Source organism: Haemaphysalis longicornis, unplaced genomic scaffold (genome assembly GCF_048455015.1).
Source record: "Haemaphysalis longicornis isolate Haplotype H1 unplaced genomic scaffold, Haemaphysalis longicornis Haplotype H1 scaffold_7, whole genome shotgun sequence".
NCBI classification, from domain to species: Eukaryota; Metazoa; Arthropoda; class Arachnida; order Ixodida; family Ixodidae; genus Haemaphysalis; species Haemaphysalis longicornis.
The window spans coordinates 76026603-76169199 of record NW_027526422.1 but is presented as its reverse complement, the minus strand read 5'-3'; the positions used below and the strand labels follow the sequence as shown (position 1 = coordinate 76169199).

Sequence of the window (142597 nt, the reverse complement as noted above, 5' to 3'; positions counted from 1 at the left end):
TCGGCCTCTGGGAGAGGGCTAAAGCTATTGCCGCCTCTTCCGCCGTGGCGGGATGGGGAGTACTTAAGGTTAGGGAGTCGAGAGGGGGATTATCAGGGCCGTTAATAACTGCAATGGCGAATGCGGCGCGGTGCATGTATTCTGCATTATCCACATACACCACGTCGGATCGAGCGGGGAGTCGTTTTTGGAGAGCGCGTGCTCTCTGTTCCCTGCAGCTCGCGTGGTATATGGGGCGCATGATGCGGGATATAAGTTTAACGATAAAATTTGCATGGGTTTCAGATGGGAGGGGAATTTTAGCTTCACGGCAGTCAATACGACCTATACCCAACCGCCTGAGAATATGGGTTCCAGTGGGCGTTTTAGACAAACGTATGACCTGATTGGAAAGGTAAGGATAGCCGCCGTGTCCAAATTATTTGGGGTAACTATGACTTCGCGGGAGATTCGGAGGAGGATGTCCTGCGTGGACAGGGCCTAACGGAAACCGATCATGAAGTTGGGGAGGGGGTAAAAATTTTGAATGTGGGAAACCAAGCGTGCATGAATGATATGCTCAAACAGCTTTCCCAGGCACGAGGTGAGGGAAATGGGTCGGAGGTGTTCTAAAGCAAGCGCTTTTCCTGGTTTGGGAATATATGTGACTTTAGCATGTTTCCAGAATTGTGGCAGCGTGCCCTATTGCCAATAATCGTTGAAGTAACCTGGAATGGTTGTGATGGAGTGATCATAGAGATTTTTCAGCATTTTGTTGGTTACCTGATCAGGGCCCGGGGTCGAACCCGTTCGCAGCTTGAGTATGTCTCTTCGTACTTCTGTTTCAGTTATTTCCCAGTCCATATACGAATTTGGTAGGCCGGTTTACGGGAGGAGAGGGTTGCTAGTGCCTTTGGTCAAATACATGTCCTTGACCTTATTAACTAAGTCTACACCGGAGTCGCCACAAGTGCGTCGACAAACAAGCCCCTGAAGATGGATGTGTACGGCGGACGAGCTGGTCGAGGACCACCTATGAAAATAAAATAAAAAAAAAAACAATCGAAACCGGCCGAGTCTGGCGACGGCGGTTCAGCGGGGCCGGAAAAGGATCGGCTGGAGCGTGGCAGAGCTGAGAAATTGCAGACATGCGCCTGCAGTTTGCCTTTGTTGCGTCCGATGGCTAGGACGCAACAAAGACAAAGTCTCTTCCGAGGAACATGAATCCGACTCACCATGGCGGCAGGCGTGAGCTCATGGCTCGTGCTGCCAACAGGCTCCTGGGGAGCGAAGGGGGTGTCGTCTTCACGGACACATCCAAAAACAAGTGGATGACCATAAGCGAGATGCTGACGAGCACACCATTTCAGGTCAGAGGCGCGGAAAAAGCAGAAGAGTTGGCGATCTTCCTAGCCCGTGGCTTACCGGGCGTTCCCAATGTGGTCACCTACTCACATCAGACGTACAAGAACTTCCAGTCGCGCTGGGTGTCCCGGCGGGTGCTTCGCGTACACGAAGGCAAAAAATGGCAGCATCTCCATTGCGAGGGTGCGGAGTACGCGGACTCGAAATGACACCCAAGTTGCGCCCCGAGTGACATCCGATTTGCGCCCCGACCGCCATTCGATTTGAGCCGCGATTTGCACCTTATTTATTCCTTAAATGAAACTGCAATTCACCGCTCAAATCAAATTTCGCTTGACTTTCGCTTGATGGTGGTGTGCGCACGGATGGACGCGGACGGACATTGGGAGATCCTAAGGTACTCCGCACCGTTACAGGCGAGGGAGTAAGCCGTTTGACTCTCGGGTACTAACTCACGGTCCTAGCGCAATGGGTGAGACGACTGACACTAACTCTTTCTGGTCTACCAGACACAGGCTCGAATCCTGCCGGTGCCTGTGTGCGCACGGGCGCGGACGGACATTGTGCGGTCCTAAGGCACTCCGCACCTAAAAGCCTCCATAGAGGGAAGGAGGACCAGTTTTGGTACTCCCACCGACACGCGCACGCGTTGACGTACCCGGCAATAGCCGTGGAGGAGGATAAAAGTCAGGAGGGAACCGCGAGGACAGTCACAAACGTCCTGCCCACACCCAAAAGTCACTCAGGGGGAGCAAGTATAATGTTTCGACACATTTAATCGGTGTACTTCTATCGCCCCCGCTTACTCAACGTCACGTCCCCAACCAGTGCGAGGACCGCTGCCCATTATAAAAACTGCTTGGTATACGGAACGTGGTAGTAGAGTGCGATTTTAGCTAAGAACACCCACCACCCATCCCCAATTCGTTCGCTGATAACTCCATCCTTTTACCTAGGGAGCGATTGTAGATCTTGCTTTCCAGCCCCGCCGGGGACCACCAGCTTCGGCTAGTCACAAGGGGCCAGGTGGCGAAGTCACCATACGAAATTCTGTGGTGAGGAAGCCACTCTCATCTGGCGCGTTTCGCGTTGACGTGCTCTAGAATAAACGTTTTAAGTGCAGAGCACCTTAGGGGCTCGCCTAGTCGTCGCACCTCGCTGTCAAACGACTGCCGGAATCAGGCGGTGTCGCGACATAACGGACCCAAGTAGAGCCCGCCGTTCCGTCGTAGGGCGTCCCGCAGCGCTTCGAAAACAAAGTGGTTTAAATAGTCGTAACCGCTCGAAATACGTGAAACGCTGGCGTTTGTCATACGTCTCCCAGTTGTTTAGCCAAAAACAAACTGCAGGCACAATTGAGGTAAAATATATGTTATTAACCGGCAGCACACGCGTTCATTTGGTTCGAACGCTCGTTGGGTTGGTTTTTGCGATAGTAAGCAAAAACAAAAAAAAATTGCCAGTGCAACGCCGGCACGTGCGGGAGGAGAGAGGGAGAAGCACTTTATTACAGAGAGAGAAAGAGAGAAAGGACTTTTATTGGTTATCCTGCACTATCGGTGAGGGGGATCACCACACAGGGTTCCGCCCTCACCGTCGGCTGTTGGTGTTAAAGCCGATCCGGAGACGGGGCCGCGTCCGGCCGGAGGCGTCGGCGCTGGGGGGTCCGATTGACGTGATCGGGAAGCCGCCCGCGCTTCTGCCTGGCCAGAGCTGTCTCCAGCTGCTGGATCACCATGAGTTGGAGCTCCCTAGTCGGGGAGTTCATATTTTGCACTTTATTAAAGAAGACCTCTAAGCAAGGGAGGTGGCCGGCAGCCGGAGCTGTGCGGCGACCTTCGAAGCCCGGGCTATGATGATCTTCTGTCCCTCCGAGTCAGAGCAGCTCAGCGCTGCCTCCCAGAGCTCCGAGGAATTTATTTGAGGGAGGGGATCGTATGGACAGGCCCACATGTGATGTTGCACCGTGGACTTGTCTCCGCATAGTGGGCAAAAGGGAGAGGGATAAACTGAGGGATGTATGTGATGGAGGAGGGCCCTATTGGGAAGGAATTCGGTCTGTGCGAGCCTACATAGTCGTTCTTCCGTGTACGTGAGTGAGGGGTGGGCCGGTGTGTATTTGAGGCGAGAGAGGCGCTAATGAGTAGTTATTTCTTTGTAGCTCGATAGGCTATGTCGGATTGATCTGGCTCCGTGAGAGGCTACAGGGGTGGGGCACGCCCGGGAGGTGAGTGCTCGGGCTGTCGTGTGTGCAACCTCGTTACCCCTAAGCCCAGTGCGGGCAGGAGTGTAAATCAGCTCAACTTGGGTAGTAGGTGGGTTTTGAAGGAGAAATTTTTGGGCCTGGGATGAGATGGTACCCGCAGCATAATTTGGGGAAGAAAAGCAAGCACAAAAATAACAGAACTCCAGCTGGCGGTATTTGAGGCAGGGGGCGTGCGAGCACTGCAGAGGCGGGAAATTTGAATTGCATTGGGTTGTAGCAGTGAGCGGATAACGGTTTACAGCTGAACTACTGCTCTGCACTTCCGACAGCTTTCACGTTGAGTGGAATGGCTTGAATTTTTTCTTGTTACTTACTGTCACGCGTCTCGGCCGGCAGAGAAGAAGGAAATGGGTGCAGGCTTCAGAAAAGACATTTATCATAAAGGAAAGAAACGAAAGAGAGCAAAGGAAAACACACACGCTACAACATTACAAAACTCTCCCAAGACAGTTCTGCCTAAGAACCTAAACAATGTCCTTGTAAGATATGGCATTACAGGTGAGGCTTACGAAGGTCATGCGTGTTGACGTGAGGAAATCGCCTGGCGCCGCGAAGAGCTGGTACCCGCGTGCTGTTGTCGTGTTGTTGGCCGACTAGCGTAGTGAGCCTGGGATTCCGGAGGACCTTGCCGTTACCAGGGCCGTTGTAGCACAGGACAACGGTTAAATGCCGCTGACCGAAGAGGTGCGCCCGTCGCTGCTGGAGCCGCCAAGACGTGGGTTGGCGGAACGTCGGGAGGCTGAAGCCCATGCGTCGTCGGTCTGCTCCCGCCCAGGCTTGTGTAGCGACGTCGGTTCCCTTACAAAAATGATTGTTGAGTTTCATAAGAAATTTTGTTGAATTCACTCAACAAACATTGTTGAGTATCCAAAGAATTTCTGTTGAGATTGTGTTGAGGATTTGTTGAGTTTTTCAGGAAAAGTGGCCACCGTGGTTTCATTGATTTTCCGTTGAATTTCTTACGTCGAATTCCTATTGAGTTTCTGTTGCCTTTCCGTTGAGTCTCCAATGAATTTCGTATTGATATTTTGTCGAGGTTTTTATGAGTGCCCAATGTGTTTCTGTTGATATTTTGTTGAGATTTTTACGAGTGCCGCATGCGTTTCTGTTGATATTTTGTTGAGATTTTTACGAGTGCCCCATGCGTTTCTGTTGATATGTTGTTGAGTTTTACACGAATGCTCAATGTGTTTCTGCTGCGATTTCTTTCAAAGGTTTTTGCGATCATTGTAGGTTGAACAAGAATCTACATTTTACCGCACCACCAATACACGAGTTTATGGTGTGGCAGTAGTGCATGCCATGTGACTAAAAATTCTGCCTCATGCAGACATGCAAAAAGAAAAACAAGGTGTTCAGCGTGCACTGTTTACTTTATTTCCTGATTCAAAAGCGATGATAGGTTATTTTTTATGTAACCGGCGCTCACACCTGGAAACTTCTGGCCCGTGTAGCCTGCAAGAGATAGAATGAATTTATGATTTACTATAAAAAATGAAAACGTGTTCTGCAAGTTCGCAGAATTAGTAATAAAAGTGTGCAAAAATAGACACTTTCCCAAAAAGCATAAAAGGGATGCACTGATCTCACTGTGCACATGAAGAAAAACGGGTGATTAGCTACAAGTTGACAAAGATGACAGCTTTGTTCTTGGCACTCTAAATGCAAATCATGTGCACTCACCGACCACAGCCTTCACCCGCACCTGGTCCAACCCTGGCTTTGTAGGAGCGTCGCCCTGGGCTTTGCCTTTCCCTCCAAAGAAAGTTTTCCCCTTGAGCTCCTCCGGAGTGAAGACATGGCGCAAAAGAGCCCTGGCAAATTTGCCAGGGCCACTCGCACACGCATGCACCAGCTGATCCAGGTACCCCTTCTCAATTAGCACACCGCCCCCAATGTCAACCTGCGAGCAGAAAATAAAACCGAAACAGTTGAACGAACATGAACTCCAGGATCGAGACAATGAGGAGTTTGAGTAACCATGAACAATTTCTCAGAATATTACGGTAATTCATTTACAGATGTTGGCATTAATCCACTAAAAATTCTTTTCGAATAGATTTAATTTAAATGTATATTTTTAGTTTTTATGGGTGAACATGCATACCTCAACATGCTTTCGGCTTGTTTAAACAAGCGTTTCAAGAATTCATTAAACTGTTTGCCAAGTGCCCACTGCAGTACACCGTGGGTGTATTGCTTTGTGGTAGAAAGGCAAAAAAAAAACCATTTGGGTGCTGTTAGGTCAACTGGATGAAAGGTTATGTGGCTAAAATAGTCAGATGGCTGTAATGCACACGAAGTAGGCAGTACGATGCCTTGCCCTGACTCATGCAACTATCCATAAAAAACTGAGCTTTTTTTAGCACCCGATTCAGCAAAATAAAATGAGCAGACTGTTATTGATTTTTTAAATTATTTAAATTGAAAAGAGTGAACCCTAGTTACAACTAGGCCAATTTGCTCCTTCATTTTTTCATTGGCTAGCAGTGCACGAGGGTCATACGCGAAATGTGGTTTGCGGCGTGGTGCTAGCAGGAACTTTTTGTGTGGCTGGTGTTCTTTCTGCAGGATTGTGGGTTTGCGAATGCCTTGTCGTAAGGAGTACCCAGCATTGTTTTTGGTTCGAAATTTCGCACTGCGCTGTTCACGCCTCCTACAACCACAGACACGAAGCAGGCTGCACGACGAATGCTAGCACAGCGAGTTTTTTTTTTCTCTTGAAGCAAATGCTAGGGCAGTGCTTGAAGATGGTCTGACTTGGCGTGACAATTGGACAGGTGCGGACAGCGGCTCAGATAAGGTAATTTTGCACTGTCTGTGTCATCTCCGCGCGCTGATTGCCTTATTTTTTTTTTTCATTGCTTCAAATGACTGTGGCTCGAATAAGGAAAATTTATGCACTTAAAGCTGCAACGATATTTCATGTGGTGGTGGCGTGTGATAAGAGGCACTGTTTTTACTGTGCCCCCCCCAGGCATGCTGTGCACTTCTTGAGGAGTACGAGAGTTTGAGAGGTGCTCTAGTGACAGTGTTCTGGTATGTTGAGCGCATGACCATCCTCCACCTGAGCTTCCAATGCTGAGCGATTATGCACAGGATCTGGGTGGAAACGACTGCGAGGTAAGAGTGCAATAAAATTACATACAGTGGCGGTGACAGAGATTCCACCTGGGGGACAAAGATTTTCAAGTGTTTTCTTTTCAATGTAGATGAAGCATAAATTATAATTGATTGATTCTCGGGTTTAATGCACCAACGCTACACACACTGTGAGGTGAGCCATAGTAGAGGGCTCCGTATTAATTTTGACAACCTGCGCATCTTTACATGCGCCGAAATCTCGACCACATGGGCATATTTTGCAGCAGACATGATAGACAAGAATTTCCATCCTGCACTGGGCGCCACCAATTCTTTCGGACTGCGGGGCGAGCAGACGACGCTGAGTCCCACGCTGTTGCTCCGTGCCATGCGTGAATATCAGACGCCCAGAACGGCATCGAAAATCGGTGTCATTTATTTGGCATTTCAGCAGCAACAAGTTTAGCAGTGCCTAAGGAGAACGTTTAATTCTTCCAAGAGGTGTCCCGTTTGCCCATCAATTCTGTTCCTAACCCGCTAAGGTGGCGGGCCAGTCCACACCACTTTGTCCTGACAGGCATTGCCTGTGAGGCCACGTTTCGTCCTGCCAGCAGGACGCCTGACCTTTTTATCCTCAATTGATGTTTATTTTCGGAATTCTGGGAAAATTGCCGTCATTGCCTTTTACTTGGCGATGTTCAGAAGCTACTTGTCCGGGCAGGCGTGATTACGTCGTTACTGGCTGCACCAACAATCAGCGTAAGCGCAAAGTGCTCATGCAAGAACCGTGCGAAGTGCACCATGACAAAACAAGTGTCTGCATGTGCGGAGTCTATTGGCTGCACAAATTTCCTGCGTCGCTTGAGTGTCACCGTAAATGGGTCGTCGCGCTAAATCGCAGACTTAGAGCCTGGCAAATTTGCCAGAATGAGCCCGGTGGTACGCTGCTTTTGGAAGCGCTGTTTAATCACCCTCATGCTCAATCCTTATCGCACGTTTCTGTTCTTTGGAGGTATGTTTGGTCCGTTTCATCGACGGGAAGCCATCGAAAATCAATCAGACACTTATGCTGCAGCTTGGGTACGCGAAAAATTCTCAAGTAACCCTTGTGAAAACCATGCTGATATTCGAATGTGATATTATAAATAATTAGCAACTTGAGAGTGGATGAAATGTTCCCTGACCTAGCGTATGGTGCTTGTTAGGAAAATTTAATGGTGAAGTACCGTCCCTGATTTAAAGACTGGTGCTACCTCGGCTATCCTCCAATCACTGAGAATAGTGCCTGTCATGAGAGACTGCGAAAAAAGTGCCGACAAAATCTACAGACTGCAGTATGTACTTTTCGGTATAGTGTGATTAATAACAGTATGATCTGAAGTAGATAATATTGTAAGCTTACTTAAAATGGAAAGTAGCTCCACACCAGTTTGTATTGCAAATTCAAAACCATATCGAAAATCCTAAATGTTTGCTTGGCTTGATTACATACGGATACTTGCTTCAAAGTCAGTTCAATTTCTATTTTTGCACTTTAGCCATTGGCCCCAGATTCGCTTCAATATCCCTGCTAAGCAATGACACACTCAAAATGCACAACACTGCTTCATGACACTGTTTCAAATAACCAGGGGCTAGAGCACTGCTAACAGGTATACATTATGACAGGTTCCAACATGAAATAACTAACCTGAAAGTACATAATCAGTGGGTGCACTGATGTGGCAGCGGTGCCTGGACCGACGCGTTGAGCAAATGCGCTGGCTTCTGAACGGGTGGTCCAAGCGGCCAGATGATGGATGAAGGATTGACTATTCCTGGCGGCAAAGCGTACCCAGCACCAAGGAAAGGCCAGGCAGTACTTGGGTACAGCAGGTGCAGTGTCAGTTGGCCACGGAGGGCCCTGGCAAAGCCTTTGAAACTGGACTGAAAGCCAGCCAGCCAACCCGGACAGCCAGCAGCAGCACCTGAAAGTGCATAATCTGTGAGTGTGGTGGCACTTGATGAAATACAAGAAAAGCACACACAAACCACGAATGCTTACATTAAGCAGATTATTAATCGTTAATGAGTAACCTCCAAGGCCCTAATAAGAACATTCCCGCAACACCCAAACTGAAATTCAGGTCACAGTAATGTATTTATTAGGCACGCAGGTTCTGTGAGTGGGGTATGCCTGATATATGCAAAGCTCACTGCTATGCTAATTTGCATGGAACGCTTGCTAGCAGCCCATATGCATCGCTAGCTTTCAATCGGAACTGGTGTGTACTAGTTGAGGCTCCTCCATTTCAATGCCTGGCTTGCCTTTGCAAGTTCGATTCTCCAATATAAATAGAGTTGAGTGGGCAGGCGCCCCTGCGAGACCACGCGCGCGCATTTCACCTTCAATTTCCACGTATGTGAATGTGAGCTTCACGAGTACGGCACGCATACCACGACGCATATCGCGGCCCGAAGACCACGAGACGGGTCGCGACGGCGGCAGCCGGTCTCGCGAGCGTAATAGCTGCGAAGCGCACTGCACGGAATTAACAGTCGCCGCAAAGGCACTGTTTGAGAGACACATAACAAACAAACGCCCCGGTGTTTGCGTGAAGAGCCTTGCGTGATGTCAAATAATTAGCTGTCGCGTTCTACAGCGCGAGCATCGCAACAAAGGTTTAGCTTCAGCGTAAATTGATGCTGACGGCTGCGGAAACGGTAGACTGGTAAATCCAAGGCGCCAAACAAGTATGCTATATCGCATAGGCTCTGAGAGCAAATGAGATGGGGGTCTACCGAATTACTGACCCATAAGCACCAGAACTCGTTCCGAACAAGAACAGAAAAACAAAAAAATGCGTACTCACCCCAGCAGAAACGACGTTTCCCGCCTAAAATCCTTCTTCACGCTGGTCTTCCCCTTCAAGGACACCGACACTTTGTTCGGACGCAATGTCATCCACCTTTGACGCGCGATGATCGTTCTTCCCGTTCCCGCGTGTTCAACACACGCGTAGGATCACCCTATAAAGCTTTTATAACTATGATTTAAGCTTGAAATAGATAAAACTGAACAATTCGCCCCAGCTACCACTCCGCACAAAACCAACTCCATAAACAAACACACAAAAAGGGAGTGATAGTTGCCAGACTGCAAAGCAGCATTTCTATGTTTGACGAAAATTGTGTTATTGGTAATTAACTTCCTGCTTTTAAAGTATTAAAAGTGTTTATAACTTGAATTTGAGGTTTTTAAACGCATAAGCGAATAACAGTAAACTAGCTGACATATATACTTACATTGTAAAGAAGGTTTTAAAGTTAGTTTTGGTTTTGTTTTCACGGCGGGTTTCTCTACAGAGGAGGTGCGAGAAAACGAACTACTTTGGGTTTTGGAAGAGGGTGGCAAACGTCGGTGTGATTGAAAGCAAGGAACAGGCGCTAACTATGGTTTTAAAAAAGAAGAGGTAATAAAACCTTCACCAGGAAAAAAAAAAAAAAAAGAAAAGTACGACGAGGATTCGAACCATGGACCCTCAAAACAGTAGTCGGAGGCGTAACCACTCGGCCATACAGGCGGAACTTCAGCGGGCGACTAAAATGGTTGTACAAGTACGTAAGCCGGCAATGAAAATTGTCGTTTGTGTCTAGTCAATGCTGCATTTTTGGAATTCTGGCCGTTCTAACCCTTGTTTCTCACGCACCGATCTTGCAGACGAGGTCACATTGTTAGTACTCCGAGCGATTGAGCCGGAGCTCCCTTATTTGACTCAAGCAAAGCTATCGCAGGTCACCCGCGATCTTTTCTTCGCAAGCCACGGTAGCCACGAAGGAAATGGCATGCGCCGTTGGAATTGTGGTGTTGGTAACGCTTGTTTGTCACGCACCGATCTTGCAGACAAGCAACATCGCGCTAAAACTACAAGCGATGTCACTCCTGGCATTTCAGGCGCATACAGCAGCGAAAACCTCTGAGCTTGTAACAAGTTGGGGATAATGCAAGGCAATATTAAAGAGACCGAAGCATGCAGTGGCGGCGACGTAATAAGTGCAGCAAACAGGTACTGTGGGCGGCAGCGACGAGCGAAAAAGATGTAACATGGGCCGCCCCCGCCGGCCTGCGCAGAAATGGAAACACGATGGAAACACGCAATCGAAAAAAACTGTCCGGCCGATTCAGTTTGTTGTTGACGAAGAGCAAACGAGGCTTCAGCAACAAACGATTGTGCTTGCCGTGGTATGAGTCAAAGCATATCTTGACATCGTTATGCTATCGTCCGTCTAGAAGGGAAAAATCAGAACGCAAACGTTTACGTCTAGCGTCTATACCAGATATAGACGCTGCTGTTTAATGATATCTGGAGACAAATTTTTAGCTGGTGGTCGAAGCAGCGGATATTTTGTAGTGTGGACAAGTGAATTTTATGGGTTAACTGAATGGCTGAAATTGAAATATGCACTCTAGAAACATTGATAAAACAACAGTATAAACAAGAATTTGAATTTTGTTCGATCACACTGAAAGTGCAAGTTATCAGAGTTTGTACTGTACTTTACCTTGTGCTGTATCTTGTACTTTGCATGCTTCCAATGCTGACAAGGCAGAACATATATTGTCTGCGAGATGTTACACAAAGCATCAGACATGACGCGCTGATTTGTGCGATATGTGACATGTTGTAAGAATACCTTGAAGACATGTTGCAGAACGTCTAGGACTCATCGTTGAAATCTTTATATCATGAACATGTTGTTGATCTTCGACATGTTGTTTGAATCTTTACGATATCAGACCTTTATAATCTTGCAGTATATCGACATCTAGTAGAAGTCCTTATCATTAAAGACATGTCGTTATACTTATTCGACAAGTCGTTGAAATCTTTGCGATATTGGACCTTCATGATGTTGAGGACAACGAAATGTCGTTGAATTCATAAGGTGTCGACAACATGCCGTAAAAGTTATGTGATTTTCGTTGAAATCTTTGTGATATTGAAGACATCTCGAAATCGTTATGATATCATGCATGTCGTATGGATATGTTGCCATATTTTCAGCTGGGATATACGTATTGGTACAAGAAAGCGCTGAGAGTTGCATTGTGAAAGCTGGCTACCTGTACAAAATGCAACTTCCTTGAAAAATGCAACTTATTTAATACACTCACACTGCACAAAAATATGCTAAGATGCTGCCTAATTAGGCTCATACATCCAGGACAGTGGGTATTAAAGTTTTAGTGCACGTGGCTGACCATGTCGAAGAAGCATGCAGATAGTATTTGGCATCAGTTGCTGATGACTTGCCCACAAATAATCACCATGAGTCACTGAAAATACAACAAAAAGTCAACAAGAACTCCACAATAGAAAAATCATTGTGCGGACCACAACGAAAATTCCGTTGTGTTCTCAATGTGTAAACTCAATGAACATTGAGTTTCACAAATAATCACCATGAGTCACTGAAAATACAACAAAAAGTCAACAAGAACTCCACAATAGAAAAATCATTGTGCGGACCACAACGAAAATTCCGTTGTGTTCTCAATGTGTAAACTCAATGAACATTGAGTTTCACAAATAATCACCATGAGTCACTGAAAATACAACAAAAAGTCAACAAGAACTCCACAATAGAAAAATCATTGTGCGGACCACAACGAAAATTCCGTTGTGTTCTCAATGTGTAAACTCAATGAACATTGAGTTTCTGTTGATTTTCCGTTGAATCAATGAGAACTCAATGAAACGTCAACAGAAATTCAGAACCCATTTTTGTAAGGGTTCCTCGGGTCGCATCACCCTTGGCTTGGCTTTTCCGGAGCCTGGTCCCCTCTCATCGCACCTACTGTTGTTGTTATTGTTCCTTAACATTATTGGCGCATACCCAATCAGGGGATCGGCCAAACATCAGCCGTTAATTCGAATGAGATTACTGCCTAGGTGGATGATTCAAGGAAAATTTAGAAAAATTTTGAAGCTTTTTTTTCTTGTGTTTGAGGAATCGAGTTTGGTAATTAGTCAATATTGAAAAAATGAAATAAATAAATAAATAAATAAATAAATAAATAAATAAATAAATAAAAAGAAGAAGAAGAGGAGGAGGAAGAAGTAGAAGAAGAAGAAGAAGGAAGATGAGGGGAGAGAAGAATAATAAAAAAATACACCCACCTCCCCTCGCGGGAACCCTGGTGTGACGCGACGCTGAAGGGGGTTCCATTGGCGTCGCATCAAGCAATCGTCGGGTACGGCAACAGAGCAAGCGCAAGCGCAATCGCGGACGACCGTCAACAGAGAGACCGGCCGGAGCCAAGGAGGTTGTATCTTGGCCGGAGCGCGGCACTCCGCTTCTATGCGCAGCGCGACCGCAGATGTTGGGAGAGAGTGTTCGCTATCGGAGAGAGGAGAGGAGGCGAGCGGAGTAGAGACGCAGCTGTGCGGACGCAGACGACGGACGCCAGAATAAGATACGAATTAGGTTGTGAAACTTTTGGAATTTTCTATGAAGTGCAGAAGAGCAGAACATCCCGGCGGCAATATCCCGTTTCTGAAGCCCCAAATGATAAAAGAGCCGGCACTGATAATGCCAACCCCAGGCGATGAAGCGGCACCTCAAGGAGCTGACGTCTGAGGCTTGAAAATCGTCGACAGGACAAAAGGAAATGGTCGACAGACTCGTCTTCATTACAGTAACTGCACATGGCAGACTGCGCCAGACGAGACCTGTGGAGGTATCTATTCAACTGGGACATCGAAGGCTCGTTACAATCACCTCCAGGTCGCGTGAGGGGCATCAATTCGGTTTCCAGGATACTTTTAGATGACAAAAATCTCGCAACGACAATAAGACTGATTCGTGCTGCCCTTGCAGCTTCAACAATCTACGGAACCTTGCGGCGGCTAATAAAGGCGTCGTCTCAATGACATCGACATCAGGCCCGGAGAGTGCTACCCTTGCCAGTGAATCTGCGGTTTCATTAAATGTGATTCCCGCATGCCCAGGGACCCAAAGAAGGTCAACTTCAGTAATATGAGGTGGCAGAAGTGATCGAAACATCCGTAGAAGAGGTGAGTCTTCGCCAGGTGAGTAAACGTTCGCCAAAAAGAAAGGAAGACAACCAGGAAGTCTTATCTCCAATACCAAAATTTCACAATCTGATCTTCGAAGCTGAAAGGATACTTTGGCCTTATGAGCTAATTTCATTGAAAGTAAAATCAAGATGTCACCCCCTCGTGAAACTCTGTCTAGTCTGAACATGTGGTAATTACATAAACTAAAGCTTTGATTGCTATTGAGCCAGGTTTCCTGAAGTAAAATTAAATCTGGAATGAACTGTGAGCTTAGACAAATCAAGTCCGCGAACCCCGCTGTAACAGATCAACAATTCCATTAGAGGACTTTAAGGGACCCTATGACTCGGAGAGATCCGGTGCTGCAACTGCAGCGTCTAATATGCTTTCTTTGATCACTGTCCGCGGTTTATTTTTCTTGTTCTTTGATTTCGGTTGAGTGTCTAGGGACCCAGTACCTGGATTTCCCGAGCGTTTACTGGAGTGCGAAACTGAAGCCAGAGGCCAACTTTGAAATTCCATGTCCGAGTCTGAAGAAGGGGGAACGAGGAGGTAAGCACTCCGAGCCAGTTTTGGGATTAGACGAGGAGCCTGTATCTGGACAAGGAAGCTGCTCAGGTTCATCTCTTGGAGGTGTGACAGCCGGTACTTTGTTAGCGGGACTGGGGGCAGTACACTCTTCTGGGGGTAACGAACTGTCCGCAATAGAGGACACCTGTGGAATGATATTTGGAGGAGAGTTGTACGTGGCCGGAGCCAGCGGCAGGAATGGCGTCATCTGAGCCACTACCGTCCGGGACACACACTCCGTAATGCTAGCGGTTAACTGAGTCACCACTGAGGTCACAACTTTCTCCACAGCCGCTGCTATAAGCGAAGCAAACGCTGGGTCAGCTAGGGAAGGCTGTTGAACCATAGACACCGCTTTTTCAACTGCCGCGACGATGGCGTTCAACACAGCTGGCTCGGTCAGCGATGAAGTCTGCTTGGCGGCTACTCCCATGCGCCCTTTCTTTATTAATGCCGAACGCTTCCTTACGTGAGCAGCGGCGCTTTTCTATGATGTCAAGCACTTGGGCTTCTTGCGCCCTGACAGGGCAATTAAAGTAATCTAATGGACGACCCGCGCCCCGCAAACAGCATTTGACGTTCTCAATGGAACACGAGTCGGCAGAATGGCTGTCACCGCACGAACGACAGCGGGGAGACGATTTGCACGCCTTTGCGGTGTGACCAAAACGCCAGCCACTGAGACACTGAAGAGGCCGAGGAGAGAGACGCTCGAGTCGGTAAACCAGAGGCCAAACTTTAATCTCAGTAGGGCATGAGGAGCCCACAAATGTGGCGATCACGGACTCTGTTGGTACCCTGTTGCTCTCCACAACGTGGCTGCAGCGGTACACTGATGTCACTCCTGCCACCGCGAACTCATCGAGAATCTCGTGCGGAGTCATCTGAACATCGACTCCGCGAATAATGCCCTTCACGCATGCCAGGTGGGCGGAACAAATGCACTCGCCTGGTGAGAAGCAAATGTTGTGCATTTGAGGAGGTCTACCACATAGGTCTCATCTGATAACTTACAGAGGAGGCCGCCTTTTCCAAACAGCCGAACCTCGGATATTTGTTCAAACCTCTCGGTAGCAGCCCGAAGCGTCGCCTGGACGATCCTGGGGTTCTTCAACCGGATGGCTCCACCGCTCACTCGGACCAGAGCTACCGGGATGCAAGTCACTACACTGCGATTTAAAACCGCCACAGGCAAGTCCTGAGGTCGAAGGGAGGCAGCCCAGCGGGAACTCCCCCGGCCCGGCGAGTCACTAGACATCCCGGCGCAGCTAAGTGCATCTAGACGAAAATAAGGAGAAGCTAATGATGGTTTTCTTTATTATGTTTGCAATGTACCCACACGGGCGATTTCTTTTTCAGAGTAGAAAATATGGGCGCTAAATCAAATTGAATGGATTGCAATGAAATTCAGAATTACCCAATAATTGTGGCTTTTCTATCAATCTAAACGACCTGCCGTAGAAGCGTAAGTTGGCACAAAATTATGAATGTCGCGTTTTGCGTAACCCAGACTTGCGGCCCCAAAAGACACAATGAGCAGCATAAAAAGCGTCACTCCCAGATGGTTAATCGGCTCCTCCAAATGACAAAGTCCTAGCCGCTGTAAAGCTACGGCAATGAAGAAAAATTCTTCGGGCTTACGCAGACTAGAATGGAACCAAAGACACCATTGAAGAAGAACTGCGCGCCAAAATCAGTGTGGCCCCGCTCCAACATGCCTATACCATCAAGACCGTCGACTTGCTCGTGGTAGTGCGCTCCACAAGCAGAACAACACAAACGAGGCGGTATGCTAGGTCGACCTGGCGTACAACTCTGACCAGCGTGCAGTAGTGGCTGCGAAGGTAGATCCGCAGTAAAATGCAACCTCATCCTACTCAATCCTTACGTCCAACCCAGAAACGGCAGAAGAGGTGGCCAAAGCCCTGGCAATTATGGGCACGCAGGCTACTACCGTCATCTCCGACTCCAAGGCTGCCCTCCGCAACTATGCCCGCGGTAAAATCTCCACCGCAGCCACCAAAATCAATACAAATAGCACGACCAAATGTTTCAAGGCACATCCGACTGCTATGAACGCCAGCTCACTCGTTGATGGCACATGAAGCATCCCGAGGATGCACAAACCAGGCAGACTTCGAATCCGACGACGTGCCCTCTGTGACGTGGGGAGGTACAGACTGGCAACTTACCGAGAGGTTACCCAGCGCTATAGGCTGAGCCGACTGAAATTTCCTGCTGCCCACACTGCGCTAAACAAATGGCAAAGAGTTGCGTGGCACAGGTTGCAACGAAATACGCTCCCTCACCCCGCCCTCTGTCACCGCAGCGATCCCGACAGGTGCACGGACAGATGCAGATGGTGCAACATCGCAGCAGCCACACTACAACACATGGCCCGCCAATGCCCCACTAAACGACGGGCCTGTTAAAGGAGCCATGAAGAGAAAATACAACTTCGTTTAATTTGAAAGAAGTAGGATTCAGTATCTCACTCAGTTCCATTAGAGCCACAAAAGAGGTTTTTAACGAAAAAAAAAGCAGGAAGTATTTAAAAACTTTCAAATTTTGCGCCACAGTGACGTGTTATGAGCAAGAGTGACGTCATATGGTCCAACAATAAAATATAATTTTCAATGCGTTAACTGCACGTTAGCATTCAAGTGATGTGGTCAAATGGAACTAGAGGCCCCATTACAGACGTCCAGTCATGTGTCGTCACGACAGGTCAGTTAGGCGGCCGCCAATCGCACAAACAAGGTTCCGTGACGTCATAGTAAAGTTGCGGGAAATTGGCTAGGGGGTCGCGACTGCTTCACACATTTTCTTTAATATCTCCGTTATTTGTTCGAAGATTGCGATGATATTGGTATCATTGTTATCGGGACTAATCAGTCTTTCTAATAAACCCAACTTGTATTTTGTCTTCACGGCTCCTTTAAACAAGCCATACATAGCTCCCTTTCGAAGATACCAGCTGCTGTCATCCAACTGGGAGAGTACGCCGCCAAGGGCCCAGGATCCCTAACCGCCGTCGGATGGCATGAAGTGGACAATCCCGCGCGGTGCATTCGTCTTTAAAAGGGGTGACAATACAGTCTGTTCTCTCGCTCTCTCTCGTTAGCGCCATTGCCTTGGCGCTAGCATCAACCCAAGCATGATATATAGTCCGTGACTCCAAGACGCCAAAAAATTCCCGCGCCTTCCCGCGAGGGGAACACGAGTAAATGCAGAGCATTGGGGGTCGTTAACGCCGCGTAAAGTCGCGTTAGGGTGGGTAGTTGGGTCGTAGTTGCGTTGGTGTTGGTTTGGGGTAGAGAGAGGAGAGTAAAGTCGCGTTAGGGTGGAGCGAGTGTCAACCAAGGAAGGAAGGAGCAACGCAGTGACTGAAGCACGAGCGACCGCTAGCCGCTTTATATTTGCAGCGCGCGCAGTAGAGGGAGAGCAGTGCGGGGGGGAGAGCGCGCATGCGGAAGCAGCGCGCGCCCTTCCACGCCCCACCGCGCTGCTGTCACGCACCTGTTACGCCGATACCGCGACGGAGCGAACGGGCTGACTACGACGCATGCGCGCGCCAGCTGCTGTTGAGAGAGAGGAGGGAAGGAGGAGAGGCGCACCTGCTGCGGACGCGGAGCTGTGGACGCCGTCCGACGCAGGAAGAGGCGAGGCTAAGAAATGCTCTGCATTTAAAAGAAACTTCTCGAGAGGACGCATATCCGCTGAAGCGCTGAAAATTATGAAAGGATATAGCGGAGAAAGGCTCAGGAGAGTACAACTAATATGGGCACCAGCTCACACAGCCCTACCCGGCAACGAGGACGCTCACAACCTAGCTCGAAGCCCAGCTAGCGCAAGAAGCGCTACGGAACAGCCCTCGCCCAGAACCGGCAGTGAACACATGGTCACGTATGGAGAAATTATCGATCATTACCGATTGGGGAGGCTAAAATACCCAGAGGCGCACCAAACATCAGATAAAAAACACAGTTGTGTAGATATTACTGCAGACGAGTATGTACCGCAACCCCGTGCTGTACAATCACTATATCCAGAACTGCACAGCGACAGATGTAAAAACTGGACAGGAAGGGCTGATCTGAAACGCATGCTATGGGCCTGCCCTGCCATCACCACCACACATAAAGCAAGAAAAATGATAACTACACAGCAGCAGTGGGAGACGACACTGCACAGCTTGGACGCCGGGTCTCAGTCTTGGGCAGTCCAGATGGCCGAGGCCGCTGCCAAGGAGCAGGAGCTCTGGCCGATGGCTGAAGAGGGGGGAGAGAGAGAGATAAACACTTTTATTGAGTCTTGTGGTTTAGCAATGCGTGGTGGCCACCGGTTGGAGTCTGGCGGCGACGGTGGCAGCTCTTGTGGCCAGGAGTGTTTGCACGTCCAGGTCCGAGCTGCCCAGGGCACGCTCCCACTGCTCATCACTATTTACATACTGGAAGGGGTCTTGGGGGCATGCCCACATGGAGTGGACAAGTGTGGCGGGGGCGCCACAGAGGAGGCAGTTCGGTGAGGGATACTGAGCGGGGTAGATGCGATGCAGTACTGCCCGACAAGCGAGGGTATTCGTTTGTAAAAGTCGCCAGAGGCGTTCCTGATAGTTGGTAAGCCTTGGATGAGCTGGGGGATAATTGCGGCGGGCGAGGCGGTAATGCACGATGATGTCGTGATAGGTGATAAGGCGGTCCCTCGCGGATCGAGCACCATGGTAGGGGGTGATGCTAGCCCCGGCACGGATGGATAGCAAGCCCTCGTGCCACATTGTGGGCCGCCTCATTCCCTCCCAGACCAGTGTGCGCCGGGGTCCAAATGAGTTCGACCGGAGAGGTCGGGGGATTTTTGGAGAGGATTTTGGATGCCACGAGGGAAATTGACCCACGGGCGAAATTTTGAATGGCCGTTTTCGAATCTGTGATTATAATTGTTGGGGTAGGCCGGGTCGTTAACGCAAGTGCTATTGCAGCCTCCTCCGCCGCCGCTGGGGAGGTGGTACGCACGGCAAGAGCTTCCTGCCTACCGAACCCCTGACCACATGTCGTGGGCAAACAATAAAGTTATTCCTCCTTCTCGCTCTCTCTAAAGATGGCCTCGCAGCCCTCCGGTGGTGGATCAACGAAACGCTGGGATCCGAAAACCCCGACATTAACAGTGTCTTTTCGGTTGGGTTTAGGAAGGTGGCGCAGCATATCAACGCGTTTAATTGAAGCTTTGCAACGCACCCGCAGTGCCGGGATTGAACATATCTTGGAACGTAGCATCGATCGCTTTACCCCCACCACCAACACAACCACAATCGACCACAACTATTCTCTGATAAAGTGATGGTCAGCATTGCTGTATATTTATTTGACCACAGGTCACAACTCACCATTTTTTCCTTGGTTATTGTGATGGCTTACAAAATTCTCACAGATATGAAAGTCGTTAATCAGCCGCATTTCGTAGTTTCTCTGGAGGGTGTGCTGCTGCTAGAAGGAGAGGAAGAAGATTGTCGCAGTGCGCGCACTCGTGGCTCGAGCTCGCAGTTGCGCCATTTTGCGTGTTCCACGCAGCCAAGGACACGTCTCAGCTGGTAGCAACGGAGCTGCAGCCGGCGCCATGAGCCACGACCCGTCTTCTCCTACGAGCCCGACGGCTACTAGCGGGGCCACGTACACGCAGCCCACGGCCGTCCGCAGGCAGTCGTGGCCTCTGGACGAAGGATACGAGCCGGACAAGAAGCCGGAGGCCGGCAAGGATGATGGGGCACCCCAGCCGGACGCCGCCAAGGAGGAGGGGGACGAGAAGGGAGACGACGAAGGGGCACAGGCTGTTCCGGATACCAAGCCGACCGAGGAGGTCACAAAGCTGGAGCCGGAAGCCAAGTCGGAGACGGAGAGTGAAAGGTCGTGCATCCTAGAGCCATTTTTTTCTCTTCAGTGTCAACTTCTGCCGTAAAATGGAAAGTAATTGTTCAAGGATAGCATTTCTTGTTGAATGGTATAGATCATGGGCGTCGACGAGGTGTCATTTTGACAGGATGCAAACCCATCGCATCAGGGGGGGGGGGTTTGTTTGGGGGGGGGGCTGTCTTGAGGGTGGGGCAAGTGTCTCTTTTGCACATCCCTGCCGATACCAATAGTGTTGATGCCTTGGACTGACGGCAGCATTGCTGTCGCATTTGTAACCCACAAGAACGGTGGATTGTGTACATTTATCACAATGTTATTTGTGGAAGTGCTGAAAAACGGTGGAAGTCGGTGAGAAGAAATGGCGGGGATGTCATGTGAAAGCTATGTACACGTAAGATCCAATCCGTACTCTGAGTACGGCAAGAGGGAACTAAATTTGGCAGGTCGAGTGGAACTTCGCGAAGAGATATATTGGTGGAAGTTGAACTTTGAGGGTGAATCAATCCCGAATTAGATATTGCAATTCTGTAGAGAGCGGAAGCAAAACTAATCAATTCGGACATCGCACACCTACAACAACACGGACACGGATTTTTTAGATGCAACGCATCTCATGCTCGCCCCTCTGTCCTTCCTGCGTCTGTCCGGCGTTGTCCGCACAGCTGCGCCTCTCCTCCTCTCCTCTCTCCGATAGCAAACACTCTCTCCCAAACAGCTGCGGGTTGGCGCAGCGCGCTCTCAGTCCGTTGCTAGGCGCCGGTGGGCGGCACTGCGCGCTCTGCTCATGTGCAGTACTCTCTCTCTCCGCGCTCTCCTTTCCTTCGGGCGCTGTGAATATAAAGCGGCATGCCGCGCTCCGGCGGTCTCAGTCGACGGTCGTCCGCGTTACGCTTGCACTCTCTCGCAGTACTCGACGATTGCTTGATGCGACGGTTCCTGAGCATACGTGTACTGCATGTGCATTGCATGGTGAAAATGGAAAATTACGCCCACCTCCCCTTCGCGTGAGAATCCCTGCTATAAGCGTAATCAATACGATGGAAAACGACGCCAATGGAACCCCCCATGAGATGCGTTGCATCACACCAGGGTTCCCGCGAGGGGAGGTGGGCGTAATTTTTCTATTCAGATTTTGGATAGCTGTATGGCAGACAATTTTAGTGTTGCGGTATTTTCTATAGCTTTATTGTAAAAATGCTTACAAAACCAGCAGGGCTTCTTTTGACACGCTGCTTAGCCACATTTAATGGGAACACGAGATCCGACCGTGAATATTTGTCTGTAGCGTATAGCGCGCGTGGCTACAGCCACAGCCACTCGCGGTTCATGCTGTGACGTGAGCGGGAAATTTGTAATAACTCAAGCCCGAAACCTCGACCTTAATAAAAAACTTAGGGGTGATATATTGTGCTTTCGCATATTTCGTTATTGGAGCAGCCAAACCATCTCATTTCTTTCCATTCTTAGTCAAAGAAAAAACATTCCCGTGGTCTCTGCCGTTTGTAACGCATTAAATTTTTATTATCTGCACAGGCAACGAAGCGGGCGCCGGTCATCGATTAGAAAAGCCGACGCGAAGCTGAGCAATGTCATCTTGCAGCTGGGCATCGACCTCCACCGAGCAATGCGCTCCGGATGCAAAGCCGGTGACGAGCCGAAGGACAACCTGCTGCTGTCGCCGTACCAGATCGCCAGCGCGCTACAGCTGCTGTACACAGGCGCCCAGGGAGACACAGCTGCGGAGATCGGCCTCGTCCTGGGCTGGCCGCCTCAGCTCAGCAGCAAAGCGAAGAAGAGGGTGTCGAGGTACTTTGCCCGCCGAGACCACCACGTGATGCAGGGCGATGCCAAAAGCGGCTTTACAACGTACTACGACTGCTGCCTGCACCGTGAACGCGGGGTGGTCCTGAAGACTGAGTTCGAGGCGATGCTCGAGACGGGGCAGGCGTCTCCATCGCGGCAGCAGCCCGAGGAGAGTAACACGGAGAACACCGCGCCGCCGAGGCGTCGGCGGATGCGCTGCCGCGAGCACGACTCCGTCAACGACTCTTTGGACCAGCGCTGGAAGATGGAGGCGCAGCTGACCGAGGCTGTGCCGATGCTTAAGGGCTGCGGCTCCTACGAGTGCGTGCCCTGTGGCAGCGTGGGCGAGAACGCGTCGATGGTGCTGCTGTGCGCCCTGGGCGTCAAGGGCCGCTGGCGGCGCCGCTTCGATCCCTCCCAGGTGCGCGAAGGCGTATTCTACGAGCCCGCCGACGGGGAGCAGGGCTGCACGGACGACCAGTTCTGCCCGCGCCCCGTGGTCATGATGCACCAGATAGGCTGCTTCCGCATGGCCGACTGCGGCGAACTCGAGGCGACGGCCCTCGAGCTGCCCTACAAGCACGCCCGGCGCACCCTGATCATCCTCCTGCCGCACGGGCGAGATGGCCTCGACGCCCTGGAAGCCCGGATGACCGCGGCCACCCTCGCGGAGTGCATCAAGAACCTCAAGAGGCGGCCGGACGTGGGCGTGAGCCTGCCCAAGTTCCACATGCACTCCGTGGTCGATCTCGCCGCGTCATTGTCTTCGATGGGAGTGGACGCGCTCTTTCAGAAAGGCGTCGCCGACCTCTCGGGCATGTGCAGCAGTGAAGGCGTCGCTCTGTCCTCTGCGAGGCACGTGGCCGCCTTTCGGGTCAGCTGGAAGGGGCGCATCAGCCGCAAGGAGGCGCCTCCGCAGCCTTCCACTGAGTGCGAGAAGTTCACAGTGGACCGGCCCTTCTTATTCCTGGTGCGCTGCAAGCGGCCCAACGCTGTGATCTTGTTGGGCTCCGTGCGCAAAATCAAGCCGCACTTCCAGCCAGGCCTCCTGCCGAAATCTTCGCGGGCTCCGGCGGTTTAGAAAGGACATATTTCTGAAACGGGAATAAATTGCTAATCTTCAGGACTTGACATTGCCCCACCCTTTCTCTCTGTCAACAAAAGGGGCGTTGCCAGGCGGGTGAGGCGGGGGTATTTCGGGGTGCGAGAACCCTTGAAATTGTCTGCATTCCCTCCCTGTCCGCTCCTCCTTGTGACTGTTTTTATGTCCACGCAGTTAACACTCCGCGTTCTATATTATGCAAAAACAGATAAGAAAAAAGAATGACGTTTTCCCGCAAGATGCACTTTCCCCTTTAGTTTTTTTCTTTCTCGCTACGTCACTTTTTCTCGCTACGCCACTGGCCAAAAGCGTAACTTTGGTTGGAACTAAATTTGTCTGTTGCGTATTGGCTAGAATTTTTACCGATTTTACCTAAGGTAACACAGTGAGCCATACAGTTCCCCTTAACTTGCAAAATAATGCACTACAAAAATCTTGGGTGTCCCCATTTCTGAGCAATCTAGTGTTTGCTTTCGGCAGGGGTCAGCAACCTTAGGTATAAGGGCTGGATGCGGCTAAGGTGGCTAGAATGGGCTAATGCGGCAAGTGGGGCAATATAATACGGCCTGCGGCACGATGTCAGAACCCCCCTCCTTGCCACTTATCTGAAAGACGACATGCCAGTTTTGACCTCAAATAGAGTTGGACTGGAAGAAAGAAGGACCGGTTTCAGTTGGTATTGTCCAGCATCTTCTGCGTCCTAACAGAACAATAACAAAAAAAAATATTGCAAGTTTATCTCCAATTAAAAGAACAATGCCGTACTGAACCAATTCCTTACTTAACTATTTCTTTACTGAACCGCGCAACGAACCCAAAGAAAACGCTGAGCGACCCGTATGATGACAGCGCAATCGGATAGATGTTGGACCCATAACGTGAGAGGCCCAGGACACACCCCACCTTATATGCTACGCCCATGTAACATGGGCAGTACTCCCAGTACTGCCCATGTTACCATCGACCATCTACAATATATTACCGGGTTCAATTACCCAATTTCCCCGTCGTCCGGTTTTCGCCGGTTCCCCTCCCCTCATCGACTGGGAGCGACCCGGCGTTGTGTGCAAGGACGCGGGGACGACCGACGCTGCTGCTGGACACGAGCCGCTTTTCGCGGCTTCACGGTAACCCAAGCGCCCGCGGGCGAGGTAAGTCGCAATGAGCGAGAATGTTGCACTGACAAAGGCGTAGTGCAGCATTGCTTTTTCGGCGGCAGTCTTCAGTTGCGAGCCAGAGGCAATTAATCTTCAGCTGCGAGCCGCGCATCGTGCGGCCCCTTTGTTGTGGGTCTGAGACGCCGCTATTCAACGAGAGCCCGACGCCGGTTTACCGACCGGGCCCAGGCGTCCTCCTGTCGCTTCAACCCAGGGGTTTCCCCAGGCATCGAATCGAGGGGGGGGGGGGGGGGTGTCTTAATGGCTCTGTGGGTGGGGGGGGTCATAAACCATAAACTAGAAAAGCTGTTTTTTTATCCCGTTTTTAAATACAGAGCATTTCTTTAACTCACATGTAGCGTCCGCCGTGCGTCCGCAACAGCTCAGCGCGCAGGTGCGTCCTCTCCCCCACTCCTCCTCTCCCGCATTACGCTACCCTCCTCGCTCTCAACAACAGGTCCGCACCCCTCTCCCTACACTATATAAAAAATAATACTTACCGGCGCCTGGTTTCGATCCCACGACCCTGCGGGCGGAACGCAAGGTACATGGTGCTCTACCCACTGCGCCACAAAGCCGACACAGAATGGAAGGCTACGAACGCGCCTTATATCCTTGACTCATTCAAACTACGTCAAGAAGCTGCTGATACAACGCATTCACTACCTGTGGGCGGAACGCGAGATACATGGTGCTCTTCCCACTGCACCACAAAGATGACACAGAATGAAAGGCTACGAACGCGCCTTATATCCTTGACTCATTCAAACTACGTCAAGAAGCTGCTGATACAACGCACTCACTACCACCAACTCCCCAAACACTAAACGTTAAAGGGGCACTGACACAAAAATTTTGCGTCTTGTTTTTTTTGTTGCGATAAGTACCTAGTGACCTACTTATAACCTGTAGAAACCTCATTTGCTTCAACGTGCGACGGTTGTTAATTAGAGGCATTTTCAATGCGGCCAGTCGCAGTTTCGGTTTCAGCGAGTGCCGCGAAACGATGGATTTTGTGGATTTTGTGTGAACAAAGCTGACCACGTGACCGTCGGAGGGATATCACAGAGCCCAGCCGCCGTAGCACTGTCGAATCCGCATCGACGGAAGTTTCTGCGAATGCCCCCACGTACTGATCTCGTGAGGCGCTTAATTAAAAGGCGACCGTGGATGTGACGCAGGCGCTGCGAGTGCAAATGCTACCGCGGCTAAAGAACGACGCGCGGCGCTCGAGACGGTGGGTGGCAAGACGCGCGCTGGGAGCAGCCGGCCGGTCTGCCTACAAGTGCGCCTACAGATGTGTTCAGCTCAGCACCGCGGCGGATATTCGAGTGCCGCTCTCGTAAGCGGTGCAGTTGATAATTTTTAATTCAACCCGCCATCGCATCATTAACTCCTTTCTCATGTAAGCCACCATGGTCGGGACTTGGGGACAATTTCGTGCAGCGGTAACAAGCTATCACTCGAGCTACCTGCGCCGGCCTGGGCCACTTCGCGGCCGTGGCCGCCGCCTGCACAGCGACCGTGCGGCTAACTCAGTGAGCTTTTCATGCCTCCGGCGCGTTTTCGCATCCAATGGTAATAAACAGTAATAGAAACAGAGTGCCTGGAATCGCTGTAGAACTTTGGTCGCGGCCAGCTGCCCGATTAGCTGACGAAATCACGGCGCCTCCGCCGCCAACGATCGGGTCGTTCGTTCTCGAGAGCAGAAGCTCCGCCCTCCGGCCCTCCGATTGGAGCGGCGAGCCCGGCGACCGGCGAAAAACGCCAGTAGTGCGGAAGCTGCAAACACAAACTCGTGACGTGTTTGGATGTTGTTTATTTACAATTGCGCGTGGTCCTCCGCTGGCTGCTCGGTTGTGTTTCGCACACTTCAAAATTTATTTTAAATATGTTCTAGGCTGTATTCGCCGCTGATATTTTGCAGATGATGTATATGTGTTCCCACCAATCTATCTCCGAAGTTATCTTGCCTTCAAAATTTTGTGTCAGTGCCCCTTTAACGCAATACACCCACCCCCTATGCGACGCATTTATTTATTTTTTTGCTGTTTTACTGCCATTTTTTAAAAAATGGCAGTAAGGCACACCCCCGAAAATATCTGGGTTTCGGAGAACTCGTGCACAAAATGTGCTCGTCCTGCAGTTGCTCCCGTACCCACCCGTCACCCGTACCATTCATAGAGAGTTTCAGTACGTTCGTTACGTTGCTACCGGGTTTACCGGGACCCGACTGCGCATGCGCCATTTGTTCCGTACGCGGCCGGCGTCTATCCCGGCGCTCTGCTTCCGTGTTACCGGTGTTACCGTATCCGGAGCCCGCAACCGGCTTGCTCGGGTGTTGAGAACTTTAGGCTTAGCGTCCTGGCGATCGCCGCTATCTGTGCAACTGCGAATGACACTCCGTAACACAACGTTTCACCTCACTGTCATCCCCTTTCTCGCATGTGAAACTTTATTTGAGCTACAACTGCCGTGAGCGACCGGTGACCGAGACATCTGCGTAGCCTGTTTCGATGCTTCCGAGGCAGGTATCGCCATCTCTCGGCCACTCGCCGCACCGCGCGCCCCGGCATCCATGGCCGGTCAGCACATGCTTGCATCGCGGCAGATATATCTGATCGCCGCTTTTAAAATAAGCCCCGAGAACAATCCCTAGCACAATTTTTCACCACACTAACACCTACTTTCTCGCATGTGGAACTTCGTTTTAGTGATCAGATTGATTTGGAAGAACAGCGACAAGCGGTTGCTACCGTGGTCTGCGCCGGTTCGAGCCGCTGAGTGTGCCGAGCTGGCAGGCGCGACCCAACGTTACTAGAATAAACTCAGTTTGAAAGCTCCGCCGGAGAGGCGGGCCGCGTGGCGGGCGCGAGAACTAGTGGCGCTGTAGTCGAGTCTTGCGCTACTCTCGGCGCGTCGTCTGCTACTGCGGCGGGCCGCCGCAGCAGCCGTCCGCGGCGGACCGCCGCCCCGTCGTACCGCGGCGGCTTTCTAGTACTGCTATTGCTAAACTTAAACATATATCATCTTCCCGGTCGACAAGCTTAAACATCTTCATCCTTCCAGTCGACGTTACCGCATCCCATTTGTGCACTGTTTGAGTAGATATACATACGATCGTCTGTATGCGCATTGACTTGCATGCGTTGCTCATTTGCTGGCTGAGAATCGACGGTGGGCCTATATTTGAGCTGTGTAGATTGCGTTTAACTTCCGTATACGGGAGTTTCTTAGCGACTGAGCATTTTCAGCGTAGTTTCGATAAGTACTGAGCTGTCTTATCTCGACGAAAAATAACCCAACACGTTTGTAAAAGCCGCGCCTTTATGCCTGTGCAGCAACACGGCAGTTTTTGTGAATCTCGTCAGTGCGAGGTGCCGTTAACCAGCTTCCGATGTAGAGTTCTTATTCTCAACTTGTATATGCGCCGGGCTCGCCTCACCTCCTCCGGCCTCAGCGCTGTTTGTGGTGCATACGAGACATTAGATCACCGAAGATGAAAGTTCACCTACAGTTCTGACGCTTAGTTCATCTCTCGCAGATGCACTCGACTTTTGCGAAATCACGTTAAAGGTTTAATCCACAATTTAAAGGCGCGGATTCTACGCCTAAATTCATAAGGATCTTTGACCGCCTTTTTGATGTTTTGAACTCAAGAAATCCCTCCACCTGATCGTACAAGGCAGCTCTGCGAAAGGCGAATGAGGATTCAATTAGGACTTTTTTAAAGGCTGAATTGTACATAACAGGACTCCAGGATGCACAAGGAAAATCAGCTATTGAGGGCCTCAAGAAAACCGTATTTTTAGGACTCCCCATACGTATGAACAGTGTCATGGCAACTTTTCACAGGCTTGTGGAAACAGGGAAGCTGCAGAATTTGCTCACGCACAAGATGTCTCATAACCACCTGAAAGCATTTTTTGGTTTCGTAAAAGGAAAGGGGTGTCAAAAAACAACAACCCTACTACCTTTGTTTGTTTAAGGCAGTTGTTTAAGCAATTCCTTATTAACCGTACGCGATTGAATATGATCGAATACGCATTCAGCCGTTCGCGGGCGTAATGCGTATTCGCTTGAAACATTCCAAAAGTCAGGTACTCGGTGGAAGCAACAAAGGGGTGTATGATTTTTATTTACCCGGAATTAATTGAAAGGCCGTAGAAGGTGAGACCAGCCCGGCCCATATAAAAATTCAGCACAGGAACTCTACACCGGAAGCTGGTTAACGGGACAGCCACTGATGAGGTTCACAAAAACTGTCGTACTGCCATGCGGGCCGGAACGACCACCCTCACATGTTTTGCCTGAAGCCAGGCAAAACACGTGTTGTTTTGCCTGGCGAGCGTCGGCGTCAATAGCGGGCGCCTCCTTCACTCCAGAAGGTTTTCATTAAGATCATCGGTGCAAGTGCAAGTGCGCGTGCTTTGCAGCGACCAACATTACTAGTAACGTTGGCAGCGAGTGTGTACGCTTTGCTCGTCGGTCATTTTTGGAACTGTTTTCGGCCATGCGAAGGAGCTTGCACGAAGACACGTACGTCATGTACAAAGCGTAGGAGGAGTAAGAGATTTATCCACGGTTCGGCATGCCAACTTGCTTTGCGCCGGGATGAAAGAGCAGCTACCGCATCGGCTACTCCACTTTACGCCGCATCTTCGGGCCACCAAAGGACCCTACGGAATTCAAAAGGTGGGAGCAAGCTTTACATCGCAAAGATAAAAAGCTAACTGCGAAATGCAAAGTCTGTGACATTCATTTTGAAAATGACGACATTGTAAAGCACTATCGTCATGTTGTTGCCGGACAAGAAATTTTGATAGCACGCGGGAAGTGGGAGCTCGCGCCCGGTGCCATTCCGCGTTTGTTCCCAGCACTTCCACCACATATATCGAAGCCGAAACTTTCGGGATCAAGGCGCAAATCACCCCAAAAACGCACGGTGTCCCGAAAAAGTCCAGTGCCTAGTTCTTCGGCGGAGGAGCCGCCGGAAGCAGAACAGCAAGACGAAAGGCAAGCGATTATTAGCAACGCTGCCGTGACTCAGAGTTGCCCTGGCCTCACACTGACAATTGATAAATTGTCCACTGTCATGCTGCCTTCAAAGCAGTGGATTTTCGAGAGTTTTTACGACGAGGCAACGAACAAAAAGTGTGGAATATTTTACACTCGCTGGCTCGTGAATAAAATAAAATATAAAATATAATATAAAGTAAAATAAAAATATAAAGTCACTATCTTACAAACTTGTTGGGTCGTTTTTGGTCAAGATAAGACAGCTCAGTACTTATCGAAACTACGCTGAAAATGCTCACTCGCTAAGAAACTCTCGTATACGGAAGTTAAACGCAATCTACACAGCTCAAATATAGGCCCACCGTCGAATCAGCCAACCAATGAGAAACGCACGCAAGTCAATGCATACAGACGACTGTATGCATATCTACGTAAACAGTGCGCAAATGTGATGCGGGGTGTCAGCTGGAAGGATGACTAATTTTGAAGTTTGCCGACTGCAAGGATGATAAATGTTTGAGTTTGGCCATAGCACAACTAGAAAGCCGCCGCGAGCAACTCCGCGGCGGCCCACCCCGGCACGCCGCCGCCGCCGCCGCCGCAGTAGCAGACGACGCCCCGAGAGTAGCGCAAGACTTGACTGCAGCGCCGCTAGTTCTCGCGACCGCCGTTTGGCCCACCCTCATCCGCTGGCGGAGATGCGGAGCTCCGAAACTGAGTTTATTCTAGTAACGTTGGGCGCGACCGGCGTGTGCGCGGACTGTTTCCGATGCAGAAAACGCTTCACGATTGCCTGCTTTATCCATTTCTTGCGTACAAACCCGCGGAATCTACAAATTCAGCTCAGCGATCGTCGTAGTTGACCATGGTGCAAAAACAGTGGGCGGAGCGGCGCCGACGAGGCATCGCACACCCGTATCGGGCCATGTGTCTCAAATTCACGCGTACGACTAGTCGTGGTGACAGTCGTAACGATCAGTCGCATACGAATCGCGTGTACCAATTGTACATGTGTCTAGCGCTTCAATCGGGCAAGGCCAAGGCCATTCCTCCACGTGAACGGCGCGCGACCATGTCGTCACCTGCGCTCGCTCTGGTGCCGTCGCCGCCACCGCAGCCCCTGCCTCACAATGCGTCCGGCCGAGCGCGATTTATTTTAGATTTGCAATGCTTTAGGGGAAACTGCGTTGTTTATTTACGTATTTTTAGCGTGCGGATTTTTGCAACTACTCGGCTAATCAGCCGTCACACGGAACGAACGGTACGACGCTACGGAGTGCTAAAACACGTTTTCCGTCTCACTCCACGGAAAGAACCCGGTACGTACGCGCGCATGCGCAGTCGGGTCCCGGTTAACCCGGTAGCAACGTAACGAACGTAACGAACGGACTGCCGTAGCGTCGTACCGTTCGTTCCGTGTGACGGCTGATTAGCCGAGTTGTTGCAAAAATCCACACGCTAAAAATACGTAAATAAACAACGCAGTTTCCCCTAAAGCATTGCAAATGTAAAATAAATTGCGCTCGGCCGGACGCATTGTGGAGGCAGGGGCTGCGGCGGCGGCGACGGCACCCGGCACCAGAGCGAGCGCAGGCAGCGTTGCTCGAGGCAACGCCGTCTGCTCGAGGTTTCGGCGGTTTCGGTTGTGATCGTGTGCTGTCGAAAAAAAAAAAAAAAAAAACGTGCGACCGGCTAACGGCGGCGCTACGAATACGTCCCCCCCCCCCAAAAAAAAAAAAAAAAAAAAAAAAAAAAGGTGTTTTGGTAGCCAAGTCACGGCGGGCTTTCAAGGAATGAGGTGGAGCTGTTCCTCAGCTGTCGGAAAAGTGTCCTCGCCGGTGTGTAGTACGTACGACTGTGCCGCGCCCATTCACGCCGGTCAGCGTAGTTGCGGTTAGTGCTGTCGGCGCAGTTTTCTTGCTTTTATCGCAGGTATCTACCTGACTGAGGAGTAGGAAAGCAAGCTAAACGTAAGGGACAGATGGGGCGGTACACCCCTGCAAGTAGTCGCACACATGAGTATTTTGGCGTCGTCCAATACGTTGTTTTGTTTGTTACAGCTCAAATAGTGAGGTGCAACAATAATCGCAGGCTGAATAACAGAAAAACAAGCAGCTGTGTGCAATGCAGGCAAGCGCAACTCCAGTTATTCTGCTTTTACGTTCAGGGTGCACTAATCATGGTGAATTGTAAATTTTAGCTTGCAACCAACTTTTACAATAAAAAGTATTTGTTTTGTGCAGTTTAAAATTTATTTACAATATTTTAAAACACGGTTCTGCTAAAACACCGTTCTCACAAAAGAAAGTGAACAGAACAGAAGGCAAACTTCACGGCAACATTCACAATAAACAACCCAAACGAAATTATAACACTGGCACCATTGTGCGCATTTTCCAGTTTCTGGCTTAGTCTTTGTAGAGCCCCGTGTGTCATCTGTGTGGGTGCGTTTACAGCTTCGCAGTCCAACCACCGCGTTGATTGGAGCCATTTTTTTTAAATAAACGCTTGTTATCACACGTCAACAGGCCAAACTTTTCACACGAACTGTAGCTAAGTGTGTGCATTTCGAAGTAATCTCTCTCGGAGAAGCAGAACAGCCTTCAACACATCAATAATCAAACCTCACCCGCCACCCTTTGAAGACAAGGTGAAGCTAATACAATCTGGGGGATTGGAGGTCTCGAGGAGAAATTACTCCTTGAATTAAGAGGATATAGGTATTTTTGTAAAGTCCTAGTATTCCAGCAACTTCTATAGAATGAATGCGGGTGTTACACGGAAACTCAAAGCAAAGTTCACTTGTGGAACACCGCACACAGTCTGACACAGTAGCCCTGTACTACTCGCTTCCGGCCAACTATATTGGCATGTATATCTTCCAAGTCCACCAATGATATGTCTTCAGCCTCATGGGTACTCGCAACTCCGTTGTCAGGTGGCAAAAAAGAGTGTCGCACACGCAGCACCCGTTGTGAACACCGACTTATCCCCGTGAGCACGCAAACTTCGCAATGGAAAGGCGCGCGCGCCAGGGTCAGCAGCTCAGCCGGCTCAGCCACGGAACAAGGAGGATTGCGCAACTCGCTCTTCGTTGTCTCAAGTCGGGACAAAATTATTTGGGCTTACTTCCGGAATAACGGAGCGGAAGTCACGTGATGTTGACTGGGCCGCTGCCCTGTCAACATCACTCCATGGGGCAGCGTAAACGTTGCGTCTGATACTATGCATTAACAGTGTTAGAAAAAACTTCTAACAAAAATTTCTCTCTGTTTGTGATATTTTACGGCCATAACCATGAAGTTACCGTAACACTGTAACTTTGATGTTCCGAGATACGAAACTGACTATAAACTCTGGCTCTCATCCGCTACCTCGCAAGCTCGAGTGATGGCGCAGGTGACGACATGGTCGCGCGCCGTTCACGTGGAGGAATGGCCTTGGCCTTGCCCGATTGAAGCTCTAGACACCTGTACGATTGGTACACGCGATTCGTATGCGAGTGATCGTTACGACTGTCACCACGACTAGTCGTACGCGTGAATTTGAGACACATGGCCCGATGCGGGTGTGCGCCTCGTCGGCGCCCCTCCGCCCACTGTTTTTGCTCCATGGTCAACTACGACGATCGCTGAGCTGAATTTGTAGATTCCACGCGTTTGTACGCAAGAAATCGATAAAGCAGGCAATCGTGAAGCGTTTTCTGCATCGGAAACAGTCCGCGCACACGCCGGTCGCGCCTGCCAGCTCGGCACACTCAGCGGCTCGAACCGGCGCAGACCACGGTAGCAACCACTTGTCGCTGCTCTTCCGAATCAATCTGATCACTAAAACGAAGTTCCACCTGCGAGAAAGTAGGTGTTAGTGTGGTGAAAAATTGTGCTAGGGATTGTTCTCAGGGCTTATTTTAAAAGCGGCGATCAGATATATCTGCCGCGATGCAAGCTTATGCTAACCGGCCGTGGATGCCGCGGCGCGCGGATGGCGATACCTGCGCGGAAGCATCGAAACAGGCTACGCAGATGTCTCGGTCACCGATCGCTCACGGCAGTTGTAGCTCAAATAAAGTTTCACATGCGAGAAAGGGGATGATAGTGAGGTGAAACGTTGTGTTACGGAGTGTCATTCGCAGTTGCACAGATAGCGGCGATCAAATATTCGCCAGGACGTTAAGCCTAAAGTTTCCAACACCTGAGCAAGCAGGTTGCGGGCTCCGGATACGGTAACACGGAAGCAGAGCGCCGGGAGAGACGCCGGCCGCGTACGGAACAAATGGCGCATGCGCAGTCGGGTCCCGGAAACCCGGTAGCAACGTAACGAACGGAACGGCCGGAGCATACGTACTGCTAAAACTCTCTACTGGTAGCAGGCGAAAGTTTCCGCGACTAATCTGCGGCCGTTGAAGCTCCCCTTTTCCTTTACTTTTTTTTTTTTATTTTTGCTACTCCCTGGCTGGTAGCAATGTGCTCGCAGCGTGGTCAGCCTCAAACCACTTTGCCCCTTTCCTTTGAAAGCCTTTTTTGTGTGCATATACGAACTTGCCACGAGCTGTCGAAAAAAAGGAAATAAATACGTTTTGTTTATTTAAGTTTTGTTTATTTTCCCGAGGCTACTGCCAAGAATTGCAGACGGGCAGCCCGCGCATGCGCAGATCGATACTGAAAAAGGTCCATACAAGGACTGACAAGAGTGGAATTTGGGGATTCAAGGGGGGGGGGGGGGGGGGGGTGTCCAGAAAAACTAGGGGGGGTCTACACCCCCTAGGGGGGGGGGGGGGGTGTAGGGAAATCACTGCTTCAACCTCATAAGGCTTCGAATTTAAGAATATTGCACCATCGAAGTCAACCGGACGCTGACCTGTGCGAGAGGAAAAGTGCCTTCTCTTTGTGAGTGTGTGGACGTCAATTTCAGTGCCACGGATTTTCGTGATTGGTGCGTTCCTGTAAGCAGCGGAAGAAAGGGTGAAAGGGGGCAGACACAACCTGGTTATTTATCTCGCGCGCGCAGGAGCGCAGAATTCCCTGTTCACTCAGTCAAACGCTATATAAATATCTGTACATAAAGGTTTTTTCTTCGCCCTACTCGGCCCCAATATTTGCCCCAACTCCAGACCAACGGACGCCATCACCGGTCGCGATACCAGATCCGCAACACCCACTTGACCTATATAGTCTACCTGAAAAAATAAAGGCTATCTTTCTCTCTCTTTCTTTTCAACTCCGAACACTGGAACCTTCTTTTCTTGTTTTATCACCATCACCATCATGTGCTTTCCCATTGTAAAGTTGGCTTTCGTGCAGCGCGTCTTGATTACGACACCATACCAACCTACAAAGCTTCACTTTAAAAATAAGGAAAGAGACACCCAAACAATCTACCACTAGAGTAGTCTGATAGTATCGCCTGACGAAGCTGTTCAAAACCCGTGAAGTGTTCAAAACCCGTAAAACCCCGCACACAATCACTCGTGAAAATAAAGTTCGCCGAAGCAGGTGTCGCGCGAGGTGCACAGGTGCCTTCGGTAACGAATTGCTAATAACGCATTACGTGCTTTCCATTACCAGAAAGCAACCATTGCCCCTGCGGTGGCGCTCAATTACACAGCTGTTATTGCAGGTTCAGAAAATGAAAAAAAGTTACTCGTTGTTAACAAAAATTACTTCTGGCTTTAAAAAATCGTGTGAAGAAAACATGACACTGTCACTGCGTTTGCAAAAAAAAAAAAGAAAGAAGAATTAGCATTGCCGCACCTGTAACAAACCTTCAGTGCTAATGCTAAAGTGGAAGAGTCATCCTACTTGAGAGAGGTCACCCAGGCCGCCGTATCCTCAAGAATTCATAATAGATACCCCCGTGAAAATGGGAAGAGCCTTTCTAGTAAGAAATCATCATTTCCGGCTTCATTTCTGACCAGCCTATTAGATTCTAGCTTGAATCGACAGTTTTCATATAATTGGGGATATGGCTACAAGTGTGCACTCTTTACCGAGATGACTTGCAGGTCCCGCCGCCACTGCGATCGAGTCGATGACTATAAGCTGGAGGAACTCTACATTGCCGAGGATGGCTTTGCATCCACCACTCACCGCGAAGAAGACGATGACCTCTCCGATGCATATGACGATGATTACTAGCTAACACCGCAACTATGCAAATAAACAGTGACACCGAAGCTTAAGTATGTGTCCGGCAATGCTCCCCTACAACCGCTTCACGGTTGAGGGCGAAGCTTGAGTGATTGTGAGGTTTAAAGTGCCGCGCTACACAGTCGATGAGGCTCGCCGCAGGGAGGGCGCGACCACCTGGGGATCTTTAATGTGTGCCGAAATCTCAAACTCATGGGCCTTTCGCATTTTGTCTCCATCCGAAAAGCGGCCGCCGCGGCGGGCAGTCGAGGTGAGGGAGAACTGTCTTCCTGTCTGGCTCTGCCCCCCTGCTCCAAGGTTTGGCTCGGGTTTCGGGTTTCTCTTAGAGGTTTGCCTTGCTGTTGTTGGTTCTTTTACTTTTCCGGTTGGCTCTTGGTGATTTAATTGTTACTGCGACTTTCATCCGTAACACACATTTAGCTGTACCACCACATTCAGCAGTAAAAAATAAACACGCAAAGCACGCAAAAAATAAAACAAGTGCCCGAAAACAATGAAAATGCGGGAAAGACGCATCAACATATATATATATGCAGGCTCTTGCACGTAGCGCACAGCTGCGACAATGCCGAACGAAACTAGCTGCAGATCCTTTGAAAGGCTGAACTCGTTCAGCCGTAACGCACTTTTCGCCGTAGTGAGACTCTCCGCCGTGTTGCAACGTTCAGCCGTAACAATGGAGGAAAGAAAAGGTTAGGAGAGGCCGCCCTGACGTCACATTTGTGAAGCAGCGCCCGCCATGTCGATGAGCCAGCGTAGCTTATTTAGTGGCTCTAGATGAGCCCACTGAGTCCAGCACTCCTCCCCATTCCCCTCTGCTGTTTCCGGTTTGATAACAGCTTCGCGGTACGGGCGGCGCGCGAAACCGAACGCAGACGACGGGAGCTGTGTTTGGGTCCGTACCGCACGGTGGTCTTTGTGAGTTACGTCTCAGCTGCGAATTTCGCTTCACTTCACAACGAAAAAACGCACAGCAAGCAAGCGCCGACTGTGGCTCTCGCCAACGCTGAGCGGGAAGGCTTTCGCCTGCAGCAGCCGGCGGCGGCGGCTGCTTGCTCCGCCGATCTCGAGGTGACGCCAGCGCCGCTAAGGCCGGGATACGAGTTGGGGCCGCCTCCAACGGCGGAGTTTCGAAACAGACGTCTAAAAACGTTTGCCGTAGCAACTGCGCTGTGTTGCAAGCGTAGCGAGGCAGCCAGAGTCAAAGCGCCGTAAAAAATTGTCCGTGGCATTTGGCAAGATTTAGCCGCCACAGCCGTAAAAAACTAGGCAACACTCTCTATGGGCCCAACAAAAATGACGTCACTTTCTCCACACCTTTAGCAATGCATTGAGATGCTATGGGCCTCTCCTGAGTATTTTTTTCTCAATGGCCGTAACGCACTTTTCGCCATGTGAGACTCTCCGCCGTGTTGCGACGTTCAGCCGTAACGCACTTTTCGCCGTAGTGAGACTCTCCACAGTGTAGCGACGTTCAGCCGTAATGCACTTTTCGCCGTAATGAGACTCTCCGCTGTGTTGCGACGTTCAGCCGTAACGCACTTTTCGCCGTAGTGAGACTCTCCGCCGTGTTGTGACGTTCAGCCGTAACACACTTTTCGCCGTAGTGAGACTGTGACGTTCAGCAGTAACGCATTTTTCGCCGTAGTGAGACTCTCCGCCTGGTTGCGACGTTCACCGTTACTGAGTCTTGTTTATATATCACACAAAAACTATCCAAGCAGTGAAAATTCTTTCACCCGGTGCCTTATGATCCCAGGGGTTTCAGTGGGTGCTGCACGATAGGGATATGATATTTTTCGCCCATGGTCAATGCCCCTGCCGACGCTGCCTTTTCTGCGACATGGGGCCCTTGACGCCCCTCATAAAATTGCACCTATTTCAACTACAAATAGCTCGTTTTGCGCACCTAATCCTCGTCCAACTAGCATTCAATTTTGCAGGCCTCAGCCAATTGCAGAAGCATGCTGTGTTGTGTAATAATTCTAGTGCTGCAGAAAAGAAGCTGGTGCGTCACATGGCTGTTCTCTGTTCTCTTCATTACGTTGCTCATTTGAGTGAAGTGTGTGCTAAATGTGGTGTGAGTGTTATTGCAATGAGGAAACCTTTTGAATGAACCACTTTGTATTTTGTCTTCATGGCACCTTCGACAGCCAACAAGCAATAAACAAAAAGCCACTGGGGTTGGAAAAATATTGTGCGAGAATACCAAGCGTAACGTGCTTTGTTCGTCACGCCGGCAGAACAGCGCCACGAATTAGATTATTCCTCGCTCTTTGAGCAAGCTGTGAGCAATTACAATTCGTAGAATTTCGCTGGTGCCGTCGTATATTTCGATAACGCGGGTGTCACGGTAGTGGCGCTCAGCTGGCATGTCCGTTGTACAGCCCACGTCACCCAAAATCTGTATTGCCTGAAAAACAAGACAACAGTCAGAGAAACGTTTTTTAAAACTGGTACTTCTGACGCGTATTTATGAATACAACGTGAATGGTAACAACCAAGAATTAATAAATAGACAAATGCTCCAGACTAGTCTTAGACAACTACAATTTAGACTCCGAGAACAGCTGCACTTCTTTCCCATCCTGGAGCTTCATTTATGCGTGTGTGCATGGCAAGCGATGCAGTGTAAATAGCCGCGACACTAAATGAGACATTGATTGGGTTTACGGGTTGAAGGTGGCTTCCGCTCCCTCTTCACGTTCCTCCCTCGTCACCTTTTGCAAAAACTCGAGACCAAGCGCATGCTCGAATAAATACACACTACCAACTTCAGTAGGATCTGTACTTCAGTAGGATCTAACTTAAAAATGTAATAAGTCAATTTTTAAGAGCAATGTGACTGAAAATCCTGTAGAGCTTTGAGCAGCTACCTAACACCAGTTTTGTTTGATATTAATTGGCAGACCAGAGAGGTAGCAGTCAACAGGAGAAAACATAGCGGATATTTTAAGCTGTCGAGTTGAAGAGTGTTTTTGAGAGACAAAAATGGTCCACATATCCACACAAACTTATTGCCAATTAACCGATAGATTTTGACTTGGAAAGAAACAATGAGAAGATAAGACTGTTTGAAGTATCTGCTGAAAGGGCATGCAGATAGTTTACGGCAGCACATACACGAGGTGTCATAACAAGGTGGTTTTCTTGCTAATTCATAATGTGCCACCTTTATTCACTATTGCATTTTTGGTTAGCTGCAGCTAAATGGGCTGGAACACGTTACTATGCAGACATATGGTATCAGGGCACCTGGGATATACATATACAGTGTAGACCATTTATAACGTAACCGCTTATAGTGCGGGACCGGATATAACGCAGGTTTTTGCGACCACCGGTTTGCCTCCCATAGAACTCAATGCATAAGCATACCGCTTAAGATGCGGTTGGCCGAAGCACAATACCGTTTATAGTGCGGTTTTTCGGCGGGTCTGCTGATCGACCGGCGCAGCTGAGGCATCGTTTTAGGGTAGCAAAAGAAAAAAGAAAGGGTGAAATCGGCCATCTGACGCAGCGTGCACCCCTTGCCCTCCTCTAACGTAGACACCCAAAGAAAAAAAATAGGCACCCTCTAGTTCGTGCGTACCTGATAACCACAACTGACCTTGTTTGATGCATCTCGGAAGATAGCGAGTCTCCCCATCCGCGCGCGGCAAGTTGATTTTATTAATCGTGAACCGCATGGCCCGTTTTTGTGCACGAATCGTGCACATCAGCGTTGTGCGTGAGTTTTTTTTTTTCGTGCTCGTGTCGACGATTCCGCGCTCGCGGTGGCTTCTTCGCGTGGCAGTGGGAGGAGCCTGACGACTTGCACCAATGGGGAGACGCGTACCTAATGGCGGGAGATTCGAAGCGCTCCGAGCCGGCTCTAGCCGCGCCAGAGATGTTTAGGCTTACCACCGCGGTATTTTTTGATGGGCGCTTTCACAAGCAGCGGGGATGGCAGTTTATATTCCACTTTTTGCCCACATTATTAGCGCCTTTCTTGCATGAGCATCTTCGCTTGCGCCCCGTGCGGCATTTCAGCGAGCGGTTAGAAGCGGTCGCTGGAACTTGCTGGAACTGCCTGCACCGCTTCACGGCCAGTGCCGACGCCATGTTGCCGCCTTTTACCGCGCCGCCCACACCACGCCAGCTGTATCCGCGCTGGCGTGCACTGCACGTTTTCGCGATACCAAATCTACCACGCGGTTCACGCTTTAGAACGTTGTTGCTGATAAGCCACCGCTCTTTCCCTTTCCGAACATTCGAGCCGCGCGAAGCCGAGGATTTCCGTTGCGCTGATAAGCAGCCGCCTTCGGCATCGTGAACACAAGGTGGGTTAAAAAAAAAAAAAACCCGCTGGCGTTCTTATCACGTCTTGCGGCATATGTTCATAGACGCTAAAAACGCAGCCATGGTCTCAAAACAAACACAACGGAAGTTAAAGCCGCGCTCGCCGTTTGTGAGACTGCGCTTTTGCCCTGCAGCAGCGGTTGATGTTAAAAATAACATGAAATATAGACCGTGCCTTCGTTTTTAAGTGCTGTGCGTTTGAGTGATGATAAATATAGGTTGACTTGAGGGATAGGTGGCGATGTGGTTGAATTCGCGCGTGTTTTGGTTATAGTGCGGTACCGCTTATAGTGCGGATTTTAGCGGCTCCCGCGACATACGTTATAAGCGGTCTACACTGTATATACATGAAATACTTTGTGGTACATTAGTTATGGAGCACAGCATTGGTAAAACGAGTGCATTTCTGTTTTTCCATGTGGTGCTCTGAGGCCTTCGACATATCAGATTGGTATTGAGTTATCTACATCAGTAGAAATATATCTCATACCTGATGTGTAACAAATGTTGCTGTCTCTGATGCAGCCAGTTTTGCCACGGCAGCCTCCTGCACAGGTAAACAGATGAACAAAAAATATCTGCACAAAGGCTAAAGCTGACTGGGTAAAAGTTTTTGCTGGTAGCTAAATTGCGGCTTTGATAGAGTATTTTATTTAATGTGCCCAAAAGGGAGGACGTCATCAGGGCATGTAAAAAATTGTACTGAAGCAATGTCATCGATTGTATATGGGCCATCGTGGCAATGTTTGGTCGAGTTTGCACTATCCGAAGCTTTTGAAAGTGTACCAGTACTAACTGAAAGGAAAATGTGGAATATTATGCTCACCAGAAGGGAAACTTAAAGGGACCCTGCAACACTTACCATCGACTACTCGGCATGTATTTTGGGGTAAAGTCCATTGTCCCAGCAATCTCCTCCCGCAAGAACAATGAACATCCGTTCACTATCACCGAAACTACGCGCGATGAAAAAATGAAGACAAAATGCAAGTTTGTGTTATTCGAAAAATTTCGTGTTTTATAGTGCCCCCAGCGCTTGTCCGAATGCAAACGATGCTTTATTCACTGAGAAATTAATCAATTTAGGTAAAAATTTTGATTTTCCTGCTCAATCGTGCGCTTTCGTGGTCCCAAATGACATCACAGGAACCGACCGCTCTGCAGCCTAGGGTCCCTTGATTCACGCATCCGCCGTACAGGGTGAAGACACGTATGCGCTGGCACCGCCATTTTGGTCCACTCGCTCGCTGACGAACCAAGTCATTGTATCAAAACCGTGCTAAAATTATCGCCGCAACGGGGTTACCTGGCGAAGTTTGAATCATCTTATCTGTTTCGCGTTGCTGGGTCTCGTGGGAAACGAGAACAACGTGTTGTGTACGTTGACCCAACTGCAGCGGCACGGGACCGTTCAAAGGGTGTCTCCACCCTGTACGTCGGTGCTGGCACTGAGGTACTCGCGCGTTTGTTTGTTACTGTACATAGATGGCGCCACCATACCGTGGTGTGTCATTTTCTGCCTTTTTTTCGTTCTGGGAGAAAACGGTTTCGTGAAGCATATTGCTCGCTCGACAAATATGTTCACGTAAGACACCGTCGCGTCAATCAATCGGCCAGTGTCGCCTGAGACAACCCCAAAGACCCGCAGTTCTGTGCAGCTAAACAAGCATAGTGCGCGCAGTACCAACAACAGCAGTACGAAGCGGTACTTCTATGTTTACATGTGCTTTCGTAACTTACACTTACCACCATTCTTACGGCTTTAAACAGAATGTGCCCTAAATTTAAACGCAAATAGCTCGTTTGGCAAGCTTGTAAGCTCTGCCTAATTTGCGTTTACTTTCGCCGGCCTCCGCCAATCGCAGAACTGGCTCGAATGACATCATAGGTTCTGTTGCGGGAAATGAGCTAGTGGGTCGCATGGCCATGCCCTTTTTTCCTAATTATGTAGCTTATTAGAGCGAAATTTACGTTAAAAGTGGTGTCAGTATGATTCTGACGAGGCAATCTTTTGAATGAACCAAACTTGTGTTTTCTCTTCATGGCTCCTTTAACCGCGGACAACGCGACGAAAGCTGCGCGCTCTCTCCTGGAGAGAGGGGTGGCGCGCGGCGTTCAGTTCGGTGGCCTTCGATATGTCACAGGCCGGGCAGTTTTGTCCTTCTCCCTGCAACGTGGACGGGTCTATTTCCGGTCTGGTGCCACAAAAGAGCAGGCATGGCGGCCTACTCGCAAACAAGCGCTCAGGCTGGTAGGGCGTTTTTGAAGCAATAAACATTTGTTGTTGAGTGGGCTCGTTGAAAGTGGAATATTTAGTTCGTCACTCAAACTCCGCGCGCAGTCAAAACAAAAGAAACACCAAAAGCATGCGGACAGGTTCAGACATAGAAGAGGTTGATACACAGCGCCGACGACGGCGGATCGTCACAGGAAATGCCAGAATTTAGCCGCGAAGTTGACCAGCGACAGCCAATAGGACAGCCAGGACAGCCATGGCCCGATTGACGTCGCAGAGGCCACGCCAGGGGTGCATAATGAGGAGAATTGAAGAGAGCGCGGTTGGTTTTTCCGCTTCTTTCACGGCGATTTGCGCGCTTACCGCTTCACGTGCACGTGTAATATTTGGCTCGGGTGTTCCTGGCAGTGTAATCTAAACGTCGCGCTGGTTTACTTGCACTGTACGAAGAGTGTTGCAGGGTCCCTTTAAGTAGGAGGCGTTACTGTGTGCAGTTACATTTTCCGAACCCAGACACGATTATATAGTCCGGGCAACGCTTGTATTGCAGGTTGCACAGATAATATGAAAATTTCAGCCCTAAATTCTCAAATTAGGAAAAAAGTTCTCACTTTCGTAAATTTCAGGCCAGCGTCTTTCATCATGGCTGCCCTCCATGTAAGCAGACGAGCAGCCTGTAGTCGCACTTCCATGTCTGCGAGCTTCATCTGGTAGATAAGAGCAAGACATGCACAAAGAAAAGTCAGTAGGTTAGCAGCTATGGCGAAATGTGAGAGCACATTGCTTAGAGTAGACTGACTCGGTCATATTGACTGGCTCAAGTACCTGTATGGAAGTTAGAAGTAATGAACAAATGACTGATTGTTGCACAACACAACCAAGAGTCATATGTCATGCATTTCTGTCCTGTTTTCATGGTATGCAGAAAACTGGCTTTAAAAAACAGAGCGGGTTCGTAAAGGGGTTGCTACCAGCGAAAGCTTCCCATCAAAGACGGGGTCAGCAGCGGCCATAATTTTCCATGGATTAACCCCATTTGTGAAGAGTAACATTTGTGCTAAAGAGGTGAGGACAAAGTAGACACAATAAACACATACAGGCGCCATTTTATTCTTCCCAGTGAGCATAACCCAACTAGCTCAACCAGTTTTGTTAACCCATTTGTGAAAATATGTATGCCACACTCACGACTAACTTCGCTGGTTAACGGGCTGTTGGTTAGTCTTCTCCCTGTCGGCTTTCTGATGAGACGTCGACATTGCAACAAACAAGTAAATACATTTACTGCAAACCTCACCCACTATGACTTATTGGTATGATGGGCTCTACGTACGTACCCCATGCTAATGCATGAAGTGCATAAAAAATGAACCACGATCACCAAGAGACATCTGCATGGGCAACGTGTATTCGACACCAATTTTGCTGCTGAGGGGCTTAGCTATGTTGGGGATTTGCTATGGTGAATTATAAGGACAGTGGCCCCATCTCTACATCCAAGACTAAGAGACAAACGATTGGTGGGTGGAGGCAAGGACGTCTCCAGTGTGCCGCGCAGGTGGCCGCCGAAGAGCACACCGCATTGCGCAATATCAGGGAGGAGAAAGATGCCACACGACTCGGGAAATAGGCGGCGCCAGTGCAGAGGTGTATACTCCCTCCGCAAATGGCCGTGCTTCACTGTGCAGCACACCCCTTACGTGGGGAAGCCAGCTTACATCCTCCCTTACACTGTTACACTGACCCCTTAAAATCGGCTTCACCTCTAAGCACAGATGCATTGCTGGGATCACGCTTTTTGTTATGGGCAATATAAACCGTCTTGTATCAGAATATGGAAGAACTAGGGCGTCTTGTAGCATGAGCTACACTGGCCGAGGTTGAGCAGTTTCACGTGGCTCCTGGAGAGCCGTGCTGTGCATGCGCGAGGAGAAGTGACGTCACACGGCGCACAGAGCGTTGCTCGCTGCCCGGCGTCTCTCACACACCCCACACGCCCAGCATATCTTCGCCGATCTCCGTTCTGCATGTGGCGGCCCAGTCCACTTGATGATCATGCGAGGGGTGGCCGGGTGTGCAACCAATGGCTCGTGCGTCGCAGCAACACCGGCGTGCACCTGCGGAACCAGCTTAGCTCTGGGGCGATTGGTGACGCTGCGCCGGAGCCGCTTGATAAATATACAGGTCATGTGTGTCATTGAAGCATTAGTAAGCAAGATAATCAAGATAATCCTAGACAACTAGGAAAGCTAAGAATAACCAGCAGAAACTTAGCTCATGCTTACATCCTGGCATAGCCGAGCTAAGCCAATGCTATTTTTTGTTTGTTTTTAGGGCACAGCCCTTTGGTGGCCGTCTATGGGTTGAGCCGCATTGTCGTCGTGACCGAGTGAATGATGGCTGGACCAACAAGTGAAAGAAAAAGCGAATAATGAAAGAAAGCAAAGGAGGAGAGTGTCGCGAAATTGTGTGTGTGTGGGAAGGAGGGGGGGGGGGGGGGGGGGGGGGGGGGGGGGGGCGGTTCGCCGTGGCGGTGCAACCTAGTGCTCTCTGAAAGTGTGCTGTGGGGCGGGGGGAGCCAGTATGCTGCGCCCACACGAGATGCTCGTCTGCGCAACACTTGGCGGAAACATGGGGGGGGGGCAAGCGCGTGACTGTGATGTGCGTTCACTTAAGACACAGTTCGCGGTCCCTTCCTGAGACACACTGCGCGCTGCCGCCGCAGAGGCTCATCATCGCTTCCGTCAAGAGAACTCACGAGTGAGTGATGCCTCAGTGCACTGCTGCTGCACCCAAATATCGCATTAGGGAGTATCGTAATTGCCAGCCAATTTTTTTAATGAATATTTTTCTATACTCTGAAAATTGTTGGCTATACACTCGGTCTGTGGCCTGAGACGATCCGACATGGTCAGCTTCCCTGTACAATCCAGCAGACAGCAGCTGCACTTAGAATATGCCAATAAAAGTATGTCCTAGTCGGCCCAGAACAAACCTGTCGATACAACACGGAAGCTGTACAGCAGACAGAAAGCAGGAAGTACTCAAACTGAGGTGGCAGAAGTGGTACTAGTAGCATCTGCGCACATGTCATTTCTTTCGGTGCACACACCTGAATGGCCTGAAAGTGGTGGAGGGGTTGCGTGGAGGATTGCCGCTGGGCGCAGTAGTCCAGGGCACAGTCGAGGGCAGCCTGGGCAATGCCGATGGCCTGGCCTGCGGCACCAATGCGACCAGTGTCCAGTATCTCCTGCCACGACAAGTCAAGATGAAGAGAGATGTGGGCACGAAGAGACTGAGACAGATACAAAAATGACAAAAAAAAAGTGGGAACTGCGAAAACCGGTTTCGCCTTTAAAGCCTAAACTTCAAACAGACACAACTTGTGCTCCAACAGAGATGTAAGGGTCTTACTCTTATTGGGTTCCTTGAATTGCGCGCAGTTCACCGGTACCACATTCAGCTGCATCCCTTCAACTTTAAAAGCTGTCACAAAACCAATCTAAAAATATGAATCAAATTCAAGAGTAGTCGTCCGTCCAGACGGAACAGATCGCTGCGGGTTATCCTTTCGTCCAGACGGAGCCGGCGTGAAATTTGTACAATTCCGCCTGGACAAAAGCAAAACCGGCTGATCAGACGCCATGCTCAGTCTTCAGATTTGGTGTAGAGGTTGCGCCTCGGATAATGGCACTAATGTACCGGGCTCAATTCGCCCCGGACATGCTTTATCTTTTTTTGCATGGTTGTGCCAGGCTGCCAGCGTTTTGTAACAGCTAACTTCGCGCCCACTTTACAATTGACATGGTGAGAGCAGTTGGTCTTGATTTTGCACTCAACCGGCCGCTCCACTACTGCTCACTAGAGCCAAGGCCGACGGATCCATCGCCCGAGTTCCGATCATCTGTAGTTCGTAATGGTGATTACTAATTAACGGTTATTCTGGCTAGTCAGTGAGCGGAAGCGGTTAGTTCAGCTGGGTAAATATCAAGACTGCTTTCGCTGCTTGTTGTGAAGCGGGCGGTTGAGGTAGTGGCTTGGAGTTCCGTTTGACGAAGTTAGAGTTAGTCCGGTCGTCTTTCTCGAGTTTTGTTAATTTTTACCCAACCGGTCAAACCGCTTCCGCTCGTTGACTAGCCAGAGTCACATTTGATTAATAATCACTCTCAATGATTACAGATGATCGGCCGTCAAACGAACCGCCAAGCTCGACCACGCCCGCTTCACAACAAGCAGCGAGAGCAGTCTTTCTTGATATTTACCCAGCCGAACGAACCGCTTCCACTTATTGACTAGCCAGAATAACCGTTAATTAGTAATCACCATCATGAACTACAGATAATCGAACTCTGGCGATGGATACATCGGCCTTGGCTCTAGTGAGCGGTAGCGGAGCAGCCGGTTGAGTGCAAAATCGACACCGACTGCTCTCACCGCGTCAATTGTAAAGTGGGCGCGAAATTAGCTGTTACAAAACGCTGGCACAACCACACACAAAAAAATAAAAAAATAAAAAAATAAATAAAGCATGTCCGGGGCACGTGAATCGAACCTGGTACAATAGTGTCATTATCCGAGGCGCAACGTACACCAAATCTGAAGACTGAACATAGCGTCTAATCAGCCGGTTTTGCTTTCGTCTGGACGGAACTGTACAAATTTCACGCCGGCTCCGTCTGGACGGAACGCTAAGCTCTCAGTCGTATTCCGTCTGGACGGAACTTTAGCACTTGTATATCGTTCCGTCTGGACGGAACGCTAGCCACAGCCTAAACAGAAACAGAATTTATATCTACAATCAGAACACGACACTACATAAGCAGCCCAGCTTTCATCACCGTAATTGTAATACAGTAACAATGTGTTTGATCAAAGGCCCTCTTTGCCCAATAACTCAGAGTCACTGTCAAAACCAGCTGGCTGATGTGAAATTTCAGCCATCTGCAGAAAGTTAGTAGAAACAAACGTAAAGTGAATAGAAGCAAGAACGAATGTGCCGTCTAACAAAAACTAGGGTAAGCTATTCCTCAGAGTCTTTATCTACAGTCTAAACATGCCCGCGCACTGCAAGGTGCAGTTGTGAGCTCCTGTTCTGGGCATCAGCTGGATCGATGACATCGTTAACAGGATCCGCTGCACTTGTGTCCAGGATTGCGTTGTGAGCATTGTGTGTTGTTGCGAAGCCTTAGTGCGCGCGTGTCACTAGGGTACTTCCGTCGAGAAACTGCATCATTAGGGTGCGACTTGAGCCAAAATATGTGAATATAATGCATAGCAGTGGATTCTTAGTGCCCATTTTTGAAAGAAAAAGTAACCTCTTCATGCAAATCTGCCATCAACTCTTGCCGTCTCACCATGGCGATCTTGAAACCCGCTCCTTCTTCACCCAGCCGATTCTCCTTGGGGACGAGGCAGTCCTCGAAGACGAGCTGGGCTGTAGAGGAGGCCCGGATGCCCATCTTGCCGTCTTTCCGTCCGATACTAAGGCCCGGAGTCGGAATGGGCACGATGAAGGCACTGATGCCCTTGTTCCTCCTGGACTTGTCCACCGTGGCAAACAACTGCATACACACACCGCATCATGGGTACTGATCACTGTGATCGTATTGAGATATCCTGAAGTGCTGCACATTTCGCATTAAAAATAGTACCACTTAAAGTCACTTGGCAAGGGCTACCATCACAATGCACTAACAAAGTACTATGATGGAAGACTGCTGTAATAAAATGAATTGTCTTGAATGGTTTTCCATTATAGCATTCGTAAATAAAATTTCAGTGACTACGACAGCGCAAATCCTTCTGCAGAAAATTGTGGAAGTGGATGTGGTGCACGACTTTCCATTTTCTATGCAAGATCATATATTTCCTCTGTCCTCTTTCCCGTTGCACACCACTGCCACAGGCAAACGTGTGGTAACGGTATGGTGGCAATGGACTGCACAAAATTATGTACAACTTTAATGCTCCAACATACGGCCAATATAGAGAGGGAGTGTGCTTTTTCGTTTTAAATTAGTTTGAGGGCAAATTTTATCTGGCAATTGACCCTTATTGGGGTCTCAGTAGTACTGCAGCTGTCGTGTTTTTCGAATACAGAAGTAGTGGCATAACTATATCCTCACTTCATATTAGCGTCAATTTAAGGCGAGTGCGCTATTAAGCCCAATACACACCACTGAACATGCACAGAGGATGGTTTAGCTATGCCAGCAAGCGCCAGGAACTTGTAAATTAGGAATTTGTAGCAGCGTGCCTGAACTCAAAGATTTTCCCTGCATGTGAAGCCACTGTGGGACATCTAAAACACAACTGCTGCGGCCTTCGCTGGCATCTCAGTTCTGGGAGAAGGCGTACTATTACTTAGACATGAAAATGACCCGCTTACAATGGCTGCTTCTGCTTCACACGCATTTGAAATGAACCCTTTTGTGCCATTGATCCTGTAGTGGTCGCCTTCCAGAACTGCTGTTGTGGATGCAGCTCCAGCGTCACTGCCGTTCCCTAAAAAAAAAAAAAAAAAAAGACCAATGAATTATGCTGAGAAAGAAATTTTGGGTGCCCACTGCTCACTGATATGCATTCGAACCGAAGCACAGTGGTGTTCAAATAAGGCAAAATAACTGTTGGGCTGAAAGCCCGACATTAGTACTGCAAAACAGTGGCTCTGAGTTTTTAGGTTACTGGGCCACTTAAATATTTGCCATGTGTGACTGCACATGCATCTACAGTATAGAGGCTTTCATATAAATTTGAAGGTTTCATGCTGCACAAAAATAAGCACACAGTGGGAACCCAAAGGCAACACTGACAGAGGGAACACGTACATCTTCCATTTTGAGCATGCAATTAACGTATTTTTCGGTCCCCACGTGGTGACACTGCCGGAAGCTTGCAGCACCTTGTAACGTTTTGTTCGTTCAGTGCTGCCGTTTTCTACAGTTTTTTTTTTAAGTGTATAAGGCTAAGCACTGCGACAATTGCAATGCCTCCAGGTTGATGGCTGTTGTCTTGTATCTTTCGTAGACGTTTTTCATGTTCTTTTTTCTTTTCATTGGCTTGGCTGTACTGTGTATGTCTTACACGCCTTCCAAGTAAAATTGTAAAGCCTATTCCGAGAATTGTCTGCTTATGCCTAAGTATTCTTTCTAGTCACTCTGCTATACTCCGAGCCCCTCTAAAGTTTGCATCTACGTATACCCAAAGGTGTTGCTGGAAAGATGCATGTGCAGGGGCAATACAGAAGTATCAAGGTATGAAGGACCCACAAAGTCAGCCTCACTACGATTCACAAATGCATTGCTAGTGCGTCGTGTCAGACATTTTTTTTTCCCTTTTCAATTTGAAAGCGAAGCTATAGTGTTCTCAACGATAGCGTCTGTAACGCGAAAACCCCAAAGTGAAAGAAAAAACGCTTCCCGTGGCCGGAATTGAACCTGGGTTCCTTGCATTATGAAGCCGGCATCTATCTGATTGCTCCATTTCGACATGGTCGAAGAGGTTCGGAAAACCTAGATGGCAGCCAAAGAATAATATGTCATGAGAAAGTTTTACTTTCAACTGTCATCGTCGTTTGACGGAGGGGTGCCTGACTTATTTCCTTGTCGATTCTGTATAGGTACCTGCAGCCATATAAATTTGCACAACTACTATAATGGTTAATTACATGTCTAGACTTTACAAACTATGCGTTTATTTCAGTACACGTATCAGGTGTTGCCCCTTTCCGTGTTACAGGCAGATTTCGTTAAAGCACTTGCCAAGGATAGCATTACTCATTAAAAATCATAGCGACATTTACCTTCGTAAATGGGATTATGCTGAAGCCTCTTGCCAGACTTCTTTAGCGTGTTCCATGCGTGTTTTACAGAAGAGCCCTCGATTGGCAGTGTTTATCGGTACGATGCCAACGTCCTGACACCACCATATTTATATTTATGTGTTGCGTATTCTTGCTTGCGGGAGAAATTATGGAACAATGAAAATCATACCAGCTATTACAGGCTGTCGAGTAGCCTTACGCCATAATATCTTGGTTTTCTTGCCAGCAAGGAAAGAAAATCCCAGGCTTCTCCACTAACGTGAAACCTGGGGAGCGGCAAAGCTTGCAGTGGATAAGAGCACTCTTGGTGCCTTGGCATTTTTGCCGATGGAAATGAAACCGTTATGGGGGTAGAAGTATACCGCTTTGCAGTAAAAGTCTTGCGTCTTTGAAGCACGAAGCGTTCTAGCGTGAGGTGTAGATGAGTGTCCTGGTGTTTTTTTTAGTACGTGTTACATTCTAGTGCGAGATGTAAATGAGCATACCGGTGTTTTAGTACCGTGACTACATGAGACAACGGTTAGAAGAATGACATTAGACGGCGACAGCCCGAGCCCCTAAGGGGTTCCGCCCCTAAAAAGTCCATGCGCTTACCGGGTTCAGTAAGGGCAAAGCAGCCAACCCTCTCTCCTTTTGTAAAAGGCGGGATGTACTTCTTCTTCTGGGCTTCGTTGCCAAACCTAAGGATGGTTCCCAGGTACAGAGACTGTGTAAGGAGAGGAAAAGGTATTTAAAACTCAGCCACATGCTTCTCAGCAAAGCCAGCTGAAATGGTCAGTCACACACTTATCAAAGCTTCGCAACATATATCTGGAACAAAACGCTCGTTTATATGTTTAAAAAGTGAAAAAGAAGGGGGTTGATGTGCCTTTTTGGAATGTTTTTTTAGTGCATTTATTTTGCCACAGGGCATAGGTAAGCGGCATGAGTTGAGGAGGAAAGTAGATTAGATGAACATAAAAATGTTCGCTTTTCGGATGAAGTCTAGGAGGGAACGAATATTTGTTCTCATGTTTACTGCGCCTAAGCTACAGCCAGGCTATAAAGTGTACCATTTCAAAAGGCTACATGTTAACTTAGAGAAACTGGCTTTTCATACCATGCAGCAAAATGTAGCACACCACATTTTATTTCAATTCTGTTTTTTTCAGAACTGCCTCGTGCACAGCCACGAATCAAAACCGTGGTCTTGTTTGACGTGTCAGTGAAGATCATTATGATAATTTACATCTAGCTTCTTGGCCAACCTACAGCATCAACAAAGACAAGAATGATCATGGTTTTTACAGCTGACTGTCCATTTGTTAACAATACAATGGCAGCCATTATATAATGTCTTACGTTTAGCTTCTCGTCTAATCACCTGTGTCGAAAATGATAACGGCAGTGGTGACGATCATCCTGGTGTGAGTGCAGCATTTTAATACAAGTGGTTTACTTTCACTGCAAAAGGTGTCACTGTTGTGACAGAGGCAAGCTCGTTGCGCTACATCAGACCACTACAGTGCACTCAAGAGCAGATAAGATGTTCGTTCCTCCTTGATTTCATTTACTCGAGTCTCAAATGGCCATTGTGATTACCGTAAGGGGCAATGTTACCCATGGTGGAAAATGCATAGGCCTGAACTGGTTCTACCTTTTAACTCTTTGCAGCTATTACACTTTAAGTGATATTGAGTTGCATGGAGATAAATTGTGGCATTCCAATTAATTGCTTGAACTACCCTTAGTTCAAGAAGCACTTGCCTCGCCCACTACTCTGTCAGCCATGGCTCATGGGCTGTATAGTCAAACAAATCACTGAGTTGGCAGCGAACATCAGTTAGCATGCATTAATTCAATCATGTTAACTCTGCTTTAATGTTCAACTATCGGGGGTCTTGTGGAAAGCTTGGAAACACGAAGGATTCAGGCCACAGTAAGCAACAATGTCGATGGCACCTACTGTATTTGCACGATTCTAACGCGCACCTTTTTTCGCTAAAAGTAGCCCGTAAAATTGCGTGCGCGTCACAATCTGGCTCAAAATGGAAATCGGTTTCCCGTGTTCCCCGCTTTTGGTTTAATGCCAGCAGGGGCTGGATAAGCAAGTTGAGCTTAACGTTTTGAACTTAACAGCTCAATGTATTTTTGATGGCGCAGTTGTGTGCGTCAAATAAAAGATCTTCTGTAGGTTCGTGGTGTTATATATTTTACATCTACACCATAGAACCGGCATCAAATTACTTGTTCAAATTTCCATAAGTGAACTTACCTGCGCATTACAATCGGAAGCGCGTTATAATCGGGCAAATGCAGTAAATTTTCGGCAGAGCCATGAATGATGAGCGGAAAGAGGTTACCCAGAGCACAAGTTCCTAAAGTGCCACTCACATTGTTTGCGCCCATCACAACAGCTGTCGAAGCGCATCCACGGCTGATTTCTTCAGTGGCGATTGCGTAGGTCAGATTGTCCCAGTTAGCACCACCAAGTTCCGTCGGCACATTGATGGCCATTAGGCCCATCTCCCCCATCTTCCGAATCTAAAACATCACACGGGTAAAGCGACAAACTTTATTTTCCTCATTTATGCTGACATGGCAATGCTTACAACTTAAAGTGCTGGAAAAAATCACTCCTACTTAACGCAATTCTGTGTTTGTGGCGCGTGACAAGTTCTTACCTGCTCACGGGGATATGTTTGCGTTTTGTCAAGGATTGCTGCGATGGGCTTCAATTCTTGCTCCGCAAATTCCCTGAACCTCTTTCTCAGCATCTCGTGCTTTTCTGGAAGCTGGGCGAACAGGTTCCTTACACATTGCCGCCCTGTATATAAAATAATAATTGACGTAAGCCACAAACCAGTTTAGACAAACACAAAAAAGACACTTGGACTCACTAGAGTGGACATCTATTCATTTCAATAGGTAAGCACTCCTTTGATGCGGTTAGGTAAGCAGAAACTACAGCTCAGGATAGCCGCATGAGCACAAGAGTTGTTAAATACACATTGAAAATGCCGCAGTTCATCGCGCAGTGCGTATTATGAATCGTTGTCACAGTTTGATAATAGCATGACAGGTTCATTAAGCAATCTGACGGGCTAGTTGGTCTGACATGATGGAAATAAAATTACGCTAAAATGATGGGACGAACACAAGAAGACTGCGATGCGTGGTGCGCCTTCTTTTGTTCATCGTGTCCTTTTAGCGCAATTTTATTTCCCGCATGACAGGCGTTTTCCAGTGAAGAATGTTATGCATCCTTCATGCATGCCAGAATTGTTTCACACGAATACAATGCACCCAAAAAAAGTGAGTACTTCAAGAAAAAGTACTCTCGTTGGCACATGTTCACTGCTACCAAGGTATACAGGTAGATGAAATCACCTGGACTTAATAGGTCAAAAAAGCACCACGGGGAACCGGTTTTGATGAGGCATTGAGACTTATGAATAACTTGATAAGCACGTAGCTAAAGTGCTTAAAGTGTCACTGAAAGCTCAATAACATGTTTGAACACATATATCCCAGCCTTCGTAGCTTTTTCAATTTTTGTTCGACTACACACGATACCATGTTTGTTTAAAAATAAAAATTAAAGCTGGTATTTTGGTCAGTTATTGTGCATCACCTAATAATACAAATAAATAAAACTCAGAGTAATGATAGAATTATCACAGAGGCCAATTGTCAAATAGTTGTTTTCGCAAAAGTTTCGATAAAACAAGAGTTGCAGCCATTTTCTGCCGACCATTCACGATGAAGTTGGCTTTGCCACGAAGAACGTTCGCGCAGATACAGGGAAAATACATGAAACCCTAACCTTTACTTTAAAGTTAATTTGAGAGATGTGAAAAAAATGACTCACGATTCCATCGACTGAAGGGCCTGGACAAAACTGCTCGGAGTATGGCAGCTGGCATTGCAGTGGCGCGATGAAGTAAACTAGTGCGAATTCCGACTAGTTTTTCAATTCTGTTGAACTGCCATTGATCAAACTTGTTTTGGAATGTTCAGGACCACCCAAAACTGGTTCTCCTCCTTCACAGTGCTTCAAACCTTTGAAATAAAGAGTACGGCAACAAAAGTAGTAGTTTTAGGTCTTTTAAAATAAGCAAATCAGTATGACCTGCACGTATTAGTTAACCAAACTTGTTCGCCTTACAAGCTGGCATGTGACTGGCACTTCCATAATTGGTATTTCATTACAGATTAAGCAGTATGCCTTCCTGTCAGCAAAACTTTGTCTGTGTGTATGCCATGACTCACCACCATTCTCTGTATGACCTGCTTCTCACAGTGGACTGTGGTGGATGGATAACAAATTCAGGTAGGATGACGCATCACTTGACATATTGTGCAGCGGTGCCATGACCCATTTGCCCACATCTAGCCTACCACTCCCATGCAGTTCTGCCATCAGGCTGCCAAATATGCTGTGGCAGTGAGTAGTGCGAGTAAATAGGAGTGAGTGTGTTACTCGCACTCCTCGTGAGAATCCTTCTTTAAAATTGTACGCCTTCCTTCAGGCCAATAGCAGTGTGGTGCAGCTTTGGCTTGCTCCAATACAATTGAACCTCGTTATAAGAGGCATGGATGTAAGAGACAATCAGGTATAAGAGACACAATTCTCCCCACATGGATGGCCGCCCTATCTTTCCCATTAATTTCACCTGTTTTATAACAGACATTGGATGTAGAAGACAGTTGGTTATAAGGGACAAGTTATCCTTGAATTTCGGTCAACAATCTCGCTTGTAACCGACATTTTAACTTTAGATGTAGTGCCACCAGTCACTAACTGCAGTTTCATCCGTTGTGGAATCAAGACAACGGACACCGGCAGTCGCTATTAATTATAACTTCAGCAAACACACAGTAGTTCAGTCAGCTATGGAATTACGATAGAAAGTCCGGCCAATGGAAACGCTACATACAGCAGTGGTTAAAGCTTACCGCCTTGCGTACGAGCGTGACCATGCATGCGGGAGTCTGCGCAAGCCGCCGAGAGTGCACAGTTGGCTCTCCAAATCGCGTAGCTTCCAGTCAAGAAGCATCGCAGATGTCCAGTCCTGCAAGCCTTATGAACAGCCAGAGCACACAGCGGAAGAAGATGCACGCTCTGGCTGTTCATCAGGCCTGTGAACTCGACATCTACGATTCTTCATCTTCTGCGGACAATGAAAGAAGAGAAAGCTTGTAGAAGATGTAAAAAAGCAGCGTAAATACAGTCATGAAGAAAAGAAGGATTCAGAACGATTTCATGAATTCTGGGAGTAAAACATAAATTAGAATGAACCCTTCGCAGCATGCTGTTGCGTTCTTTTAAGCTTATTTCAGTCATACGGTGCCAACATTAAACGAAGTTGACCAGTAAATGAAAACATGGTACCCTGCTTATAAGAGACCTCTCATATAAGAGACAGAAACTGCACCCCGGCACGTGTCTCGTAGTATTTTCCCTTCATGGAATATTAAAGGGTCTCTCTGTGAAATGAGCATGGAATAGTGACCCTTCTTATTAGAGGGCCAATATCTACTGCTCGCTAACGAAGTAGAAGTTTTTCACGACAACGAAAAGCTGCACAAAAGACGTGGACAAAAGAAAAGAAGGGACGTAGACAAACAAGGCAAGACAAGCAACTGAGTTTTATTTGAGTAAAGAAACAATTACAAACACGTATCAGCGTTAAATGCATACTTAGCTTGTGGGAAAACAGAGGACAAGGAATGAGGAAAAGAGGGAAGGTAATACGGGGAACAAGGCACAGCAAGACAAAGCATGCGCAACTGTTTCTGCCAGAGACGAAAAAAAGCAAAAGGCCAACACATCTTAGAGACCCTGTACAAGTCACACCCAAGAATATTGGCGTGAAGCAGGGACACAGAAGTGGAGCTGACACACACATAACGTTTCTCGAGGATCTCGTATGCTACAAAAATCTATTGTGTGCACATCACTGCACCATGTGGCAACATTCCTGGCCTCGAAGCGTAGGCTACATTAGCAGGCTTTGCAGTGGATGGCCAAGTTGCTGGCGATAGAAGTGAGCATAGCCTGCAGGCATGTTCCCTCAGCCAATCACTGATATATTAGCCCGTTTCGCGGATTTACAGTAGCGTAGATGCTAGATTTTGCAATATCAAGCGATTTTCATGGGGAGGCCATGGAGGAAAGGGCAAGTGATCGGGACGGAACGGGGGGGAGGGGGGCTTTAAGCAGCTACCCTGCTAATTACTGCTTGAATAGAAATATACAGTGCTGACGCACAGTCAAAATCAATGTTGCGGTTAAGAAAAAAAAAACTTCCATCACCACGGGCGTGAAGGGCCGAACACACGTGCGGAGAGCGACGCGTTTCCGGACGCGTTTTTCCAGTCTCTAAAACCGGTCCCGTAGCCTTCATGCGAACCGGTTTACAGAGAGGGAATATGCGGGCGCAAACTCGTCGCTCGCCGCCCTGGTACGTGCCGCACTTTTCCGCACTTTCAGTTGCAGTCTTTGTAATAATTAATGAAAAAAAAAAGAACACCGGTGAGTGGATGAACACTCGGAAGGGTGCGAACAAACGCAACCACTCGGGCGCAACACAACATACGGCTAAACGCACGCAAACACGCACCAAGTGATGAGCAGTTTACGAGGTACAGTCGGGGACTTAATTTTGCAGACCACGCGAGCGCGTGGCAAAAGCCACCGATGCGCGCTCTGGAGGCCCGGCGCCTGTTGTCGAGACCGGCGCGGCGCGCATGCGCGTCCTGTTTTACTCGCAGGCACGCCGATTTTCTCGCTTCCTGCAGAGGTGCTGCAAAGGTCACTCAAGCACCGCATAGCGACGCCTTTGTACCATTCTTTTCTTCACGATGGCACATTTGGGGCCTAACGTGACGATTGCGAGGGCTTTGGCGTAAGTGCTCCTCGCGTCCTGATAAACACTTGCGCGGAATGTTTTCTTTTTTCTTTGTTTCTTTTATGCTTTATCATGTATAGACGATGATACTAGCGGCTTGCGAAGGGCGTCGCCGAATGAAGCGCGTACGAAGCACAGTCTCACGGTACCGCGCTACCGACGACTAAATGCCAGCTGTATGAACGGCGAACCTTTATTCACCTTGTTCATTTTGTAATTTGCCCACTCAACATATATTTCAGTTCGCTCTCCGCTGCACATAAAGTAGGCGATTTGCAAGTTTAATAAAAGAAATTATTTCGGTGTTTTTGCTACCTACTTCATTACTTGAAAATTATGCGTACCGATATAAATTGTCTGTTCGTTCTGCGCGTCGGCATTATTCAAAACGACACCTCGGGTTCTCATCGAGGAACGCCATAACATTATTCACTACTTTTCGCCGTGATATTAATTGCTACTTAGGGCCTTCCGAATACTTTTGTCACTTATGAACGGGTGTTCAACCACTGAAAAACAATCAGCTCCTGTTTGGTTGTTGACCCTGTCCTTCCGCTCCACTGGGCATCTGCAAGGTGTCCCTTTTCTGATGTCGGCAAAAAGTGAAAAGGCTCAAGTGTATTCGGGATTTCGGCGCATGCTGCACATCCCCAGATAATCAAATTTAATCCGAAGCTTTCAACTACGGCGCGTCTAATCGCCTGTGGAGAATCCGCGCGTTAAAACCTCATAATCAATCAGTTCAAGCCGACCTTGAAGAATTGCTCCGGCCTTGGAGAAGTTTATCCCCGCATGCATGAATTCGACGCCTAACAGCACTCTTGATCTATTAGTAAGCCGGCAAATGTCCCTTTGAAAAAGGGTTTCTCAAAAGTAGCGAATAATTTTACGGCATTCAATGGGAACCCGAGGTGCCATTTTTACGAATGCGACGGGTAGAGCGAACAGACAATTTATATGGGTACGCATATCTATCATTTTTAAGTAATGAAGTAGGCAGCAAAAACACCGAAATAATTTCTTTTATTAAACTTGGAAATCGCCTACTTTATGGGCAGCGGAGAGAGCCCTAGCAAAAATTCTGATACAAATTCTAATACACGTATATGCTTATTGCCACTAATAGACCTATCAGTCTGTATTAGTCTATTAGGTCAATCAGTTTGTATCAGCCTATTAGTCCTATCAGTCTGTATTAGTCTATTAGGTCTATTAGTCTGTATTAGTCTATTAGGTCTATCAGTGTGTATTAGTCTGGTAGGTCTATCAGACTGTATTAGTCTGATAGGTCTACCAGAGTGTACTAGTTCTATCAGAACCAGTGCAAGTTCGAACAAAGCAATGAAACATGGCAACACATTTTATTATCAGAGTACACAGGCAAATTCCTCTGGCTGACAGAAATCTGGCTGAATAATTTAATGTTACATAAGTTCGTAACCTGATTAAGAACGAATGAATAAATTGCAATGCGAATCCACAAAATAGCTGCAGCATGCAGTCAGAAAAGCTCGTCAAACCTGTACGGTCCAGCCGTAGGTACATATCGAGCGCATTAATGGCCGATTGAACACCATTCCCATTTCGATGCAACTTCAAAACGGCATTCACCCTTCCGCAACACGCGATTAGAATAGAGTCTCTTCTTCGTGAGGCATTCCCTTGAGAATGAACAAAGGAGTCCGAAGCGGCGAGGTGACGGGTCAAAGATGGGTCGGGCGGCGGCCCGGATCACATTTGTCAATGTTCGGCGGGCGCTAGACACATCGCCAACACTTCTGGATGACGTGATGCACACGCTTTCTTCGATGACAGGCGTTCATTAAACAGCATAGCAGACAGAGCAAAGATGTCCGGAGCCGCGAGGTGACGGGTCCATGATGGATCGCGCTGCGGCCTGGTTCATACTTGCCAAAGTTATACGGGCGTTAGACACATCTCCAACACTTCTAGATGACGCGATGCACACGCGTCTGATGTGAAATAACGCTAGAAGCCGCTTCCTTCTAACCGTCTTCTTCCCGAACGTACACACACGCCAGCCGCACTTTGATACCGTCGCCATCTTGGCTACCCAACGAAGACCATTGGCATGGCTTGGCTTGACTTCGTTGCAGTTTTTTCGGCTTCGTTAGATTTCTTGCTGCTCTTCTTGCAGCCCTGCAGGTACGGTCAGGTTAAAGTCCCATCATCTGCTTTAAACGCCGATCAAGGGCCTTTAGGTCAGGTTAGCGTCACTAAATAAAGGCGTAGCTTATTTAGTGACGCTAGGTCAGGTAAGGTGGCTTATCGCTGGCGCAGCACTCCCAGCTCCCATCAGCGCTCTTAATGTAGCGCATTTTTTAGGAGCGAAAATGAAAAAAAAAAAAAAGTTGACCTATTTTGCATAAGAATTTGGTTGGAGATTTACGGAGATTTGTTAGTGAACAAAACGCTTCATAATAATATACCAAATAAACATTATTGCTCAAGGGCGATCCTTTCAACCTTTTTTGGCTTGTGATTTTCCAGAAAAAATAAAAATTCAGGAAATCGCACTTTGCGGGTCCATTTGTATTAGTTTTTATTAAAACCAATACGTCTCTATTAGTTCGTATTAGACTCAGGTCTATCAGATCTATTAGTATTTGTAAACTAATACAAACTAATAGGTGTATTTGTATTAGACTAATACAACTTGTATATGAAACTTATAAAACTGATACAAGTTTGTATAAGACTAATACATGTCTTATACACCTAATACAAAAATGTATAAGACTAATACAAGTTTCTATCAGAATTTTTGCTAGGGAGAGCTGAAATATATGTTCAGTGGACAAATTACAAAATAAACAAGGTGAATAAAGGTTCGCTATTCATACAGCTGGCATTTAGCCGTCGGTAGAGCGGTACCGTGAGACTGTGCTTCGTACGTGCTTTATACGGGTCGCCGTTCGCAAGCCGCTAGTCTCATCGTCGATACACGATAAAGCACAAAACAAACAAATAAAACATTCCGCGCAAGTGTTTATCAGGACGCGAGAAGCACTTGCACCAAAGCCCGCGCAATCGTCCCGTTAGGCCCCAAACGTGCCATCGGAACGAAAGGAATGCTACAAACTCGTCGCTCTGCGGTGCTTCAGTGACCATCTCAGTACCGCTGCAGGGAGCGAGGAAATCGGCGTGCCTGCGAGTAAAACAGGACGCGCATGCGTGCCGCGCTGGTCTCGACAACAGGCGCCGGGCCTCCAGAGCGCGCATCGGTGGCTTTTGCCACGCGCTCGCGTGGTCTGCAAAATTAAGTCCCCGCCTGTACGCACAACACTCTCAAACTGTTTTCCACCATCATTCGCAACACCACACAACTTCAGCACACACCGGTGGCACAAAGGCGGTAGCCTGCTTCAACTCCTCTACAGTTCACCCGGAGCAACACAGAACAGGAAGGATTTTGGAGCAACGCCTCATAAAAAGAGGGCATTGCCCGAAGCGGAAAATCTTGCTGGAACCGCCCGCGACCGCGGCAAGCGCTGCCAGGTTGCGAGAAGCGAAAAAACAACAAAGAAAAAAAACCAGCAGGCTCAGGCATGGAGGAAAGAATACTTTCCTCCATGGGCTCAGGCAACATGTAATCAGCACATTCCATAGAGTTAATACTTCATTATCTAATCGGCCCATAAAGTATCTTTGTACCGCTTTGCACTACGCCAGTGCAAAGGCTTGAAGAGTGCGAACCAGGCTTGAAGAGTGCGAACATTAACAACGTTACTCTTACCAGGAGTGCAAACAATTTGAATCATTATTCTCACTAGGAGTGCCAATAGAGATAGCCGTTGGCTTTGTGTGAAACAAATTTATTTTATAAATTGTGGTCGCGGAATATGGTGATCAACTGCACACGGTGCTTACACGAGGATCGCGGCGGCTATCCGCGTGGGTCATCCCCTGTTTGAAACCATGCATATGGCTGGCACCTTTTGCGGGTGCCAAAGTGCGAAATTTGTTTCGTTTTGCACATTTTGGGCACCTTTCGGGAACATGCTGCAAAATAATATCGTTCCTATCACGATTGGTTTTAAAATTTAAGCGTTTTCTTACCATGATACCCCTAATTAAGTGCGCTGTGTTGTTCCGGAAAACAGTTTATTACATAATTATAATTACTGCGTGAGCAGTTAGACGTCCCACGTCAACAAAATCTTGCGCCGTCATCCGTGGAAACAAATTGACAGAAGAATAGAGAACGAAAAGGGCGGAGTTGGCCCTATTTCAAGGAGGCAAGGGGCCTTCCTGAATCCTGTGCCCTAAGAGCTTGGCCAGCTTGGCTCGCAACTCACCACTGCACTGCGGGAAAGCTTGTACCGGAGGAAGCGGCGGTCAGTCACAGGAACTCGAAGTGCAAAAAATTCCGGGCTATTTCCACTAACGTGAAACCTGAGGAGGAGCGAGGCATGCAGTGTATAAGTGTATTCTTGGCTCCTTGGCGTTTTTGACCACGGAGATAAACCAAAACGCCAATGCGCCAAGAATCTCTCCAATCTGTGCTAACTGCGATCAATTTGACCCCGCAAACTTCTCGATCTGATCTGCCCATCGCGCTTCCTGCCGGCCGCCCCCTGCCACGCTTGCCTTCTCTAGGGATCCATTCTGTTTCCCTTAATGACCAACGGTTATCTTGCCTTCGCATTACATGCATCCATTTCTTCTTCTTAATTTCTCCGTACTCACCTACGGGGCAGAAACTTGGAGGCTCCCCAAGAGGGTTCAATTTAAATTGAGGACGACTCAACAAGCAATGGAACGGAAGATGATAGGTGTAACATTAAGCTGGACAAGAAGAGAGCGGAGTGGGTCAGGGAACAAACGCGTACATATTAAGGACATATTCGTAGAAACTGAGAAGAAATGAAAACTTCATATGACAAGATACCTTTCAGACAAGGCCAGCAATGTCTACTAATGCAAAAAGACAAACTGTATGCTCCGGTCTGCAATGCAATGCGGCTTGTCAGATTTTCGTAAGGTGCTAGTTGTCACCCATGCAGGCAAAGGCCAAGGCACGTATTTCAATTTTTGAACAGAGCAGAACCAGCAGTGTTTACTATCAATTTAGTTAATGCAACGATACGATATGTTCCATGCCTAAGAAAACCTACAGGGTACTAAACGACCCTTATTAAAAAAAAAACAATAGGATAAAAGGTTTGAAGCTATGTAGCAGCGTTCAGGCAAAAAAAAAAAAAAAAAAAAAAATGGTTCACGAAAATGGTCTGTCTTGCCAGTAACAAAAATTGCACTCGTGTACGCCAGCGAAGCTGTAACAAGTGGCCAGTGTTTACCCGTGTGTTGCCCCTTCTGGTTCAATAAAGTTTTCTCATTATACATTGCATGCTTGTGTTTTCCTTTGCTCCCATTCCTGCTCACAGTGTAACCGATCGTACGCTGCCTGCTCTTTGGGAGCAGGCACGAGGCGTGGCCTACCCGTTTCGAAGTAACGCGTGGCCGGCGTTTGCTACTGCCACGTTGACACTGCTCTTCCCACACTGTCACTGCCCCTACCTGCCATTGTCACATGATCTGCGCTTCACGCAGTGGCTCGCTGTGTGCGTACTCTGCTGCGAGAGGGACTCCTTCTTTCCCTCCGATGCACTGTTTCCACTCACCAGTGTCGGCAGGTGCGAGAGTGTAGCTACGTCATCTATGAGCCCAGCCAAGCCAATCTCTCTCCCGTTACTTCTAGCGCCTTTCCAACCTGGTTTTTCACGCATATGCGTGGGGTTGCTCTGGAGGAGTTTCCTGTGTGAAGAGGACCACTGGATTTTCTTTTCGCTTAGCTGTTTTGCTTTAAAAAACTTAAATCTACCCAGGCAGATAGCGTGAAAGCGTGGGACAGACAACCAACCACAAGGCCAAAGAGTCGGCTTGGGTTGTAGAACAGATCTTGAAGCGGACATAGGTAATGTTTGAAGCAAACCACCAGATAGGTACTCGGGGCGTGCTGTTGCCACACTGTGTAAGAAACAGCTCGTCACAAAAAAGGACACGTCACAGCCCTAGCTAGCCGCAATATCGTGGTTAGTGCTGGCATCATCAGTGGTGTCCGGGCAGAAGGTAACATCCTCTCCTTTCGCGAGATCACTTCCACTTGTGATGACACCAGCCTCTGCGATGTCAGTGCAGTCAGACACCACTTGCGCAACAGCATTAAGCCTCATTCACACAGCCGTCACCTTTTTCGTCACGACACCGTCACGTCAAAAGACTGCGACAGAGACGTAACAGAGTAACATTCGTACTAGAGCTTTCAGTCAGAGTACAGGTTCACTTGCCTAGAATTGAGTGAGCTTAATCTGAAAAGTAAAGAAAATGTCGATACAAGGTTACTATAATTGCACACAAAAATACAAAAATAAATAATGGCTTAGATTTTTACGTGTGCTCACTTTCAGCTAAATTTAGCCGTAAAAATTTCAGTTTTCTGATTGCCTGGTTTACCGCGGGGCACGGCCCTGTCGCGTTGACGGGACGGAAACGTAGAGCTTGGCTTCCCGTCGTCGCACCGTCTTCAGCGAGGAATCGCCCGAGCAACCATCGCCCATGACGGAAGACAGTGACGTGACGGGGTGAAAAACGGCTGTGTGAATGATGCCTTAGGCTGCAGCAGATGCGACAGAAATAGGCCACACACAGAGCAGGTCTCAAGAACGCGAACACCAGATATGAAACTGCTACGCTTTGCCCAACAAAGTACTAGCTCACAACGCTACTCAAAAAACAACAGATTCAGCGAGACTCAGAGGTTTGCACACGAGGCTTTATTAAAAATATAGAATCTCTCAAAGGTTCATACACATCCCGTACGAGTTGATATAACAAGACAGAGCTTGATGGTCACACCAAATGCATCTTCCAGTTCAAGTGCTGGTAAGCGCACAGGAAACAACTAATGCACAGGTAATGCACATTCTCATAGGCATCTTGCCGTTCACTTGAGAAAGAACACTTTGTTGAGCAACATAAACTTTCCCTCGTGACCTTACCACAGGACTAGACCTCAATACAAAAGCTCTAAATGGGGGAGAGCCTTAGCCAGACATTGACACTTCTCAACATGGTAACAGCCTTCATCACAGCACCATCAAGATATAGATGCAACCTTTGATGTGCTACTTGGGTGACCCACAAAACAAGGAAAGAGTGTGAAATATCAAAAGTTGGAGGGAAAAGGCAGGTGTTTGTCCTTTTCAGCAATACAGTGTCGATACCGTATAAGTCGGAATGTAGGTCGAGCTGGCATATAGGTCGACCCCCTTAGCCTGCGGCCGCGAAATTGGAAAAAAATTACTCCATTGACCGGGATATAGCTGGAGGTGTGACTTATTGGCAAACTTTTAAGTAAAAATCTCGACCTATATTGCGACTTATACGGTAGTTATACCACTGCATCTTGATTGTAAAAAAATGAATGCGCCCTGTGGGGCCTGACACAATCAATTTTTTAGGAGGTGTAGAAAGAACATCATTATGTTCCTTACCAAAATTAAACTTTGGGGGTCCAACGCACCAAACCTACAAATGTGCTACAAGGTGCACTGTAATAAGTATTACAGAATAATGTAGACCACCTGGTGATTTTTAACATGTTGGAGTTTCAAAACACAGGCATTTTTCTTTTTTTTTTTCTTCCCCTCCGTCATTCCTGTCTTTCGACAAAGCCAAATAATGATAAAACATAGAGCCTCAAAAACTGTCAGCTTACGGTGCTTACATTTCTCCTTCGGCAAGAAACCAGATTTCTCACTCTTGCAGGCACTACGTATTTTGTTTTTGAAGAAAAGGCAATGTTAAAGCAGATGAAACATTCAGAAAGACAGACTGGTCGGGGCACTGTCTTATTTGTCCACCACTCGCCTATCTGCATTTCTTTTTGTTTCGTCAATTTAAGTGTAGCTTCCCTTTTGGAGATCTTAATTTGCAACTAGCCCAAGTCACAATTCTGGAGCTACTCCTGTTATGGAGGCAAGAAGCTGTTGTCTACAAATTAAAGGCCAACTGCACTCAAATTTCACCCTGGCTAAATGCCTTCGAAATGTGTAGTAGGTACCATGAGAACTACTGCGACGCGACCGGTAGCTCTGTGCAATGCGTGGTTACTCAGTTTCAGGCACTCAAAATAACGCCCTTGCAGACGACAAAGCACCTGCCGGCGTGTCGCGCAAACAGCCGTTTAGCGGAAGTGACATGCCAGCCGTCCAGGCCAATCGGCCTGCCTCGCAGCGGGAGAATCCGGGAAACTCGTATTTCGTGCCGGTACGCTTGGCTTTCATGGCTCCGAAGAGGCTTCGTTAACCGTACGGTTATGGTCCCTAGAAATGTACGGTTCTCTACTTTTCGAGTGTCGTCGCGACATCATGCCTACGCGGTGTGCTGCTGTCGGAGCGCACGAATAGTGTCGTGCTTGCGAGACAAGCGCTCGCTTTTCCGCGTGCCTCTCACACCCCTGCACGCGCACGCTAACACTCTCTTCCTGGCTGGCCGAGCCGGCCGCGTCGGCCGGTCCGCACAGCTCGCGCCGTCAGGCCAGGCCGTCTGGCCGCTTGCGCCGACGGCTGATACGTCACTTCCGCCTGCCCGTAATGGCCGCGTTTTGCCCAGTTTCGTTTTCAAAATTGTTGGTTTTTGCTGGTCGCTTGCGGCGTAATTACGCACATTTTAGGCGTCATACTTTGTACATCGCGGTCTTTTTAGTCATACTATGCAGGAACAGTGATTTCGCGCGGTCGAAATTACGAGCGCAGTTGGCCTTTAAAAGTCTCCTCCCTACTCAGTCTCCTGCTTCTAGTGGTGAATTACAATGACCTCTTTCAGTTTCTAATCATGTAATCTGTTGTAGGGTCCACATTACAGCACAGCAAAATACATAATCACAGGTGCGCAAGAAACAAGACATGACGGCAAAATTTGTTTCCTGGGGTGGCTAGATAACGTCACAAGCACCTGGTGCAGGTTAAACCAATGACACTTGTGGCTGGCCAGAGGAAGAAGCCCCCGTCGGCCGGAGCGTCACAGGCACATCATGGCTGTTTACGCAATTCGCCGGCAGGTGCAGCGTGGTCTGCGACGGAGCTTTTTTAAAAAACACTTCTGACTAATTAACGGGACATTTCGTGGGGCTACCACTCGTGTCCCAGCTGATTTGGTGGTGCTTACTACACATTTAAAAATAAATTTGGTCGAGGTGAAATCTGAGTGCAGTTGGCCTTTACTAGATTCACTGAAGTGAATTTGTCAAGCTCCCGTTTTTGGTTGCGCTGCGTAGACTGGTTCAAATTAACACACTTTTCATCGTTTATCCGGTTGATAAGTCGGTAATTATTTTATAAAGCCCAAAGGAAGAAAAACTACAGTGCGCGGTCTGCGGCGGCCGCACCAACTAAATGCTGTGGCGAGGGGAGGAGGTGCACCATGATTGGACGATGTCCAATAGTACCATTCAAACAAGTTTCGGTTTCGGTTCTGTAAAACAACATGCTTGACATCCGACGTTATCGTTCGATGAGCATTCTCGATATCTCAATAACTGTCATACCGCGCTTCTGCCATGTTGTTGGCTGTAAAATGCCTAAGATAAGCTTCCCAGGACGGCTTGGAATCGTAGCGATCACTAGCTGAGGCCTACGCAGTGGATGAACGCCCTCCGTGTCCCTGGAGACGCTCAAATTCCATGCGCTTTTCCCCCATATTTGGAGCTTGCCTCACTCGAGCCTGTATCGTAAAAAGCGCGTTTGCACCAGGACAAGGGTTTGCTGATTCTGGCCTGTGCCCACTGCCCACAAGCAGTAGGTGCTTATAGATACAGCACACCAACGAAAACTCGCTAGCGCGTCAGTGTCGGTCTGCGCGCATTCTGCAAACTCGTTCGTCGAGCAGTGAATGTTCCGGCCCAAAAATGGTGAACTCAGTATAGAAAACATCGGCCGAAAACGCAAAAATCAACTTACAAAAAAAAAGTATCTGCGGGGATTCGAACTTACAACTTGCAAAGCAACATGCCTAGTGCTCCAGACCACTCAGCCACGGGCCAGCGCTGCCGGCGTTTGAAATATAAGGTATATAAATTAATGCATTACCAGTTTACACTTTTATTTAGTTTTAGCATTTCAAGCAGCTTAGGTGACTATTTGTTGTATAGCGCTCGTGCAGAAAGTGTCCCCCAAGTTTCCACAGTATCTCACGTCTAGCAATTGCATTTCTTAGACGAAAAACCGTTCGCAGATGTGTAGTCGTGCTGCTGACCAGTGTGCTTGTTCACCCAGCGAAAGAAAGTGCTTCCTGGTCCCTACTTTTACGCTGTACGGTAAAAGTTTCAGCTGATTTTATTTCCTTAGTACAGTGGAACCCCAATAATACGACTTTCAAGGGACCGCGAGAAAGCGTCGCATGACCGGGGTGTCGTACGACCGGGGTGCGAGTAAATGCCGGCCTAGTAGACGGTCTCTCACGCGATAGGTGGGCTAAGAACTTATTAAAACTACTATATTCATGCGTTCTCGCGTGATTTGTGATTGTTTAGCTGAAATTCCAAGTTAAAAAAAAAAAGTAACGCCTATGTTGTGCCCCCCTCTCCTTTATGGCATCCAGCTAGACCACCAGCCAAGCGCCGTGCGCTACACGATATAAGGCCTACATGGTCGAGCAAATTGAGAGGGGAAATGGCGAGTGTGAAACTGCCAAGGCGAAACGAAATGAACGATAGTACAAGGCGGACATGAACAAAAAACGGTACATGGTGGAGACACCTTTTGTACGGTCCCGAGCCGTATGGCAGTTTTCGTTTCGAACACATGGCAGTTTTCGTTTCGCACAAGACCCAGCAACGCAAAATAGCTAAGGTAATTCAACCTTCGCGAGTAAAGCGTGTTGCGGCAAAAATTATAGCGCGGTCTTGCTTCAGTGACTTGCTGCGGCGGCCAGCGAGTGACACAAAACGGCGGAGCCAACCGGTACATGTTTCCACCCATCGCCTCCTATATTTTGCTCCACCCTTGCTGCAGATGCACGCGAATTGAGGCCTTCCAGCAAAGAAAATGAGCGGAGTGACAACGCGGCGTTGGAAGACGCTGATAAGCAGAGAGCAAAGATATAGGGAGAAAGAGAAGAAACTTGGGTCGAGCGGGCGGGAAAAATGGCTTTTCGGTTATCACCGTGGGGTTGTGTCGTATGTGTTTTCCCGTTCGTCGACGGCGCAACGGGAGCTTCCAATTCACGGTCCACCTGCCACCTGAACTTCGACTTCTCGCGGTTAGCACATTGACGTACTGCTGCCGCGTGGGGCCGTCCCAGGTTAACTGCTGCTCACGAGTACCCGTCTGCTTGCTTGCGTCTGTTCAGCAAGTGGTCTGGCCCGCCTGCAGACCTTTGCACATCAAGCAGCGTCATACGAGGGTTAAGAATAAAGGTCAGGACGAGGCGGTGAAGCGGTGTATAATATGGGAAAACTGCTCGTTTATCCGCGGCAGGGTCCGTCGTAGGAAGCGGACCGCGTGCACGCGAGCGTCACATCATAGGGGTTTTTAATGCATTGTTTCTATGGGGAGTTTGCCAGGACCGCAGTGATCCGTCGTAAGAAGCGGGTCGCCGCAAGTCCTGGGGATGTACCAGCGGGGTTCCACTGTACCTATATTGACTTCGCTGACTTCTCCCGCCTTCAAGTGGCCTTAGATTTTCCTACTAGCATACCAATCAGCGAAGCGTCGCATGTGCGCTTGTGCAGCGCTTGTGTGGAGGGACCACGACTTGGAGCTTGATACAGTGTACAAACTAACAAAGTAAAGAAAGGCACATTCTTCCATTCACAAACGTGCCGTGGCTTACTTGCAACTGAGCGAACGAATGGTGACGACCCGTTGGCGGCCGGCGGACTAAACGCTGGGCCGACTGACTCTGTCGGAAGGTCTGCGAGCCGTGCAGTAGCGCAGTCATCTCCTCCTGACATTTCCTCCTGACATCACACGAAAACGCCACAGAAAATGGGCGAGGAAGCAGAGAGGAGGACAGCATTTTCGAATTGATTTTTCTACTAAATAAATTCGCGTAAACGCACTCAGACTGGTCGAAACATGGCCTATGGACTCTGGACTACAATTTGCGCTAGTAATCCCACAATGTTTACAAATCACTTCAGTGTCCCTTTAACCTCGGCAACAAAGGTGGCAGTGGCTGGTACATTTTACAGGCCAGAGCTCAATTTTGCTGGCAATTGTGGGAGCCTTTTGTCGACCTTGACCACTCACACTGATGCAGTCACTACCCTGAAGGCTGAACTTCTCAGCTCGAGGTACCTGAGCTCTTGCTAGAGCTTCCTCCCAAGGAAGGCACCCAACATGTGGCAGCCCCCCCCCCCCTCCCTTCCTAATGTAAACAGGTTGTATTAACACAACGGCTAGACTGTATGAGCATATGTGCACCCAAGAGCAAAAGTTTATGGACCAGGAAAGCAGCAATTTTGGGTTATTTCTCTGCTGCACGGCAGCTCGGGGTACTATGCGCGGCATTTTTCATTACTTCAGTAACTATACGACATCTCGCATGCACACAGCAGTTTGTCGAGCTACTACCAGAAGAAAAATAACTTAAAATTGCCATTTTCCCGGTCCGTAAACTTTTGCCCGTGGCTGTACACGCTGCGCTACCTTCGCCAGGCTACTGGGGCGCAACCGGCAGGTCACACAATGCCATGTTCCTTGAGCAAGGCGGACGCGATCACGATACGCTGGACTTCGCTGGTGCCCTCGTAGATTTCGGTGATGCGGGCGTCCCGGTAATGCCGTTCCGCCGGCATGTCTGTCACGTAGCCCATGCCGCCCAGGATCTGTATCGCCTGGGAAAGACACACACGTACACCAACTTCAGCTGTAACAGTTCTCTGGTCAGCTACCGGTTACCGCAGCGGGACCGCTTCTCCGCTACGCTATAACTCCACAAAAGTAGACGCCGCTACGGTAGAACTGCTACCATATAAGAGGCGCCCAATCAGACACTTCAAAGGTCTGTCTCGATTGCATTAGGCAAATGCAAGACCAAAAACTAAAATCAATTTATTTGACGAGAGCAGGCCTTTAAGTTTTGGTGAAAAATTTTTCTAGTAAACCATCGACTTGGCTAGACCAGGCAAGATATCCTAAAATTAAGGATCTCTGATTCCCCATAGGTAACTTCCGATTCTTCTAAGCCCATAAGAAGTAAGGCAGAACAGTTTCCTTTTCAACAAACAACTTCCTCTGACCAGTTTCACTTCAAAATTTTTGCAAAGGAACAAAATTACTTTTTGCATGTTTTGTAACTAAAATGCTCAAAACGATACAGTTAAACGCTGAAAACTCGGGCAAAGAGTAATTGCTCGCAATGTCGTAGCTTGCAATGTCGTAGCCCCAATGTTAATGCCCCTCTAATGGAGAGTGCCACTGTTTGATGGCAATGACAATGATGCAGAAGATAATGTTTTTGCACATTAGTAATTTTGTTTTTCCTCATTTGAAGATGATGTTTTTGCGCATAAGTACATCTTTTTCCCCGTGAATAACCTTCAGTTGTGAATGTAGCCTCTGGGTGCTCCTCTACCTCTTGTTTTCACGCACACAAAAAAACTTTCGGAAAAAATGAATTTTCCCACATGCCCCATGACAGTACTATTGGACAGTCCTATTAATAATAAAAAACAACACAACCAAAATAAGCAGAGCTTTCAGTGCAAACCACTGTTTTAAAACAAAACTTCCCAAATTCACATCAGTTATGCCGCAGGAAAGCCTCGCGAATCCTGCCACTTCAGAACGCTCAGATGTCGATGATGATGATGATGATGATGATGATGTGTGTTTCAAGGTGCAGAGCCAGCTTTGGACAAAAATGTCCCCCTACCTGATGTGTGACGAACGTTGCTGCCTCTGATGCGGCCAGTTTTGCCATGGCTGCCTCCTGAAAAGAAAGAAAGTTTATGCAGACCGTAAAAAGGCGGACAGTGAAACGAGACTAAGGCCCATTCTACATGATGCGAATTTGCCTGCGAATCTGCAGCTGTGGTGCTATTTGTGCGGCAAAATGACCTATTTTAATTGCTACCAAAGTTATGAAAACATGTCGCGTTGCTGAACGAGTGGCCAACTGCACTCAAAATTTCGACCTCTTGAAAACACTGTTTTCGTATTGTCTGCTGAAAAAGAAAGCAAGATGCAAAATGCAACAGCTGAAATACGCGCATGGACGTCGCAAGCAATCTGCAAAAATGGGACATTTTGAAACTGAAATTGAGGAGAGCGCAGCCATTGAAGTGATGCTGCAGCCGTCCAGCGAATGGGCGGACGGTCACCAGCTAGGGAGCAAGCCTGCGTGCAAGCTTTACGCCTGCAGGGGGAGCAAATGGGTGAAGTGTGTGCAGCAGAGCATGACTGGTTCTCCAGCTGCGTGGCTGGCCAGAGGAAGATGCCCCGGATGGCCGGAGCGTCACAAGTGCGTTTACGCGATCCACCGGCAGGTGCAGCGTGGTCTGCGGCAGAGCTTTTTTAAACACTTCTGAATGATTAACGAGGTGTTTCACGGAGCTACCACCCGTGTTCCAGCTGATTTGGTGGTATACGTACTCCACATTAGAAGTAAATTTGGTTGAGGTGAAATTTAAGTGCAGTTGGCCTTTAACACTACTCGTTTATTCGGCAGCTGTAGACGCATTTGCATACGAATCCCCCCCCCCACACACACACACACACACACAAAAAAAGGTTGAAGGCCAAGCATCTTGGGGAACAGCGCAAAATAACAGGGACGCAAAGAAAGTGACCAGAACAAGCGCTGAATAGAACAAGCGCTGAATTTCAACTCGTCGAGCCGAAATTCAGCGCCTGTCTTGTTCACTTCTTTCTATGCATCCCTGTTATTTCACGCTGTTCCCCAAGATGCAAGTGCACCAACTAGCCCAACTTGCCACCTTGCTACAGTTGAAGGTCAAGCTTTTCTAAACACCATGCAAGAAGACAGAAGAAGGCTGATATCCCTCCAGGCCGACAGATTAGAAGGCACACACAAAAACTCAGCTGCTCACTTCTCAATCGTTAAAACTTTTAAACACAATTGCAGCCCGCTACAACCAGTGCAGCTTCTTCAGAACACTGGCTTTTTGCAATGACGCCGTGCTGCAGTCACGGTGACACCCCAAACACGACCCCCACTCACTTTTGTGATTTTCTGGCCGGCATCCTTGAGCATGGCTGCCCTCCACGTCAGCAGGCGAGCGCTCTGTATTCGCACCTCCATGTCTGCCAGTTTCATCTGACCCACACCAAAAAAGAAATAACGGGGAAAGAAAGCGGTACACATTAATAAATAATCCAACAACGGTACAGAGAAGCTATTGTGGCATTACTGAGGTATAGACCAGACAAATGGTCGAGACGCTTATTGTATTTCCTCGAATCTTACGCGCCCTCGATTGTAACGCGCACCCGTTTTTCGCGGTCCGAAGAAGAAAAAACGCTGTGTCCTCGATTGTAACATGCGCTAGACTTTCATTATTTAATACAAAAATGCACCCTTTTCTCACTTCTCACTTGGAACGAGTAAGGTTTATTCCAAAGGTGGCACAAAATGAAATGTTCTGGTTATTGCCGGCAAGGCAGTCACTACGACGACGGTTGGGGGCAGTGCCATCGCTGCCCGGGGCCAACAGCTCTGTCGTTACAAGTGTCTAAGCCGCTCGCTGTTGCTGCACGTACTCTGTCAGCGGGTCTTTTACTTGGAGATATCGGCGCCTCTTTGGTCCGCTGAACGCTTTCCGTGTCGCCTTGCTTGCGAAAATTTTCTCTTTCCGTTTGCGCCAGTCCCGCACGCGAGTGTCCGGAACACTGAATGTACATGATGCGGCCCGATTTCCATCGCCTTCTGCGCACAAGATTACTTGCTTCTTAAATGTAGCATCGCGGTAAACCCGCCATGTCTTCGCAGTGGGAAATTCCATGGCGGAAAGAACAGAGGAACGCAAAAAAAAAAGACTATGCAGACAACAAAGGCAAACATGCGCCGACTGCGAAGCGATAGCTACGCTTTCAGTAGTCAAGCAGCCATCTTGAAACGTCGATGGCGATATGGCGCCGCAGTTTTGAGTTGTACTCGATTGTAACGCGCATGTGATTTTGGGACCTATTTTTTCGGAAAAAAAGTGGGCGTTAGATTCGAGTAAATACGGTATACCTGCTCCAGCGTGCAAGCACACTCACATACATGCACACACACAAAGAAAAGAAAGGAAGGGAGTGAGAAAAGATAGTGGGTGAGAGAGAGCCAGCCATCGGATTCTTTGTTAGTCAGAAGACTGTCATAATACCGAAGTGGTGCGAGACATGCACAAATGGAATAATTTTTTTATTGCGTGGCCTCTTTGCCAAGTACCCCCATGCCCCCAGCGTGAGCGAAAAATGGCCAAACAGCCACTCTCCTGTTGCTCTCTCCTACCCTTCCCCGCTCCGTAGCCTTCCTGCGTGCTTTCATGTCCGCCGGCCAGCGCCGCTTTTCGGAAACTATGCAAAATACTTGAAAGTTTGTTTAGCGTTCCCCAGTCAGCGCTCCTACGCCTTCTTCTTTTTCACCATGCCTGTCTGTCTTGATCTGTCACTGATAACACTGCCTTTGCCTCGGAGCAAAATCACTTGTGCTGCTGCAGGCTGATGCCGGCTTTGCGCGCTTATCTACTTGGATCACGGGCCCCGAAATTTTCTGAGTGGGTCATCTCCCCTCTGTCCCTCCGCGTTTCGGTCTTGTTTTGTCCCCGCTGTTCGCACTCTGCATTGGTACGCACTTTTAAAATTGAGGACTGTACTGTAGAAGCGCTCGGACAGTGTGGCGGGACACTCAGCTGCTTATCCTTTTGTTTTCTATAATCTTCTGAAATTTACAAGCCCATAATATTTTTGGAAAGTAATGGTTGAGGGGAGCGCCTGAACAAAAAATGTGCACGCAATTTTTTCTTCCGCTATCGTCAAGAGAGAAAAACATCAGTAAAATAATGGCTGCACCGCCCGAAAATATCATTTTTCTATTCGCTATTTGTCTAGCCGACAATTAATATGTTCTTACACTACAGCTGAACCTCGTTATAAGAGACACTGATGTAAGAGACAAATGGGTATAAGAGACACTATTGACCCACATGGTTGGCTGCCCTATCTTTCCCATTAAATCGACCTCTTTTATAACAGACATCGGATGTAGAAGATTGGTTATAAGGGACAAGTCATCCTTGAACTTTAATCAATAATCTCGCTTGTAACAGACATTTTAACTTCAGACGCAGTGCCACCAGTCACTAATTGCAGTTAGTTGCCTCCATCCTGGAAGCACAGGTGGACGACAGACGCCTGCAGTCGCTATTTATTATAACTTCAGCAAACACACAGTGGTTCAGTCAGCTATGAAATGACGATGAGAAGCCCTGCCAATGGAAATGCAACTGACAGAAGTGGTTGAAGCTTACTGCCATCCATTGGATGGAGCGCGATCGCACATGAGGGTTCTCCCACTCGCATAGCTCCCAATCAAGAAGCATCGCAGATGTTGAGTCCTGCAAGCATAACGAATAGCCTGAGCACACAGCAGAAGCTGTGCGCTCTGCCTATTCATCAGGCTTGTGAACCCAACATGTACGACTCATCTTCCACAAACTAGGAAAGAAAAAAAAGCTTGCAGAATCGATTGTAAAATACAGTGTAAATACAGTCATGAAGCAAACAAGATTCAGAACTGTTTCATAAATTCTGGGGGCCGAACATAAATTAGAATGAATCTTTTGAAACATGCTGTAGCGTTCTTTTGAGCTTATTTTAGTCACATGGTGCCCACATTGAACTAGGGTCTGATTAGTAAGTGAAAACATGGTTCCCTGCTTATAAGAGACATCTCATATAAGAGACAGAAACTGCTCCCCGGTACGTGTCTCTTATAAAGGGGTTCAACTGTATTTCAGTTCCGCCCCCGTCAGTTATCTTTGAAAAAATGCAGCAAGTATGAAGCGAGCGATATGTTGAACGAGATCCCCAGTGCGCCCCAGAACTAGCGCCCCGTCCCGGCTAAGATGTGAGTGAAACGGCTCTAGAAACCCAGCACAAAAGCTGACAGACATGTTGTAGAAAAGAGTGCAGTCAGTGACGTAAGGCGAGATGTCCGCCGGCGCGCGCCACATAGTGGGTGAGTGCCTGAACTACTAAGCGTCTCTACCCTTCCCATTGAAAAGCGCGCGACGCGTTAGGCAATGTTTATACAGGCGGCGTTGCACAAACATATGTAATTGGCGGAGTTAAGGCGCGTATTTGCAATAACAGTGCAAATGTAAATCTTTGGAGAAAAAACACAAAGAAAAATTTAACCCTTTCGTGACCGCGCCATAGGCCATCCTTCACAGCCACAGGTGAACGATGCTTTTCAAACCACCCGCAAAAACTAAAAACGGTGCTATTTCGACAACTGATACCATCTGGCATGTCCATTGGAAGCCCCTTTTTCAGTTTCGCTGCCGTTTGTTTACATTTCGCGTGGGAAGACAGTGTCGTGCATGAAATTCGAACCCAAGGAAGTGGCGAGTTGGCCAAAAATGGCGCCCGGTTTCACTGCGGGCTCTGCAAAGATGGACAGCGGTTTCAGGAACTTCGGCCACTGCTGCTGCTGTTTTTTTTTTTTTTTACCCCAGCAGCAGTGATGACTCCAGCAACGATGCAGACTCTTCAGATTTCTGTTCTGATGAAGACTCTCCCAATCAACAGCCTCAGATTTCAACAGGTGCTGCCAGGGAAGGTTCGTTTTGGACTTAGCGCTGTATTTATAAACAAAACGTGCCTAATATCTGACAACTGCAGTATTACTTTCATATGTAGGGGTCTGGAAATGTGCAGTGGGGATATTTTGCCAAATGCACCACGCTGTCTTGCGTTATCACCTTCAAGATAGCCTGGCGCTTGTGTAAAGTTACTGCTGGGTAGCGACGCGCGCTGCTTCTCAAGAGCGCTAAATTTTTTTGTTTGTTTTTTTACCGCTGCAGTGATAAAGATGTTGTGTGAAGACACAAACAAGTATGCTTGAATGCATACTTTAGAGAGACTGACTGACTCTTGAGTGGCTTCGCGAAGTGGCACGGCCGTCGAACCGTTAGGTCCGTGGGCCCGCAAAAATCCAGAACTTGGTGTACAGCGTGATGTATATATTGAATCACAGCTTGGGAACAAAGGAACAATTCGCATATCTTATAATTGCTCAAATAATTTTTAGGCTCAGTAAATTTGCCTATTTATGTTTTGTGTATACTTTCTTGTGCATTTTGTTTTGTTTTGTTGCCAATAAACACTCAATAATTACATCTTTCACAAAACTGCTGTTATGTGTTTTAACAAGAAATCTATAAGCTACAATTCAATGCACAGCATTGCTAAATGTGTCCAGTAGCTCAAGAAAAAAAAAGTTTTCTGGAAGCACTCAAATTCGGCCATTTTTTCGTGGTCGCAAAACAGTTAATAAAAATAAAATAAGCCATAGTATTTGGCTACTCATTGCCAAATATAACTACGAAAAACACACAATGAAAACAAGCAGCATAAGAATGCTACACATTAGTAGACAATGCCCTGAACTTCCGCACACTTTTTTCTTCGAGTCAGACACACGTCCTCCTTGCCATCGATCTCGACGACAAACCTGTATGGCCTGGAACTGGTGCAGGGGCTGGTTGAAGGCCTGCCGCTTCCCCGAGTACTCGAGGGCACAGTCCAGGGCCGCCTGGGCGATGCCCAGGGCCTGGCCTGCCACGCCTATGCGGCCTGCGTCCAGTATGCCCTGCAAAGCACAGCCAAAGCAGCAAGAGGAGGAAGACATGAGCGAGAGGACGAAAGAGTCTCGCACCGGGTTTCGTTACTGGGTTCATCGAGAGAGAACTGGAAAGCTCTGCCCCAACCACGGAATATTGCGGAAAATCAAAATTCAATTCCTCTTTTGCTAAGTGTTGTCCAGTAGTACTAAGCGGTGGGTATGTGCCGTTTTGTGGATGAGTACTAACACTTTTGTAGACTACAGATGGTGCACACAGCTCGACATTCCGTTTCCAAGTCACTGCAGGCCTGGCACTTTTGGTGTGATGGAGGAATTTAATAGCGTTGTGGCAGGCTCTTCGCCACATCTACGTCAACCTAAAAGATGCTAAACCACTTTCACTTAAGAAAGGAATGCGTAGAACTGACGTAACGGAGAATTTTTCCAATAAAAATGCCCCAGAGATTAAAAAAAAAGGCACAATTAATAGAGCTCGAATACACGATGCAAGTGCGAAGCCGCGGTGCTTGTTAGGTCACAGAAGCCATACAGCAAGCTTGTTTTAGCAGCTGATACAGAAGATTGGGCAGTGTTCAAAGCTAGCCATTACGGGTGTGCCGGCCGAATGTCTCCTCCGCCACAAGGGAAAGCCCAATTGGGGGAGCGCTTTAGCAGCACTCTGTGTTCAATATACTGGGAGTCGTTGGTATTTTTCTTCGATATAGGGTACTTTTTGGTGTATATTCGTACTGTAAGTATGCCATGACCACACATAGTTCGACATTCAGGATAATTCGGTTTAAACGGGTTTGATATAGTCAGGTTTGACAGTATGCCCACCTTGCCTGGAAACACTTGGCGAATCTCTTGGACTGTGTTGTAACTTATACCGGATACGACCACATGCTATGCGCACCTCTCTGGCCAAACAGAATCCTCAATAAAATACTAACACCTATTGCTCCAAATAGTGTTGTTGTTGGAAAAGCTGCGCTCCTCTTAAGCCCCTTCCCTCCCCCCTCCTTCCCACAACACCAATATGAAGTATTACCGTTCAAATGCCTCAACGTGTACCCTCTGTTGAATTCTCATTGATTATTCTGCCATGAGAAATGATCATTTTTGAAGACAGTGAACGTAACAACAATACAACACTTACGCAAACAATGGCATTTCCAAAACACTAATGACGTAAAATTCCAGAAGAGGCCTTCGTCCTGCCGTGGACACAGAGGCTGACGATGATGATGAAAGGCCGACCCATAAACTTTCCTCCACTCCTCCGAATATCTCACGAGATTCTCAGCTTTCTTGTGGCCAAGTGACGTGGGCCTTATAACAGGGTGTAAAGGTTGCTCCATCCCTATAAACACGTTGAAAATACTGTATTTTCGCGCATATAACCCGCCCCTGCATATAAGCTGCACTCCACTTTCCGTCGAAGAACAATGCCCGCATATTGTTTGCCTTAAAGGATGGACCAAAGCTGCTGCTCAAGCAGCATTACACATTTGTTTATGCAAAAGAAGTTACCTAGCTGATTACTTAACTTGACGACTTGCCGCATACATTTTTTCAGGTTGAGCTGTGTATTATTGTTAAGCTGTGTGTACAAAATAAGCATTGTCGATGGGATAACAGTGGCTCAGTCACTATTACTGCTGTAGGGGCATCACAGCCCAATGCGCACTGCAGTGAAGCTGCACCAAAGGGAATACCTTGCATATAATCCACACTAGAGCCACTAGATGAGGTTTCCATGGAGGAAAGAAAAGGTTAGGAGAGGCCCTGACGTCACATTTGTGAAGCCAAGTCCCGCCATGACTTGAGCCCACTGAGCCCAGCACTCTATCCCATCATCCTTTGCTGTCTCCGGTTTGATTTGACTAACATGGCGTCGCCCTGCCCTCCCGCTTCGAAGCGAAAACAGCTTCGTCGCTAATTCCTCGGTGCGATGTTATGTTCTAAGCTGTTGATTTCACCTTCAATTTGCCCATTCTAACCCTCACCTAAAGTTTCAATCGAAAAACGGCTTTCGTTTTTGAGATAGAAGGACGATTTTTCAGCTCTTAAGCCTGGCAAACTAGCGTTTGTCGTCGTCATAGCAACAGGCTCGCGGGATGGCAAACGCAGACGAGTTAAGGCCGCCTCCGACGACGGAGTTTTCAAACTGGCCTAATCTAAAAACGTTTTTCGTAGCGACTGCGCTGGTTTGCAAGCGTAGCGAGGCAGCCACATACCAAGCGCCTTAAAAATTTGTACGTTCTATTTGCCCAAATTTGGCCGCAGCAGTTGCAAAAAAGTAAGCAACATTGTCCATGGGCTCAAGAAAAATCACGTGACTTCCTCCACACTTTTCGCAATGCATTGGGGTGCTAGGGGCCTCTCCCATAGAGATAATACACTGACTCTAGAGGGAAAGCGCGCCGCTGAGCCAATGCATTATTAGAACCGTACGACACACAGTGGCAGACATGATACAACGATTTGAAAGTTGCCAGCTTAGCTTTTGCTTACTAAAAACGGTGAAAGCGATGGGTTGTAATCTGGCAACGGGCTACTGTGGCGTTTCCGCGTCCGGCTAGCGAAGCATGCCGGGATTAATTGTAACATGGCGGAGCGCTGGCCAGGCGGTTTTTGTGTAGGCGGCGTCGACGGCATTGCGTAGTTTATCTCCTGTGGGTAGGTAACCGACGTGTTTTCGGTTTAGCGTGTGAGTTATATGTACTGACACTATTTGAGCAAGATGTGGCAACGCTCACACAACACTTGCGCGCAAGCTCGAATGCGACTGATCGCATGCGCGAGGACGCCAAGGAATCAGCTGATCCGTACTGGGGCGCACAGACGAAAGAATTTCCGTCATGATCTCCGTGCATTTTTGCGCTGTGCCGCTTTATTTGCCATTCTGTGACATTTTGCGAGTCTCTCAACTTTTCAAACGAATTGAAGTGAACTGTGGCTTTAGCTGAATGTAAAACTTTTATTGACACCAAAAAAAACTTTATCGCATGGGCCAACAGTGATATATATTGCCGACGAGTCGCAGCCCTTTGAAGCACAGGAAGGAAAGAGCGCGCTCGATCGCAGGCCAACGGAGTGGCAGAATGCATGCCAAGGGAGTATGCGAAATACAGTCAGCGGCGTGTCCCGTTTTTTTTTTCTGTTTCTATTCGTCAAGTTCTAGCTGCTTTCCACTACTTCAAAAGGAAAGCTTGCGGGTCTGAATGGGCAGTAATTTGCCGTAAAGAGCGCACGAGAAGAGAACATTGACTTATTGTGAATGATTAAAAAAGAAACCGCATTTCGTTACGTATTATTTCGTTCTACCTTCACGAACGTTTGCGTGAAAGTTAGAAGCACTGAGAGCTGTAAGAAGTTCCATGAATAAAACAACTGGAACCGAACGATTATGAAAGCTCCTTTTATGTCTCTTCCAATGGGAATGATCACTGGCTGCCACTCCGTAGCCTGTGTAGTGAACTTGCGGTAGTCAATGTCAGATCGGAATCGCTGTTCCGGCGTAAGTTGAGGGGCAATAGATAGGGTGCTTAACGTGAAGAAACGAATGACAGCCTCGCGAGCGCCCGGGGAGGCACTTGCTCAGCGCGTGCATCCGAGTTGTACCAGTTGTACACGTTTTGCTCGCACGCAGATCTGAGCTGGAGACTGCACACACACACTGCGCAAGTCAGGCGCAAGGGCCTGGCCACTTCCTAGCACACTTAAAGAAAATCGAAGCCAAAACTGAACTACGCACTTACTTTTTCTTCGCTTATTAGAACTTAATTACACTAAAAGTTTTTATAGAGCTAGTTTTAATTACTGAGGCCAATTATTTGTAACTATTTTGCTTCAATTCTGTGTTTTAGTTAAATAATTATGGAACAACATTTTAGAGGGCTGAATACAATTGATCTGGCAACCATGAGAATTGTATCATGTCAGCGCCCACGATTTGTACGGTCTCGGAGCTCGCTTTACCCCCCTGGCCTCTCCTGAGTATTCTTTCCTCCATGGGTTTCAGAGTATCGGAACTCTTTTCTGTCATTGTTCTATGCCGCCAAGAGCGGCCATTGGTCGAACCGCGTCATGTGACATTTGTTTACCCAGGGAAGACCCATGGGCGCTGACATTTTGGTGCCTCTGTGTTGCCGCGCGCATGCTCTTCGATAAGTCGTGGTTTTCGGAGTGCAGTGCGGCTGTATGACACGCTGAGAGTGAGTCTTCAAGACCCCAGACAGAGTAGCGGTGCCGTGCTGCTCTGTACTAAGCTGTTTCAACAAGCGCGAACGTGGAAAACGCCTGCATCGCTTCCCGCTGCGAACGAACGCCAGTGGCCTAGCGTAACCTACAGCCACTTAAAAAGCGCAGCTTAATCAGTGGCTCAGCGTAACCTACAGCCGCTAAATAAGCTACGCTAGCGTAACCGAGCCTGACGCTATCGCACCAGCGCGCTATGTCTAAATCTTCGAAAAGTAAACACAGCTGTCATTGTTGCCAAGCGGTGCCCGGACCAATCCCGCCCGTCAATGTCAGCCGCAACAGGGCGCATAAAGCTGGCCCAACGCCGCCTGTATAAACATTGCCTAACGCGTGAGCAAAAAATGGCCAAACAGCCACTCTCCTGTTGCTCTCTCCTACCCTTCCCCGCTCCGTAGCCTTCCAGCGTGCTTTCGTGTCCAGCGTGCTTTCGTGCTTTCGTGTGTTCGTAGCCAGCCAGCGCCGCTTCTCGGAAACTATGCAAAACAGTGGAAAGTTTGTTTAGCGTTCCCGAGGCGGCGCTCCTACGCCTTCTTGTTTTTGACCATGCCTGTCTGTCTTGGTCTGTCACTGATAAAACTTCCTTTGTCACGAAGCAAAATTCCTTGCGCTGCCGCAGGCTGATGCCGGCTTTGCGCGCTTATCTACTCGGATCACAGGTCCTGAAATTTTCTGAGTGGGGCATCCTACTTCTATCCCCTCCGCATTTAGGTATTGTTTTGACCCCGCTGTTCGCACTCCGCATCGGTACGCACTTCTAAAATTGAGGACTGTACTGTAGAAGCGCCCGGACAGCGTGGCGGGATCGCAGCTGCTTATCCTTTTGTTTCCCATAATTTTCTGAAGTTTACAAGCACGTGATATTATTGGAAAGTAATCGTAGAAGTGAGCGCCTGAACAAAAAATGTGCACGCAATTTTTTCTTCTCTAAATACTCCAGAAAGAAAAATATCACTAAAATAATGGCTGCCCCATCCGAAAATATCGTTTTTCTGTTATCTATATGTCTACTCGACAATCAGTATGTTCTTACACTATTTCAGTCCGCCTCCGTCTTTATCTTTGGAAAAATGCAGCAAGTATGAAGCGAGCGACACGTTGAACGAGATCCCCAGTGCGCCACAGAACTAGCGCCCCGTCGCGGCTAAGATGTAAGCGAAACGGCCCTTGAAGGCCAACAGGCAAGCTGACAGACACACGTCGTAGAAGTGGGTGCAGCGTTCGCGACTCGCGAGCCGTGACGTAAGGCGAGATGTCCGCCGGCACGCGCCACATAGCGGATCAGTGCCTGAACTAAGCGTCCCTACCCTTCCCATTGAAAAGTGCGCGACACGTCAGGCAATGTTAATACAGGCGGCGTTGGCTGGCCACCGTGGCGTCAGGCACTAAAATGGCTGCCGCCGTGCATCAGTGTCATTATTCTTAAGTGTAGCTTATTTAGTGGCTGTAATCCACACCTCTACCTCACCTCTGAAATTCTCGCATTTTCGGCGCGGGTTATACATGCGAAAATACGGTACATGCAGTGCCCCTGGCTCAATCACATCCTTCACAGCCTGGCTCAATCACATCTTAAACAGCCACGCCTTCAACGCTCCTCACCATGGCGATCTTGAACCCTGCTCCGTCTTCCCCCAGCCGGTTCTCCTGGGGGACGAGGCAGTCCTCGAAGATGAGCTGGGCCGTGGAGGACGCCCGGATGCCCAGCTTGTCCTCCTTCTTGCCCAGGCTGAGGCCAGGAGTGGGCATGGGCACGATGAAGGCGTTGATGCCCTTGTGCTTCTTGGACTTGTCCACCGTGGCAAACAGCTGCACGTGTGTCGAGCGCGGTGGGTCGAGTCGAATTTTTTGTACAGAAAGAAGCCTGCCTAGACGTCTCTACAGACAGCTCAGCGATGCAGACACCGCGAGGCATGGTAAGCCAACTGAAGCTGCAGGCTTTCCGCACTGAAGTCGATTGATTGATTGATTGATTGATTGTCGGGTTTAACGCGCCGACGCAACGCAGGCGATGAGGCGTGCCGTAGTGGAGGGCTCCGGATTAATTTTGACCACCTGGGGATCTTTATCGTGCGCCGAAATCTCGTACACACGGGCGTTTTTGCTTTTCGCCTCCATCAGAAAAGCGGCCGCCGCGGCCGGGAATCGAACCCGCGACCTCGTGCTCAGCAGCGCAACGCCTTAGCCACTGAGCCACCGCGGCGGGTTCCGCAGTAAAGTCAACTCAGCGAGTGTTCCTATTAAAAGCTAAGCTTGTGCCTGCTGCAAAAGTAGCAAACTGCAAGAAACTTGGCGGCAGTAATGGTCAAGATTTCTAGGCCCTTGCGTAAAGGTGGGAGGGGCGTACGTTTCGCATATGCCCATCAAATCAGCCTGCGTCAGTGCATACGTAGTACAGTCTTCCATCTCACCCTCACAAAAAAATGATTCAGGGCTCAAGGTGGCTGACATCAGCGCTGACCTGGTCCTAGTCCCCAAAGTGATTTGCTCAATGAACTGAAATGTGCAAAGTGGGCAAATCAGAACTTCCACCACACAGCAAGACGCACTACCTTCAAAATGGGAAGAGCAGAGCTTTTGCTGTGCAGTTCAAAGTAAATCTTGGTTTATTTATTCAACACTTTCGTAACCGCACCTATTCCCATCGATAGTATGTTATCGATGAATATAAATTCAAATTTTGGCGCTCTCCGTACGCTTCTAGACAGCTAACGTCATCCAAAGAGTAAAAGAGGAAGTATTTAATCAATTTCCCTTTCAAGTTTCTTTTCTCCACCACGGGGAGATTTTTAAAGCTCCTTCGTATTGGGTGCACATGGTTTTGGTTATGCTGCCGATACCGCTTGCCAATGCTCCATGGGAATGGCGAATTTTGATGAATTCCGATGAATCTGAGTTGTAATCTCTGGATGATGGTAGCAGCACAGACACGTCAGATGACTTTGATTCATCAGACTTCAGTACGGACGGCGAAAGTGCGTCAAACCGCACCGGAACATCAGTAGGTATCCGCTGGTAAGTTTCCCTTTCTCCACTGGCCGTTATCGCTGCTGCGCATTGATATAAAGATATCCAGCCTGTTCTAAAGGTCACAACTCTTATCTGCAAGGTGTCACCTTCGTTTGGGAGGGACCACTTGGCGCCAGCCGCACAGTGCAGCCAACCTGTTTCACCGCGTCGAGAAACTGTTTCACGCGATGGCATGATAGGCACTAGTGCTTATATTTTTGTATGTATGTAAATAACTTTTGCATTTACACAGCTCATACTTGCAGTATTATTCTATAAAGGCCTTGTATTCAAAGTGCATATTTAAATTTTTTTTGTTTACCCTTTGCAAAGTAGCACTGAGGTTTTCATAATTTCCTTGTTTACATTTTCTTGTTTTGATAACTTTTTCATAATATTCGTAATAAATCTGTTGTTGTTCGAAATTAATACTGTAGGAAAGCCCTATCCTTCTTCTATCATTTCATACCTTGACACATTAGCATCAATCATTTTCTGTGACAGGAAAAAAATATTTCTTAGACGGCCCAAAAACAACCGATTTTTCCACGGTCATGAAAGTGTTAAAGGAGTTTGCGGTCACATTTTAGCTCATAAAAATAAATAGTGCAGAGCCTGATGAAGTCTCCTTACAATCGTGGCTTCTGCTTCGTACGAGTTCGTGATCCAAGCCTTCGTGCCATTGATCCTGTAATGGTCTCCTTCTAAGACAGCATTTGTGGATGCGGCTCCCGCGTCGCTGCCGTTGCCTAAACATAACAGCACCACAAAAAATCGGAATCAGGGTTGCATGCCAAAACAAGAGCTTCTGTGCTCTGCACTTGGCATGTGCTAATGGTAACTTTGGCCTTCACAGTGTACACGAAAAAAATGATGAATTATTCAATTTGAATAAGCTGTAAATAGAGACCACATGACCACATGCAGGCACACACGGATAGGAAAATACAACGTAAACTGCTTACAACCAGTGTCGTGGGAGCCACAAAAATTTGTACTGCATATATAAGCGTTACTGCACTATAAGCACTGTAATCAAAATGCACGCAAGCCAAGCCAAATTGGAACGTTTTTTGAAGCATCCTTTCATCACTCAAACGAACATCACTTAAAAGCACAAGCATAACATTTATTTCGTCTTTTTTTTTTTTTCACATCAGCTGATTTTTGCGGGGTTTTTATAACCTCCAGATGTGGCTTTATAGGAAAGCACGTTTGGTTTGCTATTTCTTCGCAGTCAGAAGAATGGGTGCCACAGGGCCAATGCCTGGCCGGCGCTGTCCAAGCAGTGTGATAAGATAAGAGTGCAAGCCCACATTTTTTTGTATCCTACCTACCTCTTTGTTTGCAATGCGGAAGGCGTTTGCTTATCAGCACAATGCCGGAGTACACACTGCAAGGCGGCTCACTATCTTTAGATATGCGAAAAGTGAAAGGGCGGCTGCTTATCCGCACAAGGCTCTGGGGCTGCAGCCTCGGAAGTGTGATAAGAGAAGCAGCTGTTGTAGTTATCGCACAACTTGAAACGAAGTGCGTGAACAAAGGAGTGACTTATTTTTTATTTTGTGCAACCAAGTTAGAAGGCAAGGGTGAGAATTGATTCCTCTCTCTTTCTTTCTTTTTTTTTTTTTACACTCTCAAATGATGCTCCTGCTGCTCCAGTCAATGAGCAGGCCACCTAAGAACTCGCACTGTGACCGGTATTGTGCTTTGAGGAACCATATTTTAAGAGGTATGTATACAAGGGTTCTATGGTAAAAAAACACGTGCTCACAAAAACCCACGTTAGATCCCATCCTGCACTGTAAGCGGTTACATCATAAATAAAAATGAAAGGCTAACATCCAAAAGGAAGAGGGGCAGGCAGATTTGGACTTATGAGTTTTTAGGAGAAAAAAAAAAAACAGCCTAACCTTAATTAACTGCTTGTTAGTGCCGAATACTTTGGAATTTTCTAATACTCAAAAAACCCATATCACAAAGCAAATGCGAAACAATGTGTTGTTCAACTGTATACTATTCGTAAATGAAAAGCAAATATTTATACAGTGTTTACCCATATTACATGCGTGCCCCACAGCACCAGTACAATGCTGCTCACAATCACTGTGCGCCATAAAAAACCTGCACTAAACAGTATGGCCGAATTGGAGGTACAGCACCTCTATGAGCATAATAAACACCGTCCCAGACTCGACAGCTGACGGTGTACACCTAGGAACTAAAGAAAGCCTTGAAATTTTTTGTCAGTGGCAACCTTAGCACAGGACCTTTCTTGCAAACAGCCGACATCACAACATGGCTGCTGTAGTGAATAGGACTGCACCACTATCCTCAAACCTTCAACCATCACATCATCATCATTATCAAAAACAACAACAACAACAAAGATGGCACTCACCGGGTTCGGAAAGGGCAAAACAGCCAACCTTGTCTCCGTTCGTAAATGGGGTGATGTATTTTTTCTTCTGGGCTTCGTTGCCATACATGTGGATGGCACCCAGATACAGGGACTGTTATGTACAGGACAAAGCAAAGGCGGTGCGCGGGAAAAATTAGACTATTCAGCCCAACAGAAGACAACACTGACGAAAGCATGGACTGTAATTTTATTGATGGGTGTTATAATTGAGAGACAAGTGCTAGCACCAAGGTAACAAAATGGGGTATGAACAAAATCCTAGAGCCTAAAGCTTGAACCCGATATTACTTTCTTATAAACATACATCCCACGAAAGCCTACCGCGACCTTAAGCCAAGATTCCACCAATAGTAAAAGGGACTGACAGGCTTCTGATAAAAATGTGCTTCTACAAGACAGTTTACGGAAGTGCTGAGACAATAACCAGTATCAGAGCCATTGTGCAATATACTTTACGTGCACTTGTGGCTGTTCAGAGTAAAGCTATAACTTTATAGTTCACGTAAGCTTTGCAGAATTGTTCTTGCAAAGTGACATTGACATTCTCCAAAGACAACAGCACGCACTTGACAACTGTCCCGCACATGCTATGACGGATTCCAGACATCACATGTGCCTGAAATCGGGATCATGTGTCAGCCTTCCAGTTCATTATCACACTCGATTTTACAGCTATTACTAACACTGTCTTTGTGAACACGCAATTTATATGGGAAACACGTCCTCAACAATTGTTAACACCATCTATCTAGAAGCTTATCTACGTATCTGTCTAGCAGATAGATTCTATATAGCAGTCTATGTTGTATTTTCCTATCTAGGTGTGCCTGCACATAGTCATGTGGTCTCTATTTACAGCTTATTCAAATTGAATAATTCATTATTTTTTCGTGTACACTGTAAAGGCCAAAATTATCATTAATTGTTAATTGTTAACAATTCTGGGCAAAAACTAATGACACTTTCAAGCACACTTTCCTCACTGCACAAATTGGTAGTATCTATAAATACCCACCACCCCTTCAAAAAAAAAAAAAAAAAAAAAAAAAAAAAAAAAAAAAAAAAAGGGGGAAGAAGAACAGACAAACAAACCACCACACATGCAGGGGAACCGCTGATGTTTGAATGCGTGAGCATCACTTCTCGTTCAGTCGTGAAAGCATACGTGTGGGTGGCTATGTTAACGCCTTTGCCAGTGGGAATCAGCGAATTGGCCATGAGCCTCCCACTGGCCAATCCCCCTTGATGGGTGTGTGAAAACTGAAATCAGCATGTTGACGTCACAACCAAATTGGAAATGGAGAATCGGCCATGAGCTTCTGATGGGTGGTCATTACAGTGGCCAATCCCCTTCAATGGGTATGTAAGAATTGTGGGTAGATACGATACTTCATCCCCAGACAGGTAAAAGGCCTGCACTTCTGGTGCAATGCAGAATGTTAATTAAATGCGTTAATATGTTGTGCACGACCCCTAAGCCACTTAAAAAGATACCAACCACCCTTAATTACAAAACGAATGTGTACAACTGACCTAAGAGGCAGGGCCGTACCCAGTGGGGGGGTTTGGGGGTTCGAACCCCTCCCGAAATCTTTTCCAGGCAGCACGTAAACAATACTTACTGTTGCTTTCAGCCAAATTACCCCCTTCCCAAAATTCATAACACCCACCGAAAAAAATTTCTGGGTACGGCCCTGCTAAGAGGACATTTTCCAGTAAAAAGAAAAAATCAAGGGCCCAGAAAAAAATTCGTCATTGCTGGGGCTCCAACCCGTGCGGCCATTCATTCAAAAACCCAAGATTCGACCCCTAGGTTGCTGAAACTGAGCAGCAGAGGCTGCTTTCGCAGTCGCCCAAAAGAATAGGAGTGTTCCAAGCAAACTGGTAGATGGCACTGGATGCATGCAGAAAGTGCCGGGCTTGTACTTATCAGGGAACAGAATGTTGCTGGGCTGATACGTCGACGCTGCAGTCAAATGGTAAAGTGGTGAATCGGCCGTGAGCTTCTGATAGCTGCTGTCATTGTCACTCGCCAATCCACCTGAGAGATTATACTGTCAGGCCCATGTTAAGCCTTAACGCCAGGCAACCTTAACTCAAGTTGAGCCCAATGGTGTGGACGCAAATTCATTGTCCCCTTGTTCATGTATGCATTTTCCTGTGCTGTAGTCCGAGCCGCACAGTACATGAGCTGGCTGTGGCCTTGTAGGTGTTGTGAAATCCCCCCCCTACCCCGAGACGGCCGCCGTGAGAGCAGTCTGTCTTGATTTTACCTAACCGGCCGAACCGCTTCCACACACTGACTAGCCAGAGTCACTGTTAATTATTGATAGTGGTGGTGGTGGTGGTGGTGGTGGTAAAAACATTTATTCCACAGATTTGCGCTTCAAAGCGGGAGAAGCCCTCAGTCCAGGGCCCCTGCGGCGGCTGCGGTCCTGCGTGCAAGGTCCACCAACTGTCGCTGGTCCTCAGGGTCCGAACTGCACAGCGCGGCCTCCCACTGCTCCAAGGCAGGGGTGCGAATAATGGGGGCTGCTGGTGTGTTCTGGCAAGCCCACGTGGTGTGGTACAGTGTTGCATGTTCGCTGCAGTGTGGGCACGTTGGTGTATATATTGTGGGGTGTATGATGTGCAGGAAGCTAAGGTGGGGGTATGTGTTGGTCTGTAGTTGCCGCCAGGCTACAGCCTCTTCTCAGGTAAGCTTCTGGTGCGGTGGTGGGTAGGCACATCTGGCAAGGCGGTGGTGTTGCAGAAGTGCACGGAACTGCTGCTGGACAGGCTCTGGGTCACGGAGCGACTGGTGCGGTGCCTGGAGGGTGCATGCTCGGGCTGTAGCGTGTGCTCGCTCGTTTCCGTCGAGCCCTGCGTGACCTGGTGTCCATATCAGTATGGTAGCGTTCAGGCTATCTTTGTGCTTTTTTAGTAATCGGAGGGCGGATGTTGAGATGCGACCGTTGCCGTAGTTCCTGCATGCCTGTTGGCAGTCCGTAATTACGTGAAGCGGTTTATTCGAAGTTGCAGACGTCATTGCCAGTGCGATGGCCGTTTCTTCGGCTTCAACGATGTTTTTGGTTTGTACGGTCGCAGTGCAAACGACATCACCTGAGCTGTCGATGACACTGCTGTGGCTGGATGGGTTGCATAGTGGGCCGCGTTTGTCAATCGCACATGGGGGTGGGCAGAGTACTTCCTTAGTAGGAATTGTACTCGCGCTTGTCTGACGCTGGGTAGTCAGTGAGCGGAAGCGGTTTGGCCGGTTAGGTAAAATCAAGACAGACTAATCACTTGCAGTTGTGAAGCGACACCAGCTGTACTGGACGGGAGCAGTCTGTCTTGCTTTTACCTAACCGGCCAAACCGCTTCCGCTCACTGACTAGTCATAGTCACTGTTAATTATTGATAGTGACGCTGGCTAGTCAGTGAGCGGAAGCGGTTTGGCCGGTTAGGTAAAATCAAGACAGACTGCTCCCGCGGCGGCCATTATCCGGTAGGGGGGGGATTTCACAACACTTACGAGGCCACTGCCCATGAGCCTCCCAACGCTCTTATATGCTGTCGTCACATCACAAAACGTGAAGGCTGTCGGGCCGGGGAACAAGCCTCGTCGCTAGCAGACAGCCTACACTTCCAGCTGTGCTTTAGAGCGTTTACTGCCAGGCACTGACATGTGTCGGTGCCTCGCTAGACGGATATGCATGCAGCAGCGAGCAAACATAAAAAAACAAAACAAATGAAACGATCGTAAAAAAACGGAACAAATAAAACGATCGCTTGCAGATGGGCTTGCCAGCCGGTATACTTTGCACTGGAGGGCTGTTAGCTTACATTGTTGGCACTCATGATAACGCCCGTCGACGCGCATCCGCGGCTTATTTCCTCCATGGCTATTGCGTACGCGAGATAGTCCAAACCGGCGCCGCCGAGTTCTGTAGGCATGTACACTGCCATGAGGCCCAATTCGCCCAGCTTTCGGATCTGGAAAAAGAAGAAAAATGCAAAGCAGGCAGAGCCGCCACTCAGATTTTAATTTACACTGCGAGGCTACGGCTAGGTTCGATCAAACATGCGGTCGTCGACGGAGCCGCGTAGAATAAATTTTCGTCTCCAGAGCTGGTGTACAATTGCTCTGCAGCTCGCAATTTATAGTGAATTTTCCGCTAAGACGGCGTCTAACATTACGCCGAGTTTCATTTACAGTTTACAGGTGAAGATGTAAAGGTTTTTAAATCCATGAACAATGGCCCAGCGAGAAAAAAAAAAAATCACCTAACAAGACATAGCACGTAACTTTTCTTACCTGTTCGCCGGGGTACCTGTGCTCCTTGTCGAGGATTCCCGCGATGGGCTTCAGTTCTTTCTCCGCAAACTCTCTGCACGTCTTCCTCAGCATCTCGTGCGTTTCCGAGAGCTGGGCGGAGAGGTTTCTGACGCACTGCGCCCCTGCACGCGTGCAAGAAAGGATGCGCTTCGACCAGGCTGCAAGCGCGCAAGCGAAGGATGCGCAATCACAACCGTCCTCATCATAATAACCCTTCGCGTGCGAGCGCGCGTAATGCGCGAAAAAATACGGGTGGCACGTGACAAAACGGTCAGTTCACTGGCAATAAAATTAAGTTTTTTTGCAAGCTAGGTTATTTTACGGTGAGAACTCTGAAATCCTTCAGCATGACATAGAGGCACCGCCAGTATTTATGGCCTCGTGAACGTACAATCGCAGGAAGTTACTTTCTACGTGTAACAGAAGCGTCGAAGGAAATCGCCAAGTTACATTCAAAGCGCACACCAGACAACGAGAAGAAAAGGCAAATCGTAGTTCGGACGACGGCAAAAACAAAATGCTATTATTCGTAACTCCTTCCGTCGACCCCGATGCCCACGTCACAAATATAAAGGATTGTAAGAAAGACAGAAGAGACTTACTACTGCATCGCCAGAGAGGCCTCATCAAAGCCGTGCGAAGCATTGCCGCTGACATGATGGCAGTGTTTTGAAGTTTTTGCGAACAGCGACTTTTGACAAATTCGACACGAAGCGCTTCACTGCAATGCCTCCGACGCCTCTCGTTTGAAGGGCATGTAGAGTCAGCTGACACAAACAAGTGTGGCCAAACCGGCCAAACAACAGCCTCTATTGCCTGTAAAGAATGGATGTTTTATTAATTCTAGTAATAAATACTTTTAAATGCAAAATAAGTCGTAATAATTATCCGCAAGCGGCTGTAAAAAAAGTCCATGAGAAGAGTTTCGCTTTCCAACGTTCTGCTTCCGAAGACGAGCCGCATCAAGACTAGTCCACAGCTGGAAATGCGGGCTTTGCCTTTGCTGTCGTGCGGGAGGTTGCTCCTAACAAAATGCGGCTCACTTCGGTCTCGAAGCGAACTTTTCCTGCGTTGCGAAACTTTCTATAAAGTACCTGTTGCAAGCTACAGCAGCCAAACAGGGTACAGCTTTACTTTGGCGGGGCTAAATCAGTGCTGACCTCCACCTGTCGTAACAGCAGACGAAATACGGCTGCTCGTGGCGCCGTGCTACATACCTTATTGACATTCTCGTTTCAGGTCGAAGGACGTTTCCTTGTCTTTTGCTTCCTATGAATCAACGCAAGCCGAGGACGATGACAAGCCACCGATCGTTATTCTTCACGGGCTTTTTGGCAGCAAGAACAACTGGAAGAGCCTGTCGAAAGCGATGGTCAACTCTACACGGCGCAAAGTGAGTAGTCCGTACAATCTTGAACCTCTGCCTCTGTCTGCATGCCGTCACGAGAAAGCGCAAGTTTAGCTGGAAATAAGATCTCAGTTATCAAATGCTGACACCTCGTATTCTTTGCCACTGCGGGCTGCGCGAGTGATCGGCTTATCGCAGGCACCCTTCACTTCGCGGAAAACGCTGAGGACATGCATGCGGCCATTTGGTCAGAGTCGGTTCTTAATTTCGCGTAATTAATGAAACGCTCGCTATCACTCCAAAGTTTGAAATGTATCTCTCCTAATGTTAAATATGCGCTGGGGGGGCGGGTCAAATGTACGCTCGATTTTTTAAACGGCGGGACAAGGTGCATTTTCCATACGACACATATCCTTTACACGTTTTGAAGCACAAATTAGCGCGCACAAATGCACTCGCCCGCACGTGCATCTGTGTTTGTGTGTGTGTGTGTGCGTGTTTGTGTAGTGTGGGAAAATAACGCCAGCTGTTTCCTATGTTTTCTTTTTTTTTTTTCAAGCACCTGTTATGAACTACGAGCTTTGCTCAAAAGATGTGGTACTGTCAAGAGGTTTTACTTTATTTCTCGTATGAACTGCATGTATTAATGAAATTTCTTTCATAATCGATGGGCTGCCTACTAACTTGTTGGTGATAAATGCACTTTTTCTTTTGTAACTCCTGACTATTAAATTGTTGTTCATTTCTGACACAAAGTGTGTAGCAGTTAAAGTAGAAGAGTGATAACTGTGGCTAGTTGGTGCGTCATATGACTGGTGAATGGCTTGGCTAGGAACTAAATGCATGAAAAGTTTTGTCAAACAAGAGAAATACACATTGTGTCCTCTGCTAATACGCTTTTTGCTTCGCTTGTGCCTGAAAACATCAACTGCACTTTGTCTTTTACCTCTTCATCTCTGTTCGACGAAACTTTTTACGTTCTTAGTTTCAAGCTAGGCAGTTTACGTGCAGTTTAAAAAAAAACACACACGTGGCAACATTTCAGCACCTGCTAAAAACCTACAGGTGGTCAAAATGAATCCATTGCTTCACTAGAGAGCGCACTTCAAAGATCCAACTACAACGCGGTGAAAAGCACAAGGACAAAAGAAATGCCGTGCTGTAGTTGATCATGGATTACCAACTCACCCAACCCTGCACTCCAGAGCCGAAGTGTAGCCTTCGGTGCGTGAAACCTTGATTTAGATTTGAGCATTGTGTTTACATACAGCATAATGTTGTGCATTCAAAGTATACAGTATCTTCGATTTGTCATTTTAGATTGCTTGGAACAACCCCAAAGCAGCTCCGTATTTTCTTGCTCATACAATTTATATCTAGAATACAGTCCTGAACTGCCCTCGAACTGCTCAGAGCTGTTCTATTCGGGCAAATAAAATCTGATCCGCGGTGTTTGCACTTGCAGGTTTACGCTCTTGATGCCCGGAACCACGGAGAAAGCCCGCACACTCAGGATATGGACTACATACTGATGGCCAATGACTTGGATCTCTTTTGCAAAGAGCGCGGGCTTCGAAAGGTTGCTGTGATCGGACACAGCATGGGTGGTCGGACGGCCATGACTTTTGCGCTGACACGGGTAAGGGTGCAAGCTTGGTTGCACGAAGTTAACACATTGTTTGGCAGTGCGCACTCATTGAGCTAGAGTGCCCGCAAAAGTGATCAACTGCGGTAGCATGTGTTGAGTTTCCCAAACTTGTTTTGACTGGGTCAGCCACTTGCACCTGTATATCACAACTACTATTGTGGATGTCCTGCTTTTGAGCGTAATTATTCATTTATTTGCATAACCCTCTGGACAGAAATAAGGTGTCAAGGAGAGGGGTAGTGGGTTACAACATCTGTTGGGTTAACAGTGTTTTACAACACGAAAAGCATACATCACATAAGAGACAATTGGCAGTACCAAATTAACAAGGTATGCAAGAGCGCAGGGCTATCACGGAACAGATAGGTGTGCGGTTAATTAATGCAGTTTTGAATAATTTTGAACCTGCAATGGTGACAAGTGAGGCACTAAGGCAGTTCGAATCGAGGAACAAGGGAATGATTCCGTTTGTAGCAGTTTCACAGATTTTGTGACTATTATCCGGACAGACAGATGTGCAGGCAGGTGGAGATGGCTATGTGTCATGCAGTATATGACTGCAGATCTTGAGAACACATTCGACGACACCCAAGCACTTCTGATGGGTGGTGAATGCAAAAGCACAAGTGTCCGCTTGAACGCCTGAACTATTTTGCATTACAAGCCTGGTAATTACAAGATTACAAAGCCTCGCATTGTCGGAGGGCTTTGTAATCTTGCCACTTGCGGTGCTTTGCTTTGCGATCCGTTTGGATGTCTTTGAATGGCTTTGATCAGTCTTGTACACGTTGCGCCACTGCTTGTTCTTGTGCCGTATAATGGGAGAGTTGGCAATGATTGTGGCTTTCACTGCTTGTTCTTTTACTCCCGTCATCGGTGGTGTACTGGCGCGGAAAACCAGCTCTTGCTACTGCCAAGTTTAAGCTTGTGCTGTGGAACTCCTCCAGAGAAGTCATTTTAAAAATTTTTCTGTTACGGATGCTGACGCTAGACGGCAGCTTTTTCACTCAAGCTGATGCTGTAGAATTTTTCGTGCTATAGAATGCATTCTATAGCATATAGAATGTGAGGGAGCCACTTTTCTGCTATGGATGCGGGACACTGGCTTTTTGCTCAATGGATCGCTTAAAGCTCTTACCTTAAAAATTACGTACTTGTATGTAGTAGGTTTCGAAGAAAGGTAAAATTAAGCAAAAGGTAAGCTGGAATCCATGTGACTGACACCAGCGGTGCGATTATAATTTACTTAGTATAAAAAAGGTGGAACGGTTTTAGCTTTAGTGAAGGTTACCTGTGATACTTGGCTGTTTTCCAAGATTAAACCTGAATATTTGAGTTTAGGATGGACGATAGTTTTAGAAGCTGTAATTTGTCCAGATTCCAAGTGGAGTACAGTCTCGGCGAAAAGAGTTGCAACGGTGCGAAAGCCAGTCTGAGCAAATTCAAGTGAGGTAAACGTTTTCGCTGTTTGTCATGCGAGGCACTTTACATGCCCTTTCATGTCAGCTTCTTACCTCTTCTACCCTTTTATTCTGCACAGCCATCCATGGTTGAACGGCTGGTGGTGGTAGACGTTGCGCCGACCACAATGCCTTCGACCGTTCTAGACGACAACATCTTGGCGAAGCACATCGAATCGATGGAGATGGTCTTGCCGCAGCTGTCTCCGGACATGTCTTCCCCGGCAGCTCGCAAGGAAGCCGAACGCATTCTGACGAGCTTCATACCTGTGAGTAGCCCGTTTGCGCAAACCTTGTTGAACGAGGACACGAGGACATGAGTAAAGAGCACGAGGTGCTCTTTACTCATGTGCTGTTCTCTTTTCTGAAACAGCCGAGAAGGATTTTTTGCACACTCAAGTACTGATCGCTTGTTGTGGCTTACTATATAATGGTATTTTTTTGTATGGAAGAACCAGGTGCATCAACTGCATCATGTAACTGTGTAGTGACTTGCCCTGGGTCATAATTTTTGTGGAATTCTTATTTCGTAAATGTGACCTAACTCCAAGAACAATTTTCGACCACAGTGACCATAGATAGACAGCTTAGCATCATAAAAATGGCTGTTTTGGTGTGGTGTTGTGTGTCACCTGAACCGAGAACACTAGGGAAGTCAGGGAAGCCATTTTAAATTAAGAGAAAACGATTGAAAGTGCATTGGTCAATCAGAAAGTAGGTAGCAGCCTCCCACATATCACAACCGCCCAAAAGGTGTTTTGTTCCAAAAGCAATTGCTCCACAGAGGTTCTTCTCGCGATGAACCCAATATCTTTACTAGCTTTTTCTGGTTCCATTTAGTACAACTTCAGGGGGTTGGATAGTGTTGTTGTTTGAAGTCACAAGTGTTTGCAATACAGTCAATGACTGGTTTCTTTAGACCTGACATGGGTGGTAGAAATGTCCAAATAATCAAGCAGTTTGAAAAATTAAGGTCCAGAAAGCATCAGACGGTTCCCAAAAAATTGACACCCGAGAAATCAGCTAGTGGCTATTTACACTCATCATGTTCTCATCATTCTCATTCTATTTGGACTGTGTGTGTAAAATGGTTGAACTTTCTCCCCCAGCATTGCACATTTGAAAAGCAAAGTCGTTTTTCAGATATTGCGAATGTAGTCGACTGTGCACTGAGGACTTTTTTTTTTAAAACAAAAAGTTATGTAGAATGCAAGCCCTAGATTTTTTTGGTAAACAAGACTGAATAACTAAGAGAGAAAAGTGCAGTGAAGCTCCATGTTTCTTCACCTTTTCAAGTCAACACGAATCTGCTCTTTTCAGCCTTAAAATTTCGGGTATGCACTCTACACTTTAATTAATCCGCAAAAGAGATGGGCCCATGACATTATGTCTTAACGTAGAGATTTCCTGGCCATTCTGTTTTTAGCCTAATTACCTCTGCTTCAGGATGTGCAGGTGTTTCGTGATGTGGTCGCGTTGCCATTCACCCGCAAGCATTCACAGCTTCTGCAAGAAGACAACAGCCCCCCGTTTCTTCTTTTCCATTGCTGCGCAGGAGGAGGGCGTGCGGAAGTTTCTCCTGTCCAGCCTCCAGAAAGGGGAGCGCCTGTACGAGTGGCAGTTCAACCTGCAGGGTCTCAAGAGGAACCTCGCCAACATCATAACCATGCACGACCTCAAGGGGCTCAGCTACGACGAGGACGTCCTGTTTGTGTGCGGCGCAAACTCTCCCTACGTCAGGTGAGGTTACTAACGCACAGCAGCCACAGTGGTACCGAACGTCCCGCATCAGCTAAGGCATTCAGCTAATTAGCACACTCCCTTCATTTGTTCGTAGTGCCTCTATTTCTTCTTTTTTTGTGACATTGTGCCCTTTTACTTCAATCATGTGTCTTGTCCCACCCTGGCAGCATAGAGTTTCATACTAATATATATATACTAGAATTAAATCTGGCACCCGCCGCGGGGGCTCAGTGGCTAAGGCGTTGCGCTGCTGTGCACAAGGACGCGGGTTCTATTCCTGGCCACAGCGGCAGCTTTTTTGATGGAAGCTTTCGAAAAGCAAGAACGCTCATGTGTACAAGATTTTGTTAAAGATCCCCAGGTGGTCAAAATGAATCTGGAGCCCTCCACTACGGCGCGCCTCATCGCCTGCGCTGCGTCGGCACGTTAAACCCTACAACTAATCAATGAAATCTGGCGCTTGAGTCTAGGCACCGCGCTTCGGCGAGTGCTGTCTTGTACCAAGGAGAAGCATTCCACCATTACTTGGCATCCCTCACCAACAACCTCGTAAGTTCCCTGTGGCTTCGAGAGCTATAAGTATTGTTTATAAAGAAATATTTAAGTTTTTATCAACAATACAGTGCTGCTCATTGAAGACTCCTTTGTAATAAATTTTTCAAGTTTCACGCAAGGAAAAACTTGTTGCTCCTGTTGTTTCCTTTGTCGTCAAGGGCGACAAAAAGGCATACTGCAATCCACGCCAAGTATAAAAGGAACGTTTGAGCAGATATGGTGGCGCCCATGACAGCACACGATTGTAGTGAAGGATTTCCCTCTGGTGTATATTAGCAAGAAACTAGTATATGCCTGGCATTCCCTGAGCTGTGCAAACCCAAAATTGTATGGGATAGTGAGTGTGTAGAACATACATCGATAGGTACACATTATTATAAATAAACCAGTCTGTCAGTTATGCTCTTTTTTGCAGAAGGATCGTATTTGTGCACTGCAGTCTGACCTTTAAACAATAAGACCAGAAACGATATGGAGCAGATATGAGCAGGCATACGAAATATCTAGCCCACGGAGCGAGAACAATATAGGAGTGGAAACCAGGCTTCCTAGCGTGGCCAGATAATGTCACAAGCGCTCGTCATAGGTTAAACTAGCGGCATCTGCCGCGGGTGAAGAATCTGCGGGGCTGCCGCTTTCCACATTGCACTGCACAGCCACAAAAAGAAGTGCGGCTGCTATCATTTCGTCCATCAGGTGCCGCTACCCTCTCCTCCATCGTCGCAGCGGCGAAGCTTTGCAGTCCGCCTTGGTTTTCGTTGTTACATTGTTGGGTCGTTCGCCCACGCTTATCGCGATGGGCCGTTTCGCCTCCTATATATTCTTGCTCCATGATCTAGCCGCAGGTCAAAGTCTGCTGCAGTAATTTTTCGTGTTACGAAAATACAATAGTGCCATCTAGGTGCCTTCATAGGGGTGAGAAGTACATTATATACACAAAACTTTCTCAACCTGCTGCCACTGCTAACAAAATGGATACATGTCGGTGTTTCTTAGTGCGTAGGTAGGAGTGAGCAGATCGAAGGTAAAACACAAGTAGACAAATGAAAATTACTGCACTCTTTTAAAGGGGCTGCGAAGACGAAATGCAAGCTTGGTTCATTTGGAAGACTTTTTTTACCCAGTAGAAATGATGCCAATTGTACCACAAGCGTCCGACAACTAAGCTGCCATATATATTTAAGAAATCCAGTAAAGCAGTGGTGACTCCCTAGCCACTTTCTGGCAATTTCCGTGTGACATCACAGAATCTTGTTTTTTCAATTGGCGGCTGCGGACCGAAGCCACTGCTCGCAGGCTCGCAGGCTGTGACACTAGGTCAAATTAACTGTGTAAAACGGTTGAAATTGTGCCGGCTAAAATTGTGCCAAATTAACGAGAGTTCCGCTCCATAGACTCCTGTATATAATAGTAGGGATCGCATGCGCAGGTCGAATTAACCAATTTGACGAATTAAGGGGGGGTTAATTACCGAGCTTTCACTGTATTTTGAACTTGGAAGCAACCACGGGAACCTTTTTTTTTTAAATCCCTTTGCAGTCCGTTGTTGGGCCCTGCCCAAAAACGTGGCACGGCCATAGCGGTTTGCTGCCTGGCTCCGTCCGACTTGGGTGTTCAAGGTTAAATTCCTTGATTTTTCTTATTGCAATGCGCTCACAATTTTTGTGCAAGTGATGCGCCATCTTTTGAGGGATAAGTAAACTTTATTTTTTTAAGTTTACTCCTTTTTGCACTAGGGTGCAGCACAGTGTACATCTAAGGCCTTCAGGATTCCAGAGCGTTTTCACGTGTGCGCTTGTTTTTGCTGAGAAGCATGGCCGCTTTCTCATCGCTTGCATTTTATGGGGGTGCACTTAACGAATGCAATGGTGCCTTCAGTGAGGAAGAGAATTCCGTGCCTCCATCAAATGTCCTGTTTGTGTAGTGGTAGCTAGTGGTAGAAAAACGAAAGGAGGTAGGAGAGAAACTGGTTTGCTGAAAAACATGCACTTGCAACCCTGGTCTGCACCTGCACCCAGGAGAATGCTTCGGGTGGTTTCACACGCTGCTCAAGTATCGGTGAAAAAGTTTCAAATAGAATGCCAGGGAAAAAATTAATATCCTGTGAGTTTTTTTTTGCGCAGTTTCTGTTTTTTTTTTTGCAGTGCCAGCAACTGGCAAACTGTTTTCGAACCGGAACTGCCGGGAAGTGGGTAAAAGTTTCGGACTGCAAAGGGTTAAATTGAGTTTGCTGTAGGGCCAATTGCTACATTGGGCTACGAAGAAAAACAGCGCAAAACACTGTACAAATTTAAGGAGCCACAAAACACAGGCGCTGATAACAAGTGCGCGCTTTATTGCAGCAGGCACATATATAGAGAAAAAGATATAAGAACGAATAAACATGACACATCGAAAACAATAGCTCGTGACAATCAAGGTCCATCTTGTTGTCGTCGTCGTGTGTACTGTTTTTAACATTTTTGCAATTTTCGGGCTTTAGTAGACCTCAGCAGTCACTTCTCACCATGCTTTTAATCTCATTTCGTGAAATGTGTTGATTGGGCATTACGATATCCGCATTTCTTTCCACCCACAATGTGGCTGTTCTTTGTTGATTTATTGTTAGTTGAAAGAAGTGACCCCATGATGCCCTCTTTCTCCCAGCAAAACAGACCACGACGTCATCAGGGAGAAGTTTCCCAGGGCCAAGTTTGTTTACGTCAAGGGTGCCGGGCACTGGGTTCACGCTGACCAGCCAGCCGAATTCTTAGACCTGATCAAGCATTTCATGCATGGCGACCCGGCGTAATATGTAGATCATAGTATGTGATTAATTTTGTACTGATTTATGCATTGTGTTGTTTCGTCTGTTGTTAGGCATAGTTGCTCTAAGTTTGGGGGCCTGAACTGGTGTTTCACCCAATAAAACCTCCAGTTTTGCTTTTTTAAAATATTGCACTCGTTTGTCCTTTTTCATGAGCCCTGCAGTGTATGAACCACAGTAAAACCTTGAATACTCGATGTTGCCACGTTCAAGGTCCTCCATATTTCCAGTAATTTACATATCACTACAGTTATTTATTATGTTTGTTATATGACAGAACGAAAGCTGAACACAGAGGGGTACGTATAGGAGGTTATCTTTTGTATAAATGCATGTAAATTTCTGTCTCCATTTGGTTAAAGGTACTCGCAACACTTTTTGAGCAGTGCAAGTAAACCTTTGCGATGTTTGGATTACACTGCCAGGAATACCTGAGCCAAATATTACACACACACGTGAAGCGGTGAGCGTGCAAATTGCTGTGAAAGACGGGGAAAAACCAACTGCACTCTCTTCAATTTTCCTCATTATGCACCCCTGGCATGGCCTAAATGACGTCACTGTGGTCATGGGTGTCCTAATGGCTGTCGCTGGTCAACTCGCGGCTTATTTCTTACATTTCCTATGACGATCCCCCGTCGTCAGCGCTATGTACCAACCTCTTCTATGCCTGAACCTATACTGTACGCACAGTTTTGGCATTTATTTTGTGTTTTGAGTGCGCGCAGAGTTTCAGTGACGAAATGCTACCCTTTCAACGAGACCACTCGACAACAAACGATTGTTGCTTCAAAAACGCCCTACCAGCCTGAGTACACGCATGCGAGCAGGCAGCCATGCCTGCTTTTTTGTGGCACCCCACCAAAAAATACACCCCTCCACTTTGCGGAGAAAAGGAGAAAACCCCGGCCTGTGACATATCGAAGACCGCTGAAGAGAACGCCGCGAGCCTTCCCCCTCTCCGAGAGAGCGCGTGCATCTTTCGTCATGTTGCCGTGTGTTGCCTGCGGTCGAGTTGAGAGGCGCGATTTCTCGTCGCGCGCAGTTTCAGTGAAGTGCACGCATTTTCGTAATTTTTGCGCGAGGAGATTGCTGGGACAATAGACTTTACCCCAAAATACATTCCGAGTAGTCGATGGTAAGTAGTGCGAGGTCCCTTTAAAGATGGCACCCATGTGGATGGAACGTTGGATGGAACCCATGATGGCACCCAGCGTCTCGCGCCGAGGCGGCGCGAGGACACTGCTTTGAAAGTGAGAGTGGGAGAGGGCAGTTTCCGAGCCCGCACCGGATACGTGTGTGAAAACCGCCCTCGGCGTGTATGGCGCCCGAGAAAGGAAACGCAAAACCAGACATCCATGAAAGCAAGCGTTGTCTTCTTTCAAGTTCTGTGTGCTGCACATTCATCGGTCCTTTGTTGCCGTCCTCGTTGCGTGGTCATCCGAGCCACATAACATTTGCGCGGGAGGTTCAAACACGATTTGGCGGTTACGATACTCCCTAATGCGATATTTGAGCGCAGCAGCAGTGCGCTGAGGCAGCACTCACTCGTGGGTTCTCGACGGCAACGATGATGAGCCTCTGCATCGGCGGCGCGAAGTGCATCTCAGGAAGGGGCCGCGACCCGTGTCTTAAGCAGGGAACGCACACCATTGTCACACGCACGCCCCCCTAATGTTTTTGCCAGTGTAGCGCAGACGAGCGGCTCGTGTGGGCACAGCATACTGCCCCCCCCCCCCCCCCCTCTCCGCTACTCACTTTGGGAGGGTGCTCACACCACCACGGCGAACCGCCCTCCCCTCACAATTTCGCAACACTATCCACCTTACAGCATTCTGCCACCCCCCCCCCCCCTCCCTCACCGCACACTTTCAGAGAGCGCTCGTGCCGCTACGGCGAACTGCCCTCCCTCCCCTCACAATTTCGCGACACTCTCCTGCTTCGCTTTCTTTCACTATTCGGTCTTGCCATCGTTCACTCGGTTACGACGACGACGGGACTCAGCTCAGAGATGGCCGCCAAAGGGCTGCGCCCCAAAAAACATGCTCGCTGGCGATGGGCCGCAAGATAGCAGCAGAGTAGTGCGCGATGCTCTGCGTTCGCTGGTCATGTGATCGCTTCCCGAGATGCAGCAGATATGCGCCGTGACCGAGAAGACTGCAGTTCGCACTGCACACAAATTTCGCATTTGGAGTATAGTAATCGTCAGTGTTTTAGGGGTGAAGGCCTTTACGTAAAGGGACCAGAAGTGCTGATTAAGGCGGGACATGTCCCGGTTTTGCAGCTGTGGTGCCACTGTCCCGGCAGCGTGCTTGTGAGGCGGTGTTTTGTCCCGCCTTCGGTTGGAAGTATGAAGACAGGTATCAAGCCCTGTCTGTGTCATGAATGAAAAGCTGGAAGAATGGAAGATCCACAAGAAACCGTTTGAGGAACTTCAAGAAAACAGCGCAGATGACGGGACTAAGCAAGAAACACACAATATAGCGCCCGTGTTGTGTGTTGCTTGTTTAATTGCAACGTATGAGCTGTTTTCTTGAAGTTACAGTGTACCAACAAGCCGTTCAGCACACCTATTTGCGTTTGAGGAATGGTGGGTGGATGTCCTTCAGCACTTCGAGCCTTGCAACAATATCAATTGGGCAATCGTTGAGTAATCCATGTGCTTGCCAGGCACAAATGCACCAGTGAAAGAGGTGTTTTCCTTGATGAATAAGATGTGGATTGCAGAGGAAACGCACCTTCATTTGACCGCACTCAAAGCACTGAAGGTGAGTCTGCACTTGACGTGGGAGCGGTACTACAAACACATCAGCAAAAGTGAACTATTGAGGGCAATTAATTCAAGCAAGGACTATTTTACAGGCCAGGAAAAACCTGGAGAACCAGGAAGACCGCATGTTGCAGGTGTAGTAATACAAAGTGCAATTTGTAATTTAAAGGGGCCCTGAAAGGCGTTTTGGGCACACTAAATGAACTAGCGCAATCGTTAGATTGGGTCGTCAACGTCATCTGTGCCAAGTATTACTCTTTTACGCGCAGCGGAAAGCTCACACTTTTGTTGCAAAGTTTGTTGCTTTTTTCTCACCCTTTCCTCCGTGTTTTTGGACGCCGCCATCTTCACATGTCTACATCATCGATTCCCAGATGTTCGTCATGAGCTAGACATCCTGCTATTGGGCGGCTTTTTCACGCACTTCCGGCAAAGAGATGAGTCGTCTGCTCAGCGTCGGCTCGCCGGCTGATCTGCCGGCGGAGTGCCGGAGTGCTTGGACATATTGCGACAAACGAAACAAGTGTAAACAAACGTTTAACCGTTTGTATTAAATGCAGCACGGCCATAACACGACATGGATATTCCCTTACCTGAGTACGTTCCGTAAAGAAAGCGTTGAAGCCCCGTGGCACTTCTTTCGTGCAATCGCAGAGAACGCCCTGAGCCAAATGCCCGGGTTTGACGCATACATTTTATTCTACTTCAAAACAATCCAGAGATGGGTTTCGAACGAACACAACGTCACAACATGCGTTGAAAGTCTGAACCGCGATTGAAAGACGATGGGTTGCCTCCTCCTGCCCGTCGTAACTTCGGCACTCACCTCGCGCGCGGTTTGCGGGGACGAACAGCAAGTCACTTAACTCCGGCGCACAAGCCGAGATGGCTTTTAGCCACGCACACTGCACATACCCCATGCGAAGTTGAGTCGTACGTCGCTCGAGAAAGATAACCCAGACCATGGGAAGCACTATCCACCCGCAGAAGCACAACGTCGCATTGCATCGCGAAACAAAGACGTCCACAACACACACACACCATCGCCTCCTGTAATGTCAAACGCATCTCGCACTTCCCAATGGGAGTGGGTGGTACGCCTGCAGTGCCCACAGTCGCGAGGTGGGGCCCCGAGCTGAACCGGGAACACGCAACTGTAACTGAGTTCTACAGTGGTTTGTGCCTTGTTGTCAAGGCAACCGATGTTTGAGATTCTCAAAGAAGTGGCGCTCGCTCCAGCGCTAGAAAGCTCAGAGCCGCGGTGGAGCATGCTTTGCCCACGTTGCCGCTCTCCACCACGCGTCGCCCCAAGCTGAACTGGTCACATGATTGAAGGGTTTTGTGCACGGGTTCTGTATCGATTTAAAATGTCTTTTTCACATGCCGCCGGCAGGAATTACGACCGCCGCAAAATAAGACCCGGCACCAGCGGGGCCACATCTGATACGGCACTTTTTGGATAAACAGTGTCGGTGCATCAAAGGGAACGAGCGCACGATCTTCCCCGTACGTCTGCGAGTTCGCCGCCGATAAAAAGTCACGTGCCACCGATAGCAACTGCACCAACGAACACCGCGAAAGGGCAAGGCCAGGCCGCCGCACACATGCGGCCAGATTTTTCGTTCGGTTTTCCAGCCTTGAGCGAAGTGCGGGATTCATGGTGTCAACAAAGCTTGCCCGTAGCAGACGATGTAGCAGCGCAATAGCGGAAGTACGTCACCGCTGCGGAGCGCAGCATCATGGGAGGCAAAGCTCGCGCGCCGTCAACAGCGGAGAGTAAGTCGAAAGGAGGAGGAAACGCGGAGCGACGATAATGCGCGGTTTTTGATTTACGATTTCTCAGCTAATACTCATCGCTTTAACAAAATTCTTGAGGGAGGAGATTGCAAATACATTGCTTTATTTGGGTACATGTACATCCATGCATCGGCGGAAGGTATTTCAGGACCCCTTTAAAGGGGCCCTGAAAGGCATTTTGAGCACACTAAATGAACTAGCGCAATCGCTAGATTGGGTCGCCAACGTCACCTGTGCCAAGTATTACTCTTTTACGCGCAGCGGAAAGCTCACACTTTTGTTGCAAAGTTTGACGCTTTTTTCTCACCCTTTCCTTCGTGTTTTTGGACGCCGCCATCTTCACATGTCTACATCATCGATTCCCAGATGTTCGTCATGAGCTAGACATTCTGCTATTGGGCGGCTTTTTCACGCACTTCCGGCAAAGAGATGAGTCGTCTGCTCAGCGTCGGCTCGCCGGCTGATCTGCCAGCGGAGTGCCGGAGTGCTTGACATTTTACGACAAACGAAACAAGTGTAAACAAACGCTTAACCGTTTGTATTGAATGCAACACGGCCATAACACGACGTGGATTTTATCTTACGTGAGAACGTACCATAAAGAAAGTCCCGTGGCACTACTTTGGTGGAATCGCAGAGAACGCCCTGAGCCGATGCCCGGGTTTGACGCGTACATTTTATTCAACTTCAAAACAATCCAGAGATGCGTTTCGAACGAACGCAACGTCACAACATGCGTTGCAAGTCTGAACCGCGATTGACAGACGATGAGTTGCCTCCTCCTGCCCGTACTCACCTCACACCCGGTTTGCGGGGACGAGCAGCAAGTCATAACTCTGGCGCGCAAGCGAGAAGGCTTTTAGCCAGGCACACTGCATATACCCCATGCGAGGTTGAGTGGTACGTCGTTCGAGAAAGATAATCCAGACCATGGGAAGCACTATCCACCCGCAGAAGTACAATGTCGCATTTCATCGCGAAACGAACGCGTCCACAACACACAGGAGGCGATGCACACACACACACACAGCTTCGGTCGCTGCATTGGCTTAGCTGCAAGCTTCGTTCGGACAATCAGCGATGCTACGACGATACAGAGCTGCGTGAGGACGACGTGCTAACCACTTCACGTATTTAAAAACACAGGGGCAAAGAACTAGGTTCATCGGAAGCAAAAAATCTTTCCTCCATTATAGTGCCTGAAATATACTGGCTAGTGTGCCGAGGGCGGGCTCCAGGCGGGCGCCGCACAGAACAGGGCGCCGGGAGCGATGTACGCGGCCGTCTGCCGCTTGGGGCGCTGCCGTGCGGGAGTGTGCGCGTTCATCCGGCCCGAGCAGATCGCGCGGTTACCTCCGAGCTGCGTAGCAGACGGCAGCGGCAGAACTTTCCATTCCCGCTTGCGACGAAAGCGAGCGAAAGCGACGGGAATTCTGTCGCGCAACCAAAATTTGTCCCGACCATTCGACAAAAACGATCGTCGCGCGACAAAGCGACGGAATTCTTGCCGCTCTCACTCGCTTTCGTCGCAAGTGCGAACGGGCCTTTATGCGCAATCTCCGCCCCACATAAAACAAGCTCTTGCTTGTCGCCTGAGCATACGGTTGATATCTGACTACGTTACACTGTGCTTGCCAGTGTATTTAAACGATGTCACTAGGTTTGAAACGTACGCGCTCGGCGTGCAGCTTTGTAAACGCAAGCGGTTTCACATACGCACGCTATTTTGCTGCTAATAGAGTTTTAGTACAGCGTTTGTGGCCTTTGCATACGCTAAACGCTAAATTTTTGCGTCCCGCTACGTGACACCGCGATGGGAGTTTTAGTAGAGCGTCTCATCAGTTTTGCGTAGCGACACACTAATGCATACGGCGCCATCTGTCAAATGTTTTCCGAAATGTCTCGCCGGCTGATCTGCTAGCGGAGTGCCGGAGTGTTTGGACATTTTACGACTATCCAAACAAGTGCAAACAAACGCTTTCCCGTAGGTGTTGAATGCAACACATGGGTGCAGCTTGTCAGAACACGGGTTCTCGCTGATCGAGTGCAGCGTTGGTTTGCTCTTCGCCTTCACGTTCATCGCCGCTGATAAAGCGATCCGATCCGGCGCGTTTTGTGCACGGGTTCTGTGTCGGTTGAAAATGTCTTTTTTCACATGCCGCCGGTAGTAGGAATTACAACCACCGCAAAATAACACCCGGCACCAGCGGTGCCACATCTGAGACCGCGCTTTTTGGATAAACAGTGCGCGGTGCACCAAAGGGAACGAGCGCACGATTCTCCCCACGCGGCTGCGAGTTCGCCGCCGATACCAACTGCAGCTACGTACACCGCTAAAGGGCAAGGCCAGGCCGCACACATGCGGCCAGGTCATTCGTTCGCTTTTCCAGCCTGTGTCCATGGTGTCTACAGAGATGAAAAAGCCGAAAGAGCTGGCCCGTAGCAGACGGCAGTCTGTGGGAGCGCAATAGCGGAAGTACGTCACCGCTGAGGAGCGGAGCATCATGGGAGGGGAGGCCAACAGAGAAGAAACAGTTGAAAGGAGGAGGAAATACGGCGCGACGATAATTCGCGGTTTTTGATTTACGATTTCTCAGCTAATACTCATCGCTTTAACAAAATTCTTGCAGGAGGAGATTGCTAATACATTGCTTTATTTGGTTACATGTACATCCATGCATCGGCGGAAGGCATTTCAGGACCCCTTTAAGCTATGTGCCACGTTCTTCCTTACTCCCTGTCCCGCTTTGGGGTCTGAGGAATATGGTCACTTTACCCTTAGTGGCTCTGGTGGTCGTCGTCATCGTCGTCGTGTCTGGTATCGTGTAGTCAGTACTTAAGTACCGGGACACTTTTTTTCCACCGCCTCGTGCTAGAACGTTTTATCTCGGTGGTCAAAACGCGTACCAAAAAACACTCTGGGACACTCGTTTTCCAATGCCTCGCGCTAGGACGCTTCGTGCTTCAACGACACGAGGCTTTTACAGCAAAGCCGTGTACCTCTAACCCCAACAATTTCATTTCCGTGGGCAAAAACGCCAAGGCCTAAGACGCTGAGCGGTCAGCATTGAAACCGCATTATGCACTTCATCATAACTTCGAAACCGCATCATACACTTGTACACTGCATGCTTCGCCCCTCGCCAGGTTTCGTGTTAGTGAAGATGGCCCGAGTTTTGTTCTTCTTCAAAACTGAGCATCTTCCTAGATTTGCAGCTTCTCCAGAGCTGAAAACTACGTCAGATGACTAGGCAGATGGCTAGGTGCATTCAGGATGTTGCTGCACCATCTTACTTGGTGGAGATTGTGATGGCCGTGTGTTAGGCTGATGGGCCAGCCCATGCGCGCCGACAAGACAACAATTGTCGGCAAATGCGACCAATGGGTCTGTTGCACTTGGGAGTGCCATGCCCACGCCAAGGTCAGGTATTCACGGTAGTAGCCCCCCTCCCCCCAGCAATCACAGACGTCCGTGGAACGTCGGGAATACAGCCTAACATCCAGTGCCAAGTTTGGGAGCTACTGTACGTCCATGTTCGGATGTACGTTTTCAGGTGTACAGTGGATATCCATCAATGGATGTACAAAGGATATACATTTCTGTATGTCCGAAGGACATCTGCCCGTGGACGTACGTACAACGTTACCACGAAGTATGATATAATGGCATAAATTGAATAGAAAAGCAAAAGCAGAAAAGCTACTCTGCTTTTCAATTAAAATAATTTTGTACATCTACAAGTACCCATCTTGTTTAAGCTTCATCTGCATGTAACTAAAATTAAGCCTGATTTTTTCCCTTTTTTGGGCCACCTCACCGACTCCAACGATTATCTCTTCGTGGAAGGGTGTATAAAAATTAAGGACGTTAACAAATCGTCTGAAGCAAGTTTACCGTGTTCGTGTATAGTTACGTCTGCCCGGTAGCTCATTTGGTGTTGTGCGGTGGAGTATTTGTTGTAGGAAGACATGATTCTCGATAATGAAACCTTTGTAATTCTGTAAATTATTAGTGAACATCCAAAATACATCCAATTTCAGAAGTCTGCATGGACTTTCGGGAGTGTTAAATCCAGGCCTCCCACGTACGCCCATGGTACGTCCATCGGCTCTGAAACGGACGTACTGTGGACGTCCGCTAGAGCCATATAATGGACGTACGCTGGACGGCCGACGAAAATCTGGTGGTTGCTTGCCCCCCACCGCCCGCCCACCTCCTCCACAGCCCTTGCATGGTCGTTGTTGCTGTTTGAACAGGATATCCGCGCAATTACTAACTTCCCCTTCGGCCTGTCATAGAATTCCTCCTCTCCACTTCCTCCCCTTCTCTCCCTATCACCAGCCCAACAGCGTTGATGGTTGCGCACCTTTTGAGCCTCATTACTAAATGCTGTTTGCAGTCTAAGAGCATACAGATGAACATTTATTTTGCTCGAGATCCTTTTCGCAGAAACAAGATATTTGGCGAATGCAGGACTGCGAGAAATGGATCGTAGACACCAGGAACGGGTTTGAAACCTGCAAGCCTAATGCGATGTGTCAGAGTGATCCTGCTGTTGTCGGTACAAAAAATCTCGGGGTGGTCGTCCGTATTTGCACGAATCTAATGCGCACTTTTATGCAGAAATGCATTATAGTCGGGGGTTGTCGTGCGTCCCTTGGCCGGCGTGCGCAGCGCGTCTGATGATGATTGTGGCATGATGCTCCTAGGGATTGGCCAACCAAACAATCCATCACGAGATAGCTTCGCGTTCAACCACCATCGTCATCTTCCCGTAGGGGAACCGCTGAAGAAGAAGAAGGAGAAGAAGACACAGCTCTGTGCAGCTATTGCAACGAAGACGAGTCTGTCGAACACTACCTGTTGACATGCCGACGTTTTTCCCGACTGAGACGTCAGTCCCTGGAGGTGCCGCTTTGCAGTTTGGGGATATCACTAACAGGGCCGGCTATACTATCGTTCGGGGCATCCGAAACGGGGTTTTGCCGCCGGGATGTATGCTCTGCTCTCCTGCGCTACATTGAAAATTCTAAACGATTCTCTTTATGATTGCGATTGGTCATCCTCGCTTTAATTTTCCAGTTTTTTTTTTCTTCTCAAAACCAACTGATCTAAATTATCCTTCCTAGGCGTGTCGTGAATTGATAAGAGTACCATTCATTTTTACAATCCTCTGTTGTTTGGCCGATCCCCTGATTGGGTATGCGCCATTAATTATCAGGATCAACAACAACAACAACAACAACAAAGCTGCGAAAAGGAGGGCTGCGTGAGTTTTGGCTACCGTTATCCTCCTCGGCCGGCGCATCTTCCCGATCTGAACCCGGTAGAAGAGCGGCTCATCGCGCCTCGACTCCCCTTCATGAGCATCAGGCGGCTGACTCGAGGCAACGGGCAGTTTGGAATCAAGGGACAGGCGGTGAACGTGCCCATCGACGTATCGAAGGTTGTGCGGTGCCTTCCTCGCATGGTACCCGAGGACGTTGCGTTCGACGTTCACATCAAGCGGAGGCTGATGAGTCCGGCAACGTACAAGCGCGGGTTGGTGAAGCGCGGCAACATCCTGGCTTGGCTCAAGCACCTGGAACACACCCCGCTGTATCGCGCCATCAACGTTCGGGTCGATTGGAGTCGGCTCGATCACTTCGATGACGGCGGCGAACGAGAGGAACCGCAGGAAGACGACGTCGATGATGCTGACGGTGAGTTCGAAACGATTCCCGACGACTTTGACGTGAACGATCCTCTGCAGTTGGCGGTTGCGTTCAACGCGGTCTCGAAGACGCTTCTCTATAACGAAGCGGAAATGACGGGTGTGGGAAAAGAAAAAATAAATGATTACGCTCACACTCTCTCCTCTCTCTTCGCCATTAATCGCATCACACTCATCGGTGCACCCAATGCATTTCTGCATCCTCACAATCCCCCTCGGGGAGGTGCGGGGATTTTTTTTAAATGCGGAGCATTTCTTAGGCTCGCCTGGTCCTCCGTCGTTGATGGCGGCGCCGTCCACACGCTCACTGCGCATGCGCAACTCTCCTCCTTACACCCACAGCTCCGCGATACTACACTATAAAAAAAAGAAATAGTTAGCGGCGCCCGGTTTCGATCCCACGACCCTCTGACTGCAACGGGAGGTACGCGGTGCTCTTCCCACTACGCTACAAATCCGGGACAGGGGCAAGTGCTATGAACGCGCCTTATGTCCTTGACTCATTCAAACTACGTCAAGAAGCTACTGATACAACGAAGGCACGCGAAGCTGAACGTCAACGGAAACGACGAACTGAAGACTTTAGAGGAGGATGTTGAATTTCCCGTGGGAAAGCTGTGGCGGGAAGCGCCACGCGCCTTGTAGCTCAACCAGCCCCGTCCGCAGCGCCTCTGATGCTAATTGTGGCAGGATGCCCCTAGGGATTGGCCAACCAAAGAATCCATCACGAGATAGGTTCGCGTTCAACCACCGTCGTCGTCTTCCCGTAGGGGAACCGCCGAAGAAGGAGAAGAACGAGAAGACAAAGCTGCGAAGAGGAGGGCGTGTACATTGCTCTCAGCCGGTGCACCAATGTCAACAACCTTTACCTCACCAAAGCTGACGGAGGCTACCGATTCTACCACAGAGACAACATCGACAAGAACATGATGGACGAGTTTCGGTGCCTCGAGAACCACCGCCTACTCACCGTAACACAACAGCACTTGCGTGCCTTTGCCACCGGTGTGGACCCGGACGCGGAATTCCCTCTGGCGCTAGTAAAAACCAGATCACTCAACATAACGGCAACACAATGGAACCACACGGAACCGCCACGATGCTTCGCATCCTCATCAGGGTTCCCCACGGGAAGATGGTGTAATTTTTTTTGGCAACAGTAGCCTCGAAATTTGTGTACGCGTTACAATCGACTTCAAAACCGAAACCGGTATCACAGCATTGCGGTAGATACGAACTCCTACCAAAATTCAACTCGCTCGAGTAAAAATTCACCCGCATTTCCCCGAAGGGGAGCATGGGGAAAGTGCGAATGCACGGGTGATGCTATGAGGGGGAGTTATGTTGAACTGTGTTGGCATTCGCCCGTTAGTTGCATTTAACACCCCCGCGTGATCAAGTGGGGATTCACACACCCCGTTAGTCGTTCTCTGGAAATCTTGGTGAAATAAAGTGTATGTTCGAGGAGATCACACACACACGCAAGTAAAGTGAAACGACAGTATTCTTTACTCAGCACGCACAGATTTTTTACGGGGCAGTTAGCACCTTGTTCGCTCATCAAGCACACGGTAATTTTACCGACAGCGAGGGGAACCTAGCTGTATAATGCACACTCGGAGTCTCGGATGCTGAGTGCGTGATTGACGTAAACAAGGCAGAACTATATTCTTATGCAAGGCCTCACTGGCCCTGAGCAAGGGGCGTTTTGGAGAACTTGAAGACTTCCAGATGAACCATCGCCCCATCGCGTCGAAAGTTCAGGGCACTTAAAGTCGAAACACTAAGCTCCCACGTCAGCTTTATTGCCTGCAGGAGCTGGATGAGCACGCTTATTGAGAACGAATTTTTGCTGCCACAGTTACGCGCTTTAAAGGTGTGTGGTGTCGTCTTTTACAGGTATGTGCGGTAGAATTGGCGTGAACTTTTTAATTTTTCAATTGTAAACTTGCCTGTGCGTTACATTCGGGGGCGCGTTAGAATCATACGGCGTGTACTGGCCAAAAACATTTTTCAAGAGCATGAAGTGTACGCGAGGAAGTGCATGCAGTTCCATCACACACCATCATGTACTGAAAGTTTAGGAACATTTTATTTGATCCTATAATCTATATACTCGACCGTAGTTGGAAAATAAATTTTAATCTCGAGTAATCAGAGTGACAGTTTTAGCATTTTCGCAGGCCTAGTGATCTGGGGTGCGACGAAGCACGTACCACAATAAAGGTCGCCACGGACCTACGGAGAGTGTTTGGAAGCAGAAAAGGAGAGAACCATTATATATCTCCACTCCTCACTGCATACTTAAATCTAAATGTCCAGGCGTGATGCACTCAGGTCTATGCCAACAAACGAGGCAAAGCTTATAACTTTTATGAGGTTGCACAATGTCCACTGCGCCCTTTCTGGAATTTATTTATTCACGCGTTGCAGAATTTTCTCGAGGTCGTCGTGTAGGTCTAAAGCCTCTTTCCAATGCTTCCACTCCGGCTCAGTGGCCAAGGCCACTTTGAAGTCGGCACTAGACAGCAGGGCGTCACACGAGACGCCAAAAGGCAGGTCGGCCAGTATCACTGTGTTCCAGCTGTACTGCTTCAGGGTCGGCATGTCGGTGGTCGTAGCCACCATCACCACCGCTGGTGCCGTGTGAGCATCGTTAGGCTTTTCGATGACCATTACAGACGGCTGTCCCTGAATCCAATTCTTGAGGCGCCGCTGCCCAGCAACGGTGTTCACAAGAACCAACGTCTTGCCTCGAATGTGGTTCACGGTAGCCGTCCCCTTGAGCCTCGTCAAGTGCTTGTAGCTCAGCTGCAGGAAGTCGCGCAGTTCTGCCTTTGGCTTGGCCGCGACTGCTTCTTCGGCTTGGCTGAGGGCCGCCACAATGCCCCTTTCCCGCAGCGTCGTGCCGACGTCTTGTACCTCTGGGTCCACTGAGCTGGACACCACGTCGCCGACCTGCGTCGTCCAGTTTTCTTGGATGAAGCAGACTTCCACAGTGGTCTCCTTTTTATGGGGTCTTTCGGGCGTTCCAAGGCAGCAGGTTAGTTTCAGAGGCGTCCGCAGACGCTTGAGGTCGCATTCGAGACTGTCCAGGCTGCAGACACGCAGTCCGTCGGCGAGTGCCAGCACCCGCGTCGCGGTAGGTTTACCCCGCTCGTCTTGAAAGCAGGCCACAGTCTTGCGGTAGGCGTGACTGGGATCTAGGTAATGTTCGAAGTCCCGGAGAACCAGGACGCCGATGCGCGCCGCGTTGCGGGTATCCCTTGAAAGCACTGTCAACAGGATGTCTGGCTTCACGAGGCACACGCCCTTGAAACCGTCCTGGGGCCAAGAGGACGCGGAGGACACTGCACGGACCTCGACGGGGAGGAGTATGCGGAGGTACTCGGCGAAGTCTTCGTCCTCGTCGATGCGCTGGCCCGAGATGACCGTGAGGGGGGCCCTCGTCGCTTGAATGGCGGTGAGGCACAGCTGGCGCCGCACGTTCTCTGTCGCCAAGGAGACGACGCAGTTTTCGACGCAGACTTGCGCCGCGAGCTTCTCCTCTCGCGGGCTGGGCACGTAGAAGTCGTTCTCGTCCAACGTGGGCTTGTCGCGTACGGGCTGGAGGGCCTCGAGGCGACGCGAGAATTTCGTGCACTCACCGGCTCGGAGGTCGCCCATGCCAGCCATGTTGAGTGAGAGACCGGACGCGTTTTTAAGCCTCGCCTTCGGAACTCGAGCTCGAACTGCTGCGTAGGCCGGAGCGTTGCACGCGATATCGCGTGGCTCGGAATGCGCGTGTCAGCGGCTGGTGATGGCGATCGGTCTGGATGAGTGGGAAGTGGAAGACGAAGATTGCGGCCGTTACTGTCTTGCTGGAGGTATCACCGCGCCGCGATAACAAATGGCATTGTAATCTCAAAGACGTTGCGATTGCTAGACGCAGCTAACTCCCGAAACACCGCAGGAGGCGTGACACCACGTACGCCGCCGCACGAGCGCCGCGGTTGAGGCGGCTTCACATTTCACGCTCGCTGGAACGGCGCTAACACTTCTGTGGGGTGTTGTTTCGCCGCGATCGGCTAACACAAAGGCACACGTTCGTTCAGGATATTGTTGCGTACCGGCGGACGAAGGGGATACGCACCGTGCAAGATCATGACGAGGTAGATTTTAATGTGAGGCAGCCGTATTGGTTGGTTGGTTGAAGCCAAGAAAACACACGGGCCCTTGGGTCGTACCCAGTCTGGTGTATTGGCCAAGTCATTGTGGAATAACGTTAAGACTTACAACTACGTGTGAATAGAAGCGAGAAAATTGTGGGGAAATTAGTGTTCACAGTTTTCAGAAACGAAAAAAAAAATAACGATGTGACAAATAGACAGCGAGCCTATTAACAAGTTACTTTAACATTCCGGGAATAGGATGCCTTTTACGAACAGGGTAGACGACTTTCTTTAGAAATAAAACAGTGAATGGCGGGACAAACATCCCCGTGGCAAAAACCGAGCCCCAATGGCTAGTGATTATAAATTGGGAACCGATAACGAAAGACCCCGGGTGCCGGAGCGGAGCTCTAGGCGCGGAATTCTCAGTTTTGTCGACTTCATGTCCGTTTCAAAGCGTTCGTTTCCAGCAAGCCCTGATTGGTTGAAAGCAGAAAACCGGATGTCACGCGCGCAGCACATCCGTTGGTCAGAATTAAGCCTCGCAAGTGCCACGACGTCGCGACTGAAACGGACGCGAAATGGACATTCTCGAAATGGACACAAGTCCATTTCGAGAATCGCCCCAGGTGGCGTCTTCGGAGGGAGGAGAACCGCCGACAAGATAGCAGGAAATGGTCGATTCTCTCCTCTTGACAAAAGCCGCACAGGGTCGATGGCATTGTGCATGCGCGGTGAATGTAGGAATTGAAATCAGCATCGCAAAAGTAAGGCTACACGTTGTTATTGTTGTTCCTCTGTTATGAGTGCATAGCCAATCATGGGATCGGCCAAAGATCAGTGATTATAGAAAAATATATGTAAAATCTTTATTGGCCTTTTGGATGAGATAAAAACGTAGTTATAAAAATGGAAAGAACAGATTCTTATCTAATTACAGCACTCACAGCTAATAATTTAGAGGGATCGTGAGTTGCTTTTATTCCGTAGGTGAGGAAAAGACAATTTTAATGATAATATTAAATTAAATCAGAAACATGCAGAAATATATACATTTAATGAAGTTAAATTGTCACGTAGCCAAAGACGACGCAGCTGTGTTGAAGGAAAAGCAAGTTTACAGGAGCGAACTTGTGCTCCCCTAACAACTCAAAGAATACACGGGTGGCGAAGCAGCAGTCAACAAAGTCGTGTGCGCAGGCGAGAGTCGGCGAATCGAATGCCGCGACGTCTACTCGGTGAGCATTTATCTTTCGGCGGGATTGTTTCTCGAACTGTCGAAGTGCATCGAAAATGTTGGAGATCACAGAAGATTATTCTAGTCCAGTAACGACAGGGCAAAACAGTCTCCCTATCAAATGAGATAACCCGTGCGGCATAAAAAAGAAAGAATGGAATACGCACTTCGCTTGGCACACTGAAAACACAGCCGGGCGCTGCGTGGCGCTAAAACAAAACATGAACAAACCTGATGCATGGTTCGCGGCAATAAATGAGTCGTATATGGTAAAAGAATAGAATTGCCTTAATTGTAAATTGATTGTAATTTTCAATGAAGCGCAGGAGGGCATCCCTCCGTCAGAACCACGTTTCGGAAGCCCCGAATGATAGAAGAGCCGGAACTGATAAGGCTATCCCAAGGCTACGAAGCGACACCTCAAGGAGCTGATGTCTAAGACTTCGTGGTGGTGGTAACACGCATTTATTTTATGTACAAGGGATACAAAGACGCCATGTTACGCTTTAGCAAATTTTGGTGTCTAGGGGAGAGGGATTAGGTAATGGGAGTTGGGGAAAAAGTAGGATACATCCAATGGTACATCCAATTGGGTGTGGAATTAAAGGAAATGGTGAAGACCAGAGTCCTCGACGAAGTTTCGTAGGGCGACTAAATGCCATCTTCATTAGTCATCTTCGTTAGTTGGGAAAAAAAGGCCGATAGGGGGCCACGCTGAGCGCCCGCTCTCCCCGTCGGCCGCGTAGATTAATTGTTTTAATTGGAGAAAGCGTTGATTGCCGTCTCCATAGCTTGCTGTGGTTTCACCGGAAGACAACTGGACCCCTTGGATATCATCCTTCTGGGCATCCTTCCAACTTTGTCTTCGCTACAAGCCACCGAAAGACTGGACCACGCCACTCGCAAGGCTAGGCCTAACGAGGCCTACCGCCACAGCCTTGTTCCACGCTTGCTCGCCACGCTGGCAGCTTCGTCATGGGCTCACCCAAGTCATGGGTCCATCACTCCGGCTAAACTAGTCACACCGGGTTGGGCGCTCATTCGCTGCAAGCAGAAAGCCATCCGCAACGTAGAATCTCCGCCGCAGCAGGCAAGTGTCTCTGCACAGCATGCCCGCTCGACGCCGCGAGGCCAGAGAAGACCCACGCCGCGAATCACCCCAATTGAGCCGTTCCCCTCGAACGACGTTAAGATTGCCCTGCGTCCACGAGGCGGACTAGCCTTAGCCACACTTCCTGTAGCGGCTCTCGCGGACACAATGCAAGCGCATGCTCATGTAATTCCCAACTGTGAAGACCAGATCCGCATTCAGGCAAGATACAATTTTATCGTGGTCAGCACTCCGAAGACCGACCGCTGAAATACGCAGCACTATCATCTATCCTAATCGGTGGGCAACGCTACGAGGTAACAACTCATGTACCAGCGCCAGCAAACACGGCTGTGGGTATCATCTTTAATATCACCGAAACGGGCACTCCTGATCAAATAGAACAGAGCATGTACAACTAGAATCCTCACCTAAACATCCTTGATGTTCGCCGCCTCAACACCTCGAACATGGCACAGATAATATTCGACGGGCCTCACGTGCCATACTGGATTCGGTACAGAGCAGCTACATACAGATGCAAGCCTCTACGCCGGAAGACCGAAGCCTGCGCCCGGTGCTGGCAGTTGAGCCACCGCCAGGATGTGTGCCCGAACAGATGAACTGCACCCCGCTGTCCCCGATGTGGCATCACTGACGCCCCCGAAAACCATCCCTGCACTCCGCGGTGCACAGTATGTGGAGGAACCCACCTCACGGGCTCAGCCGACTGCCCGCGACGTTACAGACCGAGGCCCAGACCACTTTCCTATGCGCAAGTCGTGGGACAACAAAGCCCTCCAACACTTGACTCCTTCCCACCGCTACAAGCTAAGGACCACTAGAAGTCGCCTTGCAAAACGGCCAGCAACGAGCGACACTCCAGCAACCCTCAACACCTGATGCACAAGACACCACCTGGAATACAATGGCAACAGGTGAGCGGATCACGTGGGCCTCCCAGCTCGCAGCTCCAACCCCCTACTGTCATCCCCCCAATTAACAATCCCCTACCTGATGTATTACGAGAATTAGAAACCATGCGAACGGAAATCGCCACCTTTAAGGAAGAAAATGTAGCTCTCAAACGAGAAAACTACATGCTCAAACATCACCCTCCCCCTAGAGAAAACCCCACGTCGCCTCCTCCTAAGCGCAAAGCCCTCTCGAATGAATCCCCCGAACGGTCGTCATCGCAAACAGAAATACGCTTCGAAAGGCTTGAATGTACCCTTATAGAACAGAAAGCCGAATACACACAGTTCTATCAATCACTTCTTAATGCCCAAGCGGCCATGCAAGCATCGATAGAGGCGATGAGGATGGAACTGCACGGCTGTCTCAGTCAATTCGTTAATCCGTATAATGCGCCTGTACCCCAGGACTTTGACATCACGGATGGAGCCAACCCCTAAAGAAATCTGTGTCTGGCAGTGGAATTGCCGAGTTTTTTTTCCCGAAAACGTGCTCTTCTGCAAATGTTAATCACCACGGTTGATAAACCCCCCTCCGTCATAGCAATACAAGAACAGGGCCTTCGAGTCAGATTAAGTAGATACCAACCATGACTCCAACAATCCATACACCGCAACTCTTGTACATCGCAACATTTCGGCAACGCATAAACGCTTCGACAGCGGGTCCATACCGCACGACATGATTACCATGTATCGATAAAGTCCGTCTTCCCCTCGTCTGTATACAGCTGCCCAAAAGAGCATAAACACACTTTCAGAACCCTGTTTTCCCTAGCCAAACAAGAAGCGAAGAATCACCCCCTCCTAATAGTCGGAGATTTTAATGCCCCACACACTGCATGGGGCTATTCGACAATCACCAAGAAAGGACCATTACTATGGGAGCATACATACTCGCATCGCACAGGCTCACACTCGAAACACTACCGGACATACAAACAAGAAGAAGCGCAGAGAGAGATACCACACCAGACCTTGCATTTACTCACAACACAAAAAATGCCTGTTGGAACAACACGGATAACAATTTAGGCAGCGAACATTATATCATACAGCTTACCATCCCATCCTGCGTCACCCCTAAACCTGAACGCCAACAAAAATGTATAACGGATTGGCGTGCCTTCAGGATAACTTGCAACCAATGCTATGAACAGTCCTCCGAACAACCAACCCTAGACACATGGGTTGCGGAACTGATTAGTGATACGAAAGCGCATGATCAGCTGTTCGATCCAGAAATTCAGGCAGACATGGTAGACACGCGCCTCCATAGCACGTGGACAGCCCTACGTAGCCTACGAGAAAGTTGGAAAGCCAGTACACACAATAAACGACCAAGAAAGAAAATAGCTGAACTTGCACACAAGAGAGAAAAATAGGCGACTGAGCTAGCAACCAGTAGATTGGGAGAAATTTGCGATCAATTAAGGGGAACACTCAGTATGAAACGCACACCCTGCTTAGACACCTACTGGACCCGTCTCAGTGCAAAACAGCACAAACTAATTGCATGACACAGTTAATGTACAGATTAATGCACAGAGGGCCTTTAGGGGTACACTGAATGAATGAATGAATACCCTGGTACACAACAACAGCACCTTACAAGTCTCAAAGAAAAATACATCCCCAGTGGTGAACAACGCCCCCTTACAGACTATCGGGGAGTTCCTAATGAGCACCTAGATGCAGACATTACGGAGGCGGAAGTCAGGGCAGCACTTGTTAATCTCAAAACTAACTCAGCCCAGGGTAAAGATGGGGTAACCAACAAAATGTTACGTAATCTGGACGACAACTCTGTTACCACATTAACTTACTTCTTTAACCAACATGTGAATGCAGGTACCCTGCCTCAAACGTGGACTCACGCAAACATCTCTTTAATTCGAAAGCTGGACAAACCCTTGAGCATTGATCACCTTAGACCAATATCACTCACATCTTGCACAGGGAAACTTCTAGAGCATATCATACATTCTTGCCTCCTCGAACTCATAAATAAAAAAACTCTCTCCCATCCACAATGTTTGGCTTTCGTGCTGGGCTCTCGACTAACGACATTCATTTTCAACTTCATCATGACATCCTAGCCACACCACTGCGGGCCGACACAGCTGCAATTCTAGCCTTAGACCTTGCAAAGACCTTTTGATAGAGTCACGCAATATTACAGGGCCTTTCTACTATCTGCTCCGGCATAAAAACATCATCACCATCATCATCACCAGCCTATCTACGCCCACTGCAGGGCAAAGGCCTCTCCCATAAGAACATACAACTACATTAAAGCCTTCCTCACCTCGCGAACAGCGACGCTCCGCCTTGGCCCTCTAGAAACGGAAGAATTCAGCTTACCATCAATAGGAACACCGCAAGGAGCAGTGCTTTCACCGCTACTCTTTAACTTAGCCCTACTTCAAATCCCGGAAGCACTGAACAAAATACCAAATCTTCACCATAGTCTCTATGCGGACGATATTGCACTCTGGACCAAGGAGGGCAGTGACGCCGAAATAGAAGAAATTCTCCAAGCTGGTGCGACAGTTGTAGTGGAGAGCGCTGCCCTCGCTCTCCTTCAATGCTCCCCCACGAAATCTTGTCAACGCCCAAGGAAAAGACAACATGAGAATCCAAATATTCATGTTTACATTGAGTCCACCCATATACCGATTGCCTCAAAAATCAAAATTGTCGGACTCACTATAAATCACTCCATAACTGCTACGGACTTTATAAAACAACTTTCTTCTCACGTCGCCCAAACCATCGGGTTAATTAAACAAATTGCTGCCCGAAACAACGGCGTTAAAGAAGCTGATCGACTACGTCTAATCCAAGCATTTATCATCAGCCGTATTACTTACTCCCTCCGTACTTCCTCCCAACTGACGCGGACCTAGCGAAAATAAATATTCTGATACGGAAAATCTATAAGGTTGCCTTACAACTCCCACTTAGCCCTTCCACTTGAGGCTAGGCTTGAGGCCACCGGTACCTACATGGCACAGGAGCTTATAGAAGCGCACAGTATTGGACAATTGAATCGACTAACCAAAACACTTCCCGAACAGCATCTGCTTCAACGCCTCCAACTCAAAGCGCCAATCATCACAGCTTCCAAGTCTTCTACCCCACTGGAAATTCACGCTGACATCAAAATCCGCCCCCTCCCTCGAAATACGCACCCTGATGCACACCGGGGCCGTAGGATGCACAGGGCCAAAGTTCTTGCAGAAAAGTACCCGACACGTCCAGACACAGTGTATGTCGATGCAGCTGAATATCGACACCGCAATGCATTCGCTATAGCAGTCATCAACGCCCCAAACAATCCGCCACTCACTTCTCTCACGATCTGCACGGCAGAACCGGTCACGACGGAAGAGGCGGCAATCGCAGTAGCCCTTGCAAGTCGGCCACCACCCTTAATCATATTTCCTGATTCGAAAACGGTCATTAGAAATTACGCTGCGGGTACCATCTCACCCGAGGCCCTAAAACTTCTCCAAAACCCACCTACTACCCCAGTTGAGCTGATTTGGACTCCTGCCCACACTGGGCTTGGGGATAGCGAGGTACCACACATGACAGCCCGAGCACTCACCTCCCGTGCGTGCCCCACCTCTGTAGCCTCTCACGGAGCCAGATCAGCCCGAGATAGCCTATTGAGTTACAACGAAATAACTACTCATTACCTCCTCTCTCGCCTCAAATACACACCGGCCCACCCCTCACTCCCGTACACGGAAGAACGACTATGTAGGCTCGCACAGACCGAATCCCTGCCCAATAGGGCCCTCCTCCATCACATACATCCCTCAGTTTATCCCTCTCCCTTTTGCCCACTATGCGGAGACAAGTCCACGGTGCAACATCACATGGGGCCTGTCCATACGATCCCCTTCCTCAAATAAATTCCTCGGAGCTCTGGGAGGCAGCGCTGAGCTGCTCTGACTCGGAGAGACAGAAGATCATCATAGCCCGGGCTTCGAAGGTCGCCGCACAGCTCCGGCTGCCGGCCACCTCCCTTGCTTAGAGGTCTTCTTTAATAAAGGGCTTCTCTCTCTTTCTCTCTCGTTAGTTGGTGGGCATGGTGGTGTGTGTCCACTCTCAAAATTCATTTCTAACAGCAGAGCTGTTTCGGCCGACACAAATCCGCCCAGCGTAGTTGTTTTATTGTTGTTCCTTTGTTTGTGGCGCACATACCCACTTGGGGGATTGGCCAGGATCGGGAGCTTTATTGGGGCTAATGTGCCCGATCTGGGAAATTAAGATTCTGAGAAATTTTTTTTGAATAATCACACAACAAATATAAGAATTTGTATAGAAGAAAAGTGCGCACTATGCGGGAATCTGCAAGAAAAGGATATGCGGGAATTAGGAAGAAAAGGCTCTTCTTTTGTCTGTGTAGAGCTCAAATAAAGTCACGAAGAGTGGCTAATAGGGTATACGCGCCTTGTCTCTGAGACGTAGGCGTGGGCGGCTGTAACCAAATTCCTGTGTGTAAACCCCAGCGAAATGGCACCAAACGAAAGTAATGCCGGCATTGAAAGGGTATGTCCAAGGCGGTGAATTGGCTCCTCGAGGTATTTTCTTCTCATGAAAGAGAAACCGCGGCAATGTAAGAAAAAAATGCTCCATTGTTTCAGGTTCATCACAAAGAGCACAACGACCAGAGGAGGTGAGACCAGCGAGGTGCATTAGAAGTTGAGCTGTGGAACTCTACAACGTAAGGTAGTTAAAGTAACCTCGCATTGGCGAGATTCGCAACATCGGGAGTTGCACGCATATGGCAAATGGACGTAATCATCAAAGGAGGTGATGACACCCTCCTGCCACCTCGCCAGACGTTGATGCCGAAGTATCCGTGCTGCTACCAGCATAGAGGGAAATGGACAGACGTCGATCGGAGGGCCGTCTAGTGATGACCGCGCTAAAGAGTCTTCTTCATTCAGCCATAACCCTTTTTGAACAGGCACCCATATCAGGCAGATTTCTCTAAAGTGGGATGGAACCATAAAACCAAATGTGCGATGAAGAGCTGGATTTTTGCGGGCTATCAAAACGGAGCAAACAGCTTAATGAATCGGACACAACTACGACATTGAATATCTGAGGAGGTAAGTTTTTTAATGCTAGGACTAATGCCATAAACTCAGCATGGAAGATTGGGGTGAAGTCCGGCAGGCGAAACGAAAGCGACCAGTTGAGTTGTGGACTGAAAATCCCCACACCCGCTCTCTCCTCAAGTTGAGACGCATCAGTCGCTACAACCACGTATGTATCCAAGTTAGACAGATAGTCGTTCAACAAACCTGTTAGTAGACGTGTAGGCAGCATTTCTGAATTGCTAGGAAAAATGTTATTAAAGGTTAGGGGAACAGGGAGAGCTTCCCAGGACATCGGCATAACGGACGGAATATTAATATTAAAAGGTGAAAGTAATGTCTGGGCATACACACATTGAGTGGGGTATTGGTAGGGCCACCACGAGTTAAAAAATGAAGCCGGTCGAGACACCATCAGCGATAAATCTCTGCTAAGGGGCGATTCGAAAATCCTAAGCATTGTCAGCACAGTTAACAGCTTAAACCGGGACTTCGGTGCAGGCAGCCGGGACTCTAAATACAGTATGTTATTAACTACGCATTTCGAAAGGCCGAGACGCATTCTCAGGGCACGCCGCTCCAGTAGAATAAGCGGATTGCGTTTGTATATTGGAGATCCTGAAAAGAGAGCACACCCAAATTCTAAGATAGGGCGAACGTACCCGCTGTAAATTAATTATAACGTGTCTCTTCTCATCCCAAAATTCCGGTTGCTAATTCACAGAAAACCCCAAGCGCACGTGAGCGCGTGCATGGCGTCGACAGCCCGGCGCAGTAACTTAAAGGAGCGCTGACACCAATTTTCGGCGTTAATATTATTGCACAGTTCGCTTCCTTCACTCAACAGAATACCCTGGCTGAAATATGAGCGGCCTGCGACGCGAAGAACATAGTTCAATTGGATCTCATTTATCGCGCCGACGGAGCAGCGCGCGGAGCGGCACTCAGCAAATGAACATCAGCGTGACATCACCCCGTGAAGCCAAAAGAAGTGACGCGACAGCGCTCGTCAAAAACTCCTGACGTCACTTCACGCGGGCGGCCCCACGAGTGGCGAGCGGGTGCCGGTGACGTCTGCACAAAGCGGTAAGGTCAGGCCGCGATCATACGCGCCGTTCGGGATGAAAGCGCGGCAATTTGAAACAAACGATTTTCAGACAATGTTCAGTGTAATTAACTATCGCGCGCTGAAGTATTTGAAGTGCTGTTTCAGGTTCGCCAGACCATTAAGCATCGATAAAAGCAATAAAAGTGTAACATAAAATTTTCGTGTCAGTGCTCCTTTAACCCTTTCTTGCAGTGACTTAAGCAAAAAAAGAAAAATAGTGTCCTTTCGTTTTGTGAAGATGGATGACCTGCGAAGCTGGACGAGCACGAAACAAACCACGTTTGTTTGTAATTTGCGATTGAGCACACTTCCTTGCCATTTACCAGAATGAAATTTGGCAGAACTCGAGCGGTATTCTAGTGAGGAAATGTGCGGCTACCTGTTTCCCTCCCGCGTCGTTGGCATCTTACTGTATGTGTGACACACAACCCAATCCTCTCGAGCAGTGAAGACACCAGACAGGTCGCATTGGGCTGTTAGACGTCCACGTGGAAGCCTCCCGCCAGCACAACAGACTTGTCATCAGTCAGGACTCAGGGAATGAAACATATAGCTTCGGGTGCACGCCCCCCTCCCTCCCCCCTACACTCCCCACACGTGCCCGCATAAACAGGCAACCGCTTATGGGCGCTAGCTTAAACATGCGATCCTGGCAAATAGCATTTGTGAAAGAAGGGTTGGCGGTGGCGAAAAGTAACGCCTGAGCAACGTCGAGTAAAGTGGCTTCACCGGAATAAAAACTGGGGAGAGGGAGCGGGGGGGGGGTAGTTATATACGGAGAGAGAGAGAGAAATGACATTTATTGCGTTGTCCGGCGGGGGGTGCGGGTCAGGCCACGCAGGGCTTCGCCGTCACCCCTGTCTATCTACCTATTCTAGGTATCGGGCTGACCTCGAAGCAATGGGCCTGGCCTGCGGCTCGGGCTACTAGGGGTGTCCCCGCCCCGCCCCCTGTCACCGTTCCCGAGGGAAGCAACCGGGGGGGGGGGGGGGGAGCGCGGGTCCTCCTTTCGCCGTTGCCGCGCCAGAGCAGCCTCGAGCCGCTGGACGGCCCTGAGCTGGAGTCCGTGCTCCGTAGAGCCGATCATGTCGCGAACGTCCGGTGGGAGGCCGCGGCCTCCGTCACGCGCACAGTGTTCTTCGCAGCCCCACATGAGATGGGCAAGGTCCGCGGGCAGTCGCGCACACACACTGCACTCACTTCGTTCGTAGAGGTCCGGGCACACGTGGCGCGCGAGCGCCGGCGTGAGAACCGTTTCTGTCTGCAGTTGCCGCAGGAGCACTGCCTCCCCTCTCGTAAGCCCCGGATGGGGAGGCGGGAAGGCTCGTCTCCCGTGCCTGTACCACCGGAGCGTGGCGCCGTAGGCGGTCAGGGGCTCCGCGTCGTCATCGTCGTCTTGCTGTTCTTCTCCGGGCTCGGAGGGGGGTCGGGCGAGATGGGGAGGGCGCGGCTCGGCACGTGGCGAGGTCTCGAGCCGCGGCGTCCGCCTCTTCGTTGCGGTTGCGGTGGCCGTTGCGCAGCTCCCGGCCCGCGTGGGCGGGGAACCAGCGGATGCTCGTGCTGTTCGCGCGGGCTCCCTCCCCGATGCTGGAGAGGAGCCGCGCGGTGCTCTTGCACACCGTGCTCCGGGCGAAGTTCGCTATCGCCGACTTGGAGTCGCTAAGGATGGTCGTCCTGCCCGGCCGAACCAGGGCGAGGGCGATCGCCGCCTCTTCGGCCTGGCGGGCGGTCGTGGCCCGCACGCTCCCGGCGCTCAGCAGTTCTCCCGTGGTGGCCTTCACGACCACCGCCACAAAGGTGTCGGCCCGCTCGCGGTGCTTGGCCGCGTCCACGAACACTGCGCCTTCGCGCTCGTTGTACTCCTTGGCGAGCGCGCACGCTCGCGCCGACCTGCGCTCGACGTTCCGCTCCGGGTCGACATTCCTCGGGAGCGGCGGCACGATGACGCGGCGGGCGATGTCGTCCCGCAGCGGAACGAGCTCGTCCTCCGCCGCGGGTCCGAGGGGTGGGCTCAGGCCCACCCTCTGTAGTATCTTCCGGCCCGATCTGGTGGTGCTCAGGCGTTCGAGTTGTGACACACGCTGCGCCTCGCTGATTTCCGCCAGGATGTTGTGCACGCCTAGGGACAGGAGGGCCGCGTTGCTGGTGCCGTTGAGGAGGCCCAGGGCTGCCCGGTACGACTTGCGGATGGCCGCGTCGATCCGGGCCCGCTCTTGGGTCCTCCACTGGTGAAAGGCGCCCACGTACGCCACGTGGCTCACCACGAAAGCCTGCAGCAGACGGAGGAGGCTGGCTTCCCGCATCCCCCGCACGCGCGTGGAGACTCTCTTGACGAGGCGCGTGGCGATGCCCATCTTCGTTGTCATTTGCTCGATCGTGGTGCTGTTGGTGTGGCTGGCGTCCACGTGCATGCCGAGGACCCGGATGCTCGGAACCTTCGGGATGGCCGTGCCGTCCCCCGCTCGCACGACGATGTTGCGCTCCGCCTCGGCGGCGGCGCGCTTGCGGTACCGGCCCGGTGGGGGCAGGATCAGCAGTTGGGACTTCTGCGGGGAGCACCGGAGACCCGTGCCGGTCAGGCTGGCCTCGATGCTGTTCACCGCCTCTTGCAGCGTCGACTCGATGTGGCCGTCACTGCCGCCCGGAACCCACAGGGTAATGTCATCCGCGTAGATCGCGTACTTGACGTCGGGGAGCGCGTCCAGGCGCCGGGCGACCCCGATCATCACCAGATTGAACAGGAGCGGCGAGATGACGGAGCCCTGCGGGGTGCCGGTGCTGCCGAGTTCTCGCTCGTCGAGCTGCGTTCGGCCGATCTCCAGCCGGGCGGTGCGCCGGGACAGGAAGGCTCGGATGTAGTCGTAGGACCTCCGCCCCAGGCCGAGGCGAGAGACCTGGGCCAGGATCGCAGAGTGTTTCACCTTGTCGAAGGCGCTCTGCAGGTCCAGACCCAGGATGGCGCGGTTGTCCGCGGTGGGCACGGGTGGGAGTGCCAGCACCTCGTGTTGGAGGAGCAACATGGCGTCCTGCGTACCGAGCTTCGCGCGGAAGCCCAGCATCGAATCGGGATACAGCCCGTTGTCTTCCAGGTAACGTTGCCACCGGGCGTTGAGAACGTGCTCCAGCACCTTGCCCACACATGAGGTGAGGGATATGGGGCGCAGGCTCTCGACGCCCGGCGGCTTGTTGGGCTTGGGAAGCAGGATCGTTTTGGCAGTCTTCCACTGCTTGGGGAGGCTGCCCGATTGCCAGCATTTGTTAAAGAATTTCGTCAGGGCTGTTATGGCTACGTCGCTCAGGTTACGCAGCGCCTTGTTGCTCACTCGGTCCGGACCCGCTGCCGATCGGCAGTTTAGGGCCTGGGTCGCCTGGCGAACCTCCCACTCCTCGATGGCCTTGTCGAGGGTGGCGTTGGGCGGCCCGGCGTACTCGGCGTGCGTCTCGCTCGGGGTGTCGGGAAGGTAGCGCTCGTTCAGGCGTTTGTGCACCTCCTCTTCCCCCAGCCTCTTGGTGGCGGTGTACATGATCTGGGCGAGCCGGTGGCGCTGGAACTCCTTACTCTTGCTTTCGTTCATCAGGTGGAGAAGGAGTTTCCACGTGCCTCCCCGGTGGAGCTGCCCGTCGGCCTCGCTGCATAGCTCGAACCACTGCTGGGCGCACATCTGGCGGCTGTATTTTTCGATCTCGCGGCCGAGCGCCGCGATCCGCTTGCGGAGGGTGCGGTTGTGGCGCTGGCGCTTCCAGCGCTGCTGTAGTGATTTTCTCGCCTCCAGCATGTGCGCCAGGCGGGGGTCCATGCGTGTGGTGTCCTCTGACGTCTCGATCTCCGTCGTCGCGCTCTCGGTAGCCGCTACGAGGCCTTCGGTCCACTTCTCGATGTCGTCGATCTCGCCCAGATCCGCGGCGCGAAACTGGTGCCAGTCCGTGAGGCGGTGCTTGATGTGCCCGGCTCCTCCACCGCCGCCGTCGCCGGTGCGGAGCGGCACTGTGACCTCGATGATATTGTGGTCGCTCCCCAGGTTGTGGCCCGTGTTCCTCCAACGCGCGGTCCTGCGGCCGGGCAAGAGCACGAACGAGAGGTCCGGGTTGGTGTCCCGGACCGTCGACGTGCCGATGCGCGTCGGGTGGGACGGGTCCGTGAGGAGGACGTATCCGGCCTCGGCGGCGTCTTCCAGCAGGCTTCTGCCCTTGGCCGTCGTGACGGTGTAGCCGAGTTCCCGGTGCTGTGCGTTGAAGTCGCCGCACACGACGACGGTGGCGTCGGCGTGTTGGGAGACGGCGTTGCGTGCCTTGTGTAGTAGTGCGCGAAACTTCTGTTGGTGATGCTGCGGATTGCTATAGACGTTCACCACCAGGATGGTGTCGCGCGTCGTCTTCTTCTTCCTGTTGTGGGTGGAGGTGATCGACAGCTCGGTCGCGCAGTGCTCGATGGAGCTGCCCCGGGGACCGAGAAAGTGCTCGTGCTTGATGAAGGCGAGCCCCCTGCGGACGAACGTGCACACGCCCTGCGCCGCTCCCTTCCCGCAGGTGCGGGCGCTGGGCGGGCTAGCGTGCGCGCGGTAGCCCGGCAGGGACATCGCGTTGCCGTCTTCTGCGTGCGTCTCCTGGACCATGATCACGTCGGGGAGGTCCGGCGCGGCCAGGGTCCGCAGGTGTTGCTGCAGCACTGCCTTTCGGCACCAGAAGCCGTTGGCGTTCCAGTGCCAAATCTTCAGGCTTGTGGTTGTGGCTTGTGGTTGTGGCTTGGCATGATGGCGGGGGCTGGGCGTCTCCGTTGTAAAAGTGTTCTTTAACGACGTCCAGGATGAACGCCTTCATGTTTTCGGGGCTGATTTGTTGTGCCAGTTGATTAATTGCTTGATTGATTGCTCGATTCGTTTGGCTGGTGATACGTCTCTCCATGCCCTCCAGGTTCTTGCCCCAATGGTTCATTACGTTGGAGAGCTGGCGGCAGCGGTTGTTCAGACCCACGTACCCGGGGGTCTTCGTTTCGCTGGCCGTCTGCATCGACGCCGACGAGACGATCGACTCGGCGTCGTCGTCGTCGTCTTCCTCCGTGTCCAGCGTCTCTTCTTGCACGTTGTGGTTGCGGTGCTCCTTCGCTCGCCGATTGGCGGGGGTCGGGGAGTCCTGGTCTTCCGCTGGCGGTTGTGGCTGCGGTGGCTGGCGCGGCTTAGGGCTGGTTTCCCTCGTCGCCTGCCGCTGCTGCGGCTGTTGCTGCTGCGGCGCCCGGGCTTGCCCTTGCGGGGGGCGCGCTGGCAGGCTCGGCGCTGGGCCGATGGCGGAGGTGGTGGTCGCGGCTGCCGCCGCCTTCTTGCCTCCCGTTTGCGAGATCCGGAGCTCTTCGAGTTGCCTGGTGAGCCTGTCTATCGTGTTGGTGAGCTTCTCGATCGTGCCTTTCTGTTCTTGAACCATTGTGCGTAGTTGCTGTAGTTCGTCCGGGGCCGCGGAGCCGGCGCCTGCTGCGGCGGGGCGTCTCCTGCTGTTGTGCCGCGAGCTAGAGCGGCTCGCGCGCCGCGCTTTAGACTTTGACCTTTGGCGCGCCACCGCAGCTGTGCCGCCCGTGGCAACGGCGGCCCACGTGGGGTCGCGTGATTTGCCTCTGCGCCTATCGCGGCTCGCCGCGCGGCCGGCAGACGGGCTCCGGTTTGTGCTTTTCTCCCGGCCGCGGTTATCGGCCTTGCGCGGGGCGAGTACCGGGAAATCATCCCTTCTGGATATTCTGACCTTCAGCGCCGGCGGCAACGGCGGCGGCGCCACGTGGGCCTCCTCGGCTTCGAGCTTGCGTTGCCACTGCCGCTTCTTCACTTGAAACGGCGTCTTGAATTTATTCTTGCAGTTCTTGGTGCCCGTGGCGTGCGGGCCGCCGCACAGCTTGCAGTTGGGCTTGCAGTGCTGTTGGTGGTCTTGGCCCGGGTTCTGCTTGCCGCAGGCGAAACAGACTCGGGCGGTGGGCGTGGGGCAGACGTCCTTGCGGTGGCCCACCTGGCCGCACGTCTTGCACACCTCCCTGTGCTGACGGTAGAGGTAGCACCTCAAGATCATGCTGCCGTACTTGATGTAAGACGGGACCTTGCCGCCGTCGAAAAGAACGACGACCGCCTCCGACTGGCCGAGGCGGTGGGCGTCCAGCGCCGTAGGGTTGTGCTTGTGCACGACGCAGCTGTGGATTTCCGCGGCCGTCTCGTAGATCCCGATGTTTCTGATGATTCCCCGGGCCGTGTTCTCCGGCGCCGCCCGGTATGCGTAGGCTTCGAAGACTTGGTCTTCCATGGTGATGGCTCGGATTGTTTCGTAGCGCCTGGCCCGCTCTTCGCTCGGCGTGCTGAGCACCACGATGTTTTGCGCGACGTTGGGGCTCGCGATGTCCTCCGTCGCTTCGCTTGCGCTGATTCCGGCCGCTCTGACGATGGCGTTCGTCAGTTCGGTCGGCCTCGCATTCCCGACCATTAGGCCTCCACGTGGTCGGACGACGACTCTGTGCTCGTCTCGGGGGGCGAAGTTGGGCATCTTGGCCGTCTTCGCCATGGTCGCGTTAACTTTGCGGGCAAACTGCGCCCGCGTGGGTTGACGAGGGGTGCGAGATTTCGGAGCGGAGTCGGGGCTCGGCTTACCGGTGGGCGAAAGGGGCTGCTGCGGGAGGGACCCTTCCGTACCTGCTTGCGACCTGCGTCCGCGCCGGGGTGCGACGTTAATCCACCCGGCGCGGCCTTCTTCGCTCGGAGCGGCGGCGGCGGTGGCACGCAAATCCGCGCCGTCGTCGTCGGCTGTGCCGGGAACCGTGATCGTTGTTCTCCCCGAACTGCGGTCCAGACTGGGTTGCCGTCGGTGGAGGCCGTCGGCGGGGGTTATATCCATGGCCGTGATGTCATCGTTGTCGTCGACGGCGTTGCGTCGTCCTCCGGCCCCGTCGGGAGCGACGCCGGGGGCGTCGCAGGCGGCGGCGGCGGCCGTCGACGTGGCCGTCGCCATGGCTCGGAATCGTCGTAGCCCTCGTTAGGCTTAGCTCGGGGGCCTTGCCTCACTCGGGAAAAGCGGCCGTAAAACGCGCAGGAATGGGCGAAATTGCCCAAAACTGGTGCCACTGGGTAGCGGGTGCTAAACCTAACACGTACGTACTGTTTGGGACGGTTGAGGCGGGATGGTCCTCCGAAATTCGGCATAAATGACGGAGCCGATGTGAAGTGCCTATATACGGATTAAACTAAAAAAATCAGGGACGCTTGCACTCACGCGCAAGTCTTGAATGGCGAAGTTGTTGCAGGGGGGCATTGCCGGACACATAGGCAAGTTTCAGTATCATTGTTTATTAGCATAGTTGCAGTGCTAGTAATCGTCGTCATATGCATTGGAAAGGTCGTTGTCTACGCGGCGAGTGGTGTGTGCAAAGTCATCCTCAGCATTGTAGACTTCCACCAGCTCTTCGTCATCGACTCGAGGGAGCGGCGAGCGAGTGTTGCCACGATTATGGCGAAACGCTTCAGTTTCTTTTTTTTTCCAAAGCCACTGCGTGACTTCGTGGTCGCAGTGAGGCAAGCACTCGCAAGCGTTCGGCATTTCCTCGCTCCTCTGGGTTTTCGCCAGTTTTTGTTTCTAAAGCCACTGCGCGCGCCGGAGACGCTGGGCGGTCTTTGCAAGGCAAACACTCACGAGCGTTCGACATTTTCTTGGTATCTTTTCCTGCAAAACGGTGAACTTACTGCCAGTAACAACAGTTGCGCTGTCAAAATACAGAGCGCACGCGAGCGCGTGCGCCGCGACAAACGCCCGGCGTCGTCCAGGCTTGCGCGTGGGCTTACGCCACATAAGGAGCTCCCGCCTTCGTCGTCATCGTCGTGAAGCGATGGCGCGCCACAGGTACGCCGCTCCGAAGGCGATGACGACAAATCTGTCGAGCCGCCCCTTCACAATCCACACGTGGAGACGGCCACCGCACCAGCTGACGAAGAAGTGGAGATCTAACGGGGCGAGGACGCGCTAAAATAGGACTTGTCCTACGCGACTGTGCCGTCGCAAGAGGGCGACGAAAGGGGGATGGCGTCTATTGGCACTGAATAAAACACTGTGCATAGTTTAATGGCTTTTGCTCTATACACTGCAGTCCAAAACGGCTTTGCACTGCTGGGGTCCGGCTGCTCCCTCTCTTCAGGGATCCGCTGTCAGTGTTGGTGGGAGATAGGTCTGCTGTTTCTCCAGCCTTGCACCAATAGTGCAAGCTGCGCCATTTTTTTTTCACGTGGCAATATTATTGGTCCGTGTGCCGGGAGAAAGCGGGTGTTCCGTCTGCTTTATGTACGGCGGAGTGCCCTGAGGATTCTTTGTGAAGGTCTCCCGGCCGCGTGTCCGTCGTAGGATACAAAATTCACGCAAAGGGAGGCCACGCCGAGTTATTTATGGGCCACATTTAGGAGCGCGGGCCAGGGATGTAGATCCATTGTGACTGGAGTGATATAGGCTAACTGATTCGAGTAATACAGGCAAGCAGCTAAACCAGCTAAAGATACAAACGTACCCTCGATGTCCACGCTTCGCTTATTACAAACCAACACATTCTTTCACACGGTTAAGGGTCAGACAACGTTAGAGCAGGCTGGCGCATTCAGGATTTCCAGACAGGGGCTACGCCGACATTAAGGTATCTGCACACTATTATAGAGTCGGCGCGCCGTGCCGCTTTGCCGACGGCCGCCACTGACCGTGGCCTCCGCGATCGGCTACCGGCGGTGCGCCGCCGGCAGCAAATCGCGGAGTCCACGCACTGACTCCGCAGGCGTCGGCACTGGCCGTGAAGTGGCGCAGGTAGCTCCAGCGACCGCTGCTAACCGCTCGTTCAAATGCAGCACGAGGCGCAAACGAAGTTGCTAATGCGGGAAAGCACCTTATAATATGGACAAAAAGTGCACTATAAAACGTCATTCGCGCCGCCTGCGAAAGCGCCCATCAAATATCTACCGCTGTGGCAAGCCTAAAAATCTCTTGCGGTACCAGCCTGCTGCCCCGAGCGCTTTGAAGCTCCCGCCATGTCGAGCGCGGCTCCCTATTGGCGCGAGTCGTCAGGCACGAGACGTAACCCCACGTCATCACAACCGCCATCCCTCATTGCTAGATCTTTGCGCTCTGCGGAACGGCAGAAATGGGTCTCGGTTCTATTCGCGCTGTGGCGACGAAAACGCGCCGTTCTCAGCGAAAACAGCCTTAGGGCGAAACACATGTGTGGAGCATGACGCGTCCCTGCATGCGTTTTCCCTCTCCAGAAAGCGACTCAGGAGCCGTCAGGAACACGTGTGAAGGCTGGCGGACTGATTTCGGAAAGGGATAAAATGTCTGCGAAGGCGCGGCGCTCAGACGCCCCCGCAATTGACCGTCCAACGTGGTTCGGTGCTAAGGACTGAATGACCGACTATGGCGAAATCACGAAAGCCTACCGCCTAGCTCGTCGGACCTTCCCACCTCCGGACCCGACTTGAGCAGGGCGGAGGCAGTGCTGCTAAGGCAGCTTCAGACCGGGTCCACACCTACCCCGGCTCTGATGCACTGAATGTATCCGGAGGCGTACCCGACCGACAAGTGCCAGCTCTGCTGCAGGGAGACTGCAGACCAGAAGCACATCTTGTGGGACTGTGTCATGAACCCTGTGGAAGCGACGTCAAGAACCATCCCGCCACGGCTTGCTGAAGCCGCAAGGAGCTACACCTACGAACATCAACACTGGGCCGTCCAGCAGGTCGAAAGGCATGAGAAAGGCATTAGGGCGCTCGAAAGGCATGAGACTCGCGAGTCGGCAAAGGCGAGCTCATGTGTCGGCTGAGGAGCAGCTAACCGCCAGGACGATGCCGAGGCCCACGTCGCGGCACATAAAACGTCGTTCTGCCGGCTTAAATAAAGTTGGTTCAATCAAATCCAATCTGCAGATGCGTTTCGCCCTTTAGCCGCAGTGAAAGATCCGCGCGCGGGGCAGTGACAGGAGTGCCGGTCATGTGACCCGATAGCGTAAAACGCCGAGGCCGCCGAGGCGGCCATGACGGTAGCCCGACGTGAGCGACGTCTTTTCAGCAGGTGACTGAGCGTCTTCTTTCCTTCATAAGCGAGAGTATGCGCACGCGCGTTTTGCATACGTGGTTCGTTCTCATATCTCCCTTTCGGAAGGCGGCATAGCCATGTCTCCCGTATGCGATGCCGTCTTCCGAAATCGACGTTCTATGCCTGTAGGTCTTGATTTCCATTGCAGAGCGTATGCCGCGGAGGCGTTGAAGGAGAGGACCAGACCACTTAGCAAGGCCTGGTTTACATGCGACTGCATCTCATTCACTCGCCTTGTCCCTGCATCCGGCGTCATCGGCGTTGTTGTCGGCGTCCGCCCCTCCCCAATTCTCCTCGCCGTGCGAGCTGCGCTCTCCGCCGCTCACCCCCTCTCCTGTCCGATAGCGAACACTCTCTCGCGAGGGGCATTGGATTTGATTCGATTGGATTGCATGGATTGGCTTGGCTTGGCTTGGCTTGGCTTGGATTGTATTGGATTGGATTTGGATTGGATTAAAGTGGCTTGTGTTGGATTGTGTTACGTCATAGCCGCGGCAGACGCACTGGCGCCGGCGCGTCCCCTCACCGTTATGCGCGCTATAAAACGCGGTGCCTGCGCTGCTCCGCTCCATCGTTCCAGCGCCGTTCCTCCGCTGTCCAACGCTGCAACGTGAACCCCCGTGCGTCGCATCTACACAGGGGTTCCCGCGAGGGGAGGTAGGAGTTTTTTATTCCGAACCTAGTGGGGTGTCTATCTACTGATGGCAGGGGCGCGCGAGCCCTACGGCGGGTGAGCGCGCTTGTTGGCCTACGTCACGCCGCTGCCGCTGACCCTGTGGCTTGTCGCTACAAGCTCAAATGAAACTTTTATATACCACCTTGCCCAACACATCATTCATTATTTCGTTTTTTTAAAGATGATAGTCTTTCTTGGGCTACTTAAACCCAGAAATTTTGGTGTGTCTGTATGTCTGTCTGTCTGTCTGTCTGTCTGTCTAACTCGATTCAGCCAACCGGCCAAAGCAAAATTGATGTTGCGAAATAGTCTTATATACTCACAGCCAAATTTAAACGTCTAAGCCCGGTTTATATGTTCATACTTGTCAACTTTGTTGAACAAGAACAAGACATTACGCAAATATAAGACAGGAAATTAGTACACAAGGGATATTTACAGTGTTCCTTTATTAAAAAATCATGGATGCTTGGTTTTTCGATAACAAATGATATTCTACATCTACTGCAGAAAACCACCGCCTCCTGGCGGCCAATGAAAAATCACGCGGCAACAGCAACGAAAGGTTCCACTAGCTAGGTTTCACGTTCTGCTTGGAACGAACGTGGAGCACGGCCACGCGGTACTATAAACCTTGTAGTTGGCCGCCTTCATTCACGCGCGTCTCCGCCGTACTGCAGCGCTGGCATCGAGGAACCCGGCCTGTAGCAGTGGAACGCGGTAAATTCAAATCGCCTTGCGCAAACCTTTAGTGTGTTTACCTTGGGATGAGCGCGACGGTACAGGAACAGCATGAGAGGTGAGCGGGAAACAAAGGGGGGGGGGGCATTTCCTTGGCAGATGTCTACAAAGACTATCGTCTTTTGACGACATTTACAACGAAAGGAGCATATACGCGGCCAATTTTTTCCAACGCAATGATTCGAAGTTTATGCTCAAGTCACTTTCCGCACGCCTAGTCACACCAATTGCATTCGCTTTATTTTTCGTACGTTTCTGATTTTTTTTGTATCGTTACTGAAATAATCTAGCTGGACAGCCTCGTTCCCAGGTCTTCCCCGACGTTTCGTGGTGTGAACGTGCGACGACTCGGAAGGGAAAGAGGAGGAAGAAGAAGCTGAGGCAGAACAGCGACCGTTCGGTCTTTTACAATTGTCGGTAAAGGTAAGCCTCTCGGAGGCACGTAAGTGCGTCAGCCGCGCCTGCTTTTGGACGAACCTGAGCTCTCCGCCACGGACCTTCAACAGTAGCCTGGCGGTGAGTGCGGACAGACGGGAATTTTCCTTTTTAAAGTTTTTCTCCGAGCCAGCTCCACTCTGGGGTTCAGTCGGTTGTTCCGCCTTATAAGCGGTGTCCTGTGCACCTCTCGCTACCGATACTAGCGCTGTTACGTGATAAAGCGCTCAGATATTTACAAAAGAAGTGGTACGGTGAAATGGAAAGCGATGCTTAAATTGATGATGGTGATGATGATGACGCTTAGCGGCTTTCCCTTTGTAACGGGGTGGCGTTGCACGACGACCTTAGTCGTAAAGCCACTGTACAATCACCTCGCCAAAAAATGGCTGCGGCTTAGCTCAGCCATCCTTGGATATGCAAAGCAAAAGCTTGGACTAGTATGGTTGTGTCTTGGTTTCGCTTGTTTAACCTTTGATGTAGCTGTAGTGCCGACCACGGCTCAAAGCCGTTCGTTCCCGTGCAACGCTCACAGAGGGAGCCTCGCTTTCATTCTCGGCGAACGCGGCGTTCCTCTTTCACGGCAAACGCGGCGCTAAACGAGTCACATAGCCCGATACGACCCAGCGGCGCATGCGTAGGACACTGCGGGGGTGATCGGCTGCCGATCAACTGATCGGCGCAACCGCCGCGGCCCCCGCCGCCCTTGGCTGAACAGAACGACTGAAAACGGGGCCTTGTGCGCAGCGCAGGAAGCGGGCCCGGCTAATCACGCGGTGCGCTTCGAGGGGTGTGCCGCAGGGGGTGTGTCTGCGGTCAGATCGTGAACTTGCAATTCCGCAATTCCGCGGCGAAACCTCTGGACGAAAGTAGTAAACCTTTGCATTAAAATAACCGTAAGGGAATTTTTGTGCTAGTTTGACTTCTTTGTTCGTATGTCTTCCCAGATTGTTCTCGGCTGTTTTCCCACCATCATACTAACCTTCTTTTATTAGCCTCTCGTGCTGTCCAGTTCAGTTTTCCGTTAACATTTAAGCCAAAAGGTTCCAGAAGCTGGATGTTTCCCTCACCGAGGACTAGACGGATGCCTTAATTTGCACTCCGTTACAATATGTCGCATGGCTTCTGTCTCCCTGCCACAACCTGCGCACTGTTCTTCCTGTACCGGCTCGCGGATTTTGTGCGCAAGCAACCCGGCTGGGCTTCAAGAAGCAATGCACTCCCTTTGGTATCATCAAATAACTTCCCTCGTGATCTCCCGCTTCCCGATCCTGCAAACACCTTAAGACTTCTTTGCGTCCATACTCTTTTTCCAGGTCGTTGTCTCCTATTCATTCACTTCATTTTTTATTGCCTTGGTCGTTTCCCCTGCTCTTTCAGGTTTCATGTAATTTGTCCTGAGCCTTCTGGCTCTTTTCCTCTACTGTGCGTCCACGCTTTTCATGCAAAGACATCGTAACCCTCTGGCCACCAATCTCTGGTCATCGATATTTCTAAGTCGTTCTTCAAAACATATTTTGCTCTGCGCTTTTCTCACTTCAAAGGAGGCCCATCCCATGCCTCCCTGCACTGCCTCATTTGTTGTTTTACTGTGTGCTCCTAATTTATTTATTTATTTATTTATTGTACCCTCAGGGCATACAGCATTATAGAGGGGAATTCAGCATTATAACCTTGAGGATGCGACCCACGAGACCTCGTGTTTCGTGGTTTTGATGGGTTACTTAGACTCCACCCCCGATACACAGGCCATTCGGTATCACCTGGCGCCCTGGTTGGACGGATTACCAAATCAGGGCATAAACCGTGGTGGGCAACGCCCCCCGTAACCCTCATACGCTGGTCACTCTCTCTCGCCAGAAAAAAAGGAAAAGATACACCCGAGGAAACACGTGCACCAGGGACAAGCTTCTACGAACGCGGCCTGCGTCGCCTGTTCCCACGCTTCTCATCCAAGATCGGACAGCCACTCTACGCCAGCTGGAACCCATAACCATCCATCTTAAGGAAAAGCGGCACGCCTCCGAGAGTGTCCGCCTTTGACAGGCGATGCCCGGTTAATTTGACCGTGCGCCAGAATCAGCGCGCAGGGAAAACAGGACACGCGCGGCCGCCGCAGGCGTCGCATCTGCCGCGTCCTTCCCGGGCCGCTACACGAACACTCCCGCACCCCTTCACTCCGCGCGCGCACGGGCCAACAAAGGGAGCACTTTCCCCAAAAATCGACCGCTGTCCAATCCCAGTTGACAGCTCCAAGCTTCCCCGTCTCCGGCGGCGCGACGGACCGAATGGTTTCACAACCGGCCATTACACCAAACGTACCCGCAGTGGGCCACAGAACCAGCTGCCGCCAACTTCCCGGAATGCCATTCGAGCCGCCGGGCTACCAATTCACAATTCCCGGAACAGCCGCTCCCCCTGCGTCCGACACATTCCGCGTCGCTGGCGCCTGGATCCCTTACAGGAGCAATGAACGCTTTTCGATAGCAACTTCAAAAATAAAGTCACAAAAACAAAGCAGAAACGGAAGGCGTATCGGGTGCGAGGAGCGAATCACGCACTGCCGCTGCGTGCTGGCGATAACTATAGCTTTCGCAGTGGCTCCAGATGCTAAGGAAAGAGTGAAAGCTCTTATAAAAAGTGTTGCAGGGTCCCTTTAAACAACCGTTGTGCCGGCAGAAATAGCTGGTGGGTTTGGACTCATCTCGCAGAAAGGAACTTGAACTTCTGTCACGGCGTTCCTTCCCTTAAAAACTGCAGTCAGGGATGATGTCGGAATCCAGGGAAGATGCTCGCCACCAAATTGTCCGCGTCACAGGTCGTTGGTTGTAGTTATATCCGCGAGATTGACTTCGCCGGGCGCGAAGCAAGACCGGTTTAAGTCACATTTACGAATTCGGCGGTAATACAGTCAGCATCCGAATGCCGGCGGCCGTTTCAGCAGGAAACAATGAAACCGTGTGCCTGCAGTATCAGGGCCTGGGCACTTGCCGCTTATTGGGATCTCGAAGATTACCAGCCAGCATTGTGAATTGTGTTCGGTTACCACGGGGAAGGGATGCCCGTAAAAAACAATAATTTATTCTTTGGCGAAAAAACAACAACAACCGCGAAACACTCTGGCTCGGTACTCACTAAGTTGCATTTATACATGCGGAGGTTGTGTCTTGACTCCGAGTAAGCATTAAAGGGGCAGACAACCGATATTTGCGAAGTGCGTGTCGTCTAGCTCATATGAAAGCCAGCGTTTTATATACTGCGGTAACCGCAAGAAAATTTTAAATAAACAGGCGGAAATATATTTTTTTATTTTGCACCACAATTTCTGAAGTCGGAAAGGTGGCGACACGTAGTGGCTAAAAGTGACACTACGTTAGTGTCCAAACAACTCCGTCAATACCCGCATGAAGGAATAAAACAAGGTTGTACAATATTGTTGCTTTAGCCGAGGACAAGTTCTTGAATACCTCTTTTAATCTCACGTGCAGTTAAGTGTGTTGGCGTGCAGCTCACTGCCATGGTTCCCAGCATTCCTTTTGGCGGGACACGGACGGCTGGTAGACCTAAAAATTCCGATTTCAAAAGTTCTAGGGCGCTATCATCAAAACCATTCCGGGATAACGGGTTTTAAGTGATGCCATTTCATTTCGGAAAAAAATATATACTCGACTAAAATTGGTTGCCTGTCACTTTGACACCCTATTGCTCTAAAAACAATACGGTTGATATTACGACACCGTTGGAATTGATGTGCACTTCCGTAGACCCTCGATTGTAAAGGGAGAACGTCCAAATGTTAACTGGGCACTTTCTTCAACCACTAAAAGACGCAAGTGCAATTAGGAAAGACCCGAGTCACGCAAGGGATATTAGGCTCTACTCAGCCATCAGCAACTTATGTGCAAACGGAGAACTTTGAAAGAGAATAGGCATGTTAAAAAACATATTAGCAGGTGTGAAAAGCGCATTTACTGTACATGGTACGAAACGGATTTACTTACCGGTCAAATTTTTCCGGACGTAGAAGGACAATCCGCGGTCTTTATCACACGAACAGAAAAAATGTTTCTTCTAAAAGGACAGAAAATCGAAAAACTAAAATATGCTGAACTAGGCTACTGAAACTCGTGCAACACCCTGGCTCAGAAAACATGGGGTTACTTTTAGGAAGCCGTAACGGGTCATGGTTGCAATGGATGTCATGGTTGCAATGTTTAGAACTATGTTGGAAACGATCTAAAACGAGGGAATCAAACTCGCGCAGTTTAAAACACGACAAAAGCTTAGATTTATGAGGGGGCTGCGTAAAAACAACGGCACGATCAAGTTTTTTTCAGTATACAAGCTTGCACTGACGTCACTGTAGCTGCCATGTTGGATCACTACTGGCACGCTGGAAGGCTGGGAACCTATCCGCCGCTTTTATCTCGAACATCCCTCTTTCCTTCGCGTCTGAAAGCACTGCGAAAGCTATAGTTATCGCGAGCACGGAGCGGCGCTGCGTGATTTGCTCGCCGCAGCAGATACGACTTCCGTTTCTGATTCGTTTTTGTGGCATTGTTTTTAAAGTTACTATAGAATGTTTTCATTGCTGCAACTGGAGGAATACCGGCCAACGGCCGCTACAAGGCCTTAATGACGTAATTAGAGCGGTTGAAGAACGTCAAGACCGGGAAAGGGAAAAAACTCTTTTCAGCGAGTTTCCAAGTTATCTGATGGGAACATAGCACCAACTTCTGGCTGAGGTTCTTTGCGACCAACTATCCCAAGTCCAACTATGCGACCAACTATCCCAACTATCCCAAGCGACCAACTAGCTGCAGACTGTCGCAGTAACACAAGGGGTGGCAACATTAACGTAACTTGTCAAGTCTGTCTCAAAAGAGGACAAAAAACGGAGGACTGTAGATTTAGGTAGCAAGACAGAGCGGCTAGCATCGTTTGTCCTGAGGAAAGAAGAACAGCGCCACAACGGGAGGACAAAAAAATAAAACAAAAGGAAGCACCGGTCGCAATAGCAAGCTCGACCATTAACCCATTCGACAGAATGCCGGTCGTAGAGGGAGAGCTTCGAAGTCAAAAGGTTGTGGTGCTTCGAGACAGTAGAGCCAATGCTGTATTGGTGAGAAGAAGCCTGGTGCCCGATGAGGACCTGACGGGGGAGTTTTGCACGATCATGTTAGTCGACAGTACTGTGAAGTGCGTGCCAGAAGCAATAATAGAAATTTCTACGCCATATTATTCTGGAAAGATTAGCGCCAAGTGCCTGGAAAACCCTTTATACGACTAATATTGGGAAATGTTCCGGGTGTCCGAAACATTGACAGGCCGGATCCTCAGTGGTCAGACAGGGCACCAGTTCTAGAACCAAGCCGTTCCGACATCGGCGCAGAAGAACTACGGCAGGAAAATGAGAGTGCAGCGCACATAGGGAATATCGAGGCAAAAACAGCTGCCGTTAAGCGTTCGACAAGGGTAGAAGCTTAGTTTAAGAAATTGGTCTGACAAATATGCATCTTACACATGCCCTCCAAGAAACCAAGACGCGGCGAAAAGAACACTGGATATACGCATAAAAATAGCGAAAACGAATCAACCCCGCACTACTGATTGCATCTGCGGAAAAAGTACATAATTTGCGAAGTAAAGGCAATTGGTAGCTGTAATGGTATAAATTTACACCTCTGGTGAATTAAAAAAAAACGATAAAATAATAAAATAACCCACCGTCTTTGGATACTCATAGCCAGATCTGGCTGTAAACGAGACAAGCGGCATAAGACTGCGTATTAGTGAACAATTCTTTGAATTTCTAGAGATTTTTTTAGGAGTTTGTTGTGTCTCGTCGTGTGCCTTCCCATTGTGTAAAGTTCGGTTTTCTGCAGCGCGTTTGTGTGTACGGTCGCCATCAGTAAGGGAAAGAAAGCTTCTACTTAAGACAGTAAAATAACTCAACGCCTTTGGCTACTCAGCCAAAAAAAAAAGGCGGAATATGAAAGATACGCATTTGTGGAGAATTCGCTAAATTTCAACAAATCTTTTTTCTTTGAAAGTGAAAGTTTATTTCATAAAAGCAATACAAACATATTGGTATACAGACGAAGGTCCCAGAGACCAGAGACTGAAAGGGGACCCTCGATTTTGAATACATACGATAATTGTATGGAAGCAGCGATCGGGCACAAGAGCGGCCAGTACGCAGTGTAAAATAACAAGGAAAATTAGCCTGTCGCATACATACACTCAAGAATGTAGCCGGACCTAATAAAAGAAGTAGTTCAATCAATTCGTGGATAACAACATAGAAAACAAAGACATATGAGAACACCCGGAAAGTACGCAATCGATGAGAACAAAAACAACGTATTTATTACAGCAGAAGAAATTCTCTGGGATTTTTTTTAAAGCACGTCAGGGGCGGCGATGATTTAATAGCCATTGGTAAATTATTCCAAAATGTGACAACTGCAAAACAAGTTGTTTTCTTCCAGTAATTAGTGTGGACAGTCGTAGTAAGAAATTGTTATTGCTTGAAAACCTAGTGGCACTTTTGCCGGGCAGAAT

At 49.3% G+C, this 142597-nt stretch overlaps 5 protein-coding genes across 10 annotated transcripts; 2 read left to right on the top strand and 3 right to left on the bottom strand.

Moving 5' to 3' along the window:
* Positions 1-4396: 4396 nt before the first annotated feature.
* LOC144145988 (uncharacterized) lies at positions 4397-11735 on the bottom strand. The gene is made up of 4 exons (XM_077677878.1): positions 9547-11735; positions 8385-8661; positions 5294-5513; positions 4397-5065 (listed from the first exon to the last, which is right to left on the bottom strand). Exons 1-4 carry the CDS (start codon positions 9636-9638, stop codon positions 4980-4982), a joined length of 675 nt encoding a protein of 224 aa, XP_077534004.1. The 5' UTR covers positions 9639-11735; the 3' UTR covers positions 4397-4979.
* Positions 11736-19902: 8167 nt separating this feature from the next.
* LOC144144500 (iris-like) lies at positions 19903-23167 on the top strand. The gene is made up of 2 exons (XM_077675973.1): positions 19903-20225; positions 21765-23167. Exons 1-2 carry the CDS (start codon positions 19939-19941, stop codon positions 23113-23115), a joined length of 1638 nt encoding a protein of 545 aa, XP_077532099.1. The 5' UTR covers positions 19903-19938; the 3' UTR covers positions 23116-23167.
* Positions 23168-37564: 14397 nt separating this feature from the next.
* On the bottom strand, positions 37565-60470 carry LOC144145996 (short-chain specific acyl-CoA dehydrogenase, mitochondrial-like). 6 transcript variants are annotated; one of them, XM_077677892.1, is made up of 12 exons: positions 60426-60470; positions 54796-55010; positions 53708-53898; positions 52521-52663; positions 52231-52380; positions 50452-50563; positions 48424-48539; positions 47390-47596; positions 45148-45285; positions 42647-42742; positions 40290-40346; positions 37565-37871 (listed from the first exon to the last, which is right to left on the bottom strand). In XM_077677892.1, exons 3-12 carry the CDS (start codon positions 53760-53762, stop codon positions 37716-37718), a joined length of 1230 nt encoding a protein of 409 aa, XP_077534018.1. In that variant the 5' UTR covers positions 53763-53898; positions 54796-55010; positions 60426-60470; the 3' UTR covers positions 37565-37715. The 6 variants fall into 6 exon arrangements, with proteins under 6 accessions (XP_077534018.1, XP_077534016.1, XP_077534017.1 ...); XM_077677890.1 differs by lacking the exon at positions 60426-60470 and adding an exon at positions 60053-60321; XM_077677891.1 differs by lacking the exon at positions 60426-60470 and adding an exon at positions 60111-60321.
* An 8667-nt stretch (positions 60471-69137) lies between these two features.
* Positions 69138-91928, bottom strand: LOC144145994 (short-chain specific acyl-CoA dehydrogenase, mitochondrial-like). Its single transcript, XM_077677887.1, has 11 exons — positions 91801-91928; positions 91186-91399; positions 90563-90705; positions 90091-90240; positions 86245-86356; positions 84477-84592; positions 82437-82643; positions 76461-76598; positions 71961-72056; positions 70653-70709; positions 69138-69612 (listed from the first exon to the last, which is right to left on the bottom strand). Exons 2-11 carry the CDS (start codon positions 91238-91240, stop codon positions 69457-69459), a joined length of 1230 nt encoding a protein of 409 aa, XP_077534013.1. The 5' UTR covers positions 91241-91399; positions 91801-91928; the 3' UTR covers positions 69138-69456.
* On the top strand, positions 91537-100272 carry LOC144145995 (sn-1-specific diacylglycerol lipase ABHD11-like). The gene is made up of 6 exons (XM_077677888.1): positions 91537-91705; positions 91823-91976; positions 93397-93570; positions 95120-95308; positions 96595-96779; positions 99984-100272. Exons 1-6 carry the CDS (start codon positions 91569-91571, stop codon positions 100126-100128), a joined length of 984 nt encoding a protein of 327 aa, XP_077534014.1. The 5' UTR covers positions 91537-91568; the 3' UTR covers positions 100129-100272.
* Positions 100273-142597: the final 42325 nt, after the last annotated feature.

Bases quoted from the DNA above. Each gene is read 5' to 3' on its own strand.
- LOC144145995 (XM_077677888.1), top strand. From the start codon at position 91,569: ATGCGGGCTTTGCCTTTGCTGTCGTGCGGGAGGTTGCTCCTAACAAAA. The intron at 91,706-91,822 runs GTACAGCTTTAC...TTCTCGTTTCAG, and splicing joins AGCTACAGCAGCCAAACAGG to GTCGAAGGACGTTTCCTTGT. The intron at 91,977-93,396 runs GTGAGTAGTCCG...TTGCACTTGCAG, and splicing joins TCAACTCTACACGGCGCAAA to GTTTACGCTCTTGATGCCCG.
- LOC144145996 (XM_077677892.1), bottom strand. From the start codon at position 53,762: ATGCCAGCTGCCATACTCCGAGCAGTTTTGTCCAGGCCCTTCAGTCGA. The intron at 52,664-53,707 runs GTGAGTCATTTT...TTTTATATACAG, and splicing joins GCCCTTCAGTCGATGGAATC to GGCGGCAATGTGTAAGGAAC. The intron at 50,564-52,230 runs GTGAGTGGCACT...CTCCTTACACAG, and splicing joins TTGTGATGGGCGCAAACAAT to TCTCTGTACCTGGGAACCAT.
- LOC144145994 (XM_077677887.1), bottom strand. From the start codon at position 91,240: ATGTCAGCGGCAATGCTTCGCACGGCTTTGATGAGGCCTCTCTGGCGA. The intron at 82,644-84,476 runs GTAAGGAGACTT...ACACACGTGCAG, and splicing joins ACGAAGCAGAAGCCACGATT to CTGTTTGCCACGGTGGACAA. The intron at 70,710-71,960 runs GTGAGTGGGGGT...CTTTCTTTTCAG, and splicing joins CCGGCCAGAAAATCACAAAA to GAGGCAGCCATGGCAAAACT.
- LOC144145988 (XM_077677878.1), bottom strand. From the start codon at position 9,638: ATGACATTGCGTCCGAACAAAGTGTCGGTGTCCTTGAAGGGGAAGACC. The intron at 5,514-8,384 runs GTTAGTTATTTC...TTCTGCTCGCAG, and splicing joins CACTGATTATGTACTTTCAG to GTTGACATTGGGGGCGGTGT. The intron at 5,066-5,293 runs GTGAGTGCACAT...TATCTCTTGCAG, and splicing joins GCGGGTGAAGGCTGTGGTCG to GCTACACGGGCCAGAAGTTT.
- LOC144144500 (XM_077675973.1), top strand. From the start codon at position 19,939: ATGAGCCACGACCCGTCTTCTCCTACGAGCCCGACGGCTACTAGCGGG. The intron at 20,226-21,764 runs GTCGTGCATCCT...TTATCTGCACAG, and splicing joins TCGGAGACGGAGAGTGAAAG to GCAACGAAGCGGGCGCCGGT.